Here is a 129,027-nt window from a genome sequence, read left to right as displayed (position 1 = left end):
AATGCTGCACATATATATATGCACATAGATGTCATAACCGGGCTGTAATTTTGTCATGTACGGGCTGTATATGACAGATGTCGTATATGACAGATTTACAACAAAAACTTGTCACATGTGTTTGGCATATAAAGATTGTGTGTCGTATGCAAGATCCACATGCATACATCAAAGGTCTTTAACTTGTCATGTACTGACCTTGTTCATGGGCCAATGTCAATTCGGTGGCATTCGTCACATACTGTGACAGCTCTTGTTACTTTCAAATTGTTATGCAGAACCATACACTGAACAAGATTTCCAATTGGTTAACTAACATTTTTCTGAAATATAGATAACGAAAATAAGTATACTTCAAAATCCAACCCTGTACGTATTAATTATGACATCTTCTATTGTATTGATGATGACGAATATCATAACTTTTATCACATGGTTTTGGCAAGTAACAATAGGAAACACACTTCCTGTTTAACCTGCTCTGATTATTTATATGCCGAGTATCAAAAACTGACAAGGCAATGACATTTCCAGTGTTACATGCATTGCAGAAATATAGTAACCGGAATATTTCAAGACAAAATAAATATCCGGTCGTTTTAATTCCGTGTATAAGTAAAATTAATACTGAGATGACATCAAGTGAGAATCACAATATAAACACTTTAATTCTTACAAAGATTTGCTTCCTTATAAATAGTGTCATCACACCCAGTGACGTCAACATTTTGTTATATGTTCATGGCGTCATTTCCGGTTAAAATGAGGAGGTAAAAAACATTTTAAAGATGTATTTCATGAAATCAAGAGGAAATACTTTTCCTATATACTATAGTTTTCCTCTGCCCATTTAAATGGACATGCAATACATTTTTTTCAATTAAATTTTTATCATATTAACAAAATTAGAAATAAACGTTTGGCCTGATGGAAAATTACCAACTAAGCAACTATTCCTGACCAATTTAATAGTTAACAAACGTGCGTAGTGATATAATATAACATGTGTAATATCGAAAGATACGTAATGGCATTAAACCGGTTAAGACTGTTATTAAATGATAAACGTAAGCATCAACAGCAAATTAACAAGTATATTATATTTGTTAAAATAGGTCTAAGAAACGCTCGATCAAAGAGAGCAATATTTTACGATCGGTGATGGTTCCTGCCTCTTTAAAGGGTAGAAACATAACAGTATAAGTTATATAAAACATTAGTATATATTTATTGCATGTTGTTGTTTTTTTACTTTGACTGGAAAGCCATTCAATAAGTGTATTATAACATGATAGGAAAAATATTTTTTAAAAGTATTCACGAAAGTATTCGATCATAAAGGTGCCATGGTGCTCCTTTAACTGTATTGGACAGTCATATACGTTACTTGGTCATAATACTTCCGTGCAAATAAGCAATGCTCTAACAAATAACTGTTGCATAATATAAAGCAGAACCCGCGTTTATATGAAGCACAGTGTTCGATTTTGGTGTTTGCAATTTAGTACTGATAGTATTGATACATGAACAAAAAGTTTTTTCGCCAATTCTTGATTATTTATTTGAAGGTTGTTTTAAGGAAGTTCTATTTTCATTTTCGCTGATATATTTGAAACTTAATGTAGAAAAATAAAAGAATATGCAATAATTCAAAAGAAAATTTACCTACAAGAATATGTTAACAGCCAACCGAACTATTGACCGTTTATAGCAAAACATATTAAACGATGGTTTATATAAGTATAATATTAATAGTAAAGCCTATGAGAAGCAGTTATATTTCGATTTGCCTACTGGCGGTTAACTATAATTTCAATTTGCAACTTTTATCATAGAAAAATAGAATTCTGCGTAAGACTACGCTAGAAGGCAATAATATATTTGCATTTATTATCAGTACTTTCAGTTGTTTCAACCAATTCAGCTTTTTCTGCTTCCGAAGATTGCCGTTTCAAGTATATATATGTGACCAGTCACGGGATTTTTAGCCCAAAACCACTTGTTGGGCCAAAATGAGATATGAGTAATTTCTGACAGTCATATTTTTTAGGATGAAAATACTGAAGAGAAAATTTAAAAATTCCTATTTTTAACGAAATTATGGCAAAAGCTAGAAGGGCACTTGTTTAAGAAACAGCTGGAAATTTGGTGAAGTTCAAGAATTTATTGAAACATTTGTATTCAAAGATGTTATAAATATGCGTCACTCAAATAAACACATTTCTCGCATTAAAACACTAACCACATATTTTCTAAACCATTCAAAATCATAACTGGGTAAATAAATGGAAAAAAAATGGTTACCATGGCAACCATTAATGAAAAAAGGCATTTTGGGGTTAAATTGCGGTTTAAATCTACAATAAATATCATCTGAAGCATTCAAAAATAATTCATTAGTAAATTGATCTCCTCAAACCTTTCTGTTCCTGTACTTGGTGTATGTATTTGACATTCAAGAATATGTCCGAATAAGCGAAACAAATTCAGCCATGTTCAAATAATCACAATTAATTGACATTAGATCTTAACTTTCAACTAATACAAACCAATGTATGTCTAGAATTTTAAGTATGTTACAACTGTAATTAACTATAATTTATCTTATTTGAGTTTTTTTTTATCTTGGTTACCATGGCAACAGGTCACAAACATACTTAAAATCACACAAACTTCACCAATTTAACTCAAATGTGACGTTTGTATTGTTATTCATTGCTCATAAAACATGGTGGTAAATATACTTTTAATTTAATGAACATAACAATACTGCACTATTGTATAATAAGATCAGTTCATAAATGTATATTATGTACCCTACAGGCATGTGAAAAAGCGCTTAAAGCTGCCAGATTTTCCAAAGATGCGAACCGATGTCCGCGAAAGTCACACAATCTATGCAGCATTGCAGATGGAGTTGAGAGTGATGACATTAAAGAAAAGGTATGTTTAACACTCGTATACGGAACTTTTCGACTTAATGTTCTATTAGTTCTTAATTGAAACTTGTAGTTGGAGCTTACCCGTTCACTAACAAATAGGAGGTCTGTCACCCATCTGTTAAACTGCATTATGTATCATTTATATGTTGCCTTATTGATGACGTTTTCCTCTTTTAAGCATGGTTGTAAATGCGGCTTGACAAATTAATTCATGCATCAAACTGTTAATGAAAGTAAAAGAAGTGGAACTTATAAGAAAAATTTGAATTTGAAGTGACTTACTGTGCCAAATCAGTGCCCCTGTATTAACAATATAGATATACCAGTTGTGGTGTTGATATAGAATGTCGTCCTTGTTTGCAATGAACTTATTACAGTATAAGTACCCTGGGTTAACACTCAAATCGTCCGTACGAGAACAATGGACGCTGAAAAAACTCAAAAAAATTATTGGGGGAAAGTGGTCTAGTGTAATAGTTGTCCGCCTCTTAATAAAGAAGTCGTGGGTTTGAATCCCACCAGGGGTACTATCTCGTGGCCTCTGAAAAAGGACCCAAAATTATTTTTTACCGAGGAAACGGACTCGAGAGTGATTCTATAAGCTTTCGTCACAGTCGAGCTGAAATCAACTAGTATTAGTAGGCTAGATAAATTAAATATGGTATATTGATAGAGGCTCATTAGGATATTATGCACGTTTATGTAATTGTTGTAGCTATGCCATTAGTGAGATATGATTATTTGATTGGACCGTAGCATTCCTTTAAAGGTATTAAAACTACATTGTTGAAAGTTGGAATGTAGATAAAGGGCTATAAGGGATTTAGGAATATTTCGTCAGATAAAACGTGTGTTTACTATGGTAACATAAGTAATGGGCATTTCAATGTTTGACTTTATATCGAAATAAATCAAGAATAAATTTATATTGCTATATAAAGGCAATCTTGTTACTTAGAAGGAATGCTATTATGAGATTATTAACTTTTTTATATGTAATCGGGTAGGAAATGGGGTTGCTATGGCAACGAAAATAGTAAAAATACCACTTTCAACGTGATCTTGGCATAATTCAAAAAAATATAAATGTAACATTCATTAAACTTGGTATATCTTAAGAAGGCCATGAGGCGATTCAGCATGTGCATATAGTTTTTGTTGAGCAAAACATTGGTTTCTATGACAAAGAAAAGTGTGCCCCCGTCAATTGGGCAAAATGGACCCTGTGATAAATCAAGAAGTATGCAGGCTAAGTAAATAATCGGTAGGGGACTGTTCTACTGCTGGCAATACTCAGAGACTTGTTTACATACATAATCTTTGCAAAGCGTTACCTTACCATCGATGTATAACAGTACATACATACTTGATATGCTAGTAAACACTCTGTTAAACGTTCTTTCAAAAGCGTTTCCCTAACATTTATTTATAATGGTATTTAAACACTTGATATACGACGGAACTTGATGTTCAACGACCGCATGTATACATCATACATGTATCACGGCATTTACGCATTTCAGACAAGAGAGTTCGAATCTCGCCTTAACATATCAGGCAGCCAATACTTCCGACTTCGCTATCCGGACGCCGTTGGGTCGGAAAAACTACCTTCTGACGTATTCAGTTCAGATGATGCCGCATTTGCAAAAGAAACTGCTGAGCATATTATAGCGTTGGTAGATGATTGCATAGAGTGAATTAATTGAAACATACATCAAAAGGATTACGTCGAGTGAACAGTATCTAACAAAGGCCAATTGGATCGATGTTTGGTCATTAAACTTTCGGAGTAAGTGCCATCATTCTGTATTTTATAAGACAGATGGGTTAGCTTTCTTTATTATGATATTTGTTATGTATATGTGGTAAATTGTTCTGAAACTATTGAAACAATGTAATATTTAATGGTCATGATATGAGTGTTGTCTTTTGTTTTTAATATATCTATTAGATTATAAATATGACTAAGCTATTAAAACATATTTTGTTTAAATAATAATCATATAAATTTATTATTTCTCTATCAATTCAATATTATTCTACTTTATAAATGCGTTTATATTTGATTGTAATTTGAAACAAAAAGTTGAACTAGGAGTATTTCGCTAGGTGTATTTGAATTTGCAAGATAGTGTAGATTTGATAACTAATTAAGCCGATTAGAATATTTTTAGCTTAGATATAAGTTTATAGATTACTTATTTTGTAATTAGGTGTACATCATATGTAAACTGTTAATTTTAGAACGCTAAGGAATTTGCTTTAGTTCAGATTTAAGAATATTTTTATTTGTACACATATTTGTATATCAGATAAAGACTTTTAATTTATCTTAGATGATTATTTGCAGTCATTTTTTAAGATGATAATGTCTTTAAATGTGAGTGAAATATTTTGTTAAAAATGATTTTCAAAATCATTGCAATTTTGATTTGTAATTTTAATTGCGATTATTTTATTTACTATATGTGCATAATTGTGTATATAATATATAGTTCACCTTTGATTAATACGAATTTATCCGTTATATTTCACAATGTTTTTTGGTATATTAGTTTGTTGTTTTGTAAGCTGGAACACATGCTTTTTGGTGATTATAACGTTCTTGTGTTGCATGCCTGGCGGATATAGTTTAATATAGTATAGATTATGAATATATCAAAAACAAAGGGTCCCGGTCACTTCATTGTACATTTATTAATCCATATGATGTATTTGTGTATAAACAAAGTGTTGGGGTGTTATTTCAAACATTTAACAAACAGAGTTTTAAGATTCATTATACCATGTTTGATTTATTATTTGATAAGTTGTAACGCTGTGCTTGCAGAGAGTGGGACTTGTAATTATACATATAATTTTATTTACACATTGTGAAATAAACAATATATCAATCTTTCATTCCACAGGATATATCTTTGTGGACCCTTTGATAATAATTTAAACATGTGAATTTTCCCATATTTTTTAATCATAATTCAAATTTGTGTATTATACCATATTTAATTGTGTTTTAATTCCACAGGATGAACCTTGGTATAAACAAAGGGTGGACCTATTAATTATAATTCAAATTTGTGTATTATACCATATTTAATTGTGTTTTTATTCCAGGATGAACCTTTCTATAAACAAAGGGTGGGCCTGTTAATTAAAATTCAAATTTCTGTATTATACCATATTTGATTTAATTGTGTTTTAATCCCACAGGATGAACCTTTGTATAAACAAAAGATGGGCCTGTTAATTATAATTCAAATTTGTGTATTATACCATATTTAATTGCGTTTTTATCCCACAGGATGAACCTTTGTATAAACAAAGGGTGGGCCTGTTAATTATATTACAAATTTCTGTACTATACCATATTTAATTGTGTTTTTATCCCACAGGATAAAACTTTGTATAAACAAAGGGTGGGCCGGTTAATTATATTACAAATTTGTGTATAATGCCATATTTGATGTTTTTTATTCCACAGGAAAAACCTTTGTATAAACAAAGGGTGGGTCTGTTAATTATAATTCAAATTTCTATATTATACCATATTTGATTGTGTTTTAATTCCACAGGATGAACCTTTGTGTAAACAAAGGGTGGACCTGTTAATTATAATTCAAATTCCTGTATTATACCATATTTAATTGTGTTTTTATCCCACAGGATGAACCTTTGTATAAATAAAGGGTGGGCCTGTTAATTATATTACAAATTTCTGTATTATACCATATTTAATTGTGTTTATATCCCACAGGAAAAACCGGGCCTGTTAATTATAATTCAAATTTCTGTATTATACCATATTTGATTGTGTTTTTATTCCACAGGATGAACCTTTGTATAAACAAAGGGAGGGCCTGTTAATTTTAATTCAAATTTCTGTATTATACCATATTTAATTGTGTTTTTATCCCACAGGATGAACCTTTGTATATACAAAGGATGGGCCTGTTAATTATATTACAAATTTGTGTATTATACCATATTTGATTGTGTTTTATCCCACAGGATGAACCTTTGTATATACAAAGGATGGGCCTGTTAATTATATTACAAATTTGTGTATTATACCATATTTGATTGTGTTTTATTCCACAGGATGAACCTCTGTATAAACAAAGGGTGGGCCTGTTAATTATAATTCGAATTTGTGTATTATACCATATTTAATTGTGTTTTAATTCCACAGGATGAACCTTTGTATAAGCAAAGGGTGGGCCTGTTAATTATAATTCGAATTTCTGTATTATACCATATTTAATTGTGTTTTTATCCCACAGGATGAACCTTTGTATATACAAAGGATGGGCCTGTTAATTATATTACAAATTTGTGTATTATACCATATTTGATTGTGTTTTATCCCACAGGATGAACCTTTGTATATACAAAGGATGGGCCTGTTAATTATATTACAAATTTGTGTATTATACCATATTTGATTGTGTTTTATCCCACAGGATGAACCTTTGTATATACAAAGGATGGGCCTGTTAATTATATTACAAATTTCTGTATTATACAATATTTGATTGTGTTTTTATTCCACAGGATGAACCTTTGTATAAACAAAGGGTGGGCCTGTTAATTAAAATTCGAATTTGTGTATTATACCATATTTAATTGTGTTTTTATCCCACAGGATGAACCTTTGTATATACAAAGGATGGGCCTGTTAATTATATTACAAATTTGTGTATTATACCATATTTGATTGTGTTTTATCCCACAGGATGAACCTTTGTATATACAAAGGATGGGCCTGTTAATTATATTACAAATTTGTGTATTATACCATATTTGATTGTATTTTTATCCCACAGGATGAACCTTTGTATAAGCAAAGGGTGGGCCTGTTAATTATATTACAAATTTGTGTATTATACCATATTTGATTGTGTTTTTATTCCACAGGATGAACCTTTGTATAAGCAAAGGGTGGGCCTGTTAATTATAATTCAAATTTGTGTACTATACCTTATTTGATTGTGTTTTATTCCACAGGATGAACCTTTGTATAAGCAAAGGGTGGGCCTGTTAATTGTATTACAGACTTGTTTATTATGCCTTATTTAATTGTGTTTTTATTCCACAGAATGAACCTTGTTTATAAACAAAGGATTGGCCTTTTAATTATAATTCAAATTTGTGTATGACAGCATATGTGATTGTGTTTATATTGCATAGGATGTTTCTTTGTTTAAACAAAGAGAGGGCCTGCTCATTATAATTCAAACTTGTGTATTATACCAAATTTGATTGAGCTCTATTTCCACATGAAGTTCATTTGTATAGACACATATTTCGGATGTTTATTTTAATATAAACTTGTGCATTTTACTTTATTCGCCAGGATCCATGTTTGATTAAGCAAACAGTGGGACTGTTTATTATAATTTTATTTTGCTTATTATACCATTTTTGGGATTTTATTTTATAGGATGTATCTTTGTATAAGCAAAGATTGGGCCTTTTCATTATAATTGTAACTTGTGTATTATACCATATTCCATTATATTTTTTTCCACATGATGTGTCATTGTGTAAAGTAAGAGTGGGCCTATTAATTATAATCTTAAATTGTTCATTATACCATTTGATCGTATTTTATTCACAGTATGGAACATTGTATAAGCAAAGAGTTGGCCTGTTAATTATAGATTTAACACATATATATATTATTCAAAATTGATTGTTTGTTTATTCCATTGGAAGTAAAAATATGTAAAAAAAAGTGTGGGCTTGATAATTATAATTTTAACTTGTGTATTTTACCATATTTAATTGTGTTTTTATTTCACAGGATGTTTCTGTGTATAAACAAAGAATATGCCTATAAAATATCTTTCAAACTTGAGCAATTATACAATATTCGATTGTTCTGTATTCCACAAGATGTTTCTTTGAATTGACAAAGAGCGGGTCTGTTAATTATGATTTTAACCTGTGTATTATACCATATTTGATTTTGATTTACTACTCGTTATGTACTTTGTATTAAGAAATATGGGTCTGCTATATTAATTGTAAACGTTTATATTATACTTTAACTCCGTATAATCAAAGAGTTGGTCGGCATTAATTTGAAACGCACATTTATCATGTTATCATTTTAAAGGTACATTTTTTGTAATGTCAGAATGTATCTTTGTATAAACAAGATGGACTTGTTGTATATAATCTTTACCATACATTTATTTTAGTGCGCCTTGTGTATCATTACATACTTTAATGGTGCTTGATTGCATATAATAGTGGGCCTGTTAAAAACAATTTAAACACAAATTAATGATATTTTCATTTAATGATATATTAGTTTGCAATGGTAAACGTATCACTGTATAAACAATGTATGGGCATGTTGTTTATACACTGATACAAACATTTATGTATCATATACTATATTATAATTTCACAGGATGCATATTCTCGTACACAAAAAGTTGGTTGGTTAATTTAAATTTACATTTAACATGTGCTGTGTTATCATTTTATGATATATATATTTTCGCAATAACATAATGTATGTTTGGTATAAACAAGATATGGGCCTGTTGTATGCAACTTAAACAAACATTCATTTGGAGTTTTATTCAACAGGATTTGCATTTGTTTAAATTATTTAACGTATTTTTACTTCTGTAATTTTCACTCCATAGAAAAAGTGTTTGTCTCCACATGATGTACCTTTGTCTATAACATGGTTTGGCTTGCGATGTGTATTTTTTAAAAGCAAATTGTTTTCATTTTAAGGTTCCATAGAATGTATCTTTGTATCAGACATGAGTGGGTTTGTTTGAACTTCATTTTTGATGTTTGTGTATTATTCCACAGGACGTGTAAATAAAGGATGTTCCTGTTCATTTTGATTTAAAACGCACTGTTTTGCATATTGGTTTGAAGAAATAGTGAGATGACATGAAGTAAATTCTTAATGATTAAACATTGGCGGAGTGTGATTGGCGATAAGAAAGTTTCCCTTCTTAATCATTCAGATATTACTTCTGGTCATCTAACTGACTTAGAATATAATCTCATTGCCTGATACAACACAAACTCTGACTCTGGGAAAGTCCATCTTATAAGTGGCAGTAGGGGGACCTTTAAACACTCTCGAAAGTTTAAATTCTTAATAATTAAGTATAGAAATAAGTAATTGCCTATCTGATATTTTATTGGCTAAAATGAAAGTTGCATCCTAATTCCACAGGATGTGACTTTGAATAAGGAAAGGTGGATCTGTTCATTATACTGAAAAACAAACATCTATTATATGTTATAAAAGATGTCTTAAAGTCTTATTTTTGTACGTTTTGATAATCGTTGAGAAGTGTTTTATTGTATGTACATTTTTTTATGTATAAGCAAAGAGTGAACTTAGACTAAAACACACACATTGTTCCAATTATTCAAAACTATGTTAAGGTTAAAACATTGTTAACGTCATTTTTGTCAATTTTGCAAATGTGTTTTACTCTTCAAGTTTCATTGCCACATTTGTGATCTGCCTTACTTCTTTTTTAGTTCAAACTGGGCCTGAAAAAATATTTCTCAAGGCAGTAAAAAGGTTTAGGGTCGGGGCAAATACATAGGGTAGGTCTGGAAACCGAAAACTTTGGTGTTTGTTAAAAATATTTTAATGACTCAAGTATTTTAATGACTCAAGAATTGGCCTGAAATAAATTATTGAGGATTTATCTTTTTCATTTCGAACAGAGGGTTCAAACTTATTAATAACCCATAGGATAAAATATTGTATTAACAACTTGTGTTTCTATTTTTTATAAGTTAAAGTGAATTTTATAGTTTACTAACGTTTTCTTTATTTTGTAATTTGCTGTAACTAACAGCATCCGGTATAAGTTTGCAAATCCGGTTTACTTGCAAACTTAGTTTTTTTATTATCTTGGATATCAACTTCAAAAACGACACATAGAAAGTTTGCCCATTAAATAAGAAATATTTTAAGTAAAATTAAAAAAAAAGTTTTAAGAAATATGAAAATTTTAATTCCAAAATTGATTTCTCCCGTTGGCCACCAATTGGATTTCAGGTCCCCCGCGGGGTTTTGCCAAACTCCAATTGGAGAATTTTCCATATGAGCCGAAATGGGGGAAAAAATCAAATATTACAATTTGGAACAGAAAATTACATTTCTATTTATGTTTTGAGTACTAGAGTTATTAATTTTATTAAAATCTAAAAAAAAATCAAAAATTACGATTTTGTAAAAATGGTTCTCCAATTGGAGAAATTTCCAATTGGAGAATTCCACAGTCAATTTCTATTGATAAAATTTACCAATTGGAGAATACAGAAGTTGGAGAACACAGAAGTTGGAGAAATCACCAGTTGGAGATTTCCACAGTATTACAGCTGCTGGGTTAAAAAAGTTGGGATATATACATGTCATCATATAATTCCTAATTAATTTAATATTGATAGAATATTCCAGAAAACAACAATGCAAGATGTAAGTTGTTACCTGATTTCGCGTATACCATCGGCATTTTCAACTTGTGTGCAATCTAAAGCAGTTTTATTATATACAACTGCGTCAGATGTGTACTTTTATTATTCCTTTTCAGAAAACTGTTTTATCAAAATGCATATTTCACTAATAAATCTAAAAAATCAAACTGTTTGCTTAATTTTGCATTTTCCAAAAATACTTCCTGGTGGTACTTGGTTATAATATTGAATTTTTAATCGACTTTAAGGTTAGAGAACACTGAATGTATTCCTTAAGACCACTCGGTCAAGGATTACCCGTGAAAGCGCAAGCACTTGCGTCAAACAGGGTCCTTTAATTATTTTTCAAAGCACCGATGAAGGGTTACAACTTTCATTGGTTAAATCTAACTAAAATAAACAAGCTCGATTTTGATAAAGGTGATTAGCTGATAAAATCACTCTCGAGTCCGTTTCCTGGCTAGAAACTGTTACTGTGTCATTTTGAGAGGCCATCCATTCTCGACTTTCCAATAGACCATAATCCTTTGCGGCATGGTTACTTCCGGTTTATTTCCGGGTTATAACGAAGTATAATAACAGCGATTAATACGGACTTATTATCATTCCAGGTTTGTTATAATTTATTTATTTTTATTAGATTTGTTATTTTAATGAGTTTATATTACTGAAGTGTTTTTTGGGTGTCCTGGTTCCCTTAGTCCTAAATACCCTTTATCAGTAAACTTGAACCCTTTATAGCCCACAAAAACACTCTATATTTGCTCTTCTTGTTCTCTTATTTCCAGAACACGTCCATTGTGCTCCAAGGCACACATCCAAGAGAGCGCATGCGCAGCTCTAAAAACCCTACCTAACAGTCGGCTAGGTTACATACTACTAGTGACAAAAGCACCGTCACAACACTCTCCCCAACTTTATAAATAAAAGACCCGGTATTGTTGGTAGAGTTGACCAACCTAAAAGTGACCTCCTTTTAACCAAGTGCCGACAAGTTGCATATTTGACCAAAATTGGACTGAAGCTTAGACTAACCACCTTAAACCTTAACAAGCCATAACCTACTGACTGAAATGAGGTAACCTCTTAAATAATGATAACGCTGTGGTGACCCCTTAATATATTAATACATGTTGTGACCCCTTAAACCATAATTAACTGGGAAAATTTAAGATTGCAAGAGATAAATTATTGTACCGGTTAGCCTAGAACTTCAGTATTGTTTTAGCAGCAAAAAATACTACTATTGCTTAAGTAATGGTAAAAAATACCATATCTTAAGAGATAAGAGTATGCCATGGTAAAAAATACCATATCTTAGGAGCATGAAGCACTAAACATCACATCACTGGAACATTCAATTTTGATTACTACTTGTCTCTATTATGTCAATACGATGTTCTAAATATCTAATTTCTCCCCCTTTTACAAAAAGACCCCCTCAAAAATTAGCGCTTTGTTTGTTCTAAAATCAGTATTCAAATGTTCCTCATGTTCCTACATTGCATTTCATCACCTAGCCTATTCCCTTTCTTGGTACCACTCCGTTCTCAAGCATAGCTGTTATGTTATCCAGCTTTCCATTTGATCTTGATCATCCAGAAGTTTTTTCTGTGACGCCCCCCGATAAGATGGACTATTCGTTGTCTCTTCTTGTGGAAACTTGACCAAACAGGTAGAATCAACGTCCATGTAAAATACTTGCTTGCTGTTCAACCCGGACTCCACAGTACTAAATTCCTGTTCAAACAATCCATTTTCCCTGACACACGTATCCCTTAGACCTTCACAGTTGTGCACACTGGTATTATCTTCTTGATACGGCTCTTTGAAAATGGCTTCCCGAATAACATCGGTAGTACCCTGATACCCTTCACCCCTGAGTGCCTTCCCGACTGTCAAGTCGGTTTTATCTCCCTGGTGCCGTTGATTAGTAGTTTCCTGATAACCATCACCCCTGAGTGCCTTCCCGACTGTCAAGTCGGTTTTATCTCCCTGGTGCCGTTGATCAGTAGTTTCCTGATAACCATCACCCCTGAGTGCCTTCCCGACTGTCAAGTCGGTTTTATCTCCCTGGTGCCGTTGATCAGAAAGTCCCTGGCTGTTACCGCCAGTAATTCCGTCTGAACATTTAGTCGTCCTGTCCGCAACTGAATCTGACCACTTTGTTTTCTCTTCAACATTAATTCCTGCTTTAACCTTCACATTTGCTTCTTTAGTTTCCTTCACCGCTACTTCTTCATCCAACAGCCTTGAGAACTCACCCCAGCATTCGTCAGCTAACATGTCCTGCTGGCTTTCATCTAGATTGTCACTAGAACTTTCACACGAGTGCCCTAAATACTCTGGTACCCTCTCACCTCTTATTGTTGCCAGTGATTTCTTCTGAGGTAAAAAACCTCCTTTATCACATATGTATCTATCTTTATACTGCCCTGGGCAGTCTTTCAAACCAACTTCGCATACATTTTCACTGTAAAAAACAGTGTCATCTACATCCTCCTGTACTAAACCTTTAACTTCCTCCGCCGATTCTCTTACAACAGTAGTAGGCGTGTTGACCCCACTTTTTGCAATGGTTCCTCTTGAAATACTAAATACTGATGTTACACAAATCTCTTCCTTGTCGAAAATTTCAGATGTTTCTTCTTCCTGGTTTTGTACAACTGCATCCTCATCTCTGCTTAAACATTCGTCCACCTGCATTTCCTCCTGCGCCAAACTTTCATTGCCTATGCCCTTTTTGAACACATGGACCAACCTGTTGCCCCCGGCCCTTCGTCGTCTTACGTCCTTACGTTTCAAACAGTCTCTTTTGGAATGCCCCAACTTCCCACAAAAATAACAAGATATTGAACCAGGTTCTTTTTTCTCGTTTGCAGCCTTCAATGCATTTATACTTTGGGCTAGACTTTCTATCATCTTGATCTGTTTTGTTTCATCCACAGTATTGACTTGCACTTGCTCCAGTTCCTCCTTACGGCTACTGTGCATGGCCTGTGTTGTATACTGAAAGTCCTTAATTAAATTCAAGGCATCTTCCATGGTTTCAGGATGTCGTAAACATGCATATCGACCTGCTTCTAAGTCTTCACAACCTTGACAGAACCGCCTGATAGCCTCACGCTCTATTATATGGGATGATAAACACCTATATGCTGATATGGCTAAAAAAGTGACTCGGTCTGCCCAATCATGTAAACCCTCATCCTCATTTTGGCAAGCTTGTTGAAACATTGATCTTCCATTTTCCTCAGATTCGGAAAAGCCAAAGCGTTCATTCAATTTTTTTATCAAACGACGAAACGTTAACCTGTGACCAGCTTGAACCAGTAAAGAATAATGATCCAACGCTTTACCCTGCAAACTCCAAGCAAGATAATCATAGCTCTCATCATCTGACCATTTCAGTACCCGGCGGTAACTTTGAAATTTGACCTCAAACGATATCCATTTCGAAATCCCGTCATACCTCAAATTATGGGGCAACTTCCTGGGATCACCTCTTGCACCACCGTACGAGTGTTCACCCCCACTAGAAGAACTTGACTGTGTTCCATGTCTCCTCCTATGATGTGACCTTGACCGGCTTCCAGAAGATGAACTGTAACTTCGATGTCTATTTAAACGTCTCTGCCTTGACCTTGAGCGCTTTGATTTTTGATTTGACCGTAGTGGAGATATTGACTTTCTCTTCTTTTTTGACTTAATAATTCTCATTCCATTTCGACTAGGATATCTGGAATAAAACCTATTTTGCAGTCTCATTCTCTTTGACCTATGACTTGCTGACCTTGGCCAACATTCGGATTTTTTCGAACTGTGTAAACTCTTGGATATTGACACCATACTATCATCTGTATCTGATTCACTACTTTTGCATGTATCAGAGTCTGTGTCTTCCTGACTGGGCTGTCTACTTTTTCTTTCCATTTTGGTTTTGCAATTTATTTTCAGAAGAATTAGCCAAACAACTGTACAACACACTCTCCCCAACGTTATAAAATTAAGTCCATTGCTAATGCTACAGCATGAAAATATCAACTAAAATATTCCCACAAACCTATCTGTCCATCTTTTACGTCTAATGAACTCTTTATTGTATGAATCTGCAACTCCTTTTCCTCACTTAATTAACAAAGGCTAGTAAAAAATACCAAACACAATGAAAAGTCCAAATTCCAGAGAAATCAGAAATATGGTTGAAATAGTCCGAAACTTTTACGGATGACGTAATTTTCCCGCAAAATAATGGCAATTCTCGTGAAAAACACAAGTTCCAAGCGTGTTTTCTTTAATATTCTGACACCACTGAAGTGTTTTTTGGGTGTCCTGGTTCCCTTAGTCCTAAATACCCTTTATCAGTAAACTTGAACCCTTTATAGCCCACAAAAACACTCTATATTTGCTCTTCTTGTTCTCTTATTTCCAGAACACGTCCATTGTGCTCCAAGGCACACATCCAAGAGAGCGCATGCGCAGCTCTAAAAACCCTACCTAACAGTCGGCTAGGTTACATACTACTAGTGACAAAAGCACCGTCACAACATTACATTATTGTGATATTATTTGAATGTCATGAGTTATAAATCGCTTGACTGTTTACCTGGACAGTTAGTTCTGGTGGGTGGGGTAGTAGTCCAAATAATTGTACGTTGGCGGATTTTTTTTTAGATTTTTGATATGGCAAATCCTTCACGTACAAATTGTTTAGTATCAAAAGTGGGTAGTTGTTCCGATCAGGATTCCGGGTTAAAGCATATAGAGTCTATAAAATATCATAAAAACAAGAAATATTACCAGATAATGTTATTTTATATTAGTTCCGTACACAAAAAAATAAATATCCAACTTATAATTATGAGTTTGACGGCTTTTTTTTCATTTCATTCTGTCAAAACATAACGATATATACATGAAGGGCACCTGCAAGGCTTCAGGGCACAGTTTTAAATCGCTCGGAACATTTCGGCCATGGCCGAGTTGTTACGATTGTATAACGAGGTACATCTTGAAGCTTTGTCGGAGGAGGCCGAGTTATTACGATTGTATCGAGTTGTTCCCCTTCGCATAAATGTTTTTGTGCCAGTCAACTTTCGTTTTATTGGAAAAATAAACAACTTATTTTAATGCATTAAATGCTTGTTTAGTGCAAAATAACATTTCACTTACATGGTAAAATATGAATATAACTCTTTATGATCAATTTCAACCATAAAATACTTCACTTAAAACAATTTCAATATTTTTAAAACACCCCTGTTTTTTGCACATTCCCTTTTAGACGATAGGGATTGGAAGAATCCCGTATAACACGTCTATTATTTTAGACTAGGTGGGGTAGATGGTTCAGAAAAGACTGCGGTTACTATTCTTATTGGAGTATTATTAACAACAAATAATTATCATCTATTCTTAAACATTTGTTTTGAAAATTAACACATAATATATTAGTCTGTTTTACTATCTGACTGTCATAATCTATAATGAGAAATTTTTACATTACCAGGTATAACTACATGTACTGTATGTAATAGTCTTATGAATGAACATATATAAATCATCATCAATATAGATTATGATATTTATACTGCTCGGTGTATTTTATTACTATGTATTAAACATTTTACTTAGAAAGAGTAATTATGTCATGCTGTCACATGTGTAGTCTTCTGAATGATAGTACCCCTGGTGGGGATCGAACCCACATAGCCGTGGGTAAGAAGCAGAAACCAGGGGGATTCAGGGGGGGGGGGGTCGGTCCCTCCACCCCTTTGAATCGTCCGTTTATACATTCTCAGTCAATATCGGGGAAAATACAATGTTAAGATAAAAATGCCCTATTTCGGACTATAAATTAGAGGAGTACACCTACCCTGGCCCAACATTTTAAGCCATTCAATTTCTGTTCCGAAGGAGGGCCGGATGTGAAAAGATTGAGCCAATGAGTTTCTGTAATCAGAATTGTTGTTTCATAATGTTATAGTTCCTTAAAACAGTTAAAATGTTTTAGGACATCGAAATAAACAGACGCATGTTCAGTTTAAACATACTCTGTATACAACGTTCTCGTACTCCAGTGCGATGATGCTATGCATTATAGTTATCATCCGACCTCTGATGAACAGGAATGACAACGTTTAAAAGCTATTATTTATACAATTATGATCATCTGACTGACTGAGTATCTGCCAAAACTTTTCTGTTCAAAGAGACTCTCTCATGTTTTGACACTAGACATATTTTTTTTCTCGTAATGCATATGAACACTTATATTTATTTTACTCCTTGGTATTGAATTTGCAGAAATAATAGTAACCAGGTTGATTTTCTTTTATACTTCAATTGCATTTTTAAAAAAGATGGGAGCAAGCCCATGCCGGTGCAGATAACACATACTCGAAGATTATGTCAATCAACTGATTGTGCAACAGCCTTTTGTTGAATCGTGTTTGTAACGCATTACAAAATTTTGGACTTCAAAGACTATATATATTTTAGCACATTTCAACATTTAGGGTTCCAGCCATCAATAGCTTAGCTTTAACACTTAGTTTGATTCACAATACTTTATTTCATAATAACAATCTATAAAATCCAAGTAAAAGATGCTTTTTCAAAACCCTGTACGCTTCGCTTAAATTCACTCAAAAACTCAAGTTCGAAAGATTTAAAAAAGAATGTCATAAACATATCCCCTTTAGCGGCTGAGGAAGCCGGTCCAAACCATTCACATACTAAAAAACTGAGTATCTTAATATATAAATCTCTAATAAATTTGCCAAATAAAATTCAACATGGGTAAACAATTATAAAAAATAACGTATTTTATGTATTGCAACATATATTTATAAAAAGATAAAGTCAATTGAATCAAATGAATATTTTCAATGTACTTTCTTTCCCGCGGTAAGTGGACTTTTCATCTTACTCCAACAAGTGAGGAGTATGGTTGATTCTCTTCGTGACTGAAATCAACTTTTTTAAACACTTGGTGTATTTCAAATCTAGTCCATATAAACATCCCCTTTAGATTCTTTGACGATTGCATTTTCCATGGGAGATCACTGCGGATAAACATACAAGTGTTGTTTAGCCACACTGTGGTTTCAATAATGTCAGGGGCGTAGCTACCCCTCTATTCGTGTGGATTCATAAATGTGCTGGGGGGGTTCGGGGGCATGCCCCCCTCAGAAAATTTTGAAAATCATGGTGCAATCTAGTGCATTCGGGGCGTTACGATATGCATTATTTTGTACTGGAAAATAACCAGTTTTTGGATCATGTAGTCAAGTTCGCATACTGCTACTTCGGTTTTTTTTTTCAGAACCATGTTTTTTTCAGTCGCGTATTCACGTATAGGCGGCTACACGCCTGTATGTTGTGCATATGAATGTATAACTTGGTTTATATGATGCATCCTTAATGTAACACCTCCTTGCTGCTACACCAATAGAAACTTCATTGGATATTAGCAGTAAAAGAACTAGCACTGACGTTCCCAATTTTCGTCTGGGTCATTTAAATAATAGAAAACAAATTACATGATAAACAAATTTGTTTTGACTTCTTTAATGAATTATATAAACACATTGTACAAACATATCATGACACTTTTAAACAAAAAGTATGGCTGTCAATTAAACAGTATGCTAGCTTTAAAGATTGAGGCAAACCATTGGAATTATTTTACAGCGGTCTTAAAAAGGTGTATTTAACTTTAAAGCTGCAATCTCACTAATTGATCATTTTGACTAACGGCACTCTTTTATTGTTGGTCTATAAATAGACCATTTTTTGCATAGACCCAATTTTAAGTGATATAAGACTGCTGAAATAAGATCAGATTGCATTTTGTCATATTTATGGCTAAAATGATGTTTTATGGGTATAGTAGCATTACGAACAATTTAATGTAAATGAACTTTTCGGCAGTCTTACCAAACATTTTTGATTGGTTCTATTGTGAATTATCTAATATGACTGAATTAAAGGAATGATAACCAAATCAGCTTTTGAGACAAAATTTTTAAAGTGTCTAAAATGACAATCTGTGAAAGTGCAGCTTTAAGTGTTGATCTAAAGCTTCATTTACACATTGTTATATTATAAATAACTGTTTAAAAGGTCTCATGTACAAAATAAGATAATAATTTTCATACAAATATCTAAAATTGATTAAAATAATAATAAGTACCATTAACATATTTCTTAATAGTGCTATTTTTCTCAACTGACAATACCATTCAAAGCCATCATTTCAACTATGAAGTTATTTTTAACTTTCAACTGTTTTATAGCATATATGCAACAAAATATACCAAAAATACAAGCCATGAACAATATGATTGTTCAACTTGCATTGTCCTTGACCTTTTAAAATGACCATTTTCCTGTTTTGTCTATTTGTAAGTTGTGCCCTGAGGAATGAAGTATGACTGTATGAATCACAAAAAGCAATAAAAACACTAAAAAAATCCCCCATTACCCCTGTAATTTCTAATACAGCCGTAAAATCAAGCAATTTTCATGATTGATTGTGCTGCCAAATCAAAAGCATGTTTGCCAAAACATTTAGAGCTGCATTCTCACAGATATACCGTTTTAACAACTTTTGTTTTGTCTTGGAATGAGCAAATTTTTGCGTAAATATCAGCAAACCAATGGTAAAAAATTGCTGACAAAACATCAAATCCCAGATTTCATATTTCCTTCGAAGATTAATGTTACTAACGGTTTAAGGAAGGTGCATAAAACATCAATGTTTTAACTTAAATAGAAAAGTCCGCGATTGATTTTTTTGTCAGTAGTCTTATATTACTGGTTTTCATGCATTTTTCGCAAAGATTGGATGGTACCAATCCAAAACAACCAAGAGGCCAAAAAGGGCCTATGCTCTACTGACTGGGTTTGTGTGGTCAACATCACTGTTTTCGAAAAGAACCAACCCCTTATGGGTATCTGAATACTCAAAACTGAAAACTGTATCATATTCGCAAGCATTTATTACAAAATAGCATTTTTTTATACTATCAAGGCCCATCATCTAATAATTTCAAGGCCAATAATCCAGGAAACATGGGCAGATCAAATTTTTGAAAGGAACTGAGCTCTAATGGATATACTGGACAACTTTCATCAAGATACAATCAAAACTGAAGACTGTATTGTGTTACCGAGCAATTGTTTACTGACACACTATTTTTTATTATTATCAAGGGCCATAATCTTGGCATGCATGGGCGGATCTGGCTGGTTTTCGAAAGGAACCGAGCTCAAATGGATATGTAGATACTGTACAAATTTCATCAAGATACAATCAAAACTGAAGGCTGTATCATGTTAACGAGGATTGTTTACAGACGCACATACTACGTACACATTACCATTGCATAAGCTCTTCTGGCCTTTGGCCAGTAGAGCTAAAAATGAAAAAAAGTTGTCAAAACATCCAAAGTGTGAGAGTGCATCTTTAACATTTGAAAGTAACTCTGTTTGCCTCATGCCCCTAAACAAGGTTTAATCATATTATATGAGCAGTGGGCTTGTCCCTGTATTTTTTATTGTATAATTGCAGTAATGGATACTGGTCTCATTACCTTCTGACAATTTTTCATCAATTTTAAGGAAACAGAAAACACATATTAAGCTCATATAACGCTGTACAAATTTAATCTATTTCATTACGTTGAGAAATAGTCCCTAAAAATATTAATTGTGGAAACATATCTTATTTAAATACATACAGGAAATGGCGACATCATTTTACCCTTTAGTATGAAAAATGCAGTTTCCTGATATTTGAATAGCGGTTCTTTATTAAAGCATCTCAATTCATTCAACATACACATAGTATGTATCAAGTTTCAAAGGAAACTAAATCATTGTAACAATTGTTTTCAAAGCAAATATTCACACTCTTGACAAACTTCTTTTCCTAGTTTCAACTTCGAGACTTTTTGATGAGCCTGCACCTTCCCTCCTCTTATGCAGTGGCTTCAAGCAATAAAGCTAAAAGTTCAAGTTGCACAGCTGGTGAACAAGACTGCTGTGTTGATAGTTAGTTGACAAACTGCACACTTGATGCCATAAATCATGTCCATCAACCTCCAGAATGAAGAAATGACACAGCACAGAATTGATTTCAATTGGACCTCTCTGTACTTTCATCCCCTAAGGCCTTGTTGTAGTCAAAGACTATGTCTTAGTGTGCAGTGCGTGATCTTGAGAAGCCTAAATCTGCTCGTCTGAGAAAGTAAGTCTGGCAGAGTGTGAAACTCCTGTCTACTCATATGGCTAGACGAATGTGATCTATGTCTTCTTGTGTGTGCCCAACCATCACCTGAAGAGAATTTAGAGGAAGTTAGTGCTTGATTACAAGTCAATGTGACAAAACAAGGTCTTTTATTTATGCCACCAAGATCTAGTATTCCAAGTGTCATATCTTGTATGTTAACTCAAAGCAATTGAGCATAAACTGTTTGGTAATTTATTTTAAGTCACTGCTTCCTCTTATACTATCAGTAATATTGAACATGAACCGACTGACCCAAATATTATTCTAAATATTTTTATGTGCAGAAACCTTAATCCTATTAACCCAAAAGTAATCCAATTGTATGTCTTCACAAAACATTTTACAACAATATTTGTCAATTTAACACAAATATTGATTATTGTTTTTTTTGTCAGACAAACACAGAGATGGCCCTATATATATTGCTCACCAGATTTGAGAAAGGATTCTAAATTAGTTATTGTTTGAACACTTACTGGACACTTTTGGTCTGACTTTATAATGCAGCTGATGAAAATATTAAATGTCCCTTTATAATGGGCTTACAAAAACATAAAAAAATGTATTTGTTTAAAAATTAAAAAGGGCCATAATTCTTACAAAATAAGTTTGTATTGAGCAGAATAAAAAGGCTTTGCCTAAAATACAACCTCAGAACTATATTAACAAGTAAAACAAAAAAATCTACAACTTGAAATATGTTTGCTATATCTGGTTTTTAGAGAGAATGATCAGAAGAAAACATCACACATTCACAATCGTATTAATTTTTTTTTTTTAATAAATTCTATTTCAAAAACACTGCAAAAGACAAGACACTTACATTTCAATTTCTTGATTTAATACATTGATGATTATCAATTCTTATGAAGCGAGATGGGTCTTACACTCTAACCAGTGCAACTTGCATGTTCTTAGTTGCTCAGTTATTACCTTTTTTAATTTTTCCTCTTGATCTGAGCCACGCCAAAATGATGGGAGATGCTTTTGTTGTCTTTTCCATCAGAATGTATAGCACCTCTGTGTTTCTGTTTATCTCCTGAAACAGTAATAGATTATTAATAATAATAACAATAATAATAATTAGTGACTTTTATTGGAATTATTTTCACCGCTTGTGCCTTGCACATTGGGGAACAAAATTGACTTTCGGAAAAATACAAATTCAGGCCAACATCGATAATAAATTGGTAAAATATACATATTTTATTTATAACAGTATGCAGTTTTTTTTTTTTTTCAAATCCTACATAATTATATTATCAATGATATTTCATAATACAATATAATTTATATAAAAATTGAAATAACACGGCATAGTTGTTGACAGAACATGAACAAATAAATGTGTAAGACTACTACTTTATGGGGTGTAAATAACTCAGGGCTTTCACTTTAGGGACATTTGAACACTTTTGGTGAAGATCCACTACCACACCCACTAATCCCCCACTTCTGAAACCATATTTTTTATGGATCAACATAATGGTAAAGGAATTTGACAGATGGTAACCTTAGGAACATTTCTGTGACATTATTTGGAAAACAGGCCAGCCTGAGGAGAAGATTTTTCCATTTAGACATATAGCGAAAAGTAGCTACGCACCCTACAGCAAGTTTTTTTATGAATCAATATTCGGTGAAGAAAATTCATACAGGGTATTGAAACATTTTTTTGCTTCATATGAAGATAACTTAACTAGCTCTTCATCATATTAAATAAAAATTCGCACAGTCTCTGCCGCACACACAGAGCCCCGCATTTGATCTTTTACCAAAGTTTGATTGAGAGTTTAGTTTCTTGGCACACTATGACAAGTCTTTACAGGTCTATTAAAGCTGCACTCTTACAGATTGATCGTTTTGTAAAAGTTTATTTTTTTTTCTTGGAATGAGCCAATTTATGCGAAAATGAATGGAAACCAGTGATATAAGAGTGCTGACAAAAAATCAGATCACCGATTTTAATTTTTAATTTAAACAAGAGGGCCAAATGGCCCTGAATTGCTCACCTGTCATATATTGCACATTGGTTTGATAAGAAATCTGGATGGTTCAAAGTAGGTTTTTTAGAAGTCTGGAATAAGCTAGGACTTATGGAGTATATCAAGTAAGAGGATGATATGTTGAACAGTGATGATAACATTGAGTCTGGTGAATGAACAACAAGGTGTGGCCAATTTTGAACCCAGGGCCATAATATGAACAAACTTTGTAGCGGTCCACTAGACGATGAATCATGCCAAATATCTAAGCTCTAAGCAACGTAAGTTCAGAGGAGATGATTTTTGAAGTTTTCACTATAAACATATAGAGAAAACCCATGACCCCCAAGAGGGCGGGGCCAATTTTGACCCCAAGGCCATAATTTGAACAATCTTTGTAGAGGTCCACTAGACGATGAATCATGCCAAATATCTAAGCTCTAGTCCAAGTAAGTTTAGAGGAGAAGATTTTTGAAGTTTTAACTATAAACATATAGAGAATACCCTAACCCCCTGGGGCGGGGCCAATTTTGACCCCAAGGCCATAATTTGAACAATCTTTGTAGAGGTCCACTAGATGATGAATCATGCCAAATATCTAAGCTCTAAGCAACGTAAGTTCAGAGGTGATTTTTTATTTTTTTTAATATAAACATATAGAAAAAAACCATGACCCTCCGGGGGCGGGGCCAATTTTGACCCCAGGGCCATAATTTGAACATTCTTTGTAGAGGTCCACTAGACGATGAATCATGCCAAATATCTAAGCTCTAGTCCAAGTAAGTTAAGAGGAGAAGATTTTTGAAGTTTTAACTATAAACATATCAAGTATATCCATGACCCCCAAGGGAGCAGGGCCAATTTTGACCCCAAGGCCATAATTTGAATAATCTTTGTAGAGGTCCACTAGACAATGAATCATGCCAAATATCTAAGCTCTAGTCCAAGTAAGTTCAAAGGAGAAGATTTTTGAAGTTTTCACTATAAACATATAGAGAAAACCCATGACCCCCCGGAGCGGGGCCAATTTTGACCCAAAGGCCATAATTTGAACAATCTTTGTAGAGGTCCACTAGACAATGAATCATGCCAAATATCTAAGCTCTAGTCCAAGTAAGTTCAGAGGAGAATATTTTTGAAGTTTTCACTATAAACATATAGAGAAAACCCATGACCCCCCGGGGCGGGGCCAATTTTGACCCCAAGGCCATAATTTGAACAATCTTTGTAGAGGTCCACTAGACGATGAATCATGCCAAATATCTAAGCTCTAGGCCAAGTAAGTTCAGAGGAGAAGATTTTTGAAGTTTTCACTATAAACATATAGAGAAAACCCATGTCCCCCCGGGGCGGGGCCAATTTTGACCCAAGGGCCATAATTTGAACAATCTTGGTAGAGGACCATTTGGTGATCATACCTACCATATATCAACGGCCTAAGCCTTGTGGTTTGGGAGTTTTTCCTTTTGGTTGCCATGGCAACCAGAGTTCTGCATGGAATTGAATTCTTTGAACAAATTTGATAGAAGACCACCCAAGGAACATCCCTATGAAGTTTTATTAATATTGGCCCAGCGGTTAAGGAGGAGATGTCTTTTAAGTAAATTGTTGACGGACGACGCACGTCACGCACGCCGGACAAAAGGCGATCACAAAAGCTCACCTTGTCACAAAGTGACAGGTGAGCTAAAAATGGATACTTGTGCATTTTTCTTAAACTGTTAGTAATGCTTTATGCCATTAAAATTATTCTATTTAGATCTTATGTCAGCAGTCTTATATCACTTCTTTGCAGATATTTTGGCAAAAATTGGCTTAAAGACAAAAAATAAAAAAAATGTCAAAATGGTAAATCTGTGAGAGTGCAGCTTTTAAGTGTTTGAGAAAAGTAATCACCTTATCAACACCAGTAAGAAAACAAATACAGGGCTCCTTGCAGCTGTCTGTCCTTTAGTTAATTCAAAATGGTGAAGAAAAATAAAAGTTGTCTTCTGTTTTAACTTTTAAGTCATTCAAAGGAATATTGCCTACTGTTGCAGCAATTTGTGACTGCAAATAGGCCTAAAAAAAATACATTTGGTTCGGGTTACCCGACCCTACCTACGGAATAGGCGCCGACCCTAACGTTTTTATAGTCAGTTTGAAAAGAAAAATGAAAAACTAAAAAAAATAAAAAAAAAAAAATCTTTTTTCTTTTTTGTTTTTTGCTTTTCAATATGTAGTTTAAAACCTTAATTGCTTATATAGAAGATAACTTTTACACCATTCTCCAATGATGAAAATGACATTCTTATATAAAGCCTAATAAAAAAAAAATAAAAAAAAATAAAAAGCCTACCTACCCTACCTATTTTTGAAAAGGATGTAACCCTAACCAAACAATTTTTTTTGGCCATATCATGTAGTATAAACACACTGATATATAACAAAACCAAGTTCATTTGTCTCAGTATTTGCCTATTTTGGGCTTTCACTTCTTGAACATGTTTTGAGTTTTAGTGATATGAATAGGCTAATGTTTTTTATGACAATGATGCCGGTGATCTAAAACATATTTTTTTTAATCAAAAGATCCAGGAATGAACATATATTATTTGTGTGAAAAAACAACAGTTCAATTCATATTTTTATGTAATTTAGTTAAAAACAAAATTTATTTAAGTCAACTATATATATCTCTATATAATTCTATTATTAAAATATTTATTCCACAAAATATATTCCAACAGCAAATTTTAATGATATGCTTTTTTCAACCATTCCAATTTATTTTGTCAATAAGATCATTTAAACTATTAGCGGGCAATAACCACCCTTTTGTTGTCTATATTTAATAAACATCAGTAGGAAAATGACCAACTAAGATCTTAATTATACACAGTAAAGACAGTTACCATGACAATACTTGGTGCTTTTAGATGAAGGCAAAGATAACAGTCAGAGAGTTGCTACTGAAAAATTTCTTATCAAAATTTGATCAGGGTCAGTAGCCTTCAATGATATATTATGTCATGGACCTATAAACTATGGTTTATAGATCCGTGATTTATGTATATTGAATTAAAAATAAATAAAAATGTACATTAATTTTACTATATTCTTCTTTATATCTTAAATTCTGAACAATACAATTTTATCGTTTTATGTCACTGAATGCATGACTTGTATTCTTTTTTAGTTGCTAAACTTTTAATACTAACATGCCACACATATATATATTAATGTTTTATGCAGTTTTCTCAAATCGTTAGTAAGGCTTAAGCCATTAATCATTAATTTCCGAAGGAAATATGCCAATCTTTGATGTTAGCTTTTGTCAGCAATCTTCAATCATTGATTTGCAGATCTATATTTACCAAAAATTTGCTTTTTCCAAGACAAAAATAAAAAAAAGTTGTAATATTGGTAAATCTGTGAGAGTGCAGCTTTAATTTATTATAATTTGGCGATTAATTCACGTTTACATATCATATATGTATTTCAAGAAATGGAACTTGATTGGATATTTTAAATATCAAAATATATATTTGATAATCCTATGCGAGTGTCAACAATTATTAAAGTGTGTCAACGTTAATATACCATCCTCCACAGCTCCAACCCTGAAGAACACTCGCACAATATTGTCCCCCACCGCCACATTTTATAAGGAAAGTCCCAATAAAATTTAAAACATATTGACCTTAAAACTACTTGTGAATAATAATTTATAATAAATATACTGTCATTTAAACCTTAAAGTTGTTGAAATTATAATAGCTGCATTTTCCACATACTAATAAGTCATTTAAATAGCATAATTCTAGGCACCACCATACTTGTAAGTTTTCTTTTTCTAAGTCTAAATTTAAGTTACTATGAAATGGCCTTATTGTTTTATGATCCTGGTTGGAAACAGTGACACCATTCTGTGTATATCATAAACTTGTCAGACACTTTTAAATGTCCCCACAGTAGGACTGCAGGAAAAACCTTGACACTACCTAGTACAGAAAAGATGCTACACTAAATATTAAAAGTTGTAAGTTTCTGGTTCTCAAGCTCTTCAAATTTGTTTAAATTATTACATATAGCTCGATATTTTTAGAATCATTCAATTTTTAAATTATTATCAAAGTGAAGAGTTTGATAAAGATTTAATTTAATACTTTCAATCAATAGCCTTTTTGATACTATAAAATCTATTACTTTAATTATTTTTCCTCCAGAAACCATTCCCTTATATTATAACAAATTGTTCAATAAGGGTATGATTAAGTAAAATCTCCTATTATAAAGAGTACCATATATATTCATAAAAGAAACACAACTTTCACTGCACTACAATTAAAAAGACAAAGCATTTGCAAAGCAAAGCAGAACATTAGGTCTCTGGCTAACTGATATATTCACTTAATCATATGACTGAAAATTTTCTTTCTAAAATTTCTTTTTCTTCAACTTTCTTTAAAAATTCTAAAATGGAAAATATGACATATATATCTCTACTTCAAGAATAAAAAAAAATCTTTTTCAGGTAAAGAGTATGATTTAGATTTGAATTTTAACAACTTTTTTATGTAAAATCTAATATTTTTCATTGCCTTTATTCTTAAAACAAACCCCTTAAATTTCCATTTCCAAAATCTCCAATTATAAAGAATTCCATATTCATTACAGAAACACTGTCTGTTTCACTATTAACTAGTCTAATAAATAAGCAAAGCAATTATTTAAACATAAAATGATATGATGATGTAATAAGAAATGCTAACAGCAATACCGGATTTTATTTACATTTAGAAATGGGATCAAAGATGAGACTTGACATTCTAAATGAATGAGAATGCTTGGAAAATGTACAGAAATATGGAAGATAGTTTTGTTTCTTAATGACACAAATTCAAAGTAATGTTCCTTTCTTGATAGGGTGGGACTAATTTAGCTCCGCCTAAAAATTGTTTTGTCATCAGATTAGGTATAACAAACAATCTGATTGGATCAAAATCTTGACCAGTATAATAAACTCTGAATGGAGGCATCCAATCAAAATCTAGTAATATTTCCATTTGTTTCCAATTGATTGCACCATCAGTGATTTACACAATCAGTGATTTATGGCCTATTAACTTGTAATGGTCTAGTGGCAAGTGCATATATGTCTTATGTTAAATCATGTTTTAAGAGCTAATTAGAATTTTAAAGTCTAAGCTATGTGACAGAAAATTAAAACCAGAATCTTTTTTTGAATTGTAGTAACTGATTCTTATGCATTTGATGAGGTCAGACATTTTAAGATATATAATATTCTGTGGATATGTGTTGATCAAGCATTTAATAACATGCCACAAAGCAGAATATTTATTAGGTCATTTTTTTTTTACTTCAGACCCTGGGGCAAGTTTGGAGAGTTGCACAGAATGCTTAAAGAACTAAAGTGTTGGGAATCAGTTCCTGTTTGTAGTGTGTGTATACCACGTGATAAATTGCGTCATAAATGCTACGTCAGAAGGCAATATTTTGATTTGAAAAAATACTTAAAACGAAGATAACTTTACTATTTCTTCACCATTTTAAATGAAACAAAGCGCAGTCTACGCCACCTACAGAGCCTTGCTTTCGGCCATTTACCAGAGTTTGATTGCGAGTTTAATTTCTTTAAACACTTCGACAAACCTTTTCACAATAAGGCCATCTGACGGAGCACTGTCAAAACATGATTTTGAAAACGGGTTTGTCAAAGTGTTTGATGAAACTAATGACTTTATCAAATGTCGGTAATAAAACAAATGCGGGTCTCTTTAAGCGGCATAGATTGCCCTTTTTTTATTTAAAATGGTGGTGTAAAAAAAAGGTATCTTTGATTTAAGTGTTCATTTTAAGCAAAATGTTGCCTTCCGACGTAGCATATATGACGTAATTTGTCACATGGTATACACACACTGGTTTGACTATTGGTAATCGGTTCCACTCACGTTGCTGTTTATTAATAGAAGAAATGTTTTTTGACAATACCTGGTACTTGTAATTTTATTCTTGTACAAAAACTCATCATCCTTTACTCTACTTATGTTAGGTAAAGGATTGAAAATGTCTAGTTATTGTATTTTATGGAATCACTTTTTTCCACCTGTACAATATAATTTGGGAAAAAAAGTTGACATTGGGAAAAATACAAAATCAGGCTTAAATATCTAATTTAGATTTTAATGGCAAAATATATCATCGAAATTAGAGTTCGGGATGAACAAGCCTGAATTATTACTCTATTGCTTGGCATATTTTTGCCCTGCTATATTACATTCAGAATTAGAACAAGCCCGGATGACATAATTTTCACTAGTGCAGGGTTGTGGGCTTGTGCTAATTCGATATACTACATGTTTTAAAGATTTTTATGCATATATTATCAATTTTGGAAAACATAAAATATGGTGAAAACTGGACAAGTATTCTCTAGGGAAGAAGGCAGTAAGACAGTAAATTTCACCAATAAAAACACACTATTAATGTTGTTGTTGCTTTAGCCATATTGTTAATGATTACACCCAAACAAAATTGACAAGATGAAAGAAGAAAAACTGACTTCAGGAACATACCAGTTATTTTTTCATTATAATTGATCATCAGAACATCACTAATTACTAATTAGTATAGTCTATCTATATCATTATTAAAAAAAGAACATGGAAATTATATTGATATAGTATATGAAACATATTACTTGAAACTTAATGAAATCTCAAAACACTGAAGTATAAGCAATAGTGTTGTGCCGATGATCAGTTATAATCGACAATTGATCGGAAAGGCCTTCATCGGCGACAATCGATAGTGAAATTTGAACAATCGATTATAGAAACAAGAGACGTAACCACTACCGACTACCAGTTAAAAGATTGTCTTGAAAATATATTTTGTTTCTGGTCAATACATGTTAATGTTGAAATGTTCATGTGGTACTATGTTGTGTTATCTAGTCATATTATCATGTCAGTAGCTCACTACAGTACCTTATTACAAATTTTCTTTGTAATTTAACTGCAAAAGGATTGGTTCTCAACATCACACTTTTGTGGTTTTAAAATGTTATTGTTTACTTCTTATATCATGTAAGAATTTAGTTTTCTCAGTTTTCTGAAAGAAAATGTTCTTGTAAAACATACAGAATATTCAACTGCTTGTTTTACTTGTTACTGACTGATTATCAAAACGAAATTGATATTTTTCTTTGTGTTTACTTTACACATGTATTCAATACCGTTCACAAAATTTAGAGCCTGCGGTCTCATGATCTGTAATAGTAACTTGTAAACACTAAAGTATAGTTGCATTCTGAATAAATAATGTAATTTATACAAATAAATGTACAAATAATATTGTAAGGGAACATTTTTTCTTAAACTGGTTCATGTAGTTTATCTATATGCCTTATATATGATGACCAAAGATAGTTAAATAATGATTAAAGCGATTAATAATCGATCATTGATTGTTTTCATAAACCGATTATCTAAAGTAATATTTCAGTCTGATTCCCAACACTAATAAGCAATAAAAAAAAGTCATTTGTATATATAATATATATCAACGTCTACAGATACTTAGCCATAAGTTTTAAATTTTGGATAAAATTAACAAAATTAGAATTGCGTACCTTCCTTTGCACATCTGTTTAATGAAATGAATAAATTTCCTTTATCATTAAGTAAAACAGTTTTTAAAATAACAATTGAAGGATTAAAATTTTGAGCTACTAATTCTTCCAAAATGGAAATATTTCATACTTGACTGAGTTCTTATTGAAAAATTGTCCCGAGGTAAAATGGTATTATTAAAAGTTTTAAAGGAGGGGGGGATTATTTTTTTTGTGCGGGGGGGGGGGGGGGGGGGTTGTCGCCGGGTCCGGACCAATTGAGGTTCCAAAGTTTTAGAAGCCCTGATTAAAACATGTGCTTAACAATATTCCCAAATAATTTGGTACAGTATGACAAACAAATAAGCTCATGATTGTGACGAATCATTGTTTCTATGTCTGCATAAGCTCACGATTGTGACGAATCACTGTTTCTATGTCTGCAATCAATTTTTTGAAAAAAAGGTAAAAAAGTGTTATTGTTTATCCTTCAAACTAAATTCAATTGACACAAGTCTATTGCTAACTATTGCACCAGTCAATTGTAACCATGGCCTCCCCAGGTTCGGGGAATATTGGGGATTTTCGGTCCAGCCAACCCCGGCTTTAAAAAGCTACAATAATTAGCGATCAGGGATACTTTTTTATTATTTTGACATTTGTTATTAAAGTAAACCTGGGAGGAAAAGTGCGCCCCGTGTGGGGCTCGAACCCACGACCGCCGGAACACTAGCACGGCGCTCTAACCAACTGGGGTACCCGGGCGGCTGGTTCTAACCGACACTAACTACATTATGTATCCCTGTCTCGTGTCTGCCATAGTCTAAAAATCTTAAAAAGACTCGTTGAAGGCCATTTAGGTAGACTAACGCCTGCTTAAATTCCTTCCTTGCAGGGATGAACTGATGGTAAAATGTCCTCGCACCAAAGGGAACCTAGGTTACGCCCATTCCCGGGGAAATTTTGAGGGGAAAAAGCAGACAAAGCTTTGCGGAGTAATGTCACTATGTGGGGGGGGGGGGGGCGCATACCTGTGCGTGATAAAAAATAACAAATAATTCTTATCATTTAAACCATCATGAAAACAAACGGCATTTAGACCTACCATACAGTTGTCTTCAATAAGTCCATAGCCCAAAATTTTATGATTGTCCATTTCAATCCATTTTTTTACACGAATGTTCGTCTGAGGTCACCGGAGTAGGTCCTACTTGATTTGATGCTAAACCGGTTTAAGAAAATGTTCGTCTCCTACGCAGTAACCTCTATTGTACAGTAGCAAATATAAATTCCATCACAAAATCTTCGCCTAACTCTCATAAATGTGATTTAAAAATATGTTAATATTTAATCAACGTGTTTAACGATCTAGCATTCATCTTTGAAACATTATTATAGTATCTTTATCCTCCATTCACAAACACGTGGACATGATAAGAAAAGTACATGCGTATATTTGATAAACGAACAAAAACATGCAAACAGGTAGCAGGATGAAACAATATGAACAATATCATTCCTAATGCTTAGAACGTATACTTGATCAAAGATAATGACATTCAAGGCATGAGTTTTTAAACTACATGAATTGCGTGAAGGGCTATACACTTTTGCAAAAAAATACCCCTTGCAATAGTATTTGGATATATTTACTTCTTATTTATCAATGTAAAGCTATCATTCAGTTACGGCAGGTGTTCAATGTAACTGAGCACAATTTAAGAGTGTAAACGAATTTCGTCACTGCTTTTAGCTACAGCTCCTAAACCCTGTCAATAAGTGAACCGAGAAAATGGCTCCTTTTCAAAGAATCATTTGAAATGGATGAATTCTGAAACAAAGAGTGTTTGTTGAGCTTATTTTTTACAAAGTATTAAGTCAATACACAATATTAGAGAACATTTATAAATAATATCACTGACATAACAAATAATTGTTTAACCTATAATATGTTCGTGATAGTGCTATCATACATATAATTATATATGTACCCATTTGATATGGCAAGAAAAATAACATACCGTGAGTGATGGAAACGAAATAATAAAAAGAAGCCACTTTTGCATAGGATAAAAGAACACACATCGAAAGGTTTTTTCTTTAAATTGGAGTGATCAAATTAAGTTTGTCACTAAGTCAACATAGTTTAATGTACCTACTGACAATATAAGATGGTGTTCTCTAACCTATTCGATTAAATGAAAGACACAAATTGAGCCCACCAGGAAATGAAAATTAGTAAGTTATTCTTTTTAAAAGTATTTAATATTTTCGAGCATCTAGGACCACAAGGCTTCAGAAAAGGATAAATAATTCGCAAATCTGACGCAGTTGTATATGAGATCACTGTTTTAGATTGCACACAACGTCACAAGTGAAAACACCGATGTAATACTCGAAATCAGGTAACATCTTGCAGTGTTATTTTCTTGAATAATCTACAATATTAAATTAATGAGCAATAATATCATGACATGTATATATCCCAACTTTATTTCTCCCCAGCAGATGTTATACAGTGGAAGTCTCCAACTGGTGATTCCTCCAACTTCTGTGATCACCAACTTCTGTGATCTCCAATTGGTGGCTTTTATCAATAGAAATTGACTGTGGAATTCTCCAATTGGAATTTTCCCCAATTGGAGAGCCGTTTTTACAAAACCATAATTTTTGATTATTTATTAGATTTTAATTATGTTTATGAATCTAGTACTACAGACATACATAGAAATGTAATTTTCTGTTACAAATTGTAATATTTGATTTTTTTCAAATTGCTGATTTTTTCCCCCGTTTCGGCTCATATGGAAAATTCTCCAATTGGAGTTTGACAAAACCCCGCGGGGGACCTAAAATCCAATTGGTGGCCAACGGGAGAAATCAATTTTGGAATTAAAATTTTCATATTTCTTAAAACTTTTTTTTTAATTTTACTTAAAATATTTCTTATTTAATGGGCAAACTTTCTATGTGTCGCTTTTGAAGTTGATATCTAAGATAATAAAAAAACTAAGTTTGCAAGTAAACCGGATTTGCAAACTTATACCGGATGCGGTTATAAGTGAAAAACAAACCGGGTGTGTTAAGCTTAAAACCAAAGCTCTATACTTCCAGGTTCAAAGATAACTAAAAAACACATATCCATTAAAATACTTCTTAACCTATTCCATTGTTATATATATTTAGCTAGCTGTACATAAACGAATGTTGTACGGGAAATCCGTGGAAATAAAAAGAGCCAATTTCGTTGAAAATATCTGATAAATTGTTACAAATGAGGTTTAATGCAATTAACACGATGACACAAAAACGATGATTTTTTTCACGATATATATACAGTTATGGTATCCATGGTGTCGTATTATTTATTAACTATATAGGGATGATAGATAAAGACTGCTATTTAGTTTACGATGTTTATTCGACCCTAGCTAACTACAGACTGCTGATAAGCCCGGCCACTCGCAGGTAGCCGATATCATATTAAAACACCTCCCTTTCAAGTTAATAAGTAATTTAATGAATGTATTATTTAGAGGTGTTTACTTCTGAAACAAATATAACATTTTTATATGAAACATATAATATATTTTAACTAACACGATTCGATTAGTCTTTCTGGGTTTCTTGACAATCTTCCTGATCTTGTTACGTAACCATTCTCTGGTTCCACGGTCTCCTCCTCACTTTCCCATGAAGATAAAGAATTTTCACTATCACTCTCATTAATCTGAACCATATGTTCTCCTTGACCATCCTGCTGACCATTAGGCCGCCTGGGAGTTTCTATAAGATGGCGCCTATTCCGGCGGATAATACCTTCATCCGTCTCAACATTGTATGAAAGTGGGAATACAGATTGTGATTTAATTACCCCATACTTGTTTTGATCTTTTACAAGAACTCGGTCGGGATTTTTTAGGCAAGGCAAAGTTTTTGCCTTGTGTCTTGTATCGAAATTTCTTTTTTGTTGACCTTTAATCTTATTTTCCCGATTTCGGACAATTTTTAAATTTGGCCACTTTGGATTTAAAGTTTCGGGTTTAACCGGTATTGACGTAATTAATTTTCTGCCCATTAATAATTCTGACGGACTGAATCCATTGTGCAATGGCGTTGCACGATATGACAACAGTGCTAAATACGGGTCGTCTGATTTCTTTAGCATCTCTTTAATAGTTCTTACAGACCTTTCCGCAAGACCATTACTTTGAGGCATTTTTGGGCAAGAAGTATGGTGTGCAAATCCATACTCACGTGCAAACTTTTTAAAAGTCGCTGCGTTGTAACACGGCCCGTTGTCACTAAATACTATTTCTGGTATACCGTGTCGCGCGAAAATGGACTTCATGTGATTTACTACGCACACTGCTGTAGCATTTGAAAGTTTGGCCAGCTCAATATAACGCGAGAAATAGTCCACTACTAACAAATATGTGTGACCTTTTAGTTCAAATAAGTCTGTTGCTACGCGTTGCCAAGGGCGTTCTGGAAATTCGAACGGCATAAGCTGTTCTGCTCTATCGCAACCGTTTTCAATGCATTTATGGCATGACTTTACAACCTTTTCTAGAGCCGAGCTCAAACCAATCCACCAAACAGATTGTTTTGCCCGCTCCCTACATTTCGAAATTCCCTGATGCGCTTCACCATGAAGTCTATCAATCATTTCTGACTGTAATGCGTTTGGTATTACTAGTCGCGTTCCTTTGAACAATTGACCTCTTTGAACAGTTATCTCACCCCTATAACACCAGTATGGTTTCATGTATTCAGGAAGTGCTGACTTATCTGGCCACCCTTGTTTACAATACAACAAAAGCTGTGTACAGATATTATCCTCTTTGTAAAGGGACTTAATTTGTTCCAGTCGATTAGCGGTCGCTGGGATGTCATTGAAAATCATTTGAACATATGCGTCACTCGCGGACTGCAGACTTTCGGATTCTTTATCAATTAACGTACATAGAGGTGCCCTTGATAGACAGTCGGCCGTAACCAGTTTACATCCGCTTATGTAAACCATGCTAAAATCGTAACGCATAAGGCGCATGCGAAACCTCTGGATTCTAGCAGGTAAATCGGTCAAGTCTTTCGTACTTAATAAAGGAACTAACGGTTTATGATCCGTTTCTAAGACAAACTTGGATCCTATTAAAAAGTTTGGAAACTTTTCGCAAACCCATGTTAATGCAAGGCATTCTTTCTCTATTTGAGCATACCTTTGTTCTGCTTCAGTAAGCGAACGAGAAGCAAACGCTATTGCTTTCCATGTACTTCCCTGCTTTTGCCTAACAACTCCCCCCCATGCCAAATGAAGAAGAGTCTGCTGAGACCATTGTTTCATTATTAGGATCATACTGGGCCAAAACCTTGGGAGAACTTAACTCCTCTTTCAATTTCTGGAAGGACGATTCTTGATCTGGACCCCAGAACCACGAGTTTTTGTCCTTTAAAAGGTCTCGCAACGGTTTAGACATTTGTGCTAAGTTTGGCGTGAACTTTGCTAATTGATTGCACATTCCAAGAAATCTCCGGATATCTGAAATATTCTGCGGGTTTGGCATGTCAATAATTGCTTTCACTTTGGCTGGGTCGGCCCCAATTGTGCCTTGGCCTACAATATGACCTAGAAATGTCAAACTGTGTTTACCAAACTGGCATTTTTCTTTGTTCAGTGTGATGCCAGCCTCAGAAATGAGCCCTAACACGTGAAATAAATGCTGATCATGTTCATCTTTATTCTCACCGATTATGAGGACGTCGTCCATTTTGCAAACTACGCCCGGTACTCCTTCTAACAATGCTGACATTTTTCTCTGAAAGAATTCTGGCATAGCATTTATACCGTATGGCGAGACATTAAAGCAAAACCTACCGAATGGGGTTATGAATGTAGTTAAATGTCGCGATTCGCGTGCTAATCTTACTTGCCAGAAACCGTGGCGTGCATCAATTTTCGAAAAGAAACGTCCTCCAGCGAGCTTTGCAAGTGACTCGTCTACGGATGGTAATTGATAACGCTCTCGTTTTACTGACTGATTCAATTTTGACAGATCTACACATATCCTAATTTGACCATTTGGTTTAGGAGCTACTACCATTGGCGAACAGTACTCGGTCGGCTCTGATACTTTTGAAATAACCCCTGATCTCTCCATTTGCTCTAGCTCGGCTTTGACTTTTTTCATTAGAGGCAATGGTACTCGACGCGGTGTAGACAATGAGTACGGCTTTGAGTTTTCACTTAATGTGATTTTGTATTCCCTATCAGTTTTACCTAATTTGTCGCTAAAGACAATGGGGAATTTCTCATATACTTGTTCATACGATGCTTTGACAGATGAAATGTATTTAAAATCATTTACCTGAACAGTTTGTAAAGCCTGAGATAGGGCACAAAATGGGCCCATAAAATGAAACCTTCGAATATTGTAACGCCTATAAGACCATAGTTACAGTGGTTACACTGGCTTATTGTAAGGCGTGTATGCTGAAAATTGTGTTACAACCGGTTACATCGAAGATTTTCGAAGTTCAACTACAAAAAAATCGAGTTTTCAGGTCGACATATGATTAGAGTTATGCGGTTGCATTAGTTACAATGAGTTACATCAAAGTTTTTGAAAAGTTTGAAAAAGTGTTTTTTTTTCTATCTCAAATAGCGGGTTACGCGGTTACATTGGTTACAACTGGTTACATCGGTTACACCGAAAATTTTCATCAAAGATCGAGTTTTCAGTTCGACATATGATCAGAGTTATGCAGTTACATTAGTTACAATGAGTTACAGCAAAGTTTTTGAAAAGTTTGAAAAAGTGTTTTTTTCTATCTCAAATAGCGGGTTACGCGGTTACATTGGTTACAACTGGTTACATCGGTTACATCGAAAATTTTCATCAAAAATCGAGTTTTCAGGTCGACATATGATCAGAGTTATGCAGTTACATTAGTTACAATGAGTTACAGCAAAGTTTCTGAAAAGTTTGAAAAAGAGTTTGTTTTTTCTATCTGAAATAGCGGGTTACGCGGTTACATTGGTTACAACCGGTTACATCGGTTACATCGAAAATTTTCATAAAAAATCGAGTTTTCAGGTCGACATATGATCAGAGTTATGCAGTTACATTAGTTACAATGTGTTACAGCAAAGTTTCTGAAAAGTTTGAAAAAGTGTTTTTTTTTCTATCTGAAATAGCGGGTTACGTGGTTACATTGTTTACAACCGGTTACATCGGTTACATCGAAAATTTTCAAAGTTCAACATCAAAAATCGAGTTTTCAGGTCGACATATGATCAGAATTATGCAGTTACATTGGTTACAATGAGTTACAGCAAAGTTTCTGAAAAGTTTGTAAAAGTGTTTTTTTCTATCTGAAATAGCGGGTTACGCGGTTACATTGGTTACAACTGGTTACATCGGTTACATCGAAAATTTTCATCAAAAATCGAGTTTTCAGGTCGACATATGATCAGAGTTATGCAGTTACATTAGTTACAATGAGTTACAGCAAAGTTTTTGAAAAGTTTGAAAAAGTGTTTTTTCTATCTGAAATAGCGGGTTACGCGGTTACATTGGTTACAACTGGTTACATCGGTTACATCGAAAATTTTCATCAAAAATCGAGTTTTCAGGTCGACATATGATCAGAGTTATGCAGTTACATTAGTTACAATGAGTTACAGCAAAGTTTCTGAAAAGTTTGAAAAAGAGTTTGTTTTTTCTATCTGAAATAGCGGGTTACGCGGTTACATTGGTTACAACCGGTTACATCGGTTACATCGAAAATTTTCATAAAAAATCGAGTTTTCAGGTCGACATATGATCAGAGTTATGCAGTTACATTAGTTACAATGTGTTACAGCAAAGTTTCTGAAAAGTTTGAAAAAGTGTTTTTTTTTCTATCTGAAATAGCGGGTTACGTGGTTACATTGTTTACAACCGGTTACATCGGTTACATCGAAAATTTTCAAAGTTCAACATCAAAAATCGAGTTTTCAGGTCGACATATGATCAGAATTATGCAGTTACATTGGTTACAATGAGTTACAGCAAAGTTTCTGAAAAGTTTGTAAAAGTGTTTTTTTCTATCTGAAATAGCGGGTTACGCGGTTACATTGGTTACAACTGGTTACATCGGTTACATCGAAAATTTTCATCAAAAATCGAGTTTTCAGGTCGACATATGATCAGAGTTATGCAGTTACATTAGTTACAATGAGTTACAGCAAAGTTTTTGAAAAGTTTGAAAAAGTGTTTTTTCTATCTGAAATAGCGGGTTACGCGGTTACATTGGTTACAACCGGTTACATCGGTTACATCGAAAATTTTCATCAAAAATCGAGTTTTCAGGTCGACATATGATCAGAGTTATGCAGTTACATTAGTTACAATGTGTTACAGCAAAGTTTCTGAAAAGTTTGAAAAAGTGTTTTTTCTATCTGAAATAGCGGGTTACGCGGTTACATTGGTTACAACCGGTTACATCGGTTACATCGAAAATTTCAAAGTTCAACATCAAAAATCGAGTTTTCAGGTCGACATATGATCAGAGTTATGCAGTTACATTAGTTACAATGAGTTACAGCAAAGTTTCTGAAAAGTTTGAAAAAGTGTTTTTTTTTCTATCTGAAATAGCGGGTTACACGGTTACATTGGTTACAACTGGTTACATCGGTTACATCGAAAATTTTCATAAAAAATCGAGTTTTCAGGTCGACATATGATCAGAGTTATGCAGTTACATTAGTTACAATGTGTTACAGCAAAGTTTCTGAAAAGTTTGAAAAAGTGTTTTAACCTATCTGAAATAGCGGGTTACGCGGTTACATTGGTTACAACTGGTTACATCGGTTACATCGAAAATTTTCAAAGTTCAACACCAAAAATCGAGTTTTCAGGTCGACATATGATCAGAGTTATGCAGTTACATTAGTTACAATGAGTTACAGCAAAGTTTCTGAAAAGTTTGAAAAAGTGTTTTTTTTTTCTATCTGAAATAGCGGGTTACGCGGTTACATTGGTTACAACTGGTTACATCGGTTACATCGAAAATTTTCAAAGTTCAACATCAAAAATCGAGTTCTCAGGTCGACATATGATCAGAGTTATGCAGTTACATTAGTTACAATGAGTTACAGCAAAGTTTTTGAAAAGTTTGAAAAAGTGTTTTTTTTCAATCTGAAATAGCGGGTTACGCGGTTACATTGGTTACAACCGGTTACATCGGTTACATCGAAAATTTTCATCAAAAATCGAGTTTTCAGGTCGACATATGATCAGAGTTATTCAGTTACATTAGTTACAATGTGTTACAGCAAAGTTTCTGAAAAGTTTGAAAAAGTGTTTTTTCTATCTGAAATAGCGGGTTACGCGGTTACATTGGTTACAACCGGTTACATCGGTTACATCGAAAATTTCAAAGTTCAACATCAAAAATCGAGTTTTCAGGTCGACATATGATCAGAGTTATGCAGTTACATTAGTTACAATGAGTTACAGCAAAGTTTTTGAAAAGTTTGAAAAAGTGTTTTTTTCTATCCCAAATAGCGGGTTACGCGGTTACATTGGTTACAACCGGTTACATCGGTTACATCGAAAATTTTCATCAAAATTTTTCAAAGTTCAACATCAAAAATCGAGTTTTCAGGTCGACATATGATCAGAGTTATGCAGTTACATTAGTTACAATGAGTTACAGCAAAGTTTCTGAAAAGTTTGAAAAAGTGTTTTTTTTCTATCCGAAATAGCGTGTTACGCGGTTACATTGGCTACAACTGGTTACATCGATTTCATCGAAAATTTTCAAAGTTCAACATCAAAAATCGAGTTTTCAGGTCGACATATAATTAGAGTTATGCAGTTACATTAGTTACAATGCGTTACAGCAAAGTTTCTGAAAAGTTTGGAAAAGTGTTTTTTTCTATCTGAAATAGCGGGTTACGCGGTTACATTGGTTACAACTGGTTACATCGGTTACATCGAAAATTTTCAAAGTTCAACATCAAAAATCGAGTTTTCAGGTCGACATATGATCAGAGTTATGCAGTTACATTAGTTACAATGAGTTACAGCAAAGTTTCTGAAAAGTTTGAAAAAGTGTTTTTTTCTATCCGAAATAGCGTGTTACGCGGTTACATTGGCTACAACTGGTTACATCGATTTCATCGAAAATTTTCAAAGTTCAACATCAAAAATCGAGTTTTCAGGTCGACATATAATTAGAGTTATGCAGTTACATTAGTTACAATGCGTTACAGCAAAGTTTCTGAAAAGTTTGGAAAAGTGTTTTTTTCTATCTGAAATAGCGGGTTACGCGGTTACATTGGTTACAACTGGTTACATCGGTTACATCGAAAATTTTCAAAGTTCAACATCAAAAATCGAGTTTTCAGGTCGACATATGATCAGAGTTATGCAGTTACATTAGTTACAATGAGTTACAGCAAAGTTTTTGAAAAGTTAGAAAAAGTGTTTTTTCTATCTGAAATAGCGGGTTACGCGGTTACATTGGTTACAACCGGTTACATCGGTTACATCGAAAATTTTCATCAAAATCGAGTTTTCAGGTCGACATATGATCAGAGTTATGCAGTTACATTAGTTACAATGAGTTACAGCAAAGTTTCTGAAAATTTGAAAAAGTGTTTCTTTCTATCTGAAATATCGTGTTACGCGGTTACATTGGTTACAACTGGTTACATCGGTTACATCGAAAATTTTCATCAAAAATTTTCAAAGTTCAACATCAAAAATCGAGTTTTCAGGTCGACATATGATCAGAGTTATGCAGTTACATTAGGTACAATGAGTTACAGCAAAGTTTCTGAAAAGTTTGGAAAAGTGTTTTTTTTCTATCTAAAATAGCGGGTTACACGGTTACATTGGTTACAACCGGTTACATCGGTTACATCGAAAATTTTCATCAAAAATCGAGTTTTCAGGTCGACATATGATCAGAGTTATGCAGTTACATTAGTTACAATGTGTTACAGCAAAGTTTCTGAAAAGTTTGAAAAAGTGTTTTTTTCTATCTGAAATAGCGGGTTACGCGGTTACATTGGTTACAACTGGTTACATCGGTTACATCGAAAAAATTTCAAAGTTCAACATCAAAAATCGAGTTCTCAGGTCGACATATGATCAGAGTTATGCAGTTACATTAGTTACAATGAGTTACAGCAAAGTTTTTGAAAAGTTTGAAAAAGTGTTTTTTTCTATCCCAAATAGCGGGTTACGCGGTTACATTGGTTACAACCGGTTACATCGAAAATTTTCATCAAAAATTTTCAAAGTTCAACATCAAAAATCGAGTTTTCAGGTCGACATATGATCAGAGTTATGCAGTTACATTAGTTACAATGAGTTACAGCAAAGTTTTTGAAAAGTTTGAAAAAGTGTTTTTTCTATCTGAAATAGAGGGTTACGCGGTTACATTGGTTACAACCGGTTACATCGGTTACATCGAAAATTTCAAAGTTCAACATCAAAAATCGAGTTTTCAGGTCGACATATGATCAGAGTAATGCAGTTACATTAGTTACAATGAGTTACAGCAAAGTTTCTGAAAAGTTTGGAAAAGTGTTTTTTTTCTATCTGAAATAGCGGGTTACACGGTTACATTGGTTACAACTGGTTACATCGGTTACATCGAAAATTTTCATAAAAAATCGAGTTTTCAGGTCGACATATGATCAGAGTTATGCAGTTACATTAGTTACAATGTGTTACAGCAAAGTTTCTGAAAAGTTTGAAAAAGTGTTTTTTTTCTATCTGAAATAGCGGGTTACGCGGTTACATTGGTTACAACTGGTTACATCGGTTACATCGAAAAAATTCAAAGTTCAACATCAAAAATCGAGTTCTCAGGTCGACATATGATCAGAGTTATGCAGTTACATTAGTTACAATTAGTTACAGCAAAGTTTTTGAAAAGTTTGAAAAAGTGTTTTTTTCTATCCCAAATAGCGGGTTACGCGGTTACATTGGTTACAACCGGTTACATCGGTTACATCGAAAATTTTCATCAAAAATTTTCAAAGTTCAACATCAAAAATCGAGTTTTCAGGTCGACATATGATCAGAGTTATGCAGTTACATTAGTTACAATGAGTTACAGCAAAGTTTTTGAAAAGTTTGAAAAAGTGTTTTTTCAATCTGAAATAGCGGGTTACGCGGTTACATTGGTTAAAACCGGTTACATCGGTTACATCGAAAATTTTCATCAAAAATCGAGTTTTCAGGTCGACATATGATCAGAGTTATGCAGTTACATTAGTTACAATGTGTTACAGCAAAGTTTCTGAAAAGTTTGAAAAAGTGTTTTTTTCTATCTGAAATAGCGGGTTACGCGGTTACATTGGTTACAACTGGTTACATCGGTTACATCGAAAAAATTTCAAAGTTCAACATCAAAAATCGAGTTCTCAGGTCGACATATGATCAGAGTTATGCAGTTACATTAGTTACAATGAGTTACAGCAAAGTTTCTGAAAAGTTTGAAAAAGTGTTTTTTTTTCTATCCTCAATAGCGGGTTACGCGGTTACATTGGTTACAACTGGTTACATCGGTTACATCGAAAATTTTCATCAAAAATCGAGTTTTCAGGTCGACATATGATCAGAGTTATGCAGTTACATTAGTTACAATGAGTTACAGCAAAGTTTCTGAAAAGTTTGAAAAAGTGTTTTTTTCTATCTGAAATAGCGGGTTACGCGGTTACATTGGTTACAACTGGTTACATCGGTTACATCGAAAATTTTCAAAGTTCAACATCAAAAATCGAGTTTTCAGGTCGACATATGATCAGAGTTATGCAGTTACATTAGTTACAATGAGTTACAGCAAAGTTTTTGAAAAGTTTGAAAAAGTGTTTTTTCTATCTGAAATATCGGGTTACGCGGTTACATTGGTTACAACTGGTTACATCGGTTACATCGAAAATTTTCAAAGTTCAACATCAAAAATCGAGTTTTCAGGTCGACATATGATCAGAGTTATGCAGTTACATTAGTTACAATGAGTTACAGCAAAGTTTTTGAAAAGTTTGAAAAAGTGTTTTTTCTATCTGAAATAGCGGGTTACGCGGTTACATTGGTTACAACTGGTTACATCGGTTACATCGAAAATTTTCAAAGTTCAACATCAAAAATCGAGTTCTCAGGTCGACATATAATTAGAGTTATGCAGTTACATTAGTTACAATGCGTTACAGCAAAGTTTCTGAAAAGTTTGGAAAAGTGTTTTTTCTATCTGAAATAGCGGGTTACGCGGTTACATTGGTTACAACCGGTTACATCGAAAATTTTCAAAGTTCAACATCAAAAATCGAGTTTTCAGGTCGACATATGATCAGAGTTATGCAGTTACATTAGTTACAATGAGTTACAGCAAAGTTTCTGAAAAGTTTGAAAAAGTGTTGTTTTTTCTATCCTCAATAGCGGGTTACGCGGTTACATTGGTTACAACTGGTTACATCGGTTACATCGAAAATTTTCATCAAAAATCGAGTTTTCAGGTCGACATATGATCAGAGTTATGCAGTTACATTAGTTACAATGAGTTACAGCAAAGTTTCTGAAAAGTTTGAAAAAGTGTTTTTTTCTATCTGAAATAGCGGGTTACGCGGTTACATTGGTTACAACTGGTTACATCGGTTACATCGAAAATTTTCAAAGTTCAACATCAAAAATCGAGTTTTCAGGTCGATATATGATCAGAGTTATGCAGTTACATTAGTTACAATGAGGTACAGCAAAGTTTCTGAAAAATTTGAAAAAGTGTTTTTTTCTATCTGAAATAGCGGGTTACGCGGTTACATTGGTTACAACCGGTTACATCGGTTACATCGAAAATTTTCATCAAAAATCGAGTTTTCAGGTCGACATATGATCAGAGTTATGCAGTTACATTAGTTACAATGAGTTACAGCACAGTTTTTGAAAAGTTTAAAAAAGTGTTTTTTCTATCTCAAATAGCAGGTTACGCGGTTACATTGGTTACAACTAGTTACATTGGTTACATCAAATAATTTTCATCAAAAATCAATTTTCAGGTCGACATATGATTAGAGTTATGCATTTACATTAGTTACAATGAGTTACAGCACAGTTTTTGAAAAGTTTAAAAAAGTGTTGTTTCTATCTCAAATAGCAGGTTACGCGGTTACATTGGTTACAACTGGTTACATCCGTATTATTTTGTATCAGTTGAAACGGTTTTAAGATGTTCATGAGAAGGACAAGAATGTGTTAGAGGTATACAACCGAAAATTTTAAGAACACAATTATATACTGCAATAATAACCTTACATTTGATAGTGTTTGGTCATAAATTTAACATATCATTAATCAGTAAGCTATGATATCAAATGATAACAAAACTATATGAGTGACATTATGGGTATCATCATTTAACACAGTTACTAATGGCTCGATGAAATAACAAGCTAAGTTTGCATTGTTTGTACTTAGTATTTATTGTATATACTATATATTTTATATACAGTTTCGGATACTTTAATATTTTTATTTTGTAACGTCATCAATTCTAATTCGTACCCAAGTAGTAGATGATAGAAATAGTAGCTGAAATATATTATATTAGAAAAGATGTGTGTTTATGGACTTCCATATGCTAATCTTGGCTCTATCATGCAACTAATCTGGCTCCAATTTTGAACACTATTATGACAGGATAAAGTCAAGCTGACTATTATTTGTTGTGTTTTAATTTGTTTTACATTATAAAAAGTTTGTGGACTTGAAAAGGAAATTATGACTACTACGATTACGTTAACCTAATTTTTATACAGTAAAATCAAGATTTAGAAAGAAATATGGTTTAATGAAATAAGCTACTTAAGCTACTTAAGCTTGTTATGGTTTAGAATTTTAGTGAAATTGGGGCCAGGTTTTTTGTATGAAATATGATTTTGGGGTGGAAAAAATACACTTCGTCTCAAATGGCGCGCGAATCCCATTGATTATACATGTCTTCGCGCCGTTAAAGACCGGTTTTGCTTTTTGGGGCATCCATGTAAAACACAAAAAAAATATGTTACATAGCCTAGCGTTTTAAGAGAAAAAGTTGTCAGATGCGCAATGATTAAACCCAGTAAAATATCAATTATGTTTGTACCAATATCAATCATTTTCGTAAATCCCGGGTAATAATAATAATAATAATAGTAAACTACATTTTAGCAAAATAGTATATGAGACAATTATTGAATGTGTTTGTTTCTTTATATCAAGAATCTTTTTTTAAAGGGTCTTCTCAATTATTGGGGTTTCTCAATCCATGCCATTTTCTCGTATTTGAACGAAGATTTTACTATTATTGCTTTATGCTCATTTCAAGAAAAGCAATTTGATATCAAAGATCTTTACCAGTTTATCAGAAAAAAAAATCATCAAATTGGTATAAGTGGTGTTTTGATAAGGGAGAGTTACATCCTTCCTTTTAAAAACCCTTAGACAGTGCTTTGTCCGCCTTGTAAAAAAATGAGCTGGAGGTGTTTTAACCGGGGGGGGGGGGGGGGGTGCTGAGGGAGGGAGCGGTGGGGGGGGGGGGCAGTGAAATCCACCGCATTCCCTTTAGACTCAACTCAAATGACATTGAAGATGAGTTTCATTTTTTTTTGTTTAAATGTGCACCTTATGAAGAGCTTAGACGAAGACACATTAAAACTGTTTATTGGAGAAATCCAAGTGTTTTCAATATGCTTTTACTGCTTAATTCTAAAAGAAGAAACGAACTTAATAATCTTGCCACCTATATAAGAGATGCAAATCGAATTAGAAATAACGTATTAAACAACACTGTATGATTTTTTTTCTTTGCATAATATATCCAGGATGTGATGAAATATTATAATTTGTTCTCTTGTTTTTTGATCGTTATGTGCGCATGCACTGCTTAATATTTAATTATCACTTTGTTAATATGTAGCAACTCATACTCTTGTATTGATTATTGTAAAACATTTGTATCTATCTATTTTGTATATTTTTATGATGAGAAACCGTAATTGTTTCAATCGAATAAATTCTGTTCTGCTCTGTTCCTTTAGAGACGTCTTCACTTCTTCAGCTGGTAGATTTAATCAAATATGTAAAATATAAGGCCCTCGATATCACCACACCTTCGACTCGGCATTAAATGAAAATCGCCCTGGGCTATCTTCTTTGTCCTGTTTTATGGCCCCAATTAGTGGTGACAATTATGCAGATGTCACCATGTCAATACAATCTGGGATTAGGATTTCGACTGTAAAACATTTTAACAAATTTATTGTGTTAATGAAATCGCAAAACGTCATCATAACAAGAATTCTAAGTAATTTTATATGTACCAAGCATTTCGTCTAAGGAATTATGTGATAAATAATTTTATTAATAGTATACAATTATTAATTGTATTAGCCTCGCAAATCCCTAGTCTGATACTTTAGTCACATACAAGTTTGGAGTGAGTGAGTGAGTGAGTGAGTGAGTGAGTGAGTGAGTGAGTGAGTGAGTGAGTGAGTGAGTGAGTGAGTGAGAGAGAGAGAGAGAGAGAGAGAGAGAGTGAGTGAGTGAGTGAGTGAGTGAGTGAGTGAGTGAGTGAGTGAGGGAGGGAGTGAGTGAGTGAGGGAGGGAGGGAGGGAGGGAGGGAGGGAGGGAGGGAGGGAGTGAGTGAGTGAGTGAGTGAGTTAGTGAGTGAGTGAGTGAGTGAGTGAGTGAGTGAGTGAGTGAGTGAGTGAGTGAGTGAGTGAGTGAGTGAGTGAGTGAGTGAGTGAGTGAGTGAGTGAGTGAGTGAGTGAGTGAGTGAGTGAGTGAGTGAGTGAGTGAGGAGCGAGTGAGTGATACGAACAAAACGAATGAATGAATGAATGAACGGATGAACGAACGAACGAATGAATGAATGAATGAAGATGGATAGATGGATGGATGGATGGATGAATGAATGACAGACGGCTGACACCAACGAAACATCGAACGAAATAATTGATTAATATATTAATGTATAACATTGTACCTTGTTTGCTAGCACAAGTGCAATTAAAACCTTCAGGATTTTATTGTTGTAAATTGATGCCATTTCAAACAATACAAATCTCCATTTTTTTATTTAGACGCGATAATAATGCACAAGTTTTACAAGATTTCATTTGATTCATATCTGCCAATCGGAATGAAAAGCAGTACTTGCCATTTTATAGCTAAAAAGGACGTGTCTGGTATAAAAATTCTTAGAATGCGCTCAAGCTTTATATAATACTTGAATAAAACATGTGGTTTTTAATGATGTCCGATAAGTACAAAACTTGAAGTTTAAGTCGAAATGTGTCGGAAACTAAAGAGATTGGTAAGCCCCTCCCCCAATCGATCCGGCAGACCTTTCTCTTTTGAATCTTCTCTCTGATTGGCTGAAGGCAATATTCTGGCATATTGCGATTTAATTAGGTAGCCACGCCCACAAACTTATACGTTCTAGGCATATCCTGTCCCCTTATATTGCCCTTGTGACACCATATGCGCAATGAAAATACAATTATTGTATATTTTAGCTGACAACCTAAATATATAAATATGAGTTAAATTTCATATCTTTAATTGTAAAGGAAATATAGAAATATCAAGGAAATTATCAATATTTTTTCGCAAACAATACAAATTGAATGTTTAGCAGTAAAACAAACATATTCGTTTTTTGCATTAGAAAGAAAACCAAAATTTATGAGTTTCCGTCTGAACGTAAGATGGCAATGCAGTATACATCAGAGCCCCGAAATTAAAATTTATTGAATCCGGTTGAATCAAAATACTTCTATATGTTATAGAAGTATTTTGTTTTAATGAACATAAAGACTTCCAAATAAATAATAACTGATTCGTAAGAGAATGATTTTCTATTTCATAATATGTTTTTGCAAGCAGTTGAAAAATCGACGTATACAGAATTCATGTTTTACGATCATTTTATTTCTTTGTATTAAACTGATACAAGAAAATTAATATACTCTGTATAAAATGATGTTCACTAAGCCAATAATATATATAATCGCATGGATTGTGTACAAATTGAGGGTGTTAACTCTATGATTCTACGAGGATACAGCTTACTAAAGTTTGAATTACACACACTAACAACACATCATTCAAAGAAAACGTTGTACAATCAAAACAAACAATTTTCTATACTTGATATTACTTTAAACAACATTAACACCAACTTAAAAATTAAAATGGACAGAAACCTTAGCAAGCACGAATGAACATTTGAAATGAAAACGGATATATACATATACGAACCAACAATTGACAGCACCTTACGTAGTTTTTATTACAATTTCCTTTTGGGAATAATACCAACAAATACATTATTTTTTAAGTTCAAACTTGTCGATTTTTAGATTATGTACATTTTGCCATCCAAAGAACATTTATATTGGGTGTGCTTTGAAACACAACAGTTGTGGAACAAATTAAATAATTTTATAGCTTCAACAACAATTAGCATCGTAATCAATAAACGTGAGGCTTTATTGGGAATAGTATTTAAAAACAAATACAGTAATATTTGCAACCTCCGTATTGCTTTAATGAATTTTAATATAAACTCAACCAAGTGTAATAATAGGCATCTCTCCTGAAACGCATAAATGATGTATCTAAATTAAGAGAGCAAATAGCGTTAAAATGATAAGTACGAAGCCCAAAACAAAAATAGGAACTACTGAAATTAACGTAACAATTATTAAAAGACACTAATAGCCATAACATTTTTTTAAGTGTATATAATATTTTTAGAATTCTATAACAAAAACATGTGTGTGCTTACATGTATGTGTTTATTTGTACTCCATGCAAGGTCTTATTTTTCTCAGATCATATGCGTAGTAGTGGTATTATATGACATTGTGTTTGTTGTTGTTGGTGGGGTTGTTGTTGTTGTGAATTGTGTTGGTATGGATAGATGTACTGGAAAAGTACTTCAACACTTTGAACGGCTAAATTTCGTGCAACCAGTGAATACCGCAGTACCAGCAGAGCTTTGGTTTAAAGATTTTTCTGTTCCGAGCTTGCCTGATATGGTCGAGCATTAACAGAACAGAACAGAATTTATTACACGTAAACTATACAGTTTTTTGTGTTTCATATACATCAGTGTGCGAAATTAACGGTAGCCCGATCGCCCGTGGCGACGAAAAATTGACCCAGGCTACGAAAAAATCCTTTAAGGAAGCCCGACTGGCGATGAAATATCGGGCTTGTTGGTTAAAAAAAAATGTCGGGTAAATGTTTACCTCGACACTGTTGACCGACTTCCGGATAATCTCTCATTGTTATGGATATTTTCTGCATTCGGAGCTCCTCGGCCATTTTATCGAAAACAACCTCGGATGTATGCCGGTACATCTGTTGAAGTAGTTCGTAAAATTTTGAATTATATCATTAGTTAAATGTAGTGTTTTAGAGTTGTATTTATTGATCTAAGTTTAAATTTATTGTCATTGAATTGTATTATTGCAAACATAATGAAGAATCCCAAGAGTAAAGTCACAAAGTTTAACTGCTAAATATAATTACTACGCGATCTACTTGCAGCGGACTTAAACGTACCACTTTTTGAGTGTGTAAACCATCCATATACATCCGAGGTTGTTTTCGATAAAATGGCCGAGGAGTTCCGAATGTATTTTCTGTTGCAGTAATCTCCCTTGTCAAGCAATTATACGCTATATACTGCTTGAAAATAATTATTTTGACGGAAATCATATTTCGGACTGTCAATACTTTTTTTTAGTGAGATATTAAAGTTTGGGTGTTGTTTTTGTTGTGTGTTTTTTTTAAATAAACTTGGATTATTTAGTCACCGAAAATTATGAAATAGGTGTTTGTAAAATCCTGTCACTAATGCCACCAGCAGCACATGTTGACAGGACTTCCATCCTCCCCCTTCATCAACAATCCAACTGCCTTGACAGAACCAGCCCCCCCCCCCCCCCCCATCGAACTACCATCAGCCCCCCTGCCCCCTGGCAACACAGGACCACACAACCACCATACTTGCATTTTATACAAAATATAATAAGATATTGTACAGTTGTCATATCATTCCTTGTTTTTAACCATATAAGGTACTCAAGATGCGTTTTTCTGTTTACCGGTGGGCTATGGAAATCTGGCTTGGGCTACAGAAATCTCAAAGTCTGTAGCCCCATTGGCTACCAGGTAAAAAAGGTTAATTTCGCACACTGTACATAATAAATATATTACAATTACAATTATACAGTGTAGTGTGAACTATTAAATAAATATTATAATCAACTTTTTTGAAGGATGAACTGAAATTGTCAATTAACGATAGTGTAACAATTAACACACGGGGACACAATCCAACTATAAAAAAGAGAAAATTTTAGTTTTAAGAATTGTTGTTGTTGTTGTTGAAAGAATATTCATGTTCGGAACAGAGAAAAAGATAGTATTATAACAATATATTAAAAATATGTTATTTTCAACTAGCACTTTAACCTCAGTTACAATTGACTGGTGCAAAATAAGGTATTACAAAGCTTCTTCATTTTCTACTCAAATCCCGTGTAAAAATATTCGGCAAATTGCGTACCGAATAACCTTAACAGTTTCATTGTACCACTCTATTGAGTGGGAGATTCAGAGAATTTCAGTGTAAATATGATATTGTCAATGTACTTCAGGAATTAGACTCTTAAGTGTTAAAACTAGTTCTCTGATAGTAATTACAGTGTTTTGTTATGTTTTTTCTCTATTTCAACTGAAATTAGAAGTGAAATGACCTCTTTTATTATATTTAAGGCCACACAAACTGGTTAATGAGGGTTCACCATTCACCTGTGTTTGTCTTATATGTATATGTTTGTAGATAATGATTGTTTTGGGCCGGTGGCCTTTATCAAATAAATGATTTAAATTGCATTGAATAGATGTGTGCCGAAAATAAAATGATTTATTTCTCGCAATGAAAGTATTGTTAAAGAAGTTTTAGAATATATGAATATTTATGACAATAGTACAGAAATAACATCATGATAAGGAATGTTTCATTGTTTGTTTTTCCTTTATGATTTAAAATGATATTTTATTTGTAAATGTGGATGAGATCTCGGCGAATGGGTAGCATTAATTTAACACCGGTTTAACATGAAGGTCGGCAAGAGAAAGGTGTGCAGTGTCACGGCTATTTAACGAACTTGCCGGAGATGGACTAAAGGTTACGATTCTGTTGTGGCCGTGTCAGTGCTGACATTTTGTCATTTTAAATCTATGTTTATTTTAAATCTATGTTTATGTATGTTTATGTTAATATCTGTTTATGTATGTACGAAAATACGCGCCACCCCAGCTCATATACGCACCTCACACACAATGCACATGTGTGTTCAAATCCCCTTAATACGTGACAAAATCGGCAAGGTATGCACACATGTAACAACAAATAAGCTTCTTTAAGTAAGTAACTGCATATTCTGCACATGCTATTTTTATAAACAGTTAAAATGTAATATCCATAATTTTTATGTCAGTATAAATGTTCCTTAATGTTTAAGAGCTCTGTAAGCACTCTAGATGCCATTCATCGCAAAAACCGCGGCATTTTGGGTACACTGGTGGAATTAAAAGTCCTCATCTGGCTTTATCTTTTTCAGATATTAAGTCATACGTAGGAATGTGTCGGGGTCAAGCCCTAATACAACCATTTAAGGGCGTGGGCTAAATTTATAAGCTCAGCACCACCAACAACAAGCACAACAACAACAACAACAACAACAACAACAACGACGACAACAACAACGACAACAGCAACAATTACAACAACATCACCAACGTAAATGTTTAAAAAATGTTAATGCTATCTCAACCTTCTGTTTGATCATATCAACCCATTTCCCCCGCACCAAACACTTTAAAACGATGAAGTTTCGCATAACAGGGATATAAAAACATATCTCTTCAATTTGTTAAAGTTTATGTAGTGTACTTGTTCTTTTACAGTGTGCTGCTAGAATACAATCGTTTCTTTCTGTGACTGAAGTGTCATTTTCATTTTATATGCATGAATGTTAGAATACCCTTTGACTATTAAACAGATGTCCCATCATGGTATTGTTTGTTTGAGATATATATTGCATTCCATGGACTGAACACCGAAAAAAGGACCTATCAGGAATATTATTAAATATGTCAAGCCTATAAAATATATTGTTAACGTCACGTCATTCCAAAAATAACACCATTAAGTGTTCCACAGGCTAACTGCAGCCTGAAGTTTCATTTGGAAAGATCACAACGATGTACCCATTTCATGTAACCGATGTAACCAGTTGTAACCAATGTAACCGCGTAACCCGCTATTTCAGATAGAAAAAAAAAACACTTTTTCAAACTTTTCAAAAACTTTGCTGTAACTCATTGCAACTAATGTAACTGCATAACTCTGATCATATATCGACCTGAAAACTCGATTTTTGATGTTGAACTTTGAAATTTTTTCGATGTAACCGATGTAACCAGTTGTAACCAATGTAACCGCGTAACCCGCTATTTCAGATAGAAAAAAACACACTTTTTCAAACTTTTCAGGAACTTTGCTGTAACTCATTGTAACTAATGTAACTGCATAACTCTGATCATATGTCGACCTGAAAACTCGATTTTTGATGAAAATTTTCGATGTAACCGATGTAACCAGTTGTAACCAATGTAACCGCGTAACCCGCTATTTCAGATAGAAAAAAACACTTTTTCAAACTTTTCAGAAACTTTGCTGTAACTCATTGTAACTAATGTAACTGCATAACTCTGATCATATGTCGACCTGAAAACTCGATTTTTGATCAAAATTTTCGATGTAACCGATGTAACCAGTTGTAACCAATGTAACCGCGTAACCCGCTATTTGGGATAGAAAAAAAACACTTTTTCAAACTTTTCAGAAACTTTGCTGTAACTCATTGTAACTAATGTAGCTGCATAACTCTGATCATATGTCGACCTGAAAACTCGATTTTTGATGAAAATTTTCGATGTAACCGATGTAACCGGTTGTAACCAATGTAACCGCGTAACCCGCTAATTCAGATAGAAAAAAACACTTTTCCAAACTTTTCAGAAACTTTGCTGTAACGCATTGTAACTAATGTAACTGCATAACTCTAATTATATGTCGACCTGAAAACTCGATTTTTGATGTTGAACTTTGAAAATTTTCGATGAAATCGATGTAACCAGTTGTAACCAATGTAACCGCGTAACACGCTATTTCGGATAGAAAAAAACACTTTTTCAAACTTTTCAGAAACTTTGCTGTAACTCATTGTAACTAATGTAACAGCATAACTCTGATCATATGTCGACCTGAAAACTCGATTTTTGATGAAAATTTTCGATGTAACCGATGTAACCGGTTGTAATCAATGAAACCGCGTAACCCGCTATTTCAGGTAGAAAAAAACACTTTTTCAAACTTTTCAGAAACTTTGCTGTAACTCATTGTAACTAATGTAACTGCATAACTCTGATCATATATCGACCTGAAAACTCGATTTTTGATGTTGAACTTTGAAAATTTTCGATGTAACCAATGTAACCAGTTGTAACCAATGTAACCGCGTAACCCGCTATTTCAGATAGAAAAAAACACTTTTTCAAACTTTTCAGAAACTTTGCTGTAACTCATTGTAACTAATGTAACTGCATAACTCTGATCATATGTCGACCTGAAAACTCGATTTTTGATGAAAATTTTCGATGTAACCGATGTAACCAATTGTAACCAATGTAACCGCGTAACCCGCTATTTGGGATAGAAAAAAAACACTTTTTCAAACTTTTCAGAAACTTTGCTGTAACTCATTGTAACTAATGTAACTGCATAACTCTGATCATATATCGACCTGAAAACTCGATTTTTGATGTTGAACTTTGAAATATTTTCGATGTAACCGATGTAACCGGTTGTAACCAATGTAACCGCGTAACCCGCTATTTCAGATAGAAAAAAAACACTTTTTCAAACTTTTCAGGAACTTTGCTGTAACTCATTGTAACTAATGTAACTGCATAACTCTGATCATATGTCGACCTGAAAACTCGATTTTTGATGAAAATTTTCGATGTAACCGATGTAACCAGTTGTAACCAATGTAACCGCGTAACCCGCTATTGAGGATAGAAAAAAACACTTTTTCAAACTTTTCAGAAACTTTGCTGTAACTCATTGTAACTAATGTAACTGCATAACTCTGATCATATGTCGATCTGAAAACTCGATTTTTGATGAAAATTTTCGATGTAACCGATGTAACCAGTTGTAACCAATGTAACCGCGTAACCCGCTATTTGGGATAGAAAAAAACACTTTTTCAAACTTTTCAGAAACTTTGCTGTAACTCATTGTAACTAATGTAACTGCATAACTTTGATCATATGTCGACCTGAAAACTCGATTTTTGATGAAAATTTTCGATGTAACCGATGTAACCGGTTGTAACCAATGTAACCGCGTAACCCGCTAATTCAGATAGAAAAAAACACTTTTTCAAACTTTTCAGTAACTTTGCTGTAACTCATTGTAACTAATGTAACTGCATAACTCTGATCCTATGTCGACCTGAAAACTCGATTTTTGATGTTGAACTTTGAAAATTTTCGATGTAACCGATGTAACCAGTTGTAACCAATGTAACCGCGTAACCCGCTATTTCAGATAGAAAAAAACACTTTTTCAAACTTTTCAGTAACTTTGCTGTAACTCATTGTAACTAATGTAACTGCATAACTCTGATCATATGTCGACCTGAAAACTCGATTTTTGATGAAAATTTTCGATGTAACCGATGTAACCGGTTGTAACCAATGTAACCGCGTAACCCGCTATTGAGGATAGAAAAAAACACTTTTTCAAACTTTTCAGAAACTTTGCTGTAACTCATTGTAACTAATGTAACCGCATAACTTTGATCATATATCGACCTGAAAACTCGATTTTTGATGAAAATTTTCGATGTAACCGATGTAACCGGTTGTAACCAATGTAACCGCGTAACCCGCTAATTCAGATAGAAAAAAAACACTTTTCCAAACTTTTCAGAAACTTTGCTGTAACGCATTGTAACTAATGTAACTGCATAACTCTAATTATATGTCGACCTGAAAACTCGATTTATGATGTTGAACTTTGAAAATTTTCGATGTAACCGATGTAACCGGTTGTATCCAATGTTACCGCGTAACCCGCTAATTCAGATAGAAAAAAACACTTTTTCAAACTTTTCAGAAACTTTGCTGTAACTCATTGTAACTAATGTAACTGCATAACTCTGATCATATGTCGACCTGAAAACTCGATTTTTGATGAAAATTTTCGATGTAACCGATGTAACCAGTTGTAACCAATGTAACCGCGTAACCCGCTATTTCAGATAGAAAAAAACACTTTTTCAAACTTTTCAGAAACTTTGCTGTAACTCATTGTAACTAATGTAACTGCATAACTCTGATCATATGTCGACCTGAAAACTCGATTTTGGATGAAAATTTTCGATGTAACCGATGTAACCGGTTGTAACCAATGTAACCGCGTAACCCGCTATTTCAGATAGAAAAAAACACTTTTTCAAACTTTTCAGAAACTGTGCTGTAACTCATTGTTACTAATGTAACCGCATAACTCTGATCATATGTCAAACTGAAAACTCGATATTTTGTGGTTGAACTTTGACTTTGTTTTTATTGTATGTAATATGTTCTATTTATTTGGCTGTAACCCATGTAACTATAGCGTGAGAAGGGTTACAAAATTCGAAGCTCTCATTTTATGGGCCGATTTTGGGCGCTAATTGAAAGCCTCAATAGCAGGTCGGCCAAGGAGAGGAAATTCCAAACTTTTTACAACAAACACTTCTGTAACACACATTTTTGATGAAGATTCAATTGTTGTTTGGAATTTACCGAGAACTGTTAATTTAGAATTGCCTGCGCCAAATAATGATCTGTTAGTTTTCTTATTTTCACTCCAAACATGTGTTTTAACTAGGGATGCAAACGAATATTCGAATATTCGAATATTCGATCAAACGTTTGGTATTCGAATGGCAAAATCGGTATTCGAATATTCGAAAAAAAAGTTGAATAAATAAAATAAAAAAAACCTTTGACCTACAAGGCTGCAATTGTGTATTTAGTTCTTTTGTCATGTTTTTACAATGATTGGCCCCTAATGCCAGAGGTGTGAATGTGATGACAATACACTAAACACGCGTCATATGTCATTTAGGGACATATCGCCGGGTACTATAAAAAGTCCCCGTAATTTTACAACTTGCTATTGGACAAGTGACACCAATGCCTTTGCCAATTAAGGATTTAAGGAAACGGCCTTCACACTAATGTGCTGTCTTGGTTGCAGATTAAGCTATGCAACATTGCTCAAATTACCGTGATACTATGTATGGCATTTGCTACAATAATGCAGATAACTAATTTTGAGAAAATTTAATAATTATCAAGGGAGGGAACTCTTTCTCAGCGCCGAATGTTTAATTGTCCGCCCCTCTTCATTTTGGCGCCTTTCTCACTTGTTCTCTAGTTTTAATCCGGTTCGGACGTGTGTTTTCTTTGTTCTTTGCCAAAAATGGCGGATACTGGGGCTCGTCCCAAAGAAAAAGTATCAAAGCATACTGCAAGCATTCAAGATCAGCTGGTTGGTCTTGAAAATTAAGAGGTGCGTTTGAAATCAGACTTACAAAAGCTGACGCCAAAGATGATGTAGAAGAATCAAATTCATAAATGTTTCGTTTTATCATTTTACTAGTTCCCGAGTTGGTTTGGTATATAAGGTGAACGAGACTGCTCGTCCTACGGAAAGACCCTCCATTGGCTCAGTACGCCATATGATTAGGAATCCATCTAATTTCACATTGTTTCACAATATGAAGGCAGCGGAATTATTCGATTTTGATTTTTGATTGTTCATAATGAATTACCGTTTTCTATATAAAAATGGGGAATTTCAGAGGCTCATATGGGGAAATCAGGGTCCGCCGCGCGTAGTTGCTACGACAAAGAAGGATCAAAATGAATTGGCTATTACTTAAGCGAATGATAATAATAGTTTAATACAACTTCGAAAAGATGTATTTTGGTTATCGAATATTCGAATATTCGATCGAAAGAATTACCGAATATTCGAATATCAATTTTGCCATTCGTTTGCATCCCTAGTTTTAACAGTTTCTCTGGGATAACTGTTACGTCTGCCCCGGTGTCGATTTTGAACGTCACGTCCGTTTCATCATTTACGGTTAGTGTCACTTTCCACGGGTCCGTGGTCGTTGATCCCCGTACTGTACCAAGAAAGGACTCGTCTTCGTCGGAATGCTCGGTGTTGCTAGCCTCGTTCACGGCTCCAACGGTTGAGCGGCATTTCTTTTGGAAGTGTCCTACTTTTTGACATTTACGGCACTTCGCATCTTTTGCCGGGCACTTGTTTCTAGGGTGCCCCGGCGTGTTGCCACAACGCTGACAACCCCTGCTTGCTGGCGTAGATGGGACCGGTTTTTTCTCTGGCTTCCAGTTCCGGTGCCCCTGAGTCTTGTGTTGCCGTCTTGTCACTGCCTCAACTGTAGATGACGGTTCGCCTCTTACTACCGCTTGTTGGGCTCGAACCGACTCTCGTTGTTTGGCCTCAGTCACCGCCTTTTCTAGCGACAGTGTTGGGTCAAGCTGCAGTCTTTCGGACAATTTGAGGTCTCGGATTCCGACCACAATCCTGTCGCGAATTAAACTATCATGTAAGTCCCTAAACTCACAATTTTCTGCCAAATGGTACAGTTCTGTGATGAAGCTGTCCACGCTTTCACCAGCCATTTGTGATCGTTGATTGAATTTGGCTCTTTCGAAAATAACGTTCTTTTTTGGAATGAAATGCTGATTGAGTTTTTCCACTACAGTGTCATATTTCTTGCTGTTTTCATTCGAAAGATTGAACGATGACATATTTTCTTCTGCTTCTGGTCCCATTGAATAAATTAAAGTGTTAACTTCCACTTCTTCGTCTTTTTCTCCTAATCCTGACGCAAGCCTAAATCTCTCAAACCGTTTTAACCACTTTTCCCACTGTACCTGCTTTTGGAAGTCAAATTTATCCGGATGTTGGAAATTAAAATTTGCCATTTTGTTTATTAACACTAGTGCAAATAGTTCCAATATTATTGTTGAGTTTAATCCCGCGCTGCCACCATGTCGTATTATTTATTAACTATATAGGGATGATAGATAAAGACTGCTATGTAGTTTACGATGTTTATTCGACCCTAGCTAACTACAGACTGCTGATAACCCCGGCCACTCGCAGGTAGCCGATATCATATTACAACACATGGCACCACAAACATGTGTGCTTAACTTGAGGTCGAAACTACATGAACGATTGTTAAAAGAAATATATATTGTCTACATTAGTTTGTACTATATTCTGCCACATGTGTCTACGACCTTCTGGTTTATAAATATTCGGTTCTACTCTGAGCATTATGTAGCAACATCACCTTAAACCCCCAACCTACTTTCCTACCATGTAGAAGGAAATCTTACAAAAACCTCTCGACGACACATCTTTGGACTATTAAATGGGTTCTGACATAATTTAACTAATATCCTCTTAAATAGGCTTAAGAGATACTTAGAATTGCAATTGACTTCTTATGGATAGTGGCGAGGATTTGAGTGCCTTTAACTCATACTATTTTCAAGCACACCTGTTTATTGATCCGAATACTATTTAACTAAATTATACAAAAGCACTATACCGTACAATTTCTCAGCTAACAAACGCATCTAAACATGTATGAAAGTATAAATATATTTTGCTCAAGATAACATATAACAGATATATACATTTCTTTGTTTAAAGATGTTCAGGATCTTCAAACGCGTTTGCTCAAATTAAACATGATTTAAGTATATCTAAAACACAGTTGAAGCGCAGTTGCCAAACATTTAACAATATCCCTGTTTATGGGCATACTATTAAGGCCTATCAGACAATCTACGACATTAAAATTATTGATTATACATATCAAGTGTTTTTGTCTGAATAACTTGATGACGTATTAAATCATTGATCGAAATTGAAATCGCTTCATTTCGCTATTGAATTTCAAGAAGCGCGTGCAAGAGGGTATCGATTGCTTCTTTCTTTGTGCCTTTAAATGTGCTTCGTTTTATGAGATCTTTTAAAAACCTTTGACAAAACAAGTTTAAAAGTCGTATATTAAATTGATTACATTAAACGTTGATTTAAAGCAAGGGGTATTGTATTTCGGCTTATAACTTATTGCTATTCGTGATATTGTTTTGGTGATCATATATCTTCAATGGCAAGATCAAAGCGTCAATAATAAATACACTATAATAGACGGCTATAGTTTTAAACCCAGGAAGGGCAAAATTTTAGGTCCGGCTTATCATATACCATGCCCTCCACGTACTGGAATCAAATAAGAAGTAAATTCGCAAAGACGTTCGGTATGAAATGTAGCTGAAGCGATATGACTCTTTTTAAGCTAATACGGATTTTTATCATCTCATTTTCTTGTCTTAGAAACTGTTAACGTGGTTGATATACAGAGTTCAAGGAGGTTAGGGTTTTACCAATACTCTTAGGGCGTTTCTGTTAGTAATAAACTGGTTGCGGTTTTTTATCGGTTTCACGAACTGTGTATTTGTTGTAACAGTTTCAAACAAAACCCAAACCAATTTTAATGCTTTTAAACAAAAACCGAGATCGGTTTTTGAAACTATTGAAACCCCTATCGAGGCGGTTTCATCGGTTCGGACTTATTGTAAAAAGAGACAAATTTACATTAACAAATATGTTTAATATTTTGACATTTCCATTTCAAATAAATTTGCAATGTTTTGTTTTTGTTATAACAATCTATCATAAAAAGTTTAAATAGATATATACATAACACTACATAATGTGATCTTGTAGATTGGAAATTGGTTAAGTTTGAGATATTCATAACATTGAGCTTAACTTCATTCGTGAGAGATTATACGTCTTATTTGCAAGTAATTTCAAGAAATTATCTTTTTCATTTTAAGTCAACAAACCATCGGTATAATTGAGCCATTGCCGCATTCAGCACTCTTAGTGGTTTGATTGGTGTTTGTTTTTATGTTCGAGTATGTGGTAGTTTTCGACATGTTGTATAGTTGCTATGGCCACAGGTCAATTGGAGGGTAAATACCAATACCAGTGGTGATGATGATGATGATGATGATGATGATGATGATGATTATGATGATGATGATGATGATGATGATGATGATGATGATGATGATGATGATGATGATGATGATGATGATGATGATGATGGTGGTGGTGGTGGTGGTTATGATGATGATGATGATGATGATGATGATGATGATGAACATATTTGTGCTTAACCTAAATATGGTATCAAATAGGTTAAGTTATTTTTATAAACATAACACGATATATATCAGCAGTCTGTTGGGTGTACACTGATTGCAGTGTCCTCGATTTGACAAACAATTGTTGGGTGACTTGCAATTATATGAAGTTTATTTGATTAACATATCCATTTCCCCTGTTGCTCATTACTTTCAGAACGTTGATTATGCTTAAGGTCACGACTAATTAAGATTGAGTCTAATATTCTTATGTCCAAAAAAGCATGCTAGTAAACATCATCGCATTTCCTTTCTCACATTCATTTATATATATATATGAAGTTGAACACCGCTCTTATGAACACCGTTTATCTGAAATTATCGCTATTTCGAAATCATTTTCCCGTCCCGATTTAACTCCTTCTTTGTTTAACTAAATTGTTGGTCTTTATTTCGAAATCGCTATTTCGAAATAATCACTATTCCGAAGTAAATATTACGGTCCCGATTTGTTTTTTCACACCTATTTATCAATTCTTATTTCGAACTCGTGTCAAAGTTTTTTCACACCATACTGTGAATACTCTCAGGCATCGGCTTGAGGTGACAATGGAGCTATATAAGCGCTTGTTAAAGAATGACATTGAGCACGCATATGTTACAAACGTCGATGTTAGAAGATAAGCGATTCATTTAGGTGATGTAGAGTGTATATACTTGCTGGTTAACACAATCTGAATATCATTCGAAAATATCTATATCATCTGATACGTTCGCCGCATTGCTCACTTAACCCGATACCGAACAAACCGAATGCATACATGTGCTGTCATTTCGTTTTAAAGGTTTTATGTTGTTTTAATAAAGAAGTAAAATAACGAATTATTCGTAAATTATTAAACACTAGATTAACAAATACTTTTGTTTACGAAAGATAACTCAAACTGAGTGTATCGTATTGGTAACGTGTAACCGACATTGCAATCTTCACGACTTAGTATTTCACGTCATCTATAATTCGCGAACTCTGTCATTTGCGGAAAAATGTTAGTCCGAAACATCGCTATTCCAAAGAATTTTTTGTTGGGTCCCTACGATTTCGGATAAACGGTGCTCAACTGTATATATCAAAACTAAGGTGAAGTGTACAGACCCTGACCGACCTTTTATAGACAGAGGCTGGTCCGTCTTTTGTTACTTATAATTTTCAGAAGCGTAGCAATGAAGGTGTCATTTATTGTAGCTACACGACCACACTGGTGGTCTAAATTTATTCTTTCGGCCTAATTCCTAACCAACTGGTGGGGGTAAAACACGTTTTCAAATTTCTCTTTTATACTGCACTGTTGCGGGTGGGGTGGGGGTGGGGGGTCAGTGGGGGTAGGGTGACTCAGGCGGTATTTGGCAGCCAACGGACGCATGCATAGCCGTAAAGCTATAAATCCACGAATTTAAACTATCAAGTGTTAGCTAAAATAAGGTATTTTTCTGATCAGTGCATTTCACGTATTTTGTAACAAGAAAACCAAACTTCTATGTTAATATTGTTACATTGAACAGGTGTTGCATACTGATAAGGAAATGAAAGACATATATATGGTATAGATTTCAATTTTATTTGTCTCTTTTCACAGGATTGTAAGGTTTAAAGTACCAACTACTTGTGTTTTTATCGTATAACGAAAACACAAATGGATTGACTACAGTTTAGAGTGTTTAACATATCGAGCGAATAACATTATTAATAAACAAAATAGCAGATAAAGAATCTATTGAATGTTTTTAAACTACGTTTGTGTTTTATCTTGCAGTTTAAGTTCAACATACGGTTGATCACATGTTTAAGGATATAAAAGAATATTTGAATATATTTAAAGAACGTGAAACTCTACTTGGTAATGTATACTACATTTACTTTGCTATGTACCAACTAACACTACTACTAGATTTCCTCATAAACACATTGACTTGATAATCTGCCGGTAATGACACAAGGCTTTTTCAAAATAAATTCTGAAATATCAACAACTCCGTCAAATACAGTTTGGGGAAAGGTGGTACCAAATAGTAAGATTGCCGGTAGTGAGCAGTCAGTCTTGTCCGGACGAAAGCTCATGAAACGGGCGTCTGGTGTAAATGTTGGTACACATATTTAACACAATGTAATACAGGTCAAGTGTCCCTATGGTTGCAATCCAATTATATTTGACGGCCAATTTAAATTTAAAAAAATAGCCAGACGTGCGGTGTAAGGACAAAAACTTGAGAAAGGTTGGACGGATTAAAATACATTTGAACATATGTTTAAAGCATAAAAAAGGTCAATTTCAATTTTGATTACAAACCACAAATCATTAACGGGGCTATAGGCCCTGTTTGAAATTGCGAAAAAAAGGTGTACGGACGGAAAAGATTTAGCATTTAAATAGTATTTGCTAAACATCTTCAACACCATAAAGTACAGGTTCAACTTAGGAAACGGTGTCAAGCCAATAACTCATGTAATTGTATGTGTTTTTATGCTGTTATGTCCCCCTTTCAACATATAATTTGCAAAATAGGTGTCCGGACGATAATTTATGACAGGCTGGACAAAGGTTAATACTTGTTAGTGCATATGTTCAACAACATAAAATAAAGTTTTGGTTTGACTTTCTTCACAAAGTACAAATTTTGTACTGAGTGATGGTCCCTTTTCAACTGATTATTTGCCGAAATTTTGTTTGTGGACGATACACTGTGATAGGTACTTTTTAATATAAATTGCTACACGTGTTTAAATCTATTACTTACATTAAAGCTGCACTCTCACAGATATGCCATTGTTACAACTTTTTTTTGTCTTGGAAAGGGCAAAATTGCGTAAATATCTGCAAACAAATGATATATGATTGCTGACAAAAAATCAGATCGTCGATTGTCATATTTCCGTTCAAAAATTAATGTTTTATGGCTTAAACCGGTTAAGAAGTATGCATAAAACATAATTTTTTTAACTTAAATACAAAAATCTGCGATTTATTTTTGTCAGCACTCTTACATAACTGGTTTTAATGGATTTTTCCAAAAATTGGCTCGTTCCAAGACAAAAAATAAAAAAAGTTGACAAACGTTCAATCTGTGAGAGTGCAGCTTTAAATTCCATTAAACTTACCTGATTATGGTATTCTCAAAGGTTAGCTTTTGTGGTAGGTGGATTGTCCAAAGTCCATCGTTAACAATTTCTACAAACGATATATTTTATGCCGCTTGGAAAAAAAAATCAAACTCAACAAGAATGAACTATGGCTAATACTTTTGTTATATGTCCATTTAGAGCTCTGGTTGCCATGGCAACCAAAAGAGAAAACATAAATGCTATATTTTTTTTCCAAAATTATTATACCCCTAGCTTAGTGTTTTGGCAAGCAGCATTTTCTCGATTGTTCTAATCATGACCCTGGAGCCTGAGGGTCACTCTTTAACATTGACGTATATTTGGAAAATACACTCCAAAACAACAAAGCCTACATGTCAGATATGTTGGATGTAGCATTGGCTATAATGCCTCTTACAAGACTATTTAACTCATTACCCTTGGGTGAAAAATTTGTCATGCGTAAAGGACTAGAGTCCTTTACATGGATTGTTTAGATTCTTTCTCTGGGGTCAAAATTGGCCCCGCCATGCAAGTCAATTGGTTTTCATTGACCATTGTACGGACAATCTTTAAAAAGTGTTTTCCGAAGTGACATTGCCCAAAGGTCAGCTATTTTCTATGTACCATTGTTCTGTAGTCCCGTAAAAAGTATGTTCACATTGTGCCCGTTTGTGCATAATTGGCGCGGGCCTCGGTCTGTAAGCATTTTCCTTTCTAGTCTGACTGAGGCTCAGAAACTGAATTCTTAAATTTCCAAAATATCGAAAATGTAATTAATTTGACCAAATGTGTGCCTGATATCAGGTAATTTGTTACGGTTCCGCATTTGTTACCATCTTTGATTCTATAATAGCATTTTTACAACAGCATAACAATTTTACTTTCCTGTGTCTGAGTCTGTTCTGTAGTCCCCTAAAAAGTATGTTCACATTGTGCCCGTTTGTGCATAATTGGCGCGGGCCTCGGTCTGTAAGCATTTTCGTTTCTAGTCTGACTGAGGCTCAGAAACTGAATTCTTAAATTTCCAAAATATCGAAAATGTAATTAATTTGACCAAATGTGTGCCTGATATCAGGTAATTTGTTACGGTTCCGCATTTGTTACCATCTTTGATTCTATAATAGCATTTTTACAACAGCATAACAATTTTACTTTCCTGTGTCTGAGTCTCCAAAGAAGGCTGAAGACGTAAGTGAATATAAGTTCTAGATGTCACTGGTTTTACGTTTACTTATATAGGACATTTATTATACAAACTTTTTCGAAAAATCTCCAGATTGTATCTTTGTTTGAGATTTTTTTTGTTTTTGTGTTCTTTGTCAGTGTTAACCCTGTGTCAATAAACGGGGTTTATGTTTAAACGTTTGGCTACTGAGCTTGTTTCTGTAGTTTTTTTCACATAAATATTGTGAAGAGATCCTGTACATTTTATATAATGTTGGCACCCACGACCGTATTTAGCTGCCTTTTTCTAAGCAACAGTGACTTCCCTAGCAATAAGTGACAATATCTGATTTATTTAAAGCTTATTGCTTGATAATTCACGTGATTAATCTTTTCAGCTTCAACAAGTGACGGCAGACGGAAGGGGAAGAGGAAATCAACCAGTCAAGACATGGAGGCAGACGTGGTCAAAAAGAAGAAACCAGTCATATCAAGCTTCAAACAGCCGACTGTTATTGAACAACTGAAGTATATTCTAGCAGAATATCCAGATGGAGGACAAATATTGAAGGTTTAAAACGTTTCTTCATTTTCCGTTTACGATAATAAAAATCAATCCAACAAACGATATTCTACAATATTGTGCTACATTTATATATGAGGATATGTTTTTCGTCATTTGATTTCAGGGTATAAAATAAGTTTTCACTGTGTTCTTTGTAGAGTTTTGTGCTTTTGTTCCATGTTTATATTTTGTATTTTTTTTGTTTTTGTCTTCTAAGTCTTTGGCATGTACCCTGTTAAATCAAACGGTGTTTATGTTTAAACTTTTGGCTACTGAGCTTGTTTCTGTTATTTTTCATATACATATTGTGACAGCATTTTGTCATCATCGGCGCAGGCGCCAGCGTTGTCATCACGCATGAATCTTAATATTGGCCATAAACCCAGAACTGTTCCAAGATATTCAAATCAGCAGGAAATACATTTTTTCTATGACGATACGCACATGTTTAGCATGGCTCATTACTCTGGCCAAAATAATTATCTTATTCCTTCTTACAATATGAATGTTTGTCTTCAAGGAACTGATACAAAACGCCGAGGATGCAGGGGCAAGAACGATGGGCATACTTCTGGACGAGAGAAGACTTAACAGGACGGACGAAACAAGTCCTGCACAATGCAAGAAATTCTTTCAGGTATAATATTGTACATTCAGTAATTGGTGCGGCCACTGACAACCAATTTCAGAGTTTTGTATGGAACCTTATACATGTACATGATAGAGCTATCAGTCGAATGACAACTACGAAAGTGATAATAACAGGGATGACCATTATTTAAGCGACACTATTATTTAAAATGAATGCATTCACATGTATAACAAACATCCATTTTGACTAATAAGCCTTTAACTACTTACTTAATAATACATTTATGGAAAATATCAACTACTGATAAGAAGATTTTAAATGTGTAGTAAATAGAATCCGCAAAAATATTAAATGATTGGTGAATGCTAAAAGAATAACTGTGGTCTACTATAGTCTCAAAAGGTTGAACTACCCTGTTTTATGCTCATTTCTTTCAAATTAAACCCAGTGTCCTTCATAAGAATCATTGTTTTCCACTATTTATTAATCCTTTTTGGATGATTAAAACAATATTATGAATTGTGGTAAATCTTATTTGGAAGTAAAAGTGCATCTTTAATGTGTTAATTCATCTGACGATCATTTATATATACTTATAACAACAATGCGGATACTATTATTGATTATGATGACAACTGCTATAACTGTAGGCTCCAGCCCTGTGCGTTCACAACGATGCCGAATTTGCTGAACAAGACTGGAAAGGAATCATCATGATATATAACAGTGTAAAAAAGTTTGACATACTAAAAGTCGGACGTTTCGGACTCGGGTTCAAATCAGTTTTTCATTTAACAGGTTTGTTCATATTATTGAAATATTTTGTTACAATTTTCTTAAGCTTGAAAATGATGAAACTTTTTGTTGATATGATAAAAAATACAACGAAAACTGCAGGGGCAAGCCCATTAGTATTGAAAGCGCTAAAAGCGTTGAAAGCCTGATTGTAAACAGTAGCCGATAATTGACTGTCATTATCTAATAAAACGCAAAGTAAAATGATGAATTTTTAATACAATTAAGTAGTTTTATGATAGTAACCGACAAACGTATACCTATTAGGAAAATGATTTGAAAATTGCTTTCATATCGATCAAATGTTTATTGCTAGTTTAAAATTAATTAAAATAAACCCGATATTGGCTATGGACGTTTTGACGTTTTGTAGTAGGTAAATGATAGTCAACATTTCCATTTTTATGCCCCCACAAAGTGGCGGCATATAGGGTTGCCCTTGTCCGTACGTACGTCTGTCTGTCTGTACGTACGTACGTCCCGAAAATTGTTTCCGATCTAATTCTTGAAAACCGTTTGTCCAATCCTCACCAAACTTTAAACACATGTTTGTGACCATAATATCTTGATCAAGTTCCTTAGCCATGGAAATCGCTTTTGTCATTTAGGAGTTACGGCCCTTTATTTGCAAAAAAAGACTTGAAAAATACGTCCCGAAGATTGTTTCCGATCTAATTCTTGAAAACTGTTTGTCCAATCCTCACCAAACTTTAAACACATGTTTGTGACCATAATATCTTGATCAAGTTCGATAGTCATTGAAATCGCTTTAGTCATTTAGGAGTTACGGCCCTTTTTTGCCAAAAATACTTCAAAAATATATGTTTCCAATCTAATTCTTGAAAAGTATGTGTCCAATCCTCACCAAACTTTACATACATGATTGTGACCATAATATCTTGATCAAGTTCGATAGCCATGGAAATCGCTTTTGTCATTTAGGAGTTACGGCCCTTTATTTGCCTGCCATATAACCTATACAGTCTTGCGATGCCGTAAAACCCAACTCAACTCAACTTATCCTATATGTGCAGATTATCCTGAATAATCATTATGGCTTATTTTCTGTGACAAAAAATCGAAGTGGGGGCATCCGTGTCCTATGGACACATTTCTAGTTTGCGTTATTATCTATAATTATTAATTATCTATTCGCCTCGGTCATCGCCAAGATTTATTTAAGCTTCTTCGGCTAGCTAGAAAATTCACATTAACGTTGCAATCTTATTAACGTATTTAAATAAAGTGATCTTTTAATGTGCTCTACTTCAAACCGCAAAACAACATACGCCCCACTTTGATACAACAGCCCACTAATTCTTTTGACTGTCTCATCTCAAGAAGAAGGATTGATCGACGATGCCTGATTTCGATTTGCGGTACTTTAGCCTTTAGGTCTGCGGCTTTAGTCATAAAACATAAGCATACACCTATTAAAAGGCTAGGACAATAAAGACACTGAACGAAAGACACAATGTAAACATCACAGAGTTGATAGAAACCAGTTAAATTGTTTTCGAAGAGACTACTTGAACAGTCCACTGATGTAGTGTAACGCCCGACGCAATTTGCCTAGTACCGTAGGCCTGTAACACCTTCCGCTTTTGTACCTTTTACTTAATTATAACAAATTAGATTATATATAAACACTATGCCATGTTTTACTTGACAGGCTAGTTTTATATTTTAGCGTTTTGATAATATTAGCGTTTTGGTAACATAAATGGAAGCCTATAAGACACACGCAAATTGTCAATTCAGAGTCATAGTCAAATAAAAAAATAAACATGAAAAACAGCACAAACAATATTCCAGAATAATGCATGTACAGATTGTCTTTGCTGTATTTTGATGTCATGTGTGTGTGTGTCTCGTTTAGTGTCTTTAAGATCTTGTTCTTGTTCCTTTTCCCGGTAGTTTTTATTGCATTACAAAGTTATAGCATATGTAATATCTATATTTACAGATAACCCCTGCATAATCAGTGGGAAACGCATGCTGTTGATGGACCCGCTTCATCCGGCTGGCTGCGAACCGGCACCAATGGAAATAGGAGATCTAGGCGAAATGGAAGGGTTTTATACAAACGCTTTTATACAAGCACTTGATGGTAAATTTGGTTTCAATCGAGAAACACTCTCATCCGGATATTTCAGAGGAACGCTGTTCTGGTTTCCCCTCCGCGAAATTCCGACTACGCTATCAGACAACGTGTACACGGTGGAAAAAGTAATGAATTTATTCAGGGCGTTTCAACAGGATTCATCTAGCATCCTCCTTTTCTTGAAAAGTCTTTCGGAGGTGACATTGTTTACGGATAATCAGTCCCAGCCGCCAGAGAGAAAAGTTTATGCAAAGGTTAAAATAGCGGACTCTGGCGTGAAATGCTTGGCACAGAGAGCAACATTTGCATACAAAGTGAGCAGTATGACACCTAAAAGCGCCGACATTTCTTCAATTATGGAAGTTCCCATTGAATGTTTCTTTGACGGAAGTTCGAGTTCAAATACTACTTGGCTTGTTGTCAATTACGTTGTTAGTGAATCGGCTTCGGATGAACTTAACCGACTTATGAACGATGAAAGTATTAGTCTAAGTCCATATGTTGGCGTTGCCGCTCCTATGACAACAACTTCTCAGTTCAATGGTCATATATTCTGTTTCCTGCCTCTTCCGAAAGAAGGCTCGAAACTTACAGGGTTACCATTCCATGTAAACGGTTTCTTCGCCCTTAGCTCCAATCGACACCACTTAAAATGGGAAACTGATGAAGATAAAAATCAACAGCAGTACGATAAAAATGTCCATTGGAATCACCTTATGACATCTGAAGTACTGCCGCGAGCTTACCGATTAATGTACGCCGCTGCAGTCAATAAAAGTAATACTTCTGGAAATTCAGAAGACGATATCAAAATTGTGTATAACCTTGTACCAAATATCGACAATGTTAATGACAATTGGAAACGTTTTGCGACGAATGGCATAAAATGTATGCAAACCGAAGATGTTGTTTTTGCAAATGATGTTGGGCGATGGGATGTGTGTCAGAAATGCGTATTTGGAACAGCTGGTACGTTTGACGCAGAAGAAATTAAAACGTCAGTGAGATCCTCTATGAAACGAATGGGAAAGTCTTATGTTGAACTTGATGAAACTACATTGAAAACTTTGCAGACGGTTTTTACCACGTCAGTTATTTGTGTCTCGCCGGATCTGATTACTCGCTTTCTACAAGAATCGAACGCATACCAATGTCTTGCTGATGAGATGAAAACAGACCTTTTAGTTTACCTCTCAGCTGATAAACAGTTTAATCGACTGCAAGGACTGAAATTATTGCCCCTTGCAAATGGCACATGGGTCAGCTTTCAAAAAGAAGGGAATGCCTTATTCTTTACAAGTGCGGAAGTTATTGAAATTTTTCCCGATTTTAAAGACCGTTTCGTTATAGCAACTCTATCATCGAAAAGCGACATAGCATTCCAGTCTATAATTGAAGAAGGTAAGTGGGAAGATAACAAACATTTTCTTTTTAAATGCTTGCAGAGGAGTGATATTGATGATCCAAAACGAAAGTGTTCATATCATACATGAAATATTGATTAAATATATCAACACCTTTTAGCTGCACTTTTACAGATGGACCGTTCTGGCAACATTTTAATTTATTTGTCTTGGAATTAAACATTTTTTCGTTAATATCTGGAAACCAGTTATATAAGATTGGTGAGAAAATACCAGATTAAATTTTCTAATATTTACCTTCCAATATTTGTCTAAAGGCCTTTCTCAAGCTTTCAGAAAAATGATGTTTTCTGCATAAAACATTTAAGAACGTAAATATGTAAAACAACTTCGTTCTGATATTTTGTCCCTAGTCTTATAAAACGGTCCATTTGTGATAGTGCAGTTCTGAAAAAGTATCTAATGTTTTCATAAAATGCCTAGGTTAAACATTGTATATGTCCAATCCATTTACCAATTTGGCCAAGCGCCTTCATCATTTGAAAATTATATATGTACTCTTAAAAGAAAACCGTCAGGTATATCAAACAATCGAGTTTGGTTCTGCAATGCCATGCATGTATACATAAAGTACCTGGTAATCAGAATGACGTATGTTGTTTTTCGGGCGGGAGAACGGGCGGCGTCAAACTTACCTGAAGTCAAGTTTACTGTTACTTGAATAGAAAAACGGTTTAAACTTTAAACTGAATAACGTTAATAAGGGTTGACAAATCTTGACTGGACTTGTTTTTTTATTAAGTGTTTATCGAGACTATTAATGTTATTGCGTTTTGGACCCCTTGGATCAAGGTCAATGCCATTGCTACTAAAATAGAAAACGGTTGAAACTAAATAACCTAAATTAGGGTTGACATATCTCGACGGAACTTGGTATTCCGGATGAGTTTATGGATACCTTCAGTGGATTGAGCTTTGGGCCCCTGGTGTCAAGGTCAAGGTCACTGTTACTAAAAATAGAAAAACGGTTGAAACTGAATATCACAATGAAGGCTGAAGTTCTTCTATCTATCATTGGTATCTGGTTTCGTCGTATTGCGTCGTGTCTTTTTGTCTTCATTAAACACAAAATTATAATATATATTGTACACCTGTTTTGGATATTGTTGTGACTGGGTTAAGCGCCTCATACAAATTGTGGAATGCAATTTAGTTTCATTTCTAGGGAGCTATCACATTTCAAACTTTTCCTCCGACGCACTCCGTACTTTCCTGCGAGAGAGTCTACAAGCATTCGAAGACAAAGACATGGACAACTCTTCGAAGATAAGTCTACTGTGGCTTGAAAAAGTCTGGAGCTTGGTGACTAAACACGGTTTAGAACGTTTTAAAGATTTGCGACTTCTACCACTACTACAAGAAGGGACATTTGATGGCACATACGTTGTCAAACTGGTGCCTTTAACGTATCCCTATGTCCTGAGTGATTTGAACAACATAAGCAAAGGTATGAATGGAAATGTGAAGAAGGCATTGCAGCTTCTAGGAATAACCGTGCTTGAGGATCTACCGAACTGGCTGCCGAAAAGACATTTGAATGGTTATGTTTCTCAGCTGAACCACTACGAACTCAAAAGATGTTTCGATACAATTGAAGAGGACAATGTTTTGGCTGTTCGTACTATATTCAATAGCAAAGCAGATGACGAAACACGGAAAGACTTCGTGAAATACTTATGTTACAGTGAAGAAGATTACGGAATGTCTTTTCTAGAGGAGCTTGAAATATTTAAAATGATATCAAAAACCAAGGGATGCGAGAAATATGCTAAGCTGAAATTGGCAGGGTTTTTTATCGATATAAAGACTGAAAATAAACTACCTGGAGATATTGATATTCCAGTTCAGTGTTTTAGACGTGATAAGACAAACAACAGATTGATCAAAATGTTCAATATAACTGAATTGACCATGGATGAATTTGTAAGGATGAAACTACGAGAGATAACAAAGAGAGGGTACGCATCGGACACTGACGACTTTATAAAGTTTTTTTTGAAGAATATAAAGATGTTTAAACCACAAACAGATATTATTCAAATGGCAACAGACATCGCTTTTATCAAACATGATAGCAAATTAAAACGAGCATCACATTTCTTTGATCACACAGACGAAAATCTGAAAAAGCTTTTTTGGAAACAAGATGTATTTCTTCCAGAACAGGACTTCGATAACCGGGCATTCTTAGATGGCTTAAGAACAATTAGTTTGAAATCCGTAAAGTGTGTCAGCGCAGAAGACATGTTAGGCGTTGCACAAGAACTAGATTCGTCTAAAAAAAGTGAAGTATTTGAAGCTGAAATGCATGATAAAGCCAACGCATTTCTTAACACCATCGAGAGCAATCCAAATCTTCTTCAGAACATCGTGCATGTTAGGAACAAAATCACAACAAGCCTTGGAGATGCGTTACGGAAACTACAGTGCTTTCCTTGTATAAGCAATGTCATTGGCAATGTAGAGTACCCCAAAGAATTGCTATTTAAAGATTTAAAACACCTTTATTGTCCACCTGATTTACGAGATGCTCAATACAGTAAGCTGATCGGTTCAATAAAGCCTTTGATCAATTCGAATTGCAAAGAGCTTGCAGAATTTTATGAATGGACTAAACCGCCTTCCATTGAGGACCTTATTAATAACCTGATTGTTGTCAGAGGGAAATGCACTATTGATACTCAACATGATGTCGCAAAAGTGACAAAGGGTATATATTTAGAGTTAAGGGAGCAGAAAGACGATGTTGTGATTAAAAAAGAGATATTTGAAGAAAATACCTTAATCTGGACCGAAAAGGGATTCAAGGGCCCATCGCGCTCGATCTTGAAGCACACTGTTGGCGAAATCCTTCTTAGTCCGGTTTTCGAATATATTCCTGACGACTTCCGCGACGTACACGGCCTTTTGGAAGCCTTAGGAAGTAACCTCATTCAAGATAAGCTTGTATTAACGCAATACCTGCAAGAAATACAGACAAAGTATCTAGATGGCCAATATGAAGCAGCTGTTGTATCTAATGACAAAAAGCTTGTCAGCAATGTTCTAGAAAAGTTAGCAATGTTGATTAAGATAGATGAAGCAGACAAAGAGTGGGTGGAACGAAATGTGCTAATAATGATCGACACAAATGAAGAATGTACAATTGAATTTGATCAAATTTCTAACTGTGCATATGACAAAGAAAGAGACATGTTTGATGATTCAGATGAAGAACAAATTTTCAAATATGTTCATCCATTGTGTATAGAACACGCAATAAATCTTGGAGTGAAGTCGGTTACACGCCAATCATTAATGGATGCTGAAGATATCGGGGTCAAAGATTGGGGTCAAAACGAACGTTTGACAACACGACTAAATCGGCTTTTGAAAGAGGACTATATTGATGGTCTCTCTGTGCCTAAAGAACTCATTCAAAACGCTGACGATGCAGGCGCCACGGAAATAAGCTTTCTTTACGACGAACGAGACCACATAGGTTTTAGAAAACGTCTTATAAGCAAGGAACTTTCAGAGTGTCAAGGAGCTTCGTTATTTGTTTACAATAACACAACATTCTCCGAAGATGATTTCAAAAACATAACACGCATAAACGAAGGAACAAAACAGCATGACACCTCAACAATTGGAAAATTCGGTCTTGGATTTTGTTCTGTTTACAATTTAACAGATGTTCCCAGTTTTGTTTCAGGTCGAAATATGGTCATTTTCGATCCTCACGAGAGGTATTTGGACGAGAGCAACCCCAAAAAGGGGATAAAGATACCTTTGTCTAAACGCACATTGGTTAAGAGGCATGTCGATCAGTTTATGCCTTTTGAAGGTTTGTTCGGCTGTTCGATCGTAGGTGAATCATTTACATCATTTGAGGGAACTCTATTTCGTCTGCAGCTTCGAACTGCAGTCCAGGCCGACAAAAGCGAGATTTCAAAAAGGGTTTACAACAAGGATGAAGTTATTGGGCTTCTAAACATGTTGAGAAAACATGCAGGCGACTTGCTTCTATTTTCACAAAATGTGACGACTATAAGAATTTTCCACCTGCGAAAAGATTATGTCTCTTCTGACGAGGTAAAGCCTGTGTTTGAGATGAATAAAAGCATAATAGGTGATACATCTAGTCTTAAGGACAGATTCTCAGTATTGAAACTTTGTTCACAGACACATCAAACAGTTGAACATGTTCAAGTTGTCTCACTTGTAACAAACGTCTCTAATCCAGAGCTTTTTGAATCCTGCGAAACAGATAATTATGAAGAACGATTTGTCATATCTTGGTATAAATGTTCGACAGATGCACGTCAGTGTACCGAGGAAACAGCCATTCCTGTATCGGCAATAGCTATTCCAGATATCTATTCTAAGACGGGAGTACATCGTTCATTATCTGATGTAAGACAGGGATTCTACAAAGAAGGGCATTTGTTCTGTTTTTTGCCTTTGCCAGTGATAACAAAGTTGCCTTTCCATATAAATGGATTATTTAGCGTTACTTCAAATAGACGATGTTTAACTATTGCGACAGATGATGATAAGACGGTTAATTCGTATCAATGGAATGACAACTTACTTTCAACATGCACCGTTCAATCATTTGTGAACTACTTGCGTTTCTTAGGCAATGAAGACACATTTGGTTCGACGGTATCTGACACGCATTATTACGGAACTTGGCCAGAACCTGGGGAAAAAGCAGTCGAACCGTTTGTTAAGGCATTTTACACGACCGTCTTGCAAGATAATCCAAGTGAATTGCAATATGGCCCACGTGTATTTAGAAGCAAGGAAAGCCAATCATACTTACCGTTCAGTAGTATTTTAGTGCTCGGCAAAGCAATACGAAACAATACAACGGTAAACGCAATCGCGTTTAAATTTTTGATATCTGTTCCTATTCCTAATGAAAGGATTGTAGTGAATTTGCCTACAAAACAGCTCGATATTCTGATTTATTATAATCGCAATGCTTGTGAAAATGTTTTAATAACGGAGAAAATGTTGTATATTCATTTGCTGGAAAACATGGCGAATGAATATTGGAGAGGAAAAACGGATGAGCGCAATGTAATGCTGCGGCATGCAATCTTATGCCAAAACGGATTCGTTCAAGAACGGTTAAAACGTGTTTCCTGTATCCCAACTCAACCCAATGAACGTTTTAAAAGAATCGAAGAACTTATTCATCCAGATAAGGACTTGGCAAGACTGTTTGTAGAAAGTGAAGAAAGATATGTGATTAAAACCAATGGATTAAGAGATGAAAAGGTTCTTTACGAATTAGAAAGATTAGGTATGATGTGTGATACATTGACTGACGAATTATTGATAGACAGATGTAAAAGTATAGAAGTGTTTTCACAAAAATGCTCACATTGCACTTTGCTACGTATAGATGCGGTTAAAAAGTACTTAAATAAACATTTGTCGAATATAAACCCATCGCTTGCTGCAGTAATTCGAGGCATATTTATTATTCCTGTGCAAACAAGATTGCCAGGATGGAAATTCTCATTCCAATCCGAAAATAGAGATGACTTGAAAAAAGTCACAACTCATTTATGCAACGAGCACAGGATATACAACACATCTGTAAGAGCTCTGATTGGGAGGCCATGTTTTTTATACGAAAGCCGCCTTGTGCATGAAATTGGATCCGTTGAATGTGTAGTAAAAAGTTGCTTTGAAATAAAGCAAGAATTATCAAGTTTTTTAGGCATTAGATCGCAGGAGAGAATAACTGTAAATATGTTGTTGCAGCAATTAAATGTGTTAGCCGACGAATATAAAGGTTCGAAGGAAAGTGATAACTCAGTAACTAGTCAAATAGTGAAGCAGGTGTACTCTAGATTGGATAACAAGTTGACGAAACCATCGTTGCAGGAAAATCTGGAATGTGTAAGTGAAAACATGTCAGGTGTTTTTAATAAGAAGATTATTATGTATGGAAAATCATTTTACAGCGTGAAACAAGTCGCGATGAGCATGGAAACAGATTGCAAGCCGGAACTTTGCCTTTTGCAAAATTTGTCGGATTTAGAATTGCGATTGTTTAAAAAATTAGGTGTAAAAGAACACTTCAGTAAGGAAGATATAATTGCGGTCATGGAAAGTAAACGTTTATTGTGGAAAGACAAGTCATGCAAAGGCAAAGAAGTAAAATTAATAATAAACTTGCTTAGAAATTTGCATTCAATTATGGAAATTGAACATGTGAAGATAGAGGATCTACAGAAACACAAGGATTTCATCGTTGCACCGGATGAAAATAATGTTCTAGCCCCCACTTATGAGCTAGCATTAGAAGACCAAGCCGTTCGATGGTCCAGAAAGGTCAGACTAGTACACGGTGATGTGCCTCCAAATATCGCGAAAGCTGTTGGAGTCCAAACAAAAAAAACAAGTTTAATAAAACGTTTTTCGAAAGGAATATTTTCTTTTGGGCAAAGAGAAAAGCTGACCACACGATTAAATGGTTTACTTAGAGATTATCCTGGTGATACCAGTATTTTTAAGGAGTTTATTCAGAACGCTGATGACGCTGGTGCGACTGAAATAAATTTCATCAAGTTCTTTCGAACTCAGAATATAGCACATTCAATCGGACGAAACCAAGTCTTAGGCCCAGCATTGTGTATTTACAATAATTCACATTTCAGTGATAGTGATTTAGATGGCATTAGAAATTTAGGAATCGGAAGTAAAACTGATGATCCAACAAAAACTGGACAATACGGTTTAGGGTTTAACGCAGTTTATCATATCACAGATACACCGTCGTTTTACACTAAGGGCCCTGGCTTAGGAAAAGAAGGAGTTCTTTGTATATTTGATCCCTTGTTTAAGGATATACCTGATACAGATGAACCCGGAATAAAGTGTGACATCGACGACATGGATGACGAATTTAAGGATATTTTGAAAGGATATCCAGGAATGAAGTCTGATGTGGGAACAATGTTTCGTTTACCATTGCGGCAAGAAAAGTCAGTTATTAGCGTGCATTGTTTTGGTGATTCTGAAATTGATAAATTACTCGGTCTGCTTCAGATGGAGGCTAGTACATGTCTTCAGTTTTTGAAAAACCTTAAATCCATAGCAATATCAACTTACATGGATGGTGAGGTGAAAAACGATTTTATTGTTGAAGCCAAATTGACGGAGTCGGATGAAATTAAAAGAAAACAATATTTTCATGATGTAAATATAGTTTGTAAAAAGAACATTAATGACAAGTATGAAAACATCTTAGAAGATAGATTTTCTGTGACGTACAATCTGTCTATTGTTGAAAACAATCAACCGAGCAAACGCTGGCTTGTTTGTAATCAGTTTTCAAGCGATACCAAACCAGACGAGGAAGATTCTTCTTGTATACTTAGGCAAGCATTCGCCGATGGCGATCTTGGTTTAATGCCAACTGTAGGAATATCCATACCAGTGTATGAAATAGGATTTTCCGAACCAACTGAAGGTTATAAAGCTTTTTGCTTTTTACCATTGCCTATACGAACAGGTCTGCCTTTTCACGTTAATGGCCATTTTTCAATAGATCGGGGACGACGGATGTTAATCAACAGCGGTGTTGGCGAATCATGGAACAAATACTTGTTGTCGGGTTTACTGCCGGAGGCTTTTTGTACATCACTTCTTGAAGTACAGAGCATACTTTGTAAAGAAGGGATGACTGAGGCAACACTAAAGGAAAGATTGGGGCTGTACAATGCCATTTTTCCAAGATATTTATTTGCAACAGACATTAATTGGGAATACTATGTACAGAATATGTACAAAATGATTTTGGATAAAAAGTGTAAATTGTTTCCGACTCTGTTCTCATCTGATTCTCAAGACAAAACACATGATTTTAAATTGCTATGGACGCATTTAGCCCGAAGTGAAGATGATAAGACAGGAGGTATTTTCTATACAATGCATTCCATGCATAAGGTGTTGCCAGTGAAGTCTATAATGATGAGAATCGGAATGAAAATTGTAGAAAGTTCCGACATCGTTAAACAATCAATAGAGGAAGTGAATTTAAAAGTGTTTAGCTGCTCACCTGGCTTGGCATTGAAATACATTCTTGAAACCGATGTGAAAATAAGTGGTCTACACATAGAGCAATCATGCTTCACTTCGGTCGAACATTTTAAAAAACTGATTTCTTTCATAATTAGGTGTAATCAATTCGAAAGAGTTGCGGAAGGACTGCCACTCTGTCTGACCCAAGACCAATTTCTTCAAAAGTTTGATTCAAATAATCCGGTATTTTGCTCGATGTATGTTTCCCTAATACCTGGATCTTCAAATGAATTCATGCACAAAGATATAGTGAGTTATTTTAAGAAGAAGAATTATCTCTTTGAACGTGGAGTGTTAAAAGAGTTGAGTGTGCACGATCTACATAGTAGGCTATCATTTTCATATAATGAAACTGATTATCATGTTGGAAATGATTTAGATGTGGAGTCGTTTCTTCTCAAAGACACTGGAATTGACCTAAGAATGTTTTTCGAATTTTTGCATGAGAAGTCGGTCAAAAGCAATCAATTGTTTTCCGTAGACCAATTCGTTGCGAATGTGTCGCATTTCAAGAGTTGGTCTTTTCTACCGACACGGTGTACAGCAAATGGGTGCGCATTTAAATACTTAATTCCGCTAGACAAACCTAACAAACTTTATAAAGGTGAAAACAGTTATGAAAATATTCATTTAATTATTTCAAAGCTCAATATTCCGACACTGGACATAAGTTGGTTACCTAGTGATACGAATAGCACAAATTGGGAATTGGACATAAAAAGAGGATTAGAATCAATGATAGCATCCGTTTTAAACCCAGTTAAACTGATATCGTGTCTCAACATATACAAAGAGAAACTGCAAGGCAGGGTAACACATCTTGAAGCAGTCGATATACTTGGATACATTTCAGAAAGGATAGCAGCTTCGAATTGCCATGCCGATCTTGACTTCATGATACGGTCACTGCCATTGTATGAGACAGTATTCGGGGATTTAATAAGTATTGAAAACGTGAATAATGTTGTTATTTTATCTAAAAGAATTCCACCAAATGGAATGAAAGAAATTGCCGAGGCTACAAATACGACGTTCGTGATGTTTCATGAAAGATATTCCTATCTATTGAAACAGTTTTCCCCCAGTCTTGAAGTCGACGGTCTATATGCAGATATAATTGTGCCCAATTTCCGAGCTATTCCCCCGAAACACCAACTTAAACATCTGGAATATATCAGAGATCATATTTGTAGAGATGGTACAGAAGCTTCGTGGTCTAAGCAGCAAATTCTTCGTCTTCTCACGAACAATCCATTTATTCAAATTGGAAATCGAAAGCGACGTGTTAACGAGTTCTATAGCCACAGACACGCGGTATTTGCTAAAATGCTTACTGATGATGAATTTCTTCCAAAGCATTTACGAACAGATGAATGGAAGAAGTTCCTAGATGCCTTAGGACTTATCACGATGCCAACACAGCAAAAAGTGTTAGAGTTTGCAAAAAGAATTGCGCTAGATTCAGCATCAAATGCTGAATGGAACACAGACATTTTGAAGGAAAAATCGCAAACATTAACTTTGTTTATTTTAACTGCTGGACGTGCTTTTTTTAGTTCAAGCAACCTTCAAGAGCTAAAAAATATAAAGTTTGTTAAATCGCATGCAGTTGACGATGAGAGACGCGCTTTATATCACTCGTTTACCAAGTCGAATGAGTTTATTTGTTTTAATGGGTCAACAACATCCGACTGGCAGGACATATGTTGGTCAAGTACACCTATTTTGCACAGTGACATTCATATCAGTTCAGATCAACGTCGTCAAGAACTTGGTGTGTTGACATATCCGTCAGTAGAAAGGGTTATTGTGCACAGTCATAATGTAACTGAAGTATTTCACAACGAATTCAAAAGGAAAATTTCGAAGACGCATGACAAAATGAAGTTCATCACTCCACTCTACGACTTTTTCATGAAACATCTAAACAGCCCCGAGTTAGCAAAATTAAGAAATTCATATTTTGTCCATATACCTAACGAGGCTATGATAAGAGCCGATATGGTGTTTGGAATCTCCGCGTCAGAAAGCACCGAGATCAAGCCATATTTGTATGAGCTACCGAAACCCTTAGGCAAATACATAGAATTATTTGAAAAACTCGGAACGATGAGTCGTGTTTGTAGATCACAGTTTGTAAATGTGCTGGGGTCAATAAACACCGAGTACAGTGATCAAACGTTGCCACCCCAAGTACTTAAAAAGGTTGCACAGACAATAACACTTCTATTCAAACTTCATGGACCACTTGAAGATAATCATTCAAAGTTGTTTCTCCCAAACAAAGAAATTAAACTGAAAGAATCGTCAAGTCTCACTGTCTGTGACAATAACACATACGAGAATATTTTAAGAGATGTTGCTGACATTGACTACTTTCTTGGATTCAAGGAAATGGAAATAAAAAAGTTTACAGACTCACCTGCAGTGTTTGAATCCTTACCAGATTCTATGCAGCCGTGCTTCTTAAGCAAGGACGTAAGAGAAAGTGTGTCGTTAGAGTCGATTGAAGTTGTTGAATCACTTGTGTCTTATGATTGGCAGTACTTTTTACGTAGCGATTGTTTAATTAATGGAATAATTAGGCTCATTCGTGATCAGTGTGGATTAACCAAGGGACAACCAACGACTGATTTAGAAGATAGATCAAGAAAAAAATTGAAAAATGTCCGCATTAATCAAGTGAATGGATTACAAACAAACGTGTCATACAAAGGCAGTGTGTTGGATGGGGTAAGTTTGCAACGGATATGCTTTATAAAGAATATAAATTGTATCAATGGAAACTCATCCTTTCAACTGTACTTTGACTCTAGGGGCGCTACAGATGAGACAATGATAATTTCTGAGGAAGACGGAATTTTTTATTTAGTACAAAAATGCACTGATCATATTCTGGACAAGGACAAGTGTTTTATCATGAGTGCATTATTAAACTACAGGAATACCCCTGACCGAATTTCTGAACTGCTTGATAGAAGTAAGATAGCACAAATTGATTTGAATTCTTCCGTATTTCCAAAGCCTGGTACCTACGTAAATCCAGAATTTTACCCATTTCTAGTCCAGGAAATAGTTCCTTTTGACGAGCATGAATTTGAATTCGTAGCTATGGAAGTGGAATATGAAGATGATGAAAATAATGCATATATTTACGTCCATATCATAAGTCAAATACCAAGACTTGAGGGATGTTCAAACATAGCTTTACATTACAAAGTAAATGCTGGCGAAAATAGAGGTTTCATCAAAGTGCCGATATTCAAACTTTATCGTTTCGTTTCCCACAATTCTCAAAATACTAATAGAGAAGTGGAACTGTATGATACACAAAATATAATCTCACTACCTTTCGATGAAAATTGCCGTAGATTGAAAGAACTTCTTACTGAGGCATTTCGGATGTGTGAAAACGATAGAAAGATATTGATAAAACGATGTCTGTTTAGGTGGCATCCTGACAGAAACCCAGGTAAAGAAGACTATTCCAGCAAAATGTTCAACTATTTGAAAGAACTTATCGTTGAATTAGAGAAATGCGAACTTTCTGCCAGATTCGGTGAAGCTTTTTCTTCAAATATGTTTCGATCAAGGTACAGCAATTTTAGTACGAGGATTGAACGCAAAGGTCAGGTATTTGCTCAAACATTTCGAAATGGAAGACGCAATTACCACTCGTTTTTCTACAGGGGCTTTGATACTGGCAGCAGTAAAGAGTACGTTCCCGTCCCAAATATCGGAGAAGCGAAACGATGGCTACGCCAAGCGAAAACGGACTTTCAAGTCGCGAGTGGTATGCTTGCAAATCCCGAAGAGGGATTCAAAGGGTTCAACTGGATTTGCTATCAATTACACCAGGTAAGTCTAAATATTATGTAGATGTGTTATATATCATGATGTATGTGATGTCATGATTCTAGTCGCTAAGCAATCTCAGAGAACTCTATTTGCAATCAATGACACCAGTTAGAACAATGTACAATATAATAAACCAATATTCATGATCCCAGTTGGGCAATCACGGAGAATCTTTAAGGGCTTTAGTTAGATTTGCTCTCAAGTACTCAAGGTACAGTAAATGTAAAATTTCATTGATAATAAGCATAGCCATAATTATAAATTAGTAGTTTATCGAAGCATTGCTCATAATGTTAGATTATTATCTCCATATCACTTTGCAAAGCGACGCGAATATAAAGACACTCTGCTGCTGTAAGGCTATCGATTTATTTACAATCGTTATTTTGAATATCACATTGTGTCAATTCTCAGTAACAAGAGTTTGTGACACCGTCAATCAATTCGTTTATTAGGTCTAATGACAAAAGATTGTTATGATATTCAAGGTATTCTTTGTATTGAAAGATTTAAGGTTTTTTAAGTATCATGTACTCTATATATTAATGATATGCATTAGCTACAACGCAGTGACCGAACTTTTAGCGGACATTTCTGTTTCCTTGTAATAAAATTAAAAAGGCATTGCCATACAATAAACAACTAACATTTTCCGGAACAAAAATATCAAAAATAAGTATTTTTAGAATATCAAGTTCAAGTTCAATATTTTATTTGCTAAAGGCCACCGGCCCAAGACAACAAATATGTATATTACAAATATGCAAAAGCAACAATCGGTTGAATAATGTACAATATGATTCAAACTCAACTACAATACAAACAAACGAGAGAAAAAAACCCACAAGAAACCAACAAGAGAATAAGAAAAAAAGGAAAAAAGAAAGAAAACAAACACGAAAACTTAAGAGTTAAGAAATAAAGAAGTGCAAGTTGGAATACAGATTCGAATGTGAATGTCAATCCTGTAGATGTCCAACAAAGCATTTACGTTTCATGACGTTATTGGTAAACATAAAGAAACTTTTGTAATCTTCAAATGAAATCTACGAACAATATTTCTAAATATAGAAAGTGTCAAACATTCTAAAAATATCTTTCATGAAATCAAGATACCAAGTTTTCCTCTGATCTTTTAAGATGGAAAACGAATTATTGTATTTAAATAAATCTTGATCATAAAATTAGAAATACACGTATGATTTGTTGGAATATTACCAATTAAGACATTATTTTTTCCCAATTAAATTGTTTATGTTTGTGCTGAGTGATATCGTGATATAACACATGTTTAATAAAGAAAACAATTCGTTATGGCATTATCAAACTGGATTACATATGATGAAATGATATAAACATCAACAGCAAATTAACATGTAGACGATTTTTTTTAATTAAGGTCTAAGAAACGCTCGATCACAGTAAGTAATATTTTACAATGTGTAATGGTTCCTGTTTTTTTAAGGATAGAAGTAAAACGGTATTAAGTTTTATTATATATCCATTGTAAAATCCCCACGCACTACATATCGCAAAATACGGCCGGTCGTGATCCACTCCTATTAATATGGACGGCCGTGTTCCACTTCAGTGCAATATAGACGGCCGTGTTCCAATCCAGTGAAATACGGACGGCCGTGTTCCACTCCAGTTCAATATGGACGGCCGTGTTCCACTCCAGTGTAATACCGACGGCCGTGTTCCACTCCAGTGCAATACGGACGGCAATGTTCCACTCCAGTTCAATATGGACGGCCGTGTTCCACTCCAGTGTAATACGGACGGCCGTGTTCCACTCCAGTGCAATATGGATGGCCGTGTTCCACTTCAGTGCAATATGGACGGCCGTGTTCCACTCCAGTGCAATATGGATGGCCGTGTTCCACTTCAGTGCAATATGGACGGCCGTGGTCCACTCCAGTGCAATATGGATGGCCGTGGTCCACTCCAGTGCAATATAGACGGCCGGGTTTCACTCCAGTGCAATATGGACGGCCGTGTTCCACTTCAGTGCACTACGGACGGCCGTGTTCCACTCTAGTGCAACTTGGACGACCGTGGTCCACTTCAGTGCAATACGGCCGGGCTTGTTCCACTCTAGTGCAACTTGGACGACCGTGGTCCACTCCAGTGCAATATGGACGGCCGGGTTCCACTATAGTGCAATACGGACGGCCGTGGTCCACTCCAGTGCAATACGGGCGGCCGTGGTCCACTCCAGTGCAATATGGACGGCCGTGTTCCACTCCAGTGCTATACGGACGGCCGTGTTCCACTCCAGTGCAATACGGCCGGGCATGTTCCACTCTAGTGCAACTTGGACGATCGTGGTCCTCTCCAGTGCACTATGGACGGCCGGGTTCCATTATAGTGCAATACGGACGGCCGTGGTCCACTCCAGTGCAATACGGGCGGCCGTGGTCCACTCCAGTGCAATATGGACGGCCATGGTCCACTCCAGTGCAATACGGACGGCCGTGGTCCACTCCAGTGAAATATGGACGGCTGGTTTCCACTCCAGTGCAATATGGACAGCCGTGTTCCACTTCAGTGCATTACGGACGGCCGTGTTCCACTCCAGTGCAAAACGGCCGGGCATGTTCCACTTTAGTGCAACATGGACGACCGTGGTCCACCCCAGTGCAATACAGACGGCCGGGTTCCACTATAGTGCTATACGGGTGGCCGTGGTCCACTCCAGTGCAATATGGATGGCCGTGGTCCACTCCAGTGCAATATAGACGGTCGTGGTCCACTCCAATGCAATACGGATGGCCATGGTCCACTCCAGTGCAATATGGACGGCCGGGTTTCACTCCAGTGCAATATGGACGGCCGTGTTCCACTTCAGTGCACTACGGACGGCCGTGTTCCACTCTAGTGCAAAACGGCCGGGCATGTTCCACTCTAGTGCAACTTGGGACGAACGTGGTCCACTCCAGTGCTATACGGACGGCCGTGTTCCACTCCAGTGCAATACGGCCGGGCATGTTCCACTCTTGTGCAACTTGGACGATCGTGGTCCTTTCCAGTGCACTATGGACGGCCGGGTTCCATTATAGTGCAATACGGACGGCCGTGGTCCACTCCAGTGCAATACGGGCGGCCGTGGTCCACTCCAGTGCAATATGGACGGCCATGGTTCACTCCAGTGCACTACGGACGGCCGTGGTCCACTCCAGTGCAATATGGACGCTTGGTTTCCACTCCAGTACAATATGGACAGCAGTGTTCCACTTCAGTGCATTACGGACGGCCGTGTTCCACTCCAGTGCAAAACAGCCGGGCATGTTCCACTCTAGTGCAACATGGACGACCGTGGTCCACCCCAGTGCAATACAGACGGCCGGGTTCCACTATAGTGCTATACGGGTGGCCGTGGTCCACTCCAGTGCAATATGGATGGCCGTGGTCTACTCCAGTGCAATATAGACGGCCGTGGTCCACTCCAATGCAATACGGATGGCCATGGTCCACTCCAGTGCAATATGGACGGCTGTGTTTCACTCCAGTGCAATATGGACGGCCGTGTTCCACTTCAGTGCACTACGGACGGCCGTGTTCCACTCTAGTGCAAAACGGCCGGGCATGTTCCACTCTAGTGCAACTTGGGACGACCGTGGTCCACTCCAGTGCAATATGGACGGCCGGGTTCCACTATAGTGCAATACGGACGGCCGTGGTCAACTCCAGTGCAATACGGGCGGCCGTGGTCCACTCCAGTGCAATATGGACGGCCGTGGTCCACTCCAGTGCAATATGGACGGCTGTTTAGTGCAATACGGACGACCGTGGTCCACTCCAGTGCAATATGGACGGCCGTGGTCCACTCCAGTGCACTACGGACGGCCGTGGTCCACTCCAGTGCAATATTGACGGCTGGTTTCCACTCCAGTGCAATATGGACGGCCGTGTTCCACTTCAGTGCACTACGGACGGCCGTGTTCCACTCCAGTGCAAAACAGACGGGCATGTTCCACTCAAGTGCAACATGAACGACCGTGGTCCACTCCAGTGCAATACGGACGGCCGGGTTCCACTCAAGTGCAATACGGACGGCCTGGTTCCACTTCAGTGCAATACAGCCGGTCGTGTTTCACTCTAGTACAATATGGATGGCCGTGGTCCACTCCATTGCAATACGGACGGCCAGGTTCCATTAAAGTGCAATACGGACGGTCGGTTCCATTTCAGTGCAATACGGCCGGTCGTGTTTCACTCTAGTGCAATATGGAAGGCCGTGTTCCACTCCAGTGCAAAACGGACGGCCGTTTTCCACTCCAGTGCAATACGGACTGCCGTGTTCAACTGCAGTGCAATACGGACGGCCTTGTTCCACTCCAGTGCAGTACTGCCGGGCATGTAATACTCTATTGCAACATGGACGACCGTGGTCCACTCCAGTGCAATACGGACGGCCGGGTTCCACTATAGTGAATACGGACGGGCGTGTTACACTCGAGTGCAATACGGCCGGTCGTGTTTCACACTAGTGCAATATGGAAGGCCATGTTGCACTTTATTGCAATACGGACGGCCGTTCACCACAGCATTGCAATACGGACGGCCGTGTTCCACTGTAGTACAATACGGACGGCCGGGTTCCACTCTAGTGCAATAAGGATGGCCGTGTTCCACTTCAGTGCACTACGGACGGCCGAGTTCCACTCAAGTGCAATACGGACGGCCGTGTTCCACTCCACAGTGCAATACGGCCGGTCGTGTTTCACTCTAGTGCAATATGGTAGGTTGTGTTCCACTCCAGTGCAATACGGACGGCCGTTTTCCACTCCAGTGCAATATAGACGGCCGTGTTCTACTGCAGTGCAATACGGACGGCCGTGTTCCACTCCAGTGAAAAACGGCCGGGCTTGTTCCACTCTAGTGCAACATGGACGACCGTTGTCCACTCCAGTGCAATACGGACGGCCGGGTTCCACTATAGTGCAATACGGACGGCCGTGTTCCACTCAAGTGCAATACGGCCGGTCGTGTTTAACTCTAGTGCAATATGGAAGCCCGTGTTCCACTCCATAGTAATACGGACGGCCGTTTTCCACTTCAGTGCAATACGGACGGCCATGTTTCATTGCAGTGCAAAACGGACGGCCGTGTTCCACTTCAGTGCAATACGGCCGGTTTCACTCTAGTGCAATATGGAAGGCCATATTCCACTCCAGTGCAATAGGAACGGCCGTTTTTCACTCAAGTGCAGTACGGACGGCCATGTTCCATTGCAGTGCAATACGGACGGCCGTTTTCCACTCCAGTGCAATACAGCCGGGCATGTTCCACTCTAGTGCAACATGGACGACCGTGGTCCACTCCAGTGCAATACGGACGGCCGGGTTCAACTATAGTGCAATACGGACGGCCGTGTTCCACTACAGTGCAATACGGACGGCCTTGTTCCACTCCAGTGCAATACGGCCGGTCGTGTTTCACTCTAGTGCAATATGGAAGGCCGTGTTCCACTCTAGTGTAATACGGACGGCCGTTTTCCACTCCAGTGCAATACGGACGGCCGTGTTCCACTCCAGTGCAATACGGCCGGTTGTGTTTCACTCCAGTGTAATCTGGAAGGCCGTGTTCCTCTCCAGTGTAATACGGACGGCCGTTTTCCACTGCAGTGCAATACGGACGGCCGTGTTCCATTGCAGTTCAATACGGACGGCCGTGTTGTACTCCATTGCAATACGGCCGGTCGTGTTTTACTCTAATGCAATATGGAAGGCCGTGTTCCACATCAGTGCAATACAGAAGGACGTTTTCCACTCAAGTGCAATATGGACGGCCGTGTTCCACTGCAGTTCAATACGGACGGCCTTTTTCCACTCCAATGTAATACGGACGGCTGTGTTCCACTCCAGTGCTATACGGACGGCCGTGTTCCATTGCAGTTCAATACGGACGGCCGTTTTCCACTCCAGTGCAATACGGCCGTGCATGTTCCACTCTAGTGCAACATGGACGACCGTGGTCCACTCCAGTGCAATACGGTAGGTCGGGTTCCACTATAGTGCAATACGGACGGCCGTGTTCCACTCCAGTGCAATACCGACGGCCGTTTTCCACTCCAGTGCAATACGGACGGCCGTGTTCCACTGTAGTGCAATACGGACGGCCGTGTTCCACTCCAGTGTAATACGGCCCGGCATGTTCCAATCTAGTGCAATATGGACGACCGTGGTCCACTCCAGTGCAATACGGACGGCCGGGTTGCACTATAGTGCAATACGGACGGCCGGGTTCCACTCCAGTGCAATATGGCCGTTCGTGTTTCACTCTAGTGCAATATTGAAAGCCGTGTTCCACTCCAGTGCAATACGGACGGCCATTTTCCACTCAAGTGGAACACGGCCTTCCAGATTACACTGGAGTGCAATACGGCCGGGCATGTTCCACTCTAATGCAACATGACGACCGTGGTCCACTCCAGTGCAATACGGACGGCCGTGTTCCACTCCATTGCAATACGGCCGGTCGTGTTTCACGCCAGTGTTATCTGGAAGGCCGTGTTCCACTCCAGTGCAATATGGACGGCCGTGTTCCACTTCAGTGCTCTACGGACGGCCGTGTTTCACTCCAGTGCAAAAAAGGCCGGGTATTTTCCACTCTAGTGCAACATGGACGACCGTGGTCCACTCCAGTGCAAAACGGACTGCCGGGTTCCACTACAGTGCAATACGGACGGCCTTGTTCCACTCCAGTGCAATACGGCCGATCGTGTTTCACTCTAGTGCAATATGGAATGCCGTGTTTCACTCTAGTGTAATACGGACGGCCGTTTTCCACTCCAGTGCAATACGGACGGCCGTGTTCCGCTCCAGTGCAATACGGCCGGGCATGTTCCACTCTAATGCAACATGGACGACCCTGGTCCACTCCAGTGCAATACGGACGGCCGTGTTCCACTCCAGTGCAATACGGCCGGTCTTGGTTCACTCCAGTGTAATCTGGAAGACCGTGTTCCACTCCAGTGTAATACGGACGGCCGTTTTCCACTGCAGTGCAATACGGACGGCCGTGTTCCATTGCAGTTCAATACGGACGGCTGTGTTGTACTCCATTGCAATACGGCCGGTCGTGTTGTACTCTAATGCACTATTGAAGGCCGTGTTCCACATCAGTGCAATAGAGAAGGCCGTTTTCCACTCCAGTGCAATATGGACGGCCGTGTTCCACTCCAGTGCAATACGGACGGCCTTTTACCACTCCAGTGTAATACGGACGGCTGTGTTCCACACCAGTGCTATACGGACGGCCGTGTTCCATTGCAGTTCAATACGGACGGCCGTTTTCCACTCCAGTGCAATACGGCCGTGCATGTTCCACTCTAGTGCAACATGGACGACCGTGGTCCACTCCAGTGCAATACGGTAGGTCGGGTTCCACTATAGTGCAATACGGACGGCCGTGTTCCACTCCAGTGCAATACCGACGGCCGTTTTCCACTCCAGTGCAATACGGACGGCCGTGTTCCACTGTAGTGCAATACGGACGGCCGTGTTCCACTCCAGTGCAATACGACCGGGCATGTTCCACTCTAGTGCAACATGGAAGACCGGGTTCCACTATAGTGCAATACGGAAGACCGGGTTCCATTATAGTGCAATACGGACGGCCGTGTTCCACTCCAGTGCAATACGGCCGGTCGTGTTTCACTCTAGTCCAATATGGAAGGCCGTATTCTACTCCAGTGCAATACGGACGGCCGTTTTCAACTCCAGTGTAATACAGACGGCCGTGTTCCACTGCAGTGCAATACGGACGGCCGTGTTCCACTCCAGTGCAATACGGCCGGGCATGTTCCAATCTAGTGCAACATGGACGACCGTGTTCCACTCCAGTGCAATACGGCCGGGCATGCTCCACTCTAGTGCAACATGGACGACCGTGGTCCACTTCAGTGCAATACGGACGGCCGGGTTCCATTCCAGTGCAGTACGGACGGCCGTTTTCCACTCCAGTGCAATACGGACGGCAGCGTTCCACTGCAGTGCAATACGGACGACCGTGTTCCACTCCAATGCAATTCGGCCGTGCATGTTCCACTCTAGTGCAACATGGACGACCTTGGTTCACTGCAGTGCAATATGGACGACCGGGTTCCACTATAGTGCAATACGGACGGCCGTGTTCCACTCCAGTGCAATGCGGCCGGTCGTGTTTCACTCTAGTCCAATATGGAAGGCCGTGTTCCACTCCAGTGCAATACGGACGCCCTTTTTCTACTCCAGTGCAATACGGACGGCCGTGTACCTTTCCAGTGCAATACGGACGGCCGTGTTTCACTCTATGGCAATTCGGGCGGCCGTGTACCATTCTGCTAATGTCGCGTCATAAAAGTATCGTTACCGATGACGGGCGATGTTAAAAAAACGCCATATTTCTACAAAATAGTGCGTCGTTAAAATGAAATTCATTATGAAAGCATGTATCTTTTAAGTGATCTTACCAATAAATGTTTATAATAAAAGGCTTATTAGAACTGCGTTTTGATTAAGAATATTGTATTCGACATTCGTAGATTTTTTTGATAAACTCGGCTTGCGCCCCTTGAAATTTGATTCTGCAATAGTCACTAGCGTCGAATACGACCTACCGGGTCAAAGTGCATTACTGATAACACTGTTATACAAAATGAATAAATAAACAATTTTTGTATGGTTTTAAAGTTTGGCTGAAAAGCCATTCAGTAAGTTTGTTATTAAATGACAGCAGAAATTTGTTAAAGAATTCACGATAGTATTCGATTATAAAAGTATCATGGTGCTCCTATAACTGTACCAGACACAAGGTTAATAGTATTTTACAAGTGACTGCCAACGGATCGAGGCATTTTAAAAAAGAAAGATTTATAAAATAAAGTCCCGCGTTTAATTTAAAAAACAATTCGATTTGAAATCGGAATCATCATTTCAGTACTGATAATATTGATACATGAAAAGCGTAAACAATGTCCATTATTTATAATTAATTGAAAGGTATTTAAAAATAGTTTTATGCTATTTTTGCTGATAAACTTTTAACTAAATGTAGCAAATTGAAAGAATATGCAATAAACAATAAACAATAAAATAATAAACCTACAAGAAACCGCTGACGGCCTAACATACGTTAAAGTATTATTATTGCATATGAGATGTTTCCATCAATGAGATTATGATTATAAATGAGAGACGTCTTATCTGATACTTCCTGCTTTCGAAGATTGCCTTTTCAACGTTATATTTACATCTTACAGGCATGTGAAAAGGCGCTTAAAGCTGCCAGATTTTCCAGAGATGCCAATCGATGCCAGCGATGGTCACATAATCTATGCAGCATTGCAGATCGAGTTGAGAGTGATGACATTAAAGAAAAGGTATGTATTATTATACACTCGCAATCTAAATTTTTCTACTGTCTTTTCTTTTAGTTCTTTCACGAGACAGGTAGATGGAGCTCACGCGTGCAGGAAGTAGCTTACGTTAGTTATTGAACGATGTCATTGACAGCACGGGACAAGTGCGGGAAGTAGCTTGCGCTAGTTATTAAACGCTGTCATTGACAACACGGTTCAAGTGCAGGAAGTAGTTTGGGCTAGTTATTGAACGGTGTCATTGACATCAATTTACAATTGCAGGAAGTAGCTTGAACGATGTCATTGACAGCACGGCACAAGTGCAGGAAGTAGCTTGCGCTAGTTATTGAACGCTGTCATTGACAGCACGGCACAAGTGCAGGAAGTAGCTAGCGCTAGTTATAGAACGCTGTCATTGACAGCACGGTACTCGTATAGAAATTAGCTTGCGCTAGTTAATGAACGCTGTCATCGTCAGAACGGTACAAGTGTAGGAAGTAGCTTGCGTTAGTTATTGAACGTTGTCATTGACAACAGGGTACAAAACAGTTAATTCACCTACAATTGTGCATATGTAGTGTTTTACTTGGGTGATTTTCAATATGAGGCCGATCACTCATCTCTTAAACTTCATTATACGCATTTATATGTTGCATTTGAGATAATGTTTTCCAATTCCTAGAATGTATTGTATTACATTTTAAACTCACACTATGAATGTTAAGTCATAGACTAAATTGTTAATAACAGAAAAAGAAGTGGAACTTTGAAAGAAGCATTTGAATATAAGTGACTGACCGTGCCATAACAGTGAGCCCTGTGTTTACTATGTCGATATACCACTCTATGCTGTACACAACAGTTCCTTCACCTTCGACTCTCGTCACTGAAAGTGAAACAATTCGTAATTCGCGCTCGCGTTTATTTTCAGTAACTATTGCTGATATATGTCTAATACAACTCTCTCTTAACCATGCTTCCCAAACCGTTACCGTATCATTTATATATCAATGTTTTAACATATTTCAGGTAAGAGTGTTCGAATCACGCCTTAACATATCGGGCAGCCAGTACTTCCGACTTCGGTATCCAGATGCCGTTGAAATGGACAAGCTGCCTTCTGACGTATTTAGTTCAGACGATGCCGCATTTGCAAAGGAAACTGCTCAAGAAGTTATAGCGTTCGTGGAGGACTACATAGAGTAAATTATTTAAACCATATGCCCATAAAATTATGTCAAGAGAACATTATCTACCAGACGGCTCGATGTTTGGTCATCGAAATATCGCAGTTATGAAAATAAGTGTCGTTGACATTTAGATATCTATTCTTGTTTTGTTTTCTATAGGACATATGTGTTAGCATTCTTCATTATTATATGTGTAATGTATATGTTGGTGAAACGATTTTGCAATTATTGAAACAGTATAATATTTAATTGACATGATATCATTTTTGTCTTTTGTTGTTAATAGAAATATTTGTAAATACGTATGACTAAGCTATTAAACATTTTGTTTGTAAATATTACTTATATAAACTTCAGTCCTCTTCTTTTATCTACATGCTAAAATATTCAAGTTTTACAAAAGCTTTTACATTTGGTTGTTATTTGAAAAAAGGTTTAGGTAAAAGTGTTTCGCTACGTGTATGTAAATTTGCAAGATTGTGTTGTTTTCATAACCTATGAAGGAGCTTAGAGTATATTAGCTTAGATGTTAGTTAATAGATTACTTTAATTGTAAATATGTGTACATCAGATAGATATGCTTAGGAATTTGCTTTAAACCAGAATTAAGACTATTTATAACTTTAAATGTACATATTTATATATCAGATGAACTGTTACTTTATCTTAATTAAGATAATTATTTGCTGCCATGTTTTAAAATAATAATGTCTTTAAATGTGCGTGAAATAGTTTGTCGAATGGATGTCGAGTATGCGAATTATTTTTAATGAAAACATGGTTAACATACGTTTAAAAAAAGCTTTATGTTTAATTTCAACATATGTGAATGGTTTATATATTATGTTATTAAATTTTGTTTAAGCTGATTTTCAAAATCATCACATTTTTAATTTGTAATTCTAATTGCGTTTTTTTATTTACTATATGTACCTAATTGTATATATAATATATAGTTCACCTTTGATTAATAAGTATTTATCCGTTATTATTTACAATGTATTTTTGTATATAAGTTTGTTGATTTGTAAGCTGGAACAAACATTTTTTTGTGATTTTAACGTTCTAGTCTTGCATGCCTGGCAGACATAGTAAAGATTATGAATATATCGAAAACGAAGGGTTCTGGTAACTTCATTGTACATATATTAATCCATATGACGTATTTGTGTATAAACAAAGTGTTGGGGTGTTATTTCAAACATTTAACATACAGAGTTATGTTCGTTTTAAGATTCATTATACCATGTTTGATTTTTTATTCGACAAGTTGTAACGGTGTGCTTACAGAGTGGGTCTTGTAATTATATATATATTTAATTTTATACCATGTTTGATTTTTTATTCGACAAGTTGTAACGGTGTGCTAGCAGAGAGTGGGTCTTGTAATTACAATGAATACATATATAATTTTATTAACAAATTGTGAAATAAACAATATTATATATCAATGTTATATTCCACATGAGGATTCTTTGTATGAACAAAGAGTGGGCCCTTTAAGAATAATTTAAACATGTGTATTTTCCCATATTTGATTGTGTTTTTTTCCTGAGGATGTGTTTTTGTATAAACAAAAGCTGGGCCTGTTAATTCGTGTATTTTACCTTATTTGATTGTGATTAACTTCCACAGGATGAACTTTTGTATAAACAAAGGATGGGCCTGTTAATTATAATTCAAATTTGTGAATTATACTATATTTTATTGTGTTTTTATTACACAGGATGAACGTTTGTATAAACAAAGGGTGGGCTTCTTAATTACAATTCAAATGTGTGTATTATACTATATTTAATTGTGTTTTTATTCCACAGGATGAACCTTTGTATAAACAAAGGGTTGGTCTGTTAATTATAATTCAAATTTGTGTATTATACAATATTTGATTGTGTTTTCATTCCACAGGATGAACCTTTGTATAAACAAAGGGTTGGCCTGTTAATTATAATTCAAATTTGTGTATTATACAATATTTGATTGTGTTTTTATTCCACAGGATGAACCTTTGTATAAACAAAGGGTGGGCTTGTTAATTATAATTTAAATTTTCGTATTATACAATATTTGATTGTGTTTTTATTCCACAGGATGAACCTTTGTATAAACAAAGGGTGGGCTTGTTAATTATAATTCAAATTTGTGTATTATACCATATTTGATTATGTTTTAATTCCACAGGATGAACCTTAATACGAACAAAGGGTGGTCCTGTTAATTATAACACAAAGGTGTCTTTTATACCATATTTGATTGTGTTTTTATTCCACTGGATGAACCTTTGTAAAAACAAAGGGTGGGCCTGTTAATTATTACTCAAATTTGTTTATTATACTTTATTTGATTGTATTTTTATTGCTCAGGATGTATCTTTATATAAACAAAGAGTGAGCCTGTTAATTATAACACAAAGGTGTCTTTATACCATATTTGATTGCGTTTTTATTCCATTGGATGAAACTTTGTAAATTTTTGTATTATCCTTTATTTGATTGTGTTTTAATTCCACAGGATGGACCTTTGTATAAACAAAGGGTGGGCCTGATAATCATTATTCAAATTTGTTTATTATACTTTATTTGTTTGTGTTTTTATTCCACAGGATGGACCTTTGTATAAACAAAGGGTGGGCCTGTTAATTATAATTCAGATTTGTGTATCATACCATATTTGATTGTGTTTTTTATTCCACAGAATGAACGTTTGTATAAACAAAGGGTTGGCCTGTTAATTATAATTTAAGCTTGCGTATTATACAATATGTGATTGTATTCCAAAGGATGAACCTGAATAAACTATGTGTGGGCCTTTTAATTATAAAACAAAATTGTGTTTTTTAATATGTGTTTATGTTTTATTCCACGGGATGAACCTTTGTATAAACAAAGGGTGGGCCTGTTAATTATTATTCAAATTTATTTATTATACGATATTTGATCGTGTTTTTATTCCTCAAGATGTATCTTTATATAAACAAAGATAAGCCTGTTAATTATAACACAAAAGTGTCTTTTATACCATATTTGATTGTGTTTTTATTCCACTTGATGAACCTTTGTAGAAACAAAGGCTGGGCTTGTTAATTATAATTCAAATTTCTGTATTATACCATATTTGATTGTGTTTTATTCCACAGGATGAACCTTTGTATAAACAAAGGGTGGGCCTGTTAATTATAATTAAAATTTCTGGATCATACCTCATTTAATTGTGTTTTTATTCCACAGAATGAACCTTTGTATATACAAAGGGTGGGCCTGTTAATTATAATACAAATTTATGTATTATACCATATTTAATTGTGTATTTTTATTCCACAGGATGAACCTTTGTATATACAAAGGGTGGGCCTGTTAATTAGAATACAAATTTATGTATTATACCATATTTAATTGTGTGTTTTTATTCCACAGGATGAACCTTTGTATATAGAAAGGGTGGGTCTGTTAATTATAATACAAATTTCTGTATTATACCAATTGTGTTTTTATTCCACAGGATGAACCTTTGTATAAACAAAGGGTGGGCCTGTTAATTATATTACAAATGTGTTTATTATACCATATTTGATTGTGTTTTTATTCCACAGGATGAACCTTTGTATAAACAAAGGGTGGGCCTGTTAATTGTAATTCAAATTTGTGAATTATACTATATTTGATTGTGTTTTTATTGCACAGGATGAACCTTTGTATAAACAAAGAGTGGGCCTATTAGTTATAATTCATATGTGTGTATTATACTTTATTTGATTGCGTTTTTATTTAACAGGATGAACCTTTGTATAACCAAAAGGTGGGCCTGTTATTTTTTAAGCTTGCGTATTATACAATACTTGATTGTGGTTTTTTTCCACAAGATGAACCCTTTTATAGACTAAGGGTGAATATGTTAATTATAATACAAATCTGATTATTTCTTATATTTCTTTATGTTTTATTCCACAGTATGAACCTTTGTATAAACAAAGGGTGGGCCTGTAAATTATAATTCAAATTTGTTTTGTTTTTTTAAATCTGTTTATGTTTTATTCCTCAGGATGAACCTTTGTATAAACAAAGGGTGGGCCTGTTAATTATTATTCAAATGTGTTTATTTTAATATATTTGATTGTGTTTTTATCCGTCAGTATGTATCTTTATATAAACAAAGAGTGAGACTTTAATTATTTATAACACAAAGGTGTCGTTTATACCATATTTGATTGTGTTTGTATTCCAATGGATGAACCTTTGTAAAAACAATGGCTGTGCCTAGTAATTATAATTCAAATTTTTGTATTATACTATATTTGATTGTGCTTTTATTCCACAGGATGGACCTTTGTATAAACAAAGGGTGGGCCTGTTAATTATAATTCAAATGTATGTATTATACTATATTTGATTGTGTTTTTATTCCATAGGATGCCTGTTAATTATCATTTAGGCTTGCGTATGATTCAAAGTTTGTTTGTAATACTATATTTGATTGTGTGTTTTTATTTCACAGGATGAACCTTTGTACAAACAAGGGATGGGCCTGTTAACTATAATTCAAATTTGTTTATTATACAATATTTGATTGTGTTTTATTTCACCGGATGTATCCTTATATAAACAAAGAGTAACCCTGTTAATTATAACACAAAGGTATATATTATACCATATTTGATTGTGTTTTTATTCCACATGATTAATCTTTGTATAAACAAAGACAGGACCTGTTATTAATAATTCAAACTTGTGTTTTACATATATGCGTGTAATTCGTTCCATAGGATGTAGCATTGTATTCGCAAAAAGTGGGCCTGTTCATTATAATTTAAACTTGTGTATTTTACCATATTCGATTGTGTTTTTATTCCACATGATGTATCATTGCATAAACATAGAGTGGGCAAGTTAGTTTTAATCGAAGGTTATTAAACATTGCATTGTTCTGAACAGTACGGAAATATATTTGGATGAGAACACAACTGGGAAACCCATATTGGACGAGCCGTTAGGTGAGTCTAATATGATTTTCCCAGCTGTGTACACATGATGTATATCTTTATACACAAGAAGTTGGTTAGTTAATTTTAATTTACATTTAACATGTGTTGTGTTATCACTTTATGACATACTGTTTCTTCGTAATAGTGGAATGTATACTTTGTACAAACAAGATATGCGCCTGTTGTATACCATCCTAACAAATATTTATTTTGTTTTCACTTGAAACCAGTGAACTATTTTACTTGATTACCTTTTAATAAGAAATGAGTGGGACGATTACTCATTTGTTTAAACAAAGGTTGGGCCTGTGTATAAGATTTTTAGATTTGTGTATAATACTACATAATATGGAGTTTTATTCAATAGGATTTGCATTTGTGTAACGTACTTTTATTTCTGTTAATTTCACTTCATTAACTAAGTGTTTATTTACACATAATGTACCTTTGTGTTGGGTTTGCGATGTTTAATTTTAAACGCAAAATTTAGTTTTCATTGAATGGTTCCAGGATGTATCTTTGTATAAGACATGGGTGGGTTTGTCTGAATTCAATTTATGATGTTTGTGTATTATTCCAAAGGATGTGTAAATAAAAAGTGTGCCAGTTCATTTTGATTTAAAACGCACTTCAAAAGTCTAAACAATCGACCATTGTATGTAAATAAGATGTAGATGATTGATTTGCTGGATTAAACCATAAAATGCAGGCAAAGTGGGGGCGTGTTACTTATTGCATAACACCCATATCTATTGCATATTGGTTTATGGATTATTTTGCACAGATTAACAATAGAGCAAAACAAATTTTTATTTCTAAGTGATTGGCCTTTCATTAGTGTGATAAATTACACGCTAAATTATTGTAGTTTACTTAAATTTTTGCCTCTGAATACAATGGGAAAATACAAATTTAAGTTTCAAAAATGAAATAGTGTGCTTAATACTTTGAAAACCGATCTTTTTATAATCGATTGATTTGATCAGTATATGAAGTGTATTTAAATATAGAAGACGAAGTTTGAAATGGTTATCAATTATCGTAAGGTGCTAAGGCATAAAAATATTTTATTTGTTTATTGAGAAGTTTCTATTACCATAAAATATAATTACATGCTTAAGTACATGTGCACAATCAGTATACGAATCAACGGTATTGTTTAAAGCCACACGCACTTCATTTGAAACTTTGAGATAGAAATAATCAAACAAATGATAAAAAAAATATTCTTAAGGTAATTATTAAAAGGGTATTTCAGGACAAGAAACAAACATTATTTTATTCTAATTTATCAACAGACATTGAGTAAGCAATTACTTGGCCAGTGATATACATGTGAAGCGCATAATTAAATTCCATACACAATATGAAAAGGCTTTATCTTTTATTACTTATTATCACAAGTAATGGCTTGTGATTGATTATTAAGGACTTATATTATTCCTTTCGAACAAAGGGTTGGAACTTGTAAATAATCAATCGAATGAAATTGTGTATAAACAACTTGTGTTTCTTTTTTTATAAATTAAAGTGATTTTTGTAGTTTACTCACGTTTGCTTTATTTTGTAATTTGCTACTTCAGTTGCACGAACAAATATTTATGAATGTATGTGATTTCACGATGCACTGTCGTATACACTTAACAAACTCTCTGGTTATATTCATGAAGGATTAGTTATAATAAAATAAAAATAAATATATAGTGACACATCCAGATGTCAATAAATTATTGTTGACAACGAGCTGAAATAACGTTCAATGATCAACAGACCGGAGTAAATAGTCCCACTTTCCTTGAACTGCAGGCTTAAGCAGCTTATTTCAATTATCCCAAAATATGTATTTCGATTTGATTTTGATAACTGAAGTATTCAATTGTTATTATCATAAAGATAATTCCTTCTCCAATTTGAAGTCTAAAACCTCTTCAGGATGTAAATAATTATATAAAAAAATAGTTTCGAGAAACTGGGACCTGCAAAGTTCAAACACTCAATAGTATCCCTGTGTTTAGGCGTTTGAGCAATAACTATTTTTGGATGAACATAAGCAGAGAGTGGATTTGGGGCCGTATCTATAAAGCATCTATTTTTTCCAACTCAGTGAAATTATATTTTTCAGCTACGACTTTTTGTCTTCAAACGAGCCAATTTATGCGAAAAATGCATGTTTACCAGTCATATAAGACAACATATTAGATCGCAGATTTTTATATTAAAGTAAAAAAAATGATGTTTTATGCATTTTTCTTCAACCGTTAATAACGCTATTAGCCATAAAACATTAATTTTAGAACGGAAATATGAAAATCTGCGACCTGATCTTTTGGCAGCAGTATTTTATTGCTGTTTGGCAGATATGTACGCACAAATTCGCTCATTCCAAAAAAAATAATAATAAAAGCTGTAAAATCTGTAAATCTTTGAGAGTGCAGCTTAAAACGAATGTTGTTCTTTCTTCCACTGTAAATTTATTTCTTTGTTTTTAAAGGCTAGAATATATATCAAGAATTACATGTTATATGAACTTCACGAATAAATGTTTTCTTAATCAGAGTTTAGTTGTAATTTTGTTTGTACGGACAACACAAAGCGTCCTTCTATAATATGAATGACGTTGTGCCAAAACCTTCACAGCTCGAACTCAACTTAAGAGTCTGGATGTTGATGATATCAATAATATAACATTATAAAGTTTTTGAAGGAGGTGATATTGACTTTGGTAAGTGGTCACCAAGTCGGACAAATGGGTTTTCCCCGGGTACTCTCATGGTTTCCCCTACAACACAAGACCATACTCTCGCGCAATTTCGTGCAAACGATAGTGATTACTATAAGTTGCAATAATTTCCACAATCGTTGTAAAATAAATAAGATTAAACTAAATACAATGCTTAACAACGCTTTCTTGCGAAGCCATGTTGCATAACACAACGCGAACCATGTCTCGGAGAAATCTGTCACATTGTCTTTGGGCTCAATACTGACAAAAAAAATATTATGAAAATTCATTTCCCATGATCCGCCGATGTCGGATCTGCAAAATCATTTTTGTCGAACATGACCTCAATAACATAACCCAAATCTGTGAAACACTTTGTCTTAAGATATACGCAGAAAAAAATAGTTCCTCAAAAGGATAGTCAGTGTTCTGTTATGTGTAAGTCAACGTTCTATAGACTAAAAAATCCAACATTCTTTTACACGTGAATACAAGTCCCCTGCTAAAAGAGCGAAAGTATCCGGAAAAAAAACGGATTTTATAAGTTGGAAGTTTATTATTCAGCAAACCATCCCGCCATTTTCACCTTTTTCATAAACTTCTGAACGGTGCTGGGATCCATATGCAAAATATGATAATATCCTTTCGCAAGCAAAGTAATCTCTTTTTCACATGCAAAACAATACAGTCATTATACTGCTTTTATAGTATTTTGATCATATTATTTTTTACAAAAGGTTTCCTTGAGTATTTCCAGTATTCCGCCTGGTTACGAACATTGCATTTTCAAGTTCTAAGTGTCAGAAACTGCATAACCCCTCAACATATCATCAAACTAATGACACGCGTTATTCATCCGCAATACATTGCTGAAAGAAGTGCTATCCCAATCTTACTAACTCCGCAAATCTAGACCTAAAAGACAATGAAGGATCATTAATCCGGTTTACGTTAATGTTTGAAAAATAAGCTTACCATTCCCTTAATTAACGGTATGTAATGTTTATTTCCAAACCAATCTTTAGTTTAACACATGCAACTGGGTCGGGCGTTTTAACATCATATTGTTATTGTTGTCATACTTTGCTGTTTCTAAAGCGAGGTATTGAGTTTTGAAGTAACTACAATTGATTTTGGAAATATTTCTCATCTTAGGTAATCCAACAACCATTAATACAAAAAAGGCCTACTGATAAAGGTTTCATTTCATAAAAATGTATTTTGTATATACCATTTACATATCTTTGAATATTTCTCACTGCGAGCTTTTCATTATTCATAGATTTCCGTATTTAAGAAACAAAAGAATGAATTGGCTATAAAATAAATAAAGTAAAATTTTGTTTTATTTGCTCCCTTTTATAAATCAAATCACAATAGTAGACATTATGGTATAATTCAATAATGTAATCCATTTAAGAAATATTACACACCACTGAGACATTATAAGGACCGGCCAGTCAGCCCCCGAAGGTGTATATGGACCGAGGCGTTAGCCTGTTTTATGACGTCAGCGGTCCATATTCTATGACGTCAGCGGTCCATATTATATTTTTGGCAAAGTCCGGACCAGCCAAAAACATGATATGGACCGCTGACGTCATAAAACTGGATTTTTATTAAAATACATTGATATACGGACCGATCAACTTTATATAAACAAAGAAGGGACATATTCATGTAAGGTATAATATTCGAAAATAGCTCGATGCCAATATCTAAAATGTATTAACACGTCTTTGCATACATGTATGCATGATGGATGGTTTAATTTACAGCTTTGACCGTTTTGACAACTTTTTTCATTTTTATGTCTTGGAATGAGCATATTTTTTGCGAAATGTGTGGAAACTAGTGATATAAGACTGTTTGACAAAAGATCAGATCGATTTTCATATTTCCGTTCGAAAAATGATGTTTTGTGGCTAAATGCGTTACTGACGGTTTACGAACAATGCATACAAAATCTTTTTTTGAACTTAGATATGAAAATCTGCGATTTTATTTATGTCAGCAGTCTTATATCACTGGTTCCACATCATACTTAAATCGTTAACATTGTAATCCTTTACTGAACAAAATCACTTGACCAACACATCATACTTGAATCATTAACATTGAAACCCTTTTCTGAACAGAATCGCTTGACCAACACATCATACTTAAATCATTAACATTCTAACCCTTTTCTGAACAGAATCACTTGACCGACACATCATACTTAAATCATTAACATTGTAACCCTTTTCTGAACAGAATCACTTGACCAACACATCATACTTAAATCATTAACATTCTAACCCTTTTCTGAACAAAATCACTTGACCAACACATCATACTTGAATCATTAACATTGTAACCCTTTTCTGAACAGAATCACTTGACCAACACATCATACTTAAATCATTAACATTCTAACCCTTTTCTGAACAAAATCACTTGACCGACACATCATACTTAAATCATTAACATTGTAACCCTTTTCTGAACAGAATCACTTGACCGACACATCATACTTAAATCATTAACATTCTAACCCTTTTCTGAACAAAATCACTTGACCAACACATCATACTTAAATCTTTAACATTGTTCCCCTCTACTGAACAGAATCACTTGACTTACACATCATACTTAAATCATTAACATTGTAACCCTTTTCTGAACAGAATCACTTGACCAACATGTCAGACTTGAATCATTAACACTGTAACCCTTTACTGGACAGAATCACTTGACTAACACATCATATTTAAATCATTAACATTGTAACCCTTTACTGAACAAAATCACTTGACCGACACATCATACTTAAATAATTAACATTGTAACCCTTTACTGAACAAAATCACTTGAACGACACATCATACTTAAATCATTAACATTGTAACCCTTTACTGGACAAAATCACTTGACTTACACATCATACTTAAATAATTTACATTGTTCCCCTCTACTGAACAGAATTACTTGACAAACACATCATACTTAAATCATTAACACTGTAACCCTTTTCTGAACAGAATCACTTGACTTACACATCATACTTTATTCATTTATATTGTTCACCTCTACTGAACAAAACAACTTGACTAACACACAATACTTAAATCATTAACACTGTAACCCTTTACTGAACAGAACCACTTGACCAACACATCATACTTGAATGATTCATACATCATGTTTTAATCATAAACATTGAACACTGAAAAGCAAGTGTATACATTTATTTCAATAATTTTATTGTATCATCTCCATTAAATAAGTACTAATAGTTACATTTTTCTTTTTCAATAATATATGGAAAACTAAAGGGACAACCCATCTAGTTAAAAATTAAAGTAAAAACCCTGTTTAGAGGTACATAGACAGGACTTAAAGCTGCACACTCACAGATTGAACGTTTTTACATCTTTTTTAATTTTTTGTCTTGGAAAGAGCAAAATTTTGCGTAAATATCTGCAAACCAATGATATAAGACGGCTGACAAAAGATCAGATCGCAGGTTTGCATATTTCCATTCGAAAATTAATGTTTAATGGCTTAAACCGGTGCTAACGGTTAAAGAAAAATGCATAAAACATCATTTTTTTAACTTAAATATAAAAATCTGCGATCTATGTTTTGTCAGCTGTCTTATATAACTGGTTTCCATACATTTTCGCAAAAATTGGCTCGCTCCAAGACAAAAAAATAAAAAAGTAGTCAAAACGTTCAATCTGTGAGAGTGCAGCTTTAAAATATACAGAATATTAGACACAAACTTAAACGTGCATTGTGGAACACCACACACAGACTACAAATGGATAAAAATAGTTTTATCGATACATGATGGAGTTTTTGCCTTGAAACTGTCAGTAAAACACAGTTCACTGAGGGTTTAACCCTCTTTAAAGAGTACTTATAACCTCAGAATATTGGTATGAACTATTTTAACAAATTTGGTGGTTGTGGTTTGAATCCACACCTGAAGAAAATAATATCAAAGATGTTTAAAGGGAATTAATTAAGATTTTGTAAAATGCACTTAATCTTTGTATGACAAAATAAAGTATGGTAAATCATTAGGGGGTTAAAACTAAGATGCTAATGGCTGGAACACTTCAACAAATGTTGATATATGATCATATATTATCTTTCATGCCCACAATTTTTAATAGTGTAAGCATCATGGTTCAAGAAAAGCCTGGATGGTTAATTTGTCCTTATGTTTGTGTAAAATCCTTTTGGGATTAATGTTTTGTTGGCCGGTCTCTAATTTTCCCTCGACTGTTACAGCTTGGGATCGCATCCCATTAAAACCAGATTTTTTTATACTTAAAGTGTATTTCTTCTGCAATTTTGATATCTAAGAGTAAAATAGATTTAATATCGGTATCAAAGAGAAAAAAATTCATAATATAAGTGTTTTCAGATGCATTACCGGGGGGGAAATATTTTGGTGCCAAAACATGAGCGAGTCCTAGATCATAGATGTTTTATATAGATTTTTTTCTTTGTCTTTTCTTAAACAGTCATCAGAATGAATGAATATGGTCTGGTTGAAACACCGTCATGTTTTTTGTCTAAAAAGCGGCATAACTCAACAACTTTTCAAATGAGTTTTTTATGAGCATTGATGCACTGGCTAATACCCGGTACCTTCTCTGGCAACATGCAATTGAGTACCCTTAATATTTTTGGAGTTAAGGCCAACCTTACATGACGAAGACATCACCATGGCCCGTAACCACAATCACTCAACTTTTTTCTTTGAAAAAACAGCCGAGCTAAAATGCATAATTATACATGCTATAATAAATTCCAAACAAAGAGTAAACTGAAACTTTAATGCCTTCTTTTATGTATGAAGTTTCATGTGTCTTTTTAACACAATTTTCCTAACAAAAGCTTCACCACATGTCTCACACTTGTACGGCTTCTCTCCTGTGTGAAGCCTCATGTGAACCTTTAAATGAGTACTCTGCGAAAATCCTTTTTCACAGATAAGACACTTGTGCGGCCTTTCTCCAGTGTGTGTTCTCATGTGCGCTAGCAAATGAAGGTTTTGATTAAAAGCCTCGCCACATGTGTCACACTTGAATGGCTTCTCCCCTGTGTGAACACGCATGTGAACCTGTAAATTTGCCTTTGAATAGAAGTTCTTAGCACACATTTCACACTTGAACGGTGTTTCTCCAGTGTGTACTCGAATGTGAGCCTTTAAAAGATAGTTATTATTAAAAGCTGCTTCACATGTCTCACATTTGTATGGCCTCTCTCCTGTGTGAAGTCTCATGTGAACTCGTAAATATGACTTTTGATTAAAACCATTTTCACAGATTTGACACTTGTATGGCTTCTCACCAGTGTGTTTTGTCATGTGTAACAGTAAATGGCTTTTATGTGCAAAAGCTGAACTGCATGTCTCACACTTGTATGGTTTTTCTCCAGTGTGTATCCTCATGTGTCCTTTTAAGTGTTGCTTTTGAGTAAAAGCCGCATCACATGAATCACACTTGTATGGCTTCTCCCCTGTGTGTATTCGTATGTGTTTTCGTAAATCAGTTCCTTGTGCAAAAGCTGCATCACAGGTCTCACACTTGAATGGTTTCTCACCTGTGTGTCTGCGCACATGGTATTGTAAATGACATCGCTGAGCGAATCCAGCGCCACATGTTTCACATGTAAATGGTTTCTCGCCCTTGTGTTTTTTCATGTGGCTCAGTAAATGCTGGTTATCCATAAAGTCAATGGAACATACTTCACACCTGAATTGCTTCACTTCGTCACTCCCATTCTGTGACATATTTATCTTCTTTGAACAGTCACAAAGAAAAAAACTCCTACTCTCAGTGTTTGTTTGTAAACTATGGTTTTGTGTTAACTCAGTGCCACATGTTGAACCATTTCAATCTTTTTTCTCACTTTTTTCAGATGTGTCTTCCAAAACCTGAAAAAAACCAAACAATTTAAATAATGTCATTGGCATCAGCAGAGTTTTGTTAAGACATTTATATAACAAGTCTTGATGTACTAGCTTTTCAGCCCTCTTCATTTTTATATCCAAGTCAATATAGACTGATCAAATATGAATATTTTTAAGGCACTATTTAAATGACTGAATACACAATTATCCCAATGAATATTTTTTCAAAATGTAAATACAGGTATTGTTCGCATTTTGTTCTTGCCTTTATGCTGTATGAATGCAGTAGTGCAAGCAAGCAAATGATCAAGAAGCGCTATTGCGCTTCATGGAATTTGCTCGCGTGTCATACTGCCCTCATTCAGCATAAACGCAAGAACGAATGCAATCAATCCTTACAGTAAAAAAAATGTTGCTGAAATTTTAAAACCAACATTTAGTACTAAACTATATTTGCCAAATAAATGTCAATCCATCCGTCCCTTTAGGGGTCAGTTGAGGTCATTTGGTCAAAGATAACATGATTGTGTTAATTGTTAATTGTTAATTGGTTGAAATTGTTATTATTTTTAGCAAACTTAAATTTTCTTTATTTTTTGCCTTATTTATCTTTGTTCTGTATTTTGTTAGACAACGGATCATATCATTTCAAAAGAAAAAAATCATACCCTTCCCTCCAATCTTAAATTTAAGTTCATAAGTTTTTAAACCTACATATCATTTTGAATTTTATATATTTGCACTGAAATAATTGCATGTTTGAACGGTATATATTCAATTGTCTGACATTTTTCTTTACCACATGTATGTGATTACATATAGTTTAATTAAAAAAGGTGACTAAAATAGCCATAAATTTCAGGGCAGCTTAGGCCTAAAAAAACATACATTTGGTTCGGGTTACCCGACCCTACCTACGGAATAGGCGCCGACCCTACCGTTTTTATAGTCAGTTTGAAAAAAAAATTGAAAAACTAAAAAAAAAAAAAAAAAAAAAATTTTTCGTTTTTTTTTAATTGCTTTTCAATATGTAGTTTAAACCTTAAACGCTTATACAGATGATTGCTTTAACACCATTCTCCAATGATGAAAATGATATTCTTATATAAAGCCTAATAAAAAAAAAAAAAAAAAAAAAAAAAGCCTACCAACCCTACCTATTTTTGAAAAGGATGTAACCCTAACCAAACAATTTTTTTTTTAGGCCTTATTCAAATTAAACGATTCTATCCATTACTTTTCTTTTAGCATTTACAGTCTACAAAATACATCATTTTAGTTTAAACAGTATTTATTCATATGATGTTATTATCAGCCTAGCATATTACAAGTATACAGTATACATCATTTTGTGCAGGTAAATATCAGGTGCGGATCCAGGATTTGACGTAACTGGGGGCGTAACTAAGGGGGCATAACCTTTGACATGTGACCCTCCCTCAGAACCGAAGTTTATTTGTTTTAAAGTTTGTGCAGGGGGGATTGTGCAGGGGTAATTTTTTTATCAATATCTGGTCCAAAATAGTGCATTTTGGGTGTATTTTATTACATATTTTCTCTTATGTAAACCTGTATGATTAAAAAGTGGAAGGTCTCCAGGTGCGCTCCACCCCACCCTTGGATCCGCTAGAGAATGTTTTCGAATGAAATCAACCTTTAATCCTTTCCTTGGACTGCACTGTCCTAAATACTAAATTTTTAATTATTAATATATACATGTAGTACACAATTGTTGCGTTAACAATGAATACTGGCAAAACCATTAGATTTGAAATAATTATTACGGTTCAAGAATCAATGTTTAATTATCCAAATACACAGAAGGTTCCAACAGGAATAACTACAACACCAATGATATATCTCAAACAGAACTGGTATACACATGTTGAGAAACTTATCTCACACTATATCAGTGAAACCCACTGTTTTTATTAAATGCTTGCCTATGGGAAATCAAACCATTGGCCCTGGTCCGCCTGAAGCGCAATGCTCCACTTTTTATGGTAGGGGTGTCAAGTTCATTTATCTTTACAAAAAGTAGAAAACCATTAAGAATATATATAACTTCTTTCGTATCAATTTATTATTTACCAGTTATGTTTAGACATTCAAAACTAAAACCATAGCACTTATATTTAAAATACAAAAAATCGTTCTAAATAAGTGATAGTGGTAACAGCGATAGCCGAAAATGGTTCAATACTTTACAAATTTTACTGATTCAGAAATGATTTTTTACACAGAACTTAATGATTTAAGGAACAGTCTTCCTGAAATATGCCGGTTGGCCACAGACATGTCGGGCAAATTTTTTACGGGTCCGGCAGCTTTTTCATAAATGACAGTCCGGATGACAAACTTTTTTGAGAGGACTAAATTACAAAAAGGTACCTAAAACGAAATGTCTGTTAAAACTGTTTGCTGATTATTTGCCTAAGGGAAAGTCAGTCAATCCCATATTGATATTTGACGTCACATAACATTTTATTACAAATGTTTCGATTGGTATGTCATTTACAACAAGACAGAATCAAAATCGTCAGCACTCAATATGCTTCGTCTTCGGTCAAAATTGCAGCGATTGGTAGAATTACCGAAGACCGAAAAAACAGAAAACACCTAAATGGCGGTGGTCTTTTTTCAAATAATTGCGAGACTAATCGGTAATGCACCAGTCAATTGTAACCATGCCCCACCCCCCTAGGTCCATGGGCGTCCTGGGGAAATGGGCCATGTTTTTACCTTCCAGGTGGCCACATAGTGCCTGGTGAATGCGGTAGTTTTGTCTGTGTGCCCCATTTGGCAAGATTATACCAGCTTTTCGTCCCCACGGGACAGGGATTTTACCCGGGCTTGGCTGGACGGAAAGTCAAAGTCCCCACTATTCCCCGGACTTGTGGGGGCGGTGGTTACAATCAGCTGGTGCATAATTGTGTTGTTTGTTTTCTTAATGACTAGTCCATTTAGTGTTTCTAAAGTTGTTTTTGTGAATTAAATCTGGAAAGCATAAAAAATAGTGCATATTCTTTTTTTGGTACTAATTACTGACATATTTGTTCGGACAGCCGCTTCCGAATATTTATCGGCGGGCAAAAACTTCCAATGTGCCTGGCGGATAGGCAGAATTCTTACAATTTAGGGAAGATTGAAAGATCAGTTGAAAAAGTGAGATTGGAAGATAGAAAGCCAACATCATGCAGATTAATTCAAATCTGAGTGAGCCAAGATAAAAATCCCCCGGAATTAAAAAAATTACATCAGGGAATAATGACAAAGTGAAACTACAGTCTGTGAGTAAAACTGAATGTAAAGAAACAACTCCACAAGAGCGAAATTTCTGTTTAAAAAAGGTTTGATAAATGCTAAAAGGAAACTTTAACAACAAGTGATCAATTAATGTGTAGTAATGATCAAAGGCAAAGAAATATTACTATTTTGGAAAAGGAAGAATAATATTCAGTCAATTCTCTTATTGTCTGAATATCATAGCTGATAGTATTAAGCAGAATTTATTAAAAAACCTTGAAGGAAGGTGAATTTAATTTAATTGTCTCAAAAACATATTTTTCCAATGACATATTTTGTTCTGCAAGTGCATTACAGAATGTTATGACAGTGTATCATAAGAACATGATAAATCATGACATAAAATAATTTTGTATAATGAAAAAGTAAGAGGTTTTCATAGCAAAATATATGAATACATTTTTTCGTACTTGCATTTAAAAATACTTTAAAAATTTTTGCCAACTTAGACCTGCTAAAAAAAAAACCTGAATAATTTCACAAGGTTATTTCTTATTTATATTGTGTTTATAATTATCATCATTGTATTCATATTCAATCTCATCATTTCATCATTTTATAAAGTTTCATGTTTTATCATGTTTTTAGGATCTCAAGATGTTTCATATTTTTAGATTTATGTTAACAGTATTTTATGTACAGTATCTTATGTCTGTGTTTAACCAAATTTCAATACTTTTAATCTCAAAGCAAATTGATTTTACAACTGAAAGGTCTGACTGACCATCTGGCCTTGACAATATTACATTTGTACAAATATTCATTACTGGTCCAGACAACTATTGTATAACACTATTTAACAATTACTGACAAGTTATTACCTTATTATGCAACAACGTCTGTCTTTTCGAGTATTTATACTTGGTTTGAATATAGACCATCAGACTTGAAATATCAACTGTTTGGCTCTCTTCAAACCAGGTAAGAACTTTTCTTATATTATTCTTAAGTAACTTTGTCATGTTTTCTTACATATTGAAATATATAAGTTCTGTTCTTTTATTTTAAGTACAAGTTTTATTTAACATTTAAAGATAAATTATATTTTAAATATTGACTGTTAATATAAGTTTAACAAATTATGTTCATTTATTATTACAATTAATATTAGTTATGTACTGTTGTTTCATTATCATTTAAATACATTACTGGCATGTTACTCTGGCTAATGAACACATTTATGTTTTAACCAATTCCCTTTTTGTTAAGTACCTCTCAACTAAAATGCTAAGCGAGTTTTATCATAAAAGATACTATTTTATAAGTACAATTTATCAGTGTTCATTTACCAGAAACTGCCAATTTAGTCATTATTGTTTTCATGTATATTCACTAGTAATGTAAAATAAAGAGACTTAAAATATCAACTGTTTGGCTCTCTTCAAACCAGGTACCCTCCAAACCAAGGCACAAGTGGTCTTAACGACAATAATATAATAATCAGCCAGGACTTTGACATACAGTCAACAATAACAACAACTAAATCACGAACGGCTGAAAATACTACCAAAATCCCCCATTAATTTTCAGCCTTTTTAAACAAATCTCCCTGAATAGTCTCCAGAAAATAAGGCATGTATGTGAGTGAGGGACTAACATTTAGGCAAAAAAAAAAACCCTGTGTTTCCAGTAACCCGACCGACCCAATTTTCCTCACCGACCCTAATTTTTTTTTAGACATAAAAGTAAAAAAAATTATTTATTTTTTAAATTCTATCCTAAAATATATCGTCATTACTTTCGTTGTTTGTCTTTCAATGTCCCCGAAGAATACACTTTCATTCCTGATTATGTACAGTACACTCCACGCGGAACTACCACTTTCCGTTTTCCTCGGCGGATTTTGGTCATCGCGGACACGACATCCAATTGATCATAATCCTCTTTCCTCGGCGTGTTTACTCGTTCAACCAACGAGGCTGATCGGTGAACCGTATAATTACAATCGCAGCGTTAATCGGAGGTAAAAATACTGCGAAACTCGAAGGAAAACCGATAAGAATCTCCCACTGTATCTAATTTTGTTTAATTTATTTGATAATTTTTGCTACACCCGTAATTATTTATAAAAATAATTTATTTCGCATACCTAATTTTCAGACACCCAAAGGACATCAATTGTAACTTTTACACTTACCAAGTTTCACAGACAAAGATTATCTATCTATCTACCTAACCGTATACACCACTGTGACAAGTTAATTAGTAAATACCCATCCTAAGCGATGTATTGCATGTAGAAAGAGGAAGTGTGAAATATTTATTGGAGGATTGAATAAACAACAAGGGCAATCTAGGGATTAAGAAAACAAAGACATGATATTTTTGTAAAATGATCTGCCAATAAACTTTAAAACTTGTACCACACTTATAGACTTTAAGAAGCAATTATGTACAGTTATACTTATTGAATCATCAATAAAAGTCAACACGTTCAATGATATATACAGGGCCCTCGCTCTATTTCGGGGGAAGGGGCCCACAGCCTTTTTGAGGGGGAATTTTCCGGTCGTTTTCCCAAAATAGGGGAATTTGTATTATAGGGGATTTTGTATTAATAGTTAACTACAAAGGTTTCAAACAAACATTATACATTTAAAACAATCTTTAATCACTGAGTAACATTGCAAACAACTTCACATCAATTTAATCACTTGAACAGTCAACTTAGAATTTAACCATTCTATCTTTTTTTCTACCGAAGTAGGCAATGGCTTCGTTCAATTGTTCATCAGTCAAACATTCCTATAGTGCTTTGTTAAAATTCAGGGAAGTTGTATCCTGTGTTTTTGGTGCATAACACCAAGCAGATTAACGACCTAGAGGTCCATTCGCAAAGAGCTAGGGTATCGCATATGGATCTCCTTGTGTCAATCTTCTTACATGAAAACGCCGTTTGTTTCGTTAACTTTTTTCGATATGATTTCGAATTGTGCGACATTTTTCACAAACGGAAGTAAACAACGTAATGAATTAGTGCGCATGCGCATTGGCAAGGGAACTAACACCGTATTATTCGCGTTAATTCCCCTAGCGCACAATGGCGCGTAGTTTAAAAAAATTGACGATCTTTTTGCATTTTTTAAACCAATTTGTTAGGGGGAATTTTCAGCTCTGAAGGGGGAAAAAAAGATACTTTTTCGAGGGGGGACGGCAGCCGAATTTCGGCGGTAATTTTGGACGATCGAGGGCCCTGTATATAGGTAAATAATTAATGTGATGAATTAAAGTTGGAAATGCAATATTTAAGTTACATTCGAAAACACCACTCAGACACATTAATCCTGCATAACATTTACATGGAAGGTGTAAGATGAGTTTTTCTAGCACCAGTCACATGACTGGAAACACCGGTCCGGAATGCAAGAAAATAAATAGTAATATTATGCATCAATGTTGAATAATAATTACAAAATTATTCAATATATACTCGACAGTTATCTAAAGTGGATTGAATTTGTCATTAGAGTCATTATTTTCACATAAATATATTCTGGGTCAAGAATACATGTATACAACCCGTCAGATTTGTCCCAGATTTACAGATATCAGGATACTTGATAAACAATCAACACATGTTAGTGCTTTATGATATCTGAACATTTGGCATAATGACATCAATAAATATGTGTTTAATGGTAGGCAATAATATTTTCACAGAAATTGGAAATCATAACAGAGATAATTTCAAAATTGTGGCCGTGACTGAGGATTCTCTACGCAAGGACAGTTCGCTACTTTTTGCTGGGATGGTGGCATAACGAGTGTGCCATAGTTAAAAAATCGTCAAAAGACTCGTTGACGGCCGTTTAAGTGGACTACTAAATATAACTGGGAAAAATAGAATGTCAAGGTTAGCTTAGGTTAAAATAAAATTGAATGTCTGAATAAATCTACACTTCATTAACTTTACCTTGCCTGGTGCCAGTTAACATTATAAGCGAGAGTTGATGGAGTAATGGCTGCAACTATAGATGTATGTCGTTTTAATTACTGTACAGTTTTGGGTCACGCAACAATTATAAATCAGATCATGGCAAATTTATTACTAAGGGACGTAACTGCATTTACAATCGCTGCCATTTGCCGGTATCCGGCACCCTAATCTTCTATGCAGTGGTCTCTCCATACAAGAAATATCGAAAATCTACGCGATCAATACGTTGGCATTTGAAGCGAAGCTAAATGTTTGATAAAAGTTCCGTTACCATTTTGTAACATTTTAGTTAATATTAAATATATAACAAATCACACGTATATATTTATATATGTAAAAATCCAGACCCATAGGCTGTATTCAAATGCAAAACCTTTCTGAACAATTCGAAAAGATATAGAGGACAACTATTTGTTTAAGTGTAAAATCGCAATATTTTTCAAAGAGTGAGCATTAAAAAGAGGATATTTGTTCATTTCAGTGAAATATCGTATTTTATTTCCAGATTGTCATAGAAAAACGTGACTTTTAAATCACTGCCCCGGGTATGACTAAAATACGAAAATAAGGTTATTTTTGATAAAAAAAGAGTTATTTTTGCGAAAATAACATTTTTGACAAAAATTTAGTCAGTTTTTGGATAAAATATATATATATATATATATATATATATATATATATATATATATATATAAATATATATATATATATATATATATATATATATTATTTTTTTTTGGAGGGGGGGGAATCATTCGGAACTCCTCGGCCATTTTTTTCAAAAACAACCTCGGATGTATGCAGGTACATCAGTTGAAGTAGTTCGTAAAATTTTGAATTATATCATTAATTAAATGTAGTGTTTTAGAGTTGTATTTATTGATCTAAGTTTAAATTGATTGCCATTGAATTGTATTATTGCAAACATATGTAAGAATCCCAAGAGTAATGTCACAAAGTTTAACTGCTAAATAAAATTACTACGCGATCTACTTGCAGCGGACTTAAACGTACCACTTTTTGAGTATGTAAACCGTCCAAATACATCCGAGGTTGTTTTCGATAAAATGGGCGAGGAGCTCCGAATGGGGGGGGGGGCAATAAGTTTTGGTAAAACTCGGAAAATAGGGTAAGTTTTGGCGAAAATAACATTTCGGAAAAAAATGTAGTTAGTTTTTGGATAAAATAAAGTTATTTTCGCGGATATAAGTTTTGGTAAAAATCTGAAAAAGGGTTAGTTTTGGCTAAAATAACATCTTTGACAAACATGTAGTTAGTTTATGGCTAAAATAAGGTATTTTCGTGAAAATAAGATATTGGTAAAAATCTGGAAAGTATTGGCGAAAATAACATTTTTTGAAAATTATGTACTTAGTTTGGGCTAAAATAAAGTTATTTTCGCGAAAACAAGATTTTGGTAAAAAACCTGGAAGGTATTGGCCTAAATAACATTTTTTTGATAATTATGTACTTATATAGTTTGGGCTAAAATAAAGTTATTTTCGCGAAAATAAGATTTTGATAAAAATCTGGTAAGTTTTGGCGAAAATACCATTTTTGACAAAAATGTAGTTAGCTTTTTGATAAAATAATTGTTTTGGGGGTGAAATTTAATTTGACATTTTAATTTTTCGAATTTTCTTTAAAACTTAACCATAAAAATCGGGATGAGCAATACTATCAGCAATGAGCGATTTAAGACTACTATTGTTGTAGGACATATCTTTGATTGTTCCCTTTAGTTTTATCGTGTATCTGCTGCAGTAGCAATAACGGTCTATAATTATGGGTCATTGTCATTAACTTAATCCGCTTAATGACAAACAAGTGTGTATAACCGCTTTGATGTTGCACATTTCGGAAGGAGGTGTGATCAACAGAAACATGTCAAAATACTATCAATAATCATTGTTCATTTTTCTTAAAAACACAATTGTTTCGAAACACTAATGCACCTGTCATGTTTAATGTAGACCGAATAAAAGTTTTTTAATATTTTGGATTAAAAATTGTCATTTACGGCAACAGAAGAAGGTATTTTTCCCATTTTTTAAAAAATCTTATTTTCGCAAAAATAACTTTATTTTATTAAAAACTAAATACATTATTGTCAAAAAATGTTATTTTCGCCAAAACTAACCCTATTTTCATATTTATATCAAAATCTGATTTTTCGCAAAAATAACTTGATTTTAGTAAAAACTAAATACATTATTGTCAAAAAAATGTTATTTTCGCTAAAACTAGCCCTATTTTCATATTTATATCAGAATCTTATTTTCGCGAAAATAACTTTATTTTTGCCAAAAAATTACTATATTTATGTCAAAAATGTTATTTTCGCCAAAACGAATTCTATTTTCATATTTCTTTCAAAATCTTATTTTCGCCAAAACTAACTCTTATTTCATATTTCTTTCAAAATCTTATTTTCGCGAAAATAACCTTATTTTCGTATTTTAGTCAAAAAAGCTATTTTCGCGAAAATAACCTATTTTCGCGAAAATAGGTTATTTTCGTATTTTAGGCATACCGCTGCCCCCTTTAGGTATCATACCAGTCAAGGACAAGCTATTATTGGATTTCAAGCCATTCGAGCTATTTTGAGGAAAAAGTATCATATTACTGTTTTTCGTGACCTTTGACATACCAATGTTAAATTCAAAAGAGGTCATCAGCCTTTCACGGAAAACCTTCCACTAAAGTTTCATGGTGCATATTTGATTGCCGGAGAGTTTTCCTTGCGGAACCAATGAAACTGCCTCATTAATTAATCAATATTACGAGATCGACAACGGTAAAAAACAAAGCAAAGTGCAGCAGTGTATCGAGGGTATCCGACGATGACTTATAATGCCTTAGCTTTAAAGTTGTTTAAAAATGGCGATCAACATGACGAACTTGGTCTGATTGTTCAAAACGTATAAACATTTAAAATCCTCTATCGGGACGGCAATGCTACCTTTAACAACAGTTACTAAGGAATTCGTCTAAACAATTTAAGTAGTCACACATACCATATGCTATAGTGTACCTTACTCAAAATGAGGAAAAATTCAAAAACTTTTACTTACAAAAGTACATTCGCGGCTCAATGAGTGAAATCGGACTATGCGAATTCGAACTTAGGTTGTATAAAATGGTATATTTTATCATTTAGCTACTATATTTAAACATAGTAATCAAAAGCTTTACTTTACCGAAACTCATTTACCCCTATACTATCATTTCCGATTAAACTTTAAAAACGCACTTAAGCTGCCATTTTGATTTAATCAAATATGAACTATCTGCGACAAGAAGGCATTCTGAATAAGTGTTCTATTCAAAGCAGACTGATGCAGAGGGACTAAATATAGTCAACCAATGCCGCTTTGAAGTTGAATGTAACAGTTTAAATACAAAACAAATTTAATTTATGAAGCACATTTGAAATTTTATTAATAAAACGGTTTTATAAATAAAACAGTTACCATTGAAGTTTTAATCCGTTATATTTTTGCGGAACGGAATGGAACACTATTTTTATTTGATTTGAAAAAAAAGAAAACACCAACAAAAGAACCTATATATTCCACGTTTAACACATGTGATCGAGTTACATGATAAAACTAGTCTTTTCCATTCTCTAACAGAAACATTCCTGTTTATATTATTGCTTCTCTACAATGTGTACTCGTATGTGTCTCTTCAAGTCATACCCTTTTTTGGAAATTAATAGGTATTTTAGTTGGTCACAAAAGTATATACAGCTTAAATTAAGAATTTATTCAGGTCAAACAAAAATATATGCAATATTGCAGTTTTTCTTTATAAAGTGAGTGGTCATGGCGGCCATCTTGGATTTTGTCTGCCATCTTGGACGAAATTGGGATGGGTCCAGAGGTATATATCATCAGTTTCATAATTTTAGCCCAAAGTGATCAATTCTTTGAAATTTTGTCACGATATTGCTGGACTACTTTGAGTAAAAGGTTTTCCACACCGTGATTCAAAATCTGTATGACTTTTTCTGTGTACTTTCTCATGTACCTCTATAAATAATTTATCACTGAAAGCAGCACGCACTGTCTCACCCTTGAACGCCATCTCTCTTGTGTGTATTCGCATGTAATTCGTCAATATACTTAGACAATTAAATGTGGCACCATTAGACCTAACATTGACTTGTATGTATCACCACGTGCCATTGTAAGGTAATTCTCCGTGCAACAGAAGCACCGCATGTCTCATATTTGTGTTCCTTTACCTCTACGTGAATGTGCTTGTGGCGTTCCAAATAACATCTTTGAGAGAAATAAGCACTAATTCGTGATGGTACTGAGCAACCGTAGGAAAAAGCATACTCTAGTTATCAATCGCACAATATTGTTGTGTCCAAGGATACCACTACCATGACCTACAAACCTCAAAATAAATAGGGGTCATCTACTGGTCATGACCATTCACACTACATAATATGAGGACTGTATGTAGGACCAAGTATACTCAACTTATTAATCGGACAAACAGTTTGTGCCCAACAAACAATCGAGATAATTGCTGGTCATGACCAATCCCTCTGCCAAATTGAGTGTAGAGCAAATATTATTATTTTTATCAGTTGGAAAATCTTTATGTATTTAATGTCACCATACCTTTGACCTCTGGCATCAAAATAAATGGGGATCAACTGCCGGTCGCGATAAACACCCCTCTCAATATTGAAGACCCTAATATTACTTTTACGCTTATTATCAATCGGACAACACTTTTTGTGTTCAAGGTCACCACAACCGTACCCGTTTACAAACTGACTTCAGGTCATATGCCTTTCAAGATCAACCATTCTACGACCTAAGGCCAAAGCATTATTTGGTTATCAAGCACAGACAAGATGTTTGTGTTCAACGCTAGCAACTATGACATTTAAGTCAAGTTTCATGGTTATGGTAACATTAAACACAAGAAAAGGCCTTGACCTACTAACCTCAAAAAAGGGTCATCTACTGATTGTGACTAACCTCCCTACCGAGTTTGGAATGCATGGTAAAGTATAATTACACTCTGGTTATCAATCATCCAAGCTAATTGCGGTCAAGCACGACACCACCTTTGGCATGTTGACCTTAAAATCAATGGTCCTCCTCTAGAGGTCATGACCAACCTTGCTTTCATTTTGTATATCCTTGGTCCAATCAAGCTCTAGTTGTCAATCAGACAAGGTTTAATAAACCGTCCGATTGACTTATACTCGCAATGTAATATACACCCGGGCATAATGATAGGCATTATAATGATTTTGGTTCGGAGTTTTATTTTACATATAGAGATATATATGCTATCAGGATAAATTTTCCTTTTGAAATATATCAAAAGTATACGAGATTACCAGGCATGAACAAATTTAACTTCCAATTGCAGTTCCTTCATTAGTTATATATAAAATTATAAAATGAGTATGCAGAATCCCACAAGCACATGGCAGTAATAAACATGTCAAACACATGGTCCAATCATAAGAGAAATAAACATGTCCAATACATGTCATGGACATTGCAAAAAAAATGTCAAACACATGGCCATGGCCATTGCAATAAAGATGGAAGTTTGGAATACAAATTGTAGTAAACCGGCCAAACACACCGAATCGTAACAGCAATTAACATGCACAACACATTGACTCGTTATAGCAATAAACATGCCAAACACCTCGAATCATAATAGCAATAAACATGTCAAACACATGGAAATCAAATAGCAGTAAACATATCAAACACATCCAATCGAAATAACAATAAACATGTCAAACACATCAAATCGTATTAGTAATAAGCATGCCAACACATCGAATCGTATTAGTAATAAACATGCCAACACCTCAAATCGTAATAACTATAAACATGCACAACACATCGAATCGTTATGGCAATAAACATGCCAAACACATCCAATCGTAATAGCAATAAACATGCCAAACACATCGAATCGTAAAAACAAAAAACATATCAAATACATGGAATGCAAATAGCAGTAAACATATCAAACACATCCAATCGAAATAACAATAAACGTGTCAAACACATCAAATCGTATTAGTAATAAGCATGCCAACACATCGAATCGTATTAGTAATAAGCATGCCAACACATCGAATCGTATTAGTAATAAACATGCCAACACATCGAATCGTATTAGTAATAAACATGCCAACACATCGACTCGCAAAGGCAACAAAATGGCTAGGCATAACAGTTTTATGTAAGAGTGCAATAAACTTGTCGAACATATCAAATTACAAAAAATGAACTAAATCAATACTTAATTTAACCCTCATTAATCAGAGCATTCATGGGACTCGCTCATGTTTTGGAACCAAAAACATTTCTAGGAATGTAGCTGAAAACATTGTATTGTATACAAATTATCAATCAACACGCAAACCATTTTCAAATTTAGACGGAAGTCCGTATGCCACTCCAGTGCAATACGGCCATATTACAATCAGCAGTCGTCAAGTCATAACAAGTATCATTGAACGTTGTTAGAATGACGTCATTAAACTAAAAAAAGAATGTCATTAAAATGACATTTTCTATGAAAACAAGTGTCTTTGAAGTCATATAACCTGTAATGTATGTAATAAAATGTCCTACATATAATTGAAACATTCAATGTTCCACCTGTTTCACAGTTTGTTAACCGTCCATTTTCTATATGTATGTAACAAGTCTGCAATACACGTACTACAAAAACGCAATTATATTTCTTCTGTATGAAGTTTCATATGAGACTGTAGAAAGTGGCTTTGAGAGAAAGAAGCACCACATGTATCACCCTTGTCTGACGTCTCATAAGTGTGCATTAATGCTGCACTCTCACAGATTGACCGTTTTACCATTTTTTTAATGTTGGTCTTAGAACGAGTAATTGTTTTGCAAAAATCCATGGAAAACAGTTACATAAGACAGCTGACTAAAATAGATCGCAGATTTTTACATTTAAGTTCAAAAATTGATGTTTAATGCATTTTTCTTGAACCGTTAGTAACGGTTTAATCCATAAAACATAACATTTCGAGCGGAAATATTAAATCTACGATTTGATATTTTGTCAGCAATTTCATATCATTGGTTTGCAGATATGTACACATTTTTTAAAAAAAAAGAGGTATATCTGTTAGAGTGCAGCTTTAAATGCCCTTGTCCATGTGTCGCATATCCATTTGCTTTCCAACGTACTTCGTCTCATATGAGTGAATTCGGAGCATATCTGTCCAACACAAAAACAACGCCACATTCCTAACACTTGAAGGGCTTCACTCCATTATATGTCTGCCTGTAAACAGCATAGCCTTATAATAAAATCGATAATATTTAGTGTCATCGAATTCATACGACATGGATGTTATAAATACTTTATATTTAGTTTCAAAACTTGTCGGGGTCTTAATACATTTATCCTTATTATTTGATAGGGTTCAATGAAACTAAAATTATTGTCAAGCATTACTAGGATATCCGTATAGTTTTATAATCTATGTTTTAATCGTGTGTTTTTTCCAATATATATATATGTAATGTTTAAAACATGAACAATAGGCGGTACATTTAAAGTTTTCTTCCAGCCTATACTTTTGAGAAAAGTATTAAAACCTTTGCACTATATTCAAATCAAACAACGTGTTTGCAGTTCTTACACATTATTGTCGTATATAGGATACCATTTAATTGAAAACAATATCACCAAATCACCGGAGCTTATCTTGCTAAAGAAACAACAACACCATATGCCTTACACATCAAGGGTTTCTCATAAGTATGAATTCTCATGGGTCTAGAGATGTCATCTTTAGGTGCCACAAGTCCATTTGCATTTCTGTGTCGTCTCGTGCGGTTTTGCAGCTTATCATTACTACAAAAACACCGCACCACATGCTCAGCTCTTGAAGGGCTTCTCTTCGGTATGTCGCTTCATGTGAATTCGAAGCTTATCATTGCCAGAATAAACCGCACCACATATTTCGCACAGGTAGGGCCTCTCCCCGGTATGTCGTCTCATGTGAATTCGAACCTTTTGTCTGGTTATAAAACCAGCACCACAAACCTCGCACTTAAAGGGCTTCTCCCCAGTGTGTATTGTTATGTGCATCTGTAAAGCACCTGCTGTAGAAAACGACGCCCCACATGTCGCACACTTGTATGGCTTCTCTCCAGTGTGAGTATTCATGTGGACTTTTAAATGGCCTCTTTGATTAAAAGAAGCGCCACAGACAACACACATGTATGGCTTTTCTCCGGTGTGTATCCTCATGTGTGTACGTAAGTTATGCGCATCAATGAAGGACGCAGCACATGTCTCACACTTATGTTTCTTCCTTCTAGTGTTATCAATCATACTGTTTGGCAAATGCGATGAATGAGGTAAAGCCTTTGCGTTCTTTTCTGTATGTCTTATCATGTGTCTTTGAAGCTTATCTTTCCTAGAAAATGCAGCACCACACTCTGCACACTTGAATGGTTTTTCTCCCGTGTGTATTCTCATGTGAATTTGTAACTTATGTTTCCATGCAAAAGCAGCACCACATGCCTCGCAAATAAAGGGCTTCTCTCCAGTATGTACTCTTAAATGCTTCTGTAAACCTCCACTTTGAGTAAACGCTATTCCACATGTATCACACTTGTATGGCTTCAATCCTATGTGTGTATTAATATGGTTTTGTAACTGGTTGTATCGAGTAAAACAAACGGCACATATATCACACTTGTAAGGCTTTTCACCAGAGTGTATCATCATGTGTTTACGTAAATTAGACTTCAATGTAAAAGTAGCAGCACATGTCTCGCACATGTGTGGCTTCCCTTCAGTGTGTATTTGTGTATATCGCGGTGGAGATAATTTAGGTAAAGAATTTTCCTGCGTTCCTGAGTGATGTTTCATGTGACTTTTTAGCTTATCTCTCCTAGAAAAAGCAGCACTACATGTAACACACTTAAAGGGCTTCTCGCCAGTATGAATTTTAACGTGCCTTAGTAAAGTAACCTTTAAAGCAAACGCAGACCCACAAGTCGCACACCTGTATGGCTTCTCTCCAGTATGTTTTCCCATGTGTCTTAGTAAAGCAACCTTTTCAGAAAACGCAGACAGACAAGTCGCACACTTGTATGGCATTTCCATTATGTGTTTATAAATATGGTTGTGTAAATAATAGTAATGATAAAAAGAAGCGCCGCACATATCACACTTGTATGGTTTGCAATCAGTGTGTATTCTCATGTGTTTATGTAAATCAGATTTATTCAGAAAAGAAGCCTCGCATGTCTCGCACCTATGTTGCTTCCCTCCAATGTGTGAATTCATACAGCTTGGCAATCGAGATAAATTAGGTACAGAATTTTCATGTTTTCCTGAGTGATGTTTCATGTGATTTGTTAGCTTATCTCTCCTAGAAAAAGCAACACCACATGTAACACACTTGAAGGGCTTCTCACCAGTATGAATTTTAACGTGTCTTTGTAAAGAAACCTTTAGAGCAAACACAGACCCACAAGTTGCACACTTGTATGCCTTTTCTCCGGTGTTTATTTGCATATTTCTTTAAGCAAATAATATCTTTGTAAAAAAGCGGTACCATGAGTCCCACAACTTATTTCTTGTCTGATTGCATTTTCATATGGCTCGTTGGATGATGATTACCAACGAAATCCGAACTTGAAAAGCTTCGCATCGTTATTCATATTCTTATTTTTGTCTTTTCAACATTCACAAGGAAATACTTGTGTGTTTTTTCTTTGCTTTAACATCATAGCATCATCACCTCTCATACATGAATATGCTCTTTGTCATCTGGAAAAATAGAAACAAAAAAGTGTTATCATAATGAAAGATTTGACATGGGAAGAAACAAACAAGCTAGAAGCTATAAACCTAAAGAGATGAAACCTTGAGTTGCACACCCCCAGCCCAGCTTTATCCATGGATAAACAAAGTCAGTTACAAGGGGGTCCAACATAATTTATTTTTGTGACAACTTAAGTGAGGGAAATGTGGGATGCGGAACAAATTGGTGGTTTCTTAATTTTTTTTGTGTTTTCGGAGGATATTTTGACCAGGGCAGTAAAACGCGAGCTGTAAGACATGTCAATAGTTTAGACAAAAGGCAACGTGTAAGTGTTACCCAATACGATCGTCTGTTATGCGAAATGACCTACCAGATACACTTGTATACAATTCTAACTTTTCATATATGTGCTCTATGTACATCTCTATTTACAAAGTTACAGATAAGATGCATATTTGCGTAAAAACGCAATTACAATTATAGAAAACGCAATTATTTAAAATCAATGAGTAAAAAATAACGAATAAGGAAAAGGAAGACTACGTAAATCATTCAACAAGGGACATTTAATGAAATAAAAATAAGAAATTTGTTACCCTTTTCATCTAAATTGGCAATATTGGCAATATCGATTCGGTCAATTGATTTAACTTATTTAAAATGAGATAACATTTGGTTTCTGATATTGGCCGACCATAAAAAATCCAAAACTTCAGACTTCGGGGTTTGAATTAAGACATAATCCGTTGATTATTGAGTAAATATGATGCTAAAATACGATTAAAGACGGATACAAGCGGGAACTAAGTGTTCATAAGCAAGCTTTCAGGCGAACATGTCAATAGAAAGAGATCGAAAATGTCTACACCTTTGTTATGAATTGCCACACGATTCTACTATTTCATATGGATTTGCTTTAAAACATCACTCAGATTTGTTTTAAGTGAAAAATCAAATATATTTCAAAAAAAATTTGCTATAAAGCCTTAAATTTGTCATAGAGTAGTCAATACCAGAATGTCATGCTTGTTATTTTCTATTCGTTTTTTTTTTTCATTTGAGTTGATAATCAGAAGTTTCAACAAATGATACATTCAACAGTACATTTATACATTGTTCATATTATTGCCATAGTGATATCTAAATGGCATAGCTGCTTTAGTCAAAATGATATAATATTATTTTGTTAACGTCATGCATAGTTGTTCTTAGCATTGTTAGTTCATTCTTAGAATTAAATGTTGTTGTTTGTAATTTTTCGTTTGTTGTGTAATGTCAACTATTACATGTAGTATCTAAAAAGGGCTATTCACCGTATGATGAAATAGCGAAAACATTTTTTTTGTCGAAAACTGACATAAACTTGGTATCGATGTGTACAACGCATTCAAACCAACTAACTAAAGTACCACATAGTTTACAATTATTATTTTTTTCGCAGTTTTTCATTAAAAAAGATTACTAGGTATGTATACCTAGTAGAATTCATTCTTATGCGTGATTGGCTTGTCGATGTTATCACGTGATCTTACCAAGTTAGGTATATAGTTTAAATTAGCATTAAGCAAATAATAATGTTGGGGTGGTCGGTGTCAAGGAACTCTTACTTAACACATTTGTTAATAGGATTATTGGTCGGAGATTGAACGATGATATCAGCATAATAACTATGTCACTACTGTACAGTATGTCAAAATCTAGTACAATATGGTGAATAAAAGGAATTACCTTGTTCGTTCAAACTTAGCCATAATATCCTATTATTAGGCCGATGTCATTGTTCAATGTATTTATAATCCTTTTTATCCTGTCGGGTGTCTGTACTACAACTCACCAAAGCACTTTGTAAATGTAGCGATCGGAGTGCTTAAATGATTAAAATATTAACAGTCCTTTGACAAGGGAAAATATAAATCAGTGGAAAAGTTTCAACAAAGGGACGCAACTTTTCCGCGTTCGTTTAAAACGGCGATGCCAAACGCCGGTATCCAATATCGGATATACTTGGAAAAAACGGTGTCACACGGGGATAAATACAACATAGGACAAATGTTAAAAAGACATAAAACAGGGTACAATACATTAACCAAGCCCGTGTAATGGTACAAAAAATAAAGAAATACAATTGTGTTTATTTATTAAGATATTATTTAATATAAACGACTAATCTCTTACTATTTTATGACTTAAAACAACTCAGTAGGATATGATATGATATAATAAACTTAAAATTTAAAACAGTTATATGATAAATCGATTGTTACTTTTATTATATGCCTATCAAATTCCTTTTCCATATCCAACGTTGAAAATACAGCACGCCGTATTGAAAAATCCGTATCACCATACTGTCGTTTTCTGATTCCGTATCATGCGAGTACCGTGTGGATAAGGATAAGCACGAAGCAGAGAACACATTCAATCTCTCATAATAGCTACTTCAGTGAACTAGTTGTTTGCCAGATCGAAGTTCATAAATTGTTGCATTATCCATGTTTATTATCATAAATATATGAGCAGCTCGCCAATACAAAGAAGAAGGCGAATTCGCGTCATCGATAGAAATAGTGATTGACTCACGAACATCCCTCAATTCTGCGTAGTAAGATCGTCAAATTATCCCACGAATGTTTACTTTGTTAAAAATGGCCGCGTTACGTCTACAGGAAATGACGATTAGTATATACTCGTAAGATAAGTACCGTTTTTTGTTATTTTTTATGCTGTGACATTTAATTTTGTCTTAGCAATTAGTTAATTTTGCTAAAATACAAAATATTTTGTTCTTATTTTGCTCAATAAAGTTAATTCTGTAACTTCTGACTTTGTTTCGCTGTAGTAGCCTCCCTTGACTTCATTACACAAAACTACGTGACACATTCGAATTTATACGCGCATTTGACAGATGGCGGTTAATTTAAATCAAATTGAAAGCGAAAAATAAAAAGGAATAATTAAAAAGGCAGATATATAAATGGAATATTACGATAAAATGATTTTCTGGTGACCTGCATCACGTCTCGTTCAGTGAGTAAACATGTATTCGTCTCGACCTGCGGACAATACGGATACGTGTTTACACACCGAACTCGATGTGATACAGGTCACCAGAAAAGCGTCCTATCATAATATCCCCTATATATTGATAATAAAAATGCCGTCAAACTTTGCATTTTGACGTTCAGGTAATGAATGGCTAGAGGAAAATAGAAAGTTAGTGTGGTGTGGCGAAGGTATAAATATCGACCGATGAAATTATTGATTAAATGTATAAAACCTGTTTAAGACATCACTCCATACAGAAAACTGTACGTACATAAAGTTAAAATGGACTAAAAGAATGACAAAACAAAACGGACTGCTGGGGTGAAGTTGACCTGTCTACATATGTATTTACTTTTGCTATTTTACTGATTAAACTCAATAGTTCACCGCAAAGCATGATAAAGATGATATTTTCTGTTGGAAATGTAATATATTTTCAACCAAGGCATGTGCTTTGTAAAGCCAAGGAAGTTATGAAGATTGATTTAATTTGCCTTTCACAGACATTCTTGTATTAATCCAAAGCGCTGATACCATGCGTACCACATATATTGTATATAATCAAACCTCAGATAAATGAAAATGTTTACAAAAGGTGGTAAGGAAATTCCCGAGGCTTGCCTTCTGTCCAAAACACTTTATGGTCCACACCCAATCAACCTTTCCCATGGAAAGATCTTTGTGAAACTTATTTGGGCCACGTCTACTGTCCTAGAGATTAGACAGAAGTGCACTGTTCCAAATTACAGGGTGCACAGTGTATTTAACTATGTGTTCATCATTTTGGGCATTCTTTTACAATATCTTTCTATATAATAAAAACAATTCTTATTCGTAAAGCCTCAAAATTGCGAATGAATTGAGCATAGTGACTTAAAAGCGATATCATTGGCTAACAACAAGCAAATGGTGTGCATGATAATCACGTCGGGAAATGCAGAAATGTGAAAACGCAGCACTTATCAATAGTTTCTGTAAATATTGGAATTAATGTAAACTAGGTATTATTCGTTTTAAGAACAAAACGCAAGATCTAAAACAAATATCATTTAGCTACTTTTTTAACATAATCATTAAAAGATTTACTTTACCTAAATTTATTTACCCCTTTACTATCATTTCCGATTAAACTTTAAAAAAGGCACTTAAGCTGCAATTTTGATTTATTCAAATATGAAATATCGCATCAACAGGCATTTTAAATTTAGTGTTCTACTGAGAGCAGAATGTCACTGATGCAGAGAGACTTAATATAGTCAACAAATGCCGTTTTGAAGTAG

General features: G+C 35.0%; 4 protein-coding genes across 6 annotated transcripts in view; 2 read left to right on the top strand and 2 right to left on the bottom strand.

Annotated features, from left to right (window-relative positions):
• Positions 1–4,815, top strand: part of LOC128241353 (uncharacterized) — an 8,908-nt gene extending 4,093 nt beyond the window's left edge. Inside the window, exons 4-5 of the mRNA XM_052958279.1 lie at positions 2,824–2,943; positions 4,466–4,815. Coding sequence (XP_052814239.1) covers positions 2,824–2,943; positions 4,466–4,642 — 297 coding nt within the window. The 3' untranslated portion in view covers positions 4,643–4,815. The remainder of the gene's footprint in view (positions 1–2,823; positions 2,944–4,465) is intronic.
• Positions 4,816–62,816: 58,001 nt separating this feature from the next.
• LOC128241352 (sacsin-like) lies at positions 62,817–94,252 on the top strand. The gene is made up of 9 exons (XM_052958278.1): positions 62,817–62,904; positions 66,468–66,640; positions 67,155–67,271; positions 67,877–68,024; positions 69,988–71,526; positions 72,715–79,883; positions 80,280–83,492; positions 92,740–92,859; positions 93,868–94,252. The coding sequence occupies exons 2-9, from the start codon at positions 66,521–66,523 to the stop codon at positions 94,042–94,044; spliced, it is 12,603 nt and encodes a 4,200-aa protein (XP_052814238.1). The 5' UTR covers positions 62,817–62,904; positions 66,468–66,520; the 3' UTR covers positions 94,045–94,252.
• Positions 94,253–104,961: 10,709 nt separating this feature from the next.
• On the bottom strand, positions 104,962–114,981 carry LOC128240859 (zinc finger protein 239-like). Its single transcript, XM_052957808.1, has 2 exons — positions 114,859–114,981; positions 104,962–107,663 (listed from the first exon to the last, which is right to left on the bottom strand). The coding sequence occupies exon 2, from the start codon at positions 107,517–107,519 to the stop codon at positions 106,572–106,574; it is 948 nt and encodes a 315-aa protein (XP_052813768.1). The 5' UTR covers positions 107,520–107,663; positions 114,859–114,981; the 3' UTR covers positions 104,962–106,571.
• Positions 114,982–120,175: 5,194 nt separating this feature from the next.
• Positions 120,176–126,603, bottom strand: LOC128240052 (zinc finger protein 234-like). Of its 3 annotated transcripts, XR_008262024.1 has the most exons (3): positions 126,431–126,603; positions 120,810–124,707; positions 120,176–120,741 (listed from the first exon to the last, which is right to left on the bottom strand). XR_008262024.1 is itself a non-coding variant. In XM_052956538.1 (2 exons), the coding sequence occupies exon 2, from the start codon at positions 124,450–124,452 to the stop codon at positions 122,800–122,802; it is 1,653 nt and encodes a 550-aa protein (XP_052812498.1). In that variant the 5' UTR covers positions 124,453–124,707; positions 126,431–126,603; the 3' UTR covers positions 120,757–122,799. The 3 variants fall into 3 exon arrangements, 2 of the variants coding, with proteins under 2 accessions (XP_052812498.1, XP_052812499.1); XM_052956538.1 differs by lacking the exon at positions 120,176–120,741 and having other exon boundaries at positions 120,757–124,707; XM_052956539.1 differs by lacking the exon at positions 120,176–120,741 and having other exon boundaries at positions 120,757–124,707; positions 126,537–126,596.
• Positions 126,604–129,027: the final 2,424 nt, after the last annotated feature.

The sequence above is a fragment of the Mya arenaria genome, chromosome 7 (assembly GCF_026914265.1).
Source record: "Mya arenaria isolate MELC-2E11 chromosome 7, ASM2691426v1".
Taxonomy (NCBI): domain Eukaryota; kingdom Metazoa; phylum Mollusca; class Bivalvia; order Myida; family Myidae; genus Mya; species Mya arenaria.
The sequence above is the reverse complement of the archived record's forward strand: the minus strand, read 5'-3'. Positions and strand labels throughout refer to the sequence as shown.

Excerpts from the sequence above, each read along its gene's own strand:
- LOC128241352 (XM_052958278.1), top strand. The coding sequence starts at position 66,521 with ATGGAGGCAGACGTGGTCAAAAAGAAGAAACCAGTCATATCAAGCTTC. Across the intron at positions 79,884-80,279 it reads AATTCATGCACAAAGATATA|CTCAATATTCCGACACTGGA; the intron begins GTGAGTTATTTT and ends ATTATTTCAAAG. Across the intron at positions 83,493-92,739 it reads TTTGCTATCAATTACACCAG|GCATGTGAAAAGGCGCTTAA; the intron begins GTAAGTCTAAAT and ends TACATCTTACAG.
- LOC128240859 (XM_052957808.1), bottom strand. The coding sequence starts at position 107,519 with ATGTCACAGAATGGGAGTGACGAAGTGAAGCAATTCAGGTGTGAAGTA.
- LOC128240052 (XM_052956538.1), bottom strand. The coding sequence starts at position 124,452 with ATGCAAATAAACACCGGAGAAAAGGCATACAAGTGTGCAACTTGTGGG.